This window comes from Pituophis catenifer, unplaced genomic scaffold (assembly GCF_029215685.1).
Source record: "Pituophis catenifer annectens isolate HBS135680 unplaced genomic scaffold, rPitCat1.0.hap2 SCAF_2, whole genome shotgun sequence".
Lineage (NCBI taxonomy): Eukaryota > Metazoa > Chordata > Lepidosauria > Squamata > Colubridae > Pituophis > Pituophis catenifer.
The window spans coordinates 273,684,911-273,792,750 of record NW_027256882.1 but is presented as its reverse complement, the minus strand read 5'-3'; the positions used below and the strand labels follow the sequence as shown (position 1 = coordinate 273,792,750).

Below are 107,840 nucleotides of genomic sequence, written 5' to 3'. Positions count from 1 at the left end.
CTGGGTTTATGTTCTTCCCATCTTTTTTCTTAATAGGCTTCCCCTATTCAATTCCTCACCTTTCCCTACCCTATGCAGAAGTACAGCCTTGGGAAAGTCTTGGATAGTTGTTAAGTAAGTACCAAGATAGAAAGGAACTGAGATTCTGTCAATCCAATATCAGATTATGTCTAGCATAGATGCAATGACTTGTTGGACTAAAGATGAAGGCCTTTTAGCAAATGTGAGCCGGTACTGCAATAATCTCATAGGAAATTTCATAGGAGATGATGAACCAAGACGAGTACCAGGAATCTCTCATTGCCAAAGACTGCAGTCACCACCAATTCTAATACTAATTCCTCTGATATATGGGGTGATGAAAAACTCCCATCGAACTTGTGCAGCTGATCAAGAGAAGTAAGTTTCCCTCCTGATAAGGTCAAGGCTCCCCCAGAGACTGCTATTGGTTCAGGGGTGGGTTCTACTTACCTTTATTACCGGTTCACAATGGGGCCGTATGTGCGCGCTTGCTTGCTCTTCTGCGCATGCGCAGAAGCGTTTTGATGATGTCAGGGTCAGTGGGGGGAGCCTCCCGCCAGTTTTACTACCGGTTCTATAGAACCGGTGCGAATCGGGGGCAACCCACCATTGTACTGGTTCCTACTTACTTTTCTTTCTGTAGGAAGTTAGCACCCATCCCTCTCCTAGGAAAATGAGATATTTTAGGAAATATTAACAGGGCAGAATATTTCCCCTAAGGGTAGACAGAATCTCAGCCCCCCCTCACCTTTGTTAATGGGCCGTTAAGGCCTGGGCCAGTCTATTCTACATAACAAAGATCTACCTCTTTCAGGCAGAGCCATAGTAGGAATTGCCCAAAGCCCTTTCACTACATCATCACCCAGCAAGGCTCAACCAAGCCTGGGAGATAGACAATCTACAAAGCAGGGGTGGGTTCTACTTACCTTTACTACTGATTTGCAACAGGGCCGCGCGCTCGCGCTTGCTTCACTCGCGCACACGCACGCTCTTCTGCGCAAGCATTTTGATGACGTCGGGGTCGGTGGGCGGAGCCTCCCGCTGATTTTACTACCGGTTCTATAGAACTGGTGTGAACCGGGGGCAATCCACCACTGCTACAAAGTTACCCCTGCATGGCCCCATGGGAGTCTGGCAACCAATCAGAATACAAGCTCAAATTCAAAAGCCCAGAGAGGGTATAAAACTCAGGCACTCTCAGTATCTCTTGCCTTTTTTTTCCTCACCCAAGATCTTCAAGGCATGTGATCCTGTCCACCAATAAAACCATTTTTCCAAGCGGCCACCATGTGTCTTTCTCCCCATTTGGAACTGAACCCAGAAGGATATTTCTTCCAACGTTTCTCCTCAAAAGATTCTCCCTGCTTCTACTTGCAGATATTGCTGGATCGTAATGTGTTATCCTTCCACTCCCATAACTGCTAAGTTCTGATGTTAGTTCCAAAAAGTCCAAAAAGTCAGGTGAAACCTCACAAAGGGTACATCAATCCAAACCACCCAGGTCAGCAGATAACTTTGTAAACCTGAAAAAATGAAGAGGGAAAGGAACATTAAAGTTAGGCATACGACTTTTTTTTTAAAGGATGCATTTGTAAGGCTGGTACTTGTGTGAAAGAAAACCAAGAACCTTTCTTTAAGAAATAACATGATGGTAGAAAAGTCTGAATTATCTAACTCTGTCTACAGGTAAAGGACTGAGCTTGTGCACTCCATTATAGAGACAGAGTGAGTCAGGAAGAAGTCGGATAGTACAGATCAGGGTCAAAAAAGAAAGCAAATTCAACTGAGGAGAAGGGATAAAAGCTCTACAAATATCAGTCAAACCTAGTGCTTCTCAAATTTTCTTGTTAAGTAATCTTTTTTTGTTAAAGTTTAAAAATAGTAAGATAAAAAATGAATGCAAATGAAGAAAAAGTTGAAAAATAAAAATACAGAAACAAAAAGGGAGGAGGGAGGGGGAAATATAAAGAAAAAAGAAATAAAAGAAATAAAAGAAATTACTTCCCCCTTCATCATGACAAGTCCAAACAGTTTTAGCAACTTATCACCTCCTCTGATATTTTAATTCTTGAAGGCCACACACTTTAAAGCCGCTAAGGGTGAGAAACACTGGTCTAACCAAAAGTAACCTTATGTACAGATAATTGCCAAGTCTCCCTCATAACCACCTCTGTGTCAATTGTTCCAAGTGATCAGTGAGTTTATAGATGTAGAAAACTACAGGGAGTCCTCGGCTTACAACAGTTCACTTACTGACCTTTCAAAGTTACAACGGCACTGAAATAAGTGACTTATGACCATTTTTCACACTTATGACTGTTGCAGCATCCCCATGGTCACGTGAGGTATATTCAGATGCTTAACAACTGACTCACATTTATGACAGTTGCAGTGTCCCGGGGTCATGTGATCAACATTTTGTGACTTTCTGACAAGCCAAGTCAATGCGGAACCCTAAATCACTTAACAACCATGTTAGTAATTTAACAACCGCAGTGATTCACTTAACAAATGAGGCAAGAAAAATCGTAAAATGGGGCAAAACTCACTTAACTTAAATTTCTCACTTAGCAACATACATTTTGAGCTCAGTTGTGGTTGTAAGTTGAGGACTACTTGTAGTGTATGCAGACTTAAATTCTACCAACCCTTTCTTCCCTCAGACGAACAGGTGAGATTCTATCCCGAAGACCCAGCAATAACCTGCCATTGCAAAGCTCTGAGTCTTTTCATTCTATACTCCAACTCACCTGTGGTAGCTTTCCCAGGACTGTTCTTGATAGTCTGATTGCGCTAATCACATTCCCTCTGTTAGAATGCACAGAGGATGAGAGTTAGGATTTTGTGTGTTAAAATCAGGTGACTCTTTGATGTCAATCGGGCAGATAAGGAGAGGGAGTTTATTATTTGGAGATTGGGTGGGGCTAGGACAGAGGTGGGATTCACTTACCTTCCCTACTAGTTCGAAAATGTGAGTGCAAGCACCACCTCTGCGCATGCGCACGGCCTTCTGTGCATGCACAGTAGTCGCGCATTATATCGGGTGGGTGGGCGGAGCCTCCTGCAGTCGCCGCTAGCGGTTCACGCAATCTGGAGAGAACCGGCTGAATCCCACCACTGGGCCAGGAGGAGAATTGGGCTTGGTTAAATATCCCTAAAATAGAATGGAATGCTTGGAACACTTGCACCTGAAATCACCACATTTTGGGTTGTATCCAAAACAAAACAACCTTGCTTTGGTTTCTAAATGAACCAAATCAGCCCAACTACTTTTATTTGTGCGGTCTTTGGTGCCCTCTGAGCTTGATTGTTTTCTTGAAGACGTTTCATACTTTTGCTTTGTACATGAAACACTTGGGCTGACTATTCCTTGCTCGAAATGATTCATACCAATACTGTTGCACTTCCTGTACAGTAACAAAAATACAGATCTGCCTGTACTTTTAAATCTCCACTTCTACTTGAATAATGTATACCCTTGATTTTATTTTCTACTCAATTTACTGGATCTATATGACTGTTATATTCCATCAGGGAACTAATTCACACTCAAAACCGCATGATGTTCACTTTCACCAATCCTCACACAATTTTCCTCCCAAATAATTTTTCTTCTAGCTGTTTTTATCGCAGAATTTTTTTAAAAAAGGCAAATACAGCTTCTCTGTACAATAGAGTCCAATATAAACCCAGGGTGCAATACTATCAATTTTATTTCTGTAATACTGTCACACTCCTCTTACAAGGAAGGGAAATCAAGCCGGGGAAAAGGTTTTGGGTTGGTTTTTTTTTTTTTTTTTTTTTTTTTTGAAGATGTTCAGAAACAGATTGAAAGTGACTAGTAGGGATTAAGATCTGGTTCACTGGAAATTGGTTTGTGAAATTAACTAGAGACAGAATTGCTCCAGAAATACAGACAGAAGAAATAGATTCAAGGGACTGGATGTGGGAAAAAAAGTTAGCTCTCCTCAAAAGGGACATAAATGTGCAGAACCAAAGGAATGATAATAAAAATCTGCATACTGTATGTCCACAGAGAGAAAATTGGCCTTAACAAATGCATACAGGCGGTGGAAATTCAATTATTACTATTATGTTATAATATAAAATACAAAAAGTACGAAAACAAATCGTAGGAAAAACAGGGGAGCGAAAGGGAAGGGAAGAATGCAGAAAGAAGGGAAAAAGAAAGAAAAGGCACTGACTTCTGATTCCCTTTAGTGCAGTATAAGATACGATAGTAACATCCAACCACAACTTTTTACTTTTACATAGTAGTACAGGTATAAACTAGCCGTTTCTATATCAATAAATCTATCTAATCGGTAAAACCCGAAACCAAAGTTTCATTTTTTTTCCCCACCTCAAGCACAAAGTCCAGAACTGGTTTCCAAGAAGAAACAAAAGTACTTACGTTTTTCTTCTTTGAGCAAAGCAGTCAGTTTAACTATCTCTGCTAACGCCATCACCTTTTGCAGGCATTTGTCCATTGTGGGGATTGAAGTGTCCTTCCATTTTTGTGCATAAAGTAATCTTGCTGCCGTCAACATATATAACATCAGGGAATTCAATTTTTATTTTATTTTTTTATTTACATTTTTATGCCACCCATCTCCCTGGGTAGCTTACGAAGTTATATATATAAAACAAATAAAAATAGTTCAAATATTAAAAAATTAAAACGACGCAGATTAACATCTTATTAAGAACTGTATTAAAACCACAAGTAAGAGAACTAAGAGATGGATGGGACAGGGATGAGGTCTTCTTACTCTGCCAGCCATCTCCAGCAGAGAATGTACCCCTTGGGGACCCAAACCAACCAGCAAAGCCAGGTTTTAATACCCTTCCAGAAGGCCAAAAGTGAGGAGGTAGTTCTTACAGCGGAAAAGGCTCTTCTCCTTGACCCTTCAATTCCTTAGCAGACGGGATGCGTAACAGACCTTTTCTCCTGGCGTGAGTGGGGTGGGCTTATTGGGCATTTTGAACGTGCGCTCAATTGGTCACCAAAATTGTGGTCTTTTATTTCTCCCTTTTTCTCTGGCAGTTAAGAGAAATGCATTGTGTGTACATGATAAGACTAATACATACTTTATTTTTATTTATTTATTTATTTCATCAAGCATGTATTTTATGACAGATACAAGTGTAAACATAATTATAAATACATGAAAAGGATATGAATAAAAGAAAACATTAGGACAGGGACGGTAGGCACGCTGGTGCGCTTATGCACGCCCCTTACAGACCTCTTATATTGTGTACCTACTCACAACTAAGAAAACTGTCACCACAGAGCCTTACACAGCCATGCTTCTAGCATAAATTTTCCCTTGGCCTCTATGTTATCTACTCCATATCTTCCTATAGACCAGAGATCTGGCAACTTTAATACTTGTGGACTTCAACTCTCAGAATTCCCCAGCCAGCATGTAATGGCTAGCTGAGGAATTCTGGGACTTGAAGTGCATAAGTCTTAAAGTTGCCAGGTTTGGAGACCCCTGTTATAGGCTTACTTAATCTGCCGCTAATTCTGGATGCCGCTAACTATCTCCAGCCATCATGGCCAATGATAACACACTGTGGATTTTTATTTACTAGACAATTTCAAATTATCAGTATCATTGAGGAACCTGAATTCAGCATACAAGAAACAGCACGACCCATTACTATTATTAAAATGAAAAAAAAAATGGTAACAGTTACTCTCACGACTTTACAATTTTAGGCACATTAGAGATATCCCCTACATGAAAGCCAGCCAATTTGTCAAATACTTTTCTCTCTGTTTTGCTCCCACCTTCAGTAATGCCAGTATTACTCATTTCTAACACATCTGAAACAAGGCATTTCAAGTTATAGGGCTACTATAATTGCAGCATTAGGAAGAGGACATGGCCCTTATTCTTACCTGCTTTTGGAATGAAATACTCAACATTTCATGTACAGCTTATATGGAAATAGCAAATCTCTAGGATACAATTTTTTTTAAGGAGAGTAGTTTGATTTTGGGATATTTTGTGATGTCCATGCCCATCGTTACACACTATCAGTGCCTAAGTAACCTCTGATGGTAGTTATATTACCGTGATGGCGAACCTATGGCATGTGTGCCACAGATGGCATGTGGAGCCATATCGGCGGGCACACAAGCATTGCCCTAGCTCACATGCAGTGCGCATGCACATGCCGCCCAGCTGATTTTTGGGCCTTCCAGGCCCACTGGAAGTCGGGAAACAGGCTGTTTCCGGCCTCCTGAGGCCTCCAGGGGTGAGGGGAAGGCCGTTTTCACCCTCCCCAGGCTCCTAGAAAGCTTCTGGAGCCTGTGGAAGGTGAAAAACGGGCCTATCAGGCCCATCCTGCCATTACATGCCAAAAGAGGGAGGAGTGGGGGGGTTGCATGCGCATGCGCGGGGGTGGGTGGGTGCAATGAATTATGGGTGTGGGCACGGCCGCCCCACATTCCCCCCACTTTTGGCCCGCGACAGCAAAAAGGTTAGCCATCATTGTTATATTATAAAAGTGCTAACCACTTGTTCTCAAAACCCCCAAAATGCTGAGATTCATTAATTTCATGTAGATTCAACTAAAACCATTAGTAGGATATAAACAAAAATTCAGTTCTTATATCAACATTTTAATTCAATGAATTTATTTTGAACTGTGATTGAAATGGGATTGAGTACATCAAATATCTGTTTGTCATTTTATGGCGCACATTTCCCAGGATGCAACAGAGTTGCCTTCATGTTGGCACATTTCATGGCTCCAAGTACACAGAGGGTTGATGTCCTCCTTTGGTTTCTAGACCCATATTGAATGCAATAGACCTGTTCTTCACCCTTTGGACACTGATTTGGAAGCAGACAGATACAGCGCAACCTTTCTTCTGCAAACAGATAAAAATGTGGGATCAGCTCATCATTTAGTTTTACGGGTAGTCCTCAACTTACAACAGTTCTTCAAGTGACTGTTCAAAGTTACAATGACACTGAAAAGAGTGACTTATGACCATTTGGTAGAGCCTTGGTAGTACAGTGGTTTAATGCACCCTGTTATTAACACAGCTGCCTGCAATTTCTGCAGGTTCGAATCTCTCCAAGGCTCAAGGTTGACTCAGCCTTCCATCCTTTCTAAGCTAGGTTAAATGAGGACCCAGTTTGTGGGGGCAATAAGCTGACTTTGTATAAATATACAAAAGAATGAAGGCTATTGCTTAACACATTGTAAGCCGCCCTGAGTCTCCGGAGAAGGGGGGCATATAAATCAAATTTAAAAAAAAAAAAAAATTCATACGACTGTTACAGCATTCGCTCGATCATGTAATCAAAATTCAGATGCTTGGCAACTGATTCATATTTATGACATTTGCAGTATCCAGAATCATGTATTCACCTTTTGCAACTTTCTGACAAGCAAAGTCAATGGAGAAGCCAGACTCACTTAACAACTGTGTTACTCACTTAATGACTACAGTGATTCACTTAACAACTGTGGCTAGAAATGTAGTAAAATGGGGCAAAATTCACTTAACATCTGCCTCATTTAGCAACAAAAATGTTGGGTTCGATTATGGTTGTACATTGAGGATTACCTGTACTTTAGTATTTTGTGTGTATGTGTGTGGGTGTATTTTTATTTGGTATGCACCAATATCTAAATGCTGTACCAGACCTTTTGCAGTAAGCATCATAAGACTGAAATAAATCTTCTTAACAAGAATTGATTCTTGAGCCATAATAAAACTTCCTAAGTTTTATAAAAACTACCCTTGTAATAGAAGTTGCTGGGGATTTGGGGTTTTTCTGCCTGATTATAAATCAACTCTTGCAATAAGGTTTTGTAGCTGAGATCCACATTCAGTTTTTCAGGAGTGGCAAAAGGGGTCCTCAGCAGATGGATGATGAGTAGGTAAGGTTATATCGTACAACTTAGATAAGATTGGAATTTTCAGTGTGTCTGTCAGGTTTTCAGGCCATCTTCAAATAAATTGCGTCTCAAACAAAGTCTTTTTTGAAACAAACTTCCATTTTATTTAGCACGGCAACTTTTACACTGACTCCATGCAGCCAGCACTGACGCGCTGACCCAAAATCCCTCCTCTTCCTTCCACCACTCCTCTGCATTCATTGGCCATCTTCCCAATCATTCACCCCTAATCTACTGCTCCAATTCAAAGAATTTCCCCCCTCCCATCCATCTCGTAGGGGACATTATCTCCAGCTAAAATAAGTAGGTGAAAGGCAATTGTCCCGTTGCAGACACTTGCGTTCTCCTTCTTATGTCAGCACTAGGATAAATGCATCTTGACGTGCTGACAGTGTATGTATTTCTGTCCAGAGTGATGAAGATGTGATAGAACTGATAGAAGTTTTAATTTTATTTCATCAACAACAACTTCATCTACACCAGGGCTGACAAACTCCCAGCTCATCAGCCATATACATCATGAGCTGGCCATGCCCACACCCAGTTTAGCGAAAAGGGGAAAAGTCCTGATATGTCACGTGATGCTGCCGTGACGACGTGAGTTTGACACCCCTGATCTACACCTTCTTACTAGATGTTTTAAGGCTTAGAATTGCAATTTCTTTGTTTCCCTGTCTCAATATAATATGAAATAACCCTACCAACCGTTCTTTAGGAGCAGGTATAAAATAGATTCTGTATTTAAATAGTGAGTTTTAAAGCAAGAGCAAAGGAGGTGGAAATTTTAACTTTAACCAGACAAGGCTTTTTTTTTTTTTTTTTTTTTTAAACAAGACAAGCCAAATCTTTTTCTGTAGAAATCTCTGCCAAGGCAATTTACCGGAAAGCGCACAATTACTATCATCCTACTGCACAGTGAAAAACAAGTTGCATAACAAACAGTGATCTGGGCATCATTTTCAGGAATATTTCACAACCACTCATTTTTGTAATCTTTTCTAAACAAAGCTAAATAAATAAAGGATGCATTTAAAGGGATTGTTAGATACTATGCTTTTAAGAAGTTTCAGAAGACAGCAACATATTTCCACCCATTTTTCCTTCTCGTCACTAAAGCTTTTTGGAGTTTAATGTGTGTTAAATATACAGAGGACTACATTCAATGGTCTTCAGCAAATGTCTTCCGTTGGCTGTCATGTGACCACCAAAATCCTAAATAAATCATCAAAGCACTCCTTTTTCCAGACCTGTATTGTGTTACAGCAATACTCAGGAGTGTAATTTTCAAAAACAGGTATTTCAATAGCATCATTACATAGAAAGATCAAGCTTTCTCTCATTCATCATTTTATCATCTTCAGGACTGCATGAAATAAAAAATATATGACCCTACTATGATTAATGAATACAAGTCCCCAACAAAGACAACTTAAAAGTGATACCTTATTCAGAACACTGTTGTAATATTTTGTCAATAAACTAGGAAAAAGGAAGAAACAAGGTACAAGACAAAAGCACACCCCACCATACATCAAAAACGTTTCGGAACCTGTAGAATGCAGCTTCTAACATCTGCAAGTGGGCATCACATACTTCCCAGAGGCTACCCTATGAGGACAAATTATGCATTGTAAAAATTGCTTGGAGCCAGGGATGAAATCCAATAGGTTTTGACAGGTTCTGGAGAACCGGTAGTGGAAAGTTTGAGTAGTTCAGAGAACCAGCAAATGCCACCTCTGGCTGGCCCCAGAGTGGGGTCGGAATGGAGATTTTGCAGTATCCTTCCCCCAGGAGTGGGGAGAGAATGGGAATTTTGCAGTATCCTTCCTCTGCCACGCCCACCAAGCCACGCCCACAGAACTGGTAGTAAAAAAAATTGGATTTCACCACCGCTTGAAGCACATACTGTACACTTGTTCTATATCTATTCTAGACTTTTTCTCCATAGGAAGGCTGGTAGTTGTAAAATTCTCCCTTTCTGTGGAACTTTTAAGTGGCCCTTTATCTGGTTCAGCGCTTGGGAAGTCATACTATAGGATGTCTCTTCCCAGAGTAGACTTGGCGAGAAGAGGAGGAACAAAGTAGATAGGGAGGAAGAAGAAGCAGGGGACATCCCATTGTATCACAGAAGCTGACTTACTGTATGTGAACAATGAGTATTTGATTAACTGAAACTTAATTCCATATATTTAAAAAAATAGTAACTTGCATTATTTATATATCTCCATAACCAGAATTATGTACACATTTCTATGCATTTACTTTTTAAAAAAAAATAAAATCAACATTACAAATAAAAAATTGAAATGTTCAAGAGACGTACCTGAACATCTTTCCCAGTCATAGCATACATCATATCCACAAGGCTCTTTCTTTCTTGCATTTGCTGAAAGATTTGCTCTCTCAATAGCCCACGTCAACTTGGTGTCATCATTGCAAGGTCCATTATGGATAAAATGGACTTGTTCATCATTCATGCACTTTTCGGCCAGAAAATGACAGCTAGGATTTGTAACAGTTTGTTCAGATTGTACATCCAATACACAAATACCTTCTGAGCCGGTGCTGGAGAGCCAGGAAATATAAATGATATATTTGGAGACAATAAGATGCCATTAGTTTTCCTTACTTCCATATTTCTACAATATAATTCGTTGCCTGAATAGCAGGGGTGAAATCCAGCAGGTTCTGACAGGTTCTGGAGAACCGGTAGCGGAAATTTTGAGCAGTTCGGAGAACCAGTAAATACCACCTCTGGCTGTCCCCAGAAAGAGGTGGGAATGGAGTTTTTGCAATATCCTTTCCCCAGGAGTGGAGAGGGAATGGGGATTTTGCAGTATCCTTCCCCTGCCATGCCCACCAAGCCATGCCCATCAAGCCATACCACACCCACCAAGCCACGCCCACAGAACCAGTAGTAAAAAAAATTGGATTTCACCACTGCTGAATAGTCAATATTCAAATATTTTATTGGCCAATGTATCAATGATCTCCAATATTCAAGAGTTTAGCATATTGTGCAACTAAGCCTGTATAATCACCAAGCTTCTCTCCTCTACAATGTCTCTGATGTTAATTTTGACACCATTAACTGGCTCATTAAAAAGAAATTAACATTTTATCCACTCTATTATCCCAATGCGCAAAGCTATAAACTCTATATCAGAGTAGGTAGCCCCTTGGAACAATAGTTAACTTTTATAGGACCATTCATCTCCCTTCACCAGCAACCACTGTGTTTTAAGCAGGCAAAAAACATAAATTGCCTGAGCTACAATATGTTTTTGAACCTGAGAGTATTATAATCAAATTAATGTTTTAGTCTGCTCAATTTATAACAGTAATAATGTTCCTGTGAACCAGCTGATTTCATTTCTTTAGAATGTGCTTAAGTACTGTTTATAATTCTTTCCCCCTGAATACCAGCCAGATATTAACAAGGCCTTGACTTATGAGCAATTTTAAAAACCATCCGTACAAAGGCCAGGGACCACAATTACTACCAGGAGAAAACCAAGCCTCCAAACAGTATTTTGAGTTTTATCAAAAAGAGTACTGGCAATCTCTGCTTTGGAAATGCCCCCATCTGGAGTTTTTGTTTTGTTCACTTGTACTGTGTAATACTTTCTAGGTTAAAATATGTCTGTTTTTTAAGTTTTTCCTTTCGAGACTTTGTTCTGAAATTCTGCAAAACATTTAGTAGCTCAGAGATTTGCAGAGTGCAGGTGAGCTGAAAAATTTTGCAAAATAGCTTTCAGCCCTACCCCTGAAAGCCTTGCAAATGCTTCAATATGACAGCTTATCTCTTTTCAACATATCAGATATATTCACTGGGACATAATGACCTTTAGAACAAGGTGACATCCTGACATAGCTCCTCCATTTTATTATTGGTCTTCAGGAGGTATTGAATTTCACCTTACCTTAGCAAACCTTTCAGAAATCACTGAGCCAAATTATTTAATTCAGCTGTAACTGATGAAGTTCAGCACAAATGGTAGCCTAATGAGTACGGGCCACCTGCTATATACACATATGGTCCCCCAGAGACCTAATAAATTTTCTAATTTTGCTCTCCACCTGTACCTACAAAAACAAGGATGCTTACCCTGCTGAAGAAAAATCAGCTGCCAGCAAAAATAAGAAGGCTGCCAAACTATAGGCAGATTAAAAAATCTGAAATCTGGTTGATGTAGAATATTTTGCACCTATACCTACTTGCAGTCCTCTTCTGGGGATATGCAGACGCAATGGGAATCCACCTCTTTTTTCCCAAGACTGCAATTATCTTTGACTTGAAGTGGCTCACCTAAAGGAGGAATAAAGAGAAAGAGGGAAAAAGTCAGATTTCAAATGAGCCGACAAGCAGATTGTGAGTTTTAGCATCCTAGCATAATCTGAACAAGAAGTAAAAGTTAGATATTTCAACCGGGATCACGCTCAGTCAAGAAAGAACTGTTTATGATGCTTTGAACAGAGTATCATACTCAAGACACACAACCCAAGACACACGTTAATTGGACATGGAAGGCTAGAATTGTACACTCCTCAAAAATCTGCTTCAGTCTACTCTTCATCTAGGCCAGACGTTTCTGAGACAACCATTATTTATTTGCTAAGAATTGTTCATCAGACTGTGTAGGGGTCCTCACAACTTTGCTTATCAACACTGGAGGACACAGCTTTGTCACTTTTTGGAGCTATTTTCTTTAAAGTAACATGCTCTGGATCAGGGGTCTCCAACCTTGGCAACTTTAAGACTTGTGGACTTCAACTCCCATAATTCCTCTGGGAGTTGAAGTCCACAAGTCTTAAAGTTGCCAAGATTGAAGACCCCTGCTCTGTATCACTTGGAATGAATTGGCATAGGACTTACTATGAGGCAGCCAAGGGATCTCTTCAAATTTTGTTTAACCTTCTAAAATCTTGCTATGCTTACAATAAGACTGTGTTCTCTTTTGCAAAGAGGTATCTCCCCTTCCACTATTTTTAGATTGAATGTCATTCATGGCAATCTCATGGTCATTCCAAAAAGAGTCAGAAAACAAGCTTCTCTACAAAGAGTAGGGTGCTGCTGTAGGCATGTCAGATCTTTTGAAGCTTTAGAAGAATTCTTGAAATCATTTTGTTCATTTTGAGAAAAAAATAAAATACCAACTAAACATTGCTTATGGTTAATGTTCATCTCACCAAGAATGCTTCTGAAGCCACCTGCTCAAATTTATGTAAAAAAGATCATATCCTTAATAGAAATCCTTAATTCCTTACAAATAGTAGAATAGGCGGTCGGATGGCAATCTGCATTCAGGTTACTGTTTCCCAATTTTGGTATCCTTAATTTGGACCAACAGTAGACATATTTTAGATTTCCAGGGTCAACTTATTTTTTTTTTTTAGTAGAAGATAAGATCTAGTCTGTGGAATCAGCTGCAAAATAAAGGATTGGGTATACATCTAGCAGCAATAAAGACAAAGCACTTTTGAGCATATGCTTCAAATCAGGCTTTCAATAGCAAGTCTGAATTCACACTCTCCTTTTGCACAATTTTCTACAGTTACACTGCTTAGATGGAGTAAGTAAGATAATATTTCAGATTTACACCACATTATAGGTTTGTTATTAATTTCCAAAGTATATTCTATCTTTCCTGATGTACAAATATTCCCATTAATAAATCTTCAACACAAGCAAAAAAAGAAAAATAACACTAATGAAAAGTTTACAGCAAACATGAAACATACTTTTCCTGCAATCAAGTGAGTTCAGAATAGCAGGGATCCAGGACATTTGGTCTCCACATATGAAAGCCTCTGGGCCTGGAAGACTGTACCCTCTAGGACAGCTCAGGTGGATCTTGTCCCCAACATCATACTGAATTTTAAATGGGGTCACATGGACAGCATTTGAAACTAATGGTCTGTCACAAGCCAACCCTGGAGTTTAAGAAAAAAATGTTATGATTTACATATTTTTATAAGTAACAAAACACGATCAGGCAAGATACTCAAATATATAAGTCTATGCAATATAAAAATATAACCTAAGCATACAAATCAAGCATCAGAATAAAACTAGGATTTTAAAAATCTTCTTATATTAGGACCAAAAATCTAAAAAGCACTCAAATATGGTCTAAAACAAAACAAAACAAAATAAAAATATTTAGAGAAATTAAAGAGATTTTTAAACAGTAACTGTCCTTAATAGACACATACTACTTTTTTTCTTCTAAAAATATGGGTCATGTGCCCCCACCCTGAACATGTCAGCTGGACCTGGCTGGGAAATTCTTCCTGGGGAATTCTGGGAGCTGGAGTCCACATATTTTAAAACTGCCAAGGTTGAGAAATGCTGCTTTAGCACCATCTTTCCCTAAGTGTAAAATAGCCAGAAACTTGATTTTACTTTTTCTGGATGCTGAGAGAAAATAGAGGTCTATTTAAATCAATATGACTATACCCAGGGGTGAAATCCAGCAGGTTCTGACAGGTTCTGGAGAACCGGTAGTGGAAATTTTGAGTAGTTCAGAGAAGTGGCAAATACCATCTCTGGCTGGCCCCAGAGTGGGGTGGGAATGGAGATTTTGCAATATCCTTCCCCCAGGAGTGGGGAGGGAATGGGGATTTTGCAGTATCCTTCCCCTGTCATGCCCACCAAGCCACGCCCACCAAGCCACACCATGCCCACCAAGCCACGCCCACAGAACTGGTAGTAAAAAAAATAGAATTTCACCACTGACTATACCCCTTTTCCTGTTGAAATATGAACAGCCACCAGCATATGAAATCTTTCTATTTTTCTTCACCTTACACAAAAGATGAGATTATGGTAATAAAATTATTAATTATATTTAACCCCATCTTTCCTGTAAGGATTACATATTCTTAACTTTCCTTAAGGAGCTCAGACCTGCATACTTTTTCATACAATCTTATATGATTGATTAGAATCAAGTCATTTTAATTCATGAGTAGGAATTTGAACCAAAGTCTTTCTGCTCAAATAAAGATGTCCTGGCCACTGATTAAGTTGGCTCATTCTAAGGGTAACACATGTAGCTGTTTCCTAAGCAACAATAGGATTACCAGGAGTAAAACTGGACTGATAGAGGCCATCTTCTCTTTGGAATAAAATACAACTTTTTTCTATCCTTCCATTGGGCATACCAAGCGTTGATCTTCCTCTCAAAGAAACTGAAGCTATCTACACATTAAAATGCTTAATATTGGACTGGACAAAGCATTTTAGCCTGCACTGCATACTGATAAAGACAACACTATCAAGCCATTTGGATCAGGGCAGTTGAAACTGAGAACTGTATCAATATTTAGTTATGGTTACAGTAAGTTTGTGGGAAAAAATGGCCCTTTACTCAGAAATCCATCTGACCTCACTGAGTTTAAAAATCCAAACTTATGTTTTCTCATTTCTCCTTTGATGCAATATATTATTAATCATAAGACATTTGATTTACTTCCTTTTTATCCAATGTATTTTGTTTCTTACGTTGGCATTCAACGTTCTGTTGTTGTGCCCAAGTTTTGTCTGCAAGGCAGCGAAGGAACGGATATCCTGAGCGAAAATAGCCACTGAAGCAAAGCACTTCTGCTTGTTCTCCAACATCATAGCACGGTTTTTCATTCTATGAAGTAAATGTTTAGTGCAATAAGTGGAATATTCATTACATGAATTCAAAGTTTTAGATTTTGAAAGCAGTACTGAAACCTACAATAATCTGAGTTCTCATGGGAGCAACAAAAGTATCAGGAATTAAAAAAAATAAATATAACAAAAGAAGGTAGGGATAAAGAGAATGGTCTTCAAAAAAAAAAAAAAGGAAACCAGTTTAGAATAATGGCAGTAGGTTTTTAAAAATACTCCTGGTATTAAGGAAAAAGGTTAATATGCAGCTGAACATTTGATAGTGCATGTCAAAACGGATAACTTTATGAGTGTGCCAAGAGATGAGGGATGTAATGAGCAGCTTAAGACTGATTAAAAATACTCAATATGTAAGTATGAATCACTAAAACTCCTGCCCAGATTTATAGTAGCTTCTATTTTTAAGACAAATTTTCTTTAAAACCAATGGAGGATGCAAGACTTTGCCTTTTCGAAAAGTCCAATGGGAATGGTGCATTCACATTTGTTCCCAGTGGAGTTTGAGGCAAAATTCTTTTATATCTTTAATAGAAGATATTTTGAAGCAAAATGTCTTCAAAGAAAAAACAAGCAAGTCCAGTTGCCTCCTGAAAAAGCACCTTTGGGATAACCAAGACCTGGATGACTGAGAATCGCTACAGACCTTTAGCCATGCAATTTGGGATGAACACCCTTCAAATGGTGTGGGAGTAGGAACGGATTTCCAGAGAAAAAAATTGCAGACTACAGGAACCATTAGCACTACTCAGGTGACCCTGAGGACACAGATAAACATTCAAATCCTTCAACAACCCTCCAAAAGGATGCAAATGACCAGCTGTCTGCAGGAATATAAATCCTTCCATTCCCCACCATCCAGTAAGAACTGAAGATGCTTCTTGGATGAGAAGCAAAATATCATCAAAGAAAAAAGAAGGAAGTCCAGTTGCCTCCTGAAAAAGCACCTTTGGGACAACCATGACCTGGATGACTGAGAATCGCTACAGACTTTGAGATATTTTGAAATAATCTCATTTTAAATTCAATTTTGGATGGCAACCCTAGTTGCTCTCCTTTATATTAATCTTGTGAATCTTTTTCAAGTGGTCTTGTAAGTATATGGCATAAATCAAGATGTCTGTAAATCCATCTATTTACTGGAATTAATTTCTTAGACCTGTCGATCAATTCCTTAATGTCTGTGAATGTTAGAAATTTATCTCTGAAACAGAAGTATCAGGGGTGAAATCCAGCAGGTTCTGACAGGTTCTGGAGAACCAGTAGTGGAAATTTTGAGTAGTTCAGAGAACCAGCAAATACCATCTCTGGCTGGCCCCAGAGTGGGGTGGGAATGGAGATTTTGCAATATCCTTCCCCCAGGAGTGGGGGGAGGATGGGGATTTTGCAGTATCCTTCCCCTGCCACGCCCACCAAGCCACACCCACAGAACCGATAGTAAAAAAAAATTGAATTTAACCACTGAGAATGTATGAATAGTACATTCATCTTTTCCAATATAGCACACTCCAGAAATTCGACTCCTCAAATTCCTCTCTGAGAATTCTGACATGTAAAGGATGGAATTGTGATAGCATCTCACAAATTCATTTCCAGGAGCACCTCATCTCAAGAGCCTAAAAAGGCACTTTAGCATTAGTGCTATTTGGTGAAAGATTGGGATCCACTTAGAGAAGTGTCGAAGTCTTTTCTAGTCCATTAAATGCTGCTAACCCTGATGAATCCATTTTCTGGTGCTTCTGGAGTGAAACATCCTGTGTCACATTTAGGTTTTATCCGCCCTTCTTCAGTATAGTCATCATCGTTTACACAAGTAGCACCCCTATAATTGAAACAACGTCCAATTAGGAATTCATTAAAAAGATACACATAAAGCAAAAAGTCATAGATAATCAGTGGATTGCAAACAATCTTGAGACACCAACGACCAATATCCAATTCTGTTGCATTCATTTTACATTTGGCAATGCCCCAACATCTAGGAGGGATGTTTATAATTTTCTGATTTGCTCTGCCTACTTCTTTCAGATTTAGAGAGTTCTTGGAAAATGGCTTCCTCAATTTCTCAATGCTGATAGCAAAACTCCTTGGGCTGCATCCATATCAGTGGTGGGTTGCCCCCGGTTCGGACCGGTTTGCAAGAATCAGTAGTAAAACCAGCAGGAGGCCCCGCCCACTGCCCTGGATGTCGTCATCACTGATCTGCGCATGCGCAGAAGCGATCCCGTTGCAAACCGGTAGTAAAGGTAAGTAGAACCCACTCCTGATCCATATGAAGGATCTCAAAAGGGACATTTATCTTTCTTTAGCAATCACCTTTTCAGGTGTTAATGGGGTCTATCATACTTTATATCCTTTATGCTCTTTTAAAGATTCACTTTCTATATTTTGCGATCTTGGACTTCCTCATCTCACAAAGACATCTGGAGGGCCACATATTTCTTCCCCTCTTTTCTTGTATAATACACAGTTGAGTCCTGAGATCCTTGGCCATGAACATCCAAAAGGGAGAGCAATAGTGGACAAAGGTTAAAACATGCATCAAAATGGGAGAAATTTGCATGCAATATCAAGATGCACATTTTGTTACTTTAACAAAATTGTGGCTTCCTGAGAATACCCCTGGTATTTTATAATAGTACATGTCTTACTGGCTTTTAAACATTGAAATAAAACACCGTTCCTCATCTTCAGCGTCACCTTTACAAGGTTTTCCTCCATTCATGGGTTCAGGATTGTTGCATAGCCGAGTTCTTTGCCTCTTAAAAGATGCATCACAAGCACTCCATGCGGACCAGCAACTCCAGTAGCCATCTACTGCAACTGGAGTGCAAAACAACACAATCCTTTTGCAGCCTTAGCCATATAGTCTTGATATGAGTAAAAGAGTCTACCCATATTTCAGCTTTCCCCAGTTTTTTGAATCTCAATTGCTACTACCATCTAGCCTGCATCAGTAATTTTTACTGCAATACTTAGAGTGTGTAATCTGATGGAATTCCAACACAGTAGTAAGTGTGGTGTTAATGTGCATCATTGCAAAGAATTTTTTTTTAATTTTCAAAGGCATTCTATCCTACGTTAACTTAACTACTATTATACTGTGTCTGAGTTGCTAATTAGTTTTTTTAAAAATGTAATTTAAAATTCTGTGCAGCATTCTGTTCTGATTTTATTTCAGTTTACTAAGAAATGAATTTCTTTATTTTTTTTATTTAAATTTGAATTTATTTCCTATGATATTTTTAAAGATTTTCCCCAATTTGAGAAAGAAAAAGATGGAGAAAGTGTATGTCCTATAACTCATGGCAGTCTTAAGGCATTTTCTATGCAAACAAGTTAGGTAAATTATTAAAGTAAAGACCCCCAGAACCTGACTCTCAATTATTCATGCATGTTCTCATGTTGTTTTCTTTACAACAGTAAAGAAATTGTTTCCAATTTCCTTTTTCTGGAGTGTTTTTTTGACTTCCTAGTGTAAACTACAGCTATGTTACCTCCAGTGATGAAAGAGAAACGAGAGAGAGAAAGAGAAAGAAACAACAAAAGTCCCTAAGGTCAGTTCAGTATTGTTACCAAGCCACTAGAAATCCATTGTATAGTCAGAAGGCTGAATTGAACCTTATCCTTTAAAAATTCTCCACCCTCCCATTACATCTGTCGTGTCTTTTGAGCATGGAAATGAATTCATATGCCTTTTCTCAATGATGTAAAACTGCTATGTAAGATACAATAACATTATATGACACATAATAACATATACCCGTGATGGCGAACCTATGGCACGCGTGTCAGAAGTGGCACACAGAGCCATCTCTCTGGACATGCCAGCTATTGCCCGTTGCTCTTCCCAGTCCCGGCGCACATGTGTGTGCAGGCCAGCTGGTCTTCGCGCATGCGGAAGTGCCAGAAACCAGAAGAGCAGCTCTCTGGTGTGCATGGGCGTGCCAGGAAGCTGAGCTTCTGGTTTCTGGTGTGTGCATGTGCACCTGTCAGCTGGACTTCATATGCGCATTCGCGCTAGAAACCAGAAGACCAGGTGACTGGTGCGCATGCGCATGCTGGAAACCGGAAGCTGAGCTTCCCGGTGTGCACACGCGTGGCGAGAAAATGCTCTTCCAGTTTGCAGCACTCCCATCCGTGCACGCCAAGGAGCTGCTCTTCTGGTTTCCGGCACTCTCCCATGTGCACATGCTGCCATTTTGGTACTCGGTGCTGAAAAGGTTTGCCAACACTGACATATACCATAATATTTTGCCCATATTTTTACTTGTAGGAGAAGAGTAGGGTAGAGGATGGTTTTGCTCATTTTAGTTTTTGCCCAAAATGAAATTTGACTTTCTAGGTCTTTTAGCTACCTTATTTATACCGTGGCAAAAACTGAAACTTCAATGCAAGGCACCATTATTTTTGTGCAAACCTTGTTATCTTCATGGGCAATTATAAGACGGAGCTGTTGTAAAAATACCTGATTTGTAGTCAGGCGCTCGCAGCTCACAGTTGCTTCCATATGTTCCAGACTTACATACACAGAGGCATCCAGTTTCTGATAAAACTGGTTGAGCATTATTGGGGCACGGGGCACAGTGACAGGGGTCATATTTGCTCATATATTCAGAAAAGGCCTTCCTGAGATTAAAACGTTTTGTTGCAGAGCATGGGAAATTCTTCACCAAATCCACAATGTGGGAAACCTAAGAAAGAATTATATATTCAATTTCTCAAAAGTTGTCCTAGCATATTTCTTAAATAAATAAAAACAGTTTGGGTCTTCTATCTGGGAATGACTGTTACCTTCTGCAGGCTCAAAAGCGTAACATCAGGAGAGGCATACAATTTAGTCATTACCACCTCCACAAATAAAATAAAAGAGGATATCACACGATCTCACAAGATCTCACAAATGAAAAAGGTCTTCTGCAGTGACAACATAAGCCTAAGACTGAAAATGGGGCTTGTCAGATATTACATTTTTTCTATCCTGCTCTATGGAGTAGAGAGTTGGTCTCTAACAGAAAGCCACTTGAAGAGACTAGAAGCATTTGAAATGTGGATTTACAGACGGCTGTTATGTATAAGATGGGTTGACAAAATCAGAAATGAGGAAGTGATAAGCCGCCTGGGAAAGCCAAGGGAAATCATCAAAACTATTAAAAAGCGAAAGTTAGAATATTTTGGACATGTGATGCGACACTTGGAAAAATATGGCATACTTCACTTAATCCTCCAAGGAAAGATTGAAGGCAAACGAGGTCCAGACAGAAGAAGAAGATCATGGCTTCAAAATCTAAAGGTCTGGTTTGGACAAAACTCAGCAGCTCTTTTTCGTGTGGCTGCTGATAAAAATAGGATCACCCCAGGGGTGAAATCCAGCAGGTTCTGACAGGTTCTGGAAAACCAGTAGCAGAAATTTTGAGTAGTTCGGAGAACTGGCAAGTATCACCTCTGGTTGGCCCCAGAGTGGAATGGGAATGGAGATTTTGTAATAACTTTTCCCCAGGAGTGGGGAGGGAATAGGGATTTTGCAGTATCTTTCCCCTGGAGTGGGGTGAAAATGGAGATTTTTTAGTATCCTTCCCCTACCACGCCTACCAAGCCACGCCCACCAAGTCACACCACGCCCATCAAGCCACACCCACAGAACCGGTAGTAAAAAAATTTGGATTTCATCACTGGATTACCCATATGATTGCCGACATCTGATGATGGATATGGCACAAGAAGAAGAATCACAGATCTGACCATTTTAAATAGTATAGCATTCATTCAAAATATGCCACATCCTCTTTTTCTTCTTCTTCTGTACATGGGAGCTTTGGCTCTCGCAGTAGGACATTCTGTTTTCCTCTTGTCTTTTGTCACTTACCTCAAAATCAATCACAATTGGATTGTTCTTGGCTGATTCCAGCCACTCATTAAAGATCTCGTGTCCTGGCAAAGAGCCTTTCCGTTCCCAGGCTAGAGCTGCAGCATACCGTGCCTGCCCACCCTTAACCAGGGAAATGGACCGTTCAGATGACTTCAACATGGAACCTAAAATGGATGAGTTACACAGTAGAGTTATATATTTCATTGCATGGAGAGGTGGTGGATTTGCTGGCTGAAGGAGAGGGAGGGGTCTCCAAGGGGAGTAAAGAGACATTCCAGGTTGGAGTTGGTTCGGGGGAGAAACATCTGAGGTTTGTATCTTCCATTTCCCAAGGAGAAGCAGCCTTTCAAGTTTCTTGTAATATAGGTGGTCAGCAATAAAGGATCTATTTGGGACTATTGACGGAGTGGTTCTGGTTGCTTATACTGGACAATGGATCTTTATTAAGAGCCACTAAAGTCTGGGGAATGAGAAGAGCCTAACATATAGACAATATAATGTTTTGTGTTTGTGTATGTGTATGTGTTTGTCTGTGGGTGCATTGTATGTTTTAAGGGGTAAAAGAAGTGCCTTAAACTTCTGGAACCCATAATAAATTGATTGGTTGGTTGGTTGGTTGGTTGAAAATATTGTTTACCTTCATGGCGTTCTGTAAGCTTATTTTGTCTGCAATACTCATGATGTTCAGTTGTCTTAACGAAGAAAACATAGTTCTGTGTTTCTGTTCGTACACAATTTTCCATTTGTTCTGTTGTTAAACCTAGGTATAATTCAATAGTAAAAACAGAAAATAAAATTTCTCAAATTATCCAAGTTGTCAAGCTTTATAGTACCCAATCTTTAAAAATGACATTGCCTGGCCAATCTACAATTTTTCCACCTTTACGTTTTATTTGTTTATTTATTTATTTTTGTCAAGCATGTATTAGATAACAGATATAAGTATAAACATAACTATGAACACATGAAATGGATACGAATTAAAGGGAACATTAGGACAGGGACAGTAGGCATGCTGGTGCGCTTATGCACTCTCCCTTTACGGACCTCTTAGGAATGGGGTGAGGTCGACAGTAGACAGTCTAAGGGTAAAGTTTTGGGGGTTTGGGGAAGAAACCACAGGGCCAGGTACTGCATTCCAGGCATTGACCATTCTGTTACTGAAGTCATATTTTCTGCAATCGAGTTTAGAGCGGTTTACCATAAGTTTGTATCTATTGTGTGCTCGTATAATGTTGTGGTTGAAGCTGAAGGTAGGACATTGTAGCAGATAATTTTATGTACTACACTTAGGTCGGACTGAAGACGGAGAAGTTCTAAGTTGTCTAAGCCCAAAATTTCAAGGCTGGTGGCACAAGGGATTCTGTTGTGAGCAGAGGAGTGGAGGATTCTCTTCGTGAAATATCTCTGGACTCATTTAATTGTATTAATGTCCGATATGCAGTGCGGGTTCCAGGCAGATGAGCTGTATTCAAGAATTGGTCTAGCAAAAATTTTGTATGCCCTAGTTTGCAGTTCAATATTACTGGAGAAGAAGCTACGCAAGATTAGGTTAATAACTTTTAATGCTTTTTTGGCAATGCCATTACAGTGAGCTCTGGCACTCATCTCGTTTGAGATGAGTACTCCAAGGTCTTTGACAGAGTGAGGATCATCTGCTAGGTCGTATCTCCCCAGCTTGTATTTTGTGTTTTGATTTTTTTTTTTTTTTGCCAATGTGTAAGACAGAGCATTTGTTGGTTGAGATTTGGAGTTGACAATTATTTGACCATTCTGACAAATAGTCTTTTTGTAGGGTAGCAGCATTGTTGGTGGTATTGAATAGTTTTACATCATCAGCGAAGAGGACGCCGTTGCTTATAATATGATCGCAAAGGTTGTTCATGTAAAGTATAAAGAGTGTGGGTCCTAAAGTTGCAAGGTATACAGGGGTATCTGAGGAAGGGGAAGGAGTAGTAAAAATTCAATGACTGTGTAATTGAAGTCCTGCCTTATTTTTAATGCCCATTAGAGATAAGACTTTGAGTGCATCATTGTGGCTGCCATCTTGATTTTTTTATTCTATATATAAACCCCTAGAAATATTTTTTTAATTTTTTTTAGTATGTTTAAAGGCTTTTTATTTGTACACTAAAAATCTAAGTGTTTCTTATCCCTATTCTCATCCTCCAATTGCCACATGGACACATTAAATTGAATTTTTTAATTTAGTTTTCTTAATGAGGCTTGGGAAAGGCAACACCTGGGAACCTTTCCCATTAGGAGCTACAATTTTCATTAACAAAGAGAAGAATCCAAATTCAGCATCACGAAATATTGTGAACTAAAACAGAATGCAATAACAATTGCATTTGATTATTCCTTATTTATATAATTTATCCTCAGGATTTTATAATAGCACTAACCATAAGATAACATGTAGATTTCTTTTTTCTTTTGCTTTAGGTTTTATTAAATTTCTATACTTCTAAGTATAGATTTCTAAGCTTTGCTTGTTGGATTAATTACAGTCGAGAGACCCACCCCCCCCTGTTTAAATTCTTGATTTCTAAGCAAATCACTAGAAACAAAAGATAAATATTTTATACTGCATTTTTAGCACCAGGGGAGGGCTTCAAAAATGTTAGCAAGGGGTTCTCTGCCCAGTTGTTGGTTGGGCATGGCCATAGTGGGCGTAGCCTAGTTGGTCTTCTGCACCATGGCGGGGGGACATTTTTGCCCTCCGCGGGCTCCTGAGACATTCCTTGAGCCTCTGGAAGGGCAAAATGGCCTCTCCAGGCTTTGGAGGCCCTCTGGAGGCTGTTTCCGGCCTTCCTGAAGTTCCGGTAATCCCGTTTTTGCCCTCCCCAAGCCTCTGCGCACGCCCTGCACTTACCTGCATCCAAAATGGGCTACGTGGGGACTTCTGGGAGGGGCGGGCTGGGGCCAGCCAGGAGTGGGATTTGGGGGTTCTGCAAACTGCACAGAATCTTAGCTAGAGGTTCTCCCAAACCCCTGCGAACCCTCAGCAGCCCACCCCTGTTTAGCATCCACATCATATGGACCCACATACCTGAATTTTTTATTTCTTCCTCACTAAACTGGTACAGGAGGTCATATTTGGCTCCCAATAAACCAGATGTGTAATAATGTGTCCCAAAGTCATCGAAAATCCGGCTGTAAAGGGCATAGTTGTACTCCAGAGGCAAATTGTTGAGAGACTTTAAGAATATCTCAGAAAGCTGCAGATCTTGCTCTTTCACCATGAAATTTGAAACTGCAAACACCTTATGGATCCTAATATAATTGGAAGACTTAGGAAACATAACAAAATAGAGATGGAATGTTATTATTTCTTGTGTTTTCTTTTTCTCTGTGACCTTTTTAGGTTTTTAAGCCTTGTGTGTAATTCAGAGCAATTTGTATGAGATAGGTGGCCATATGTGTTATATAAATAAATTACATAAATAAATACAGGTAGTCCTCGACTTACAACAGTTCACTTAGTGACCAAAGTTACAACGGCACTGGAAAAAGTGATTTGTGACTGTTTGTAACATCCCCATAATCATGTGCTCAAAATTCAGATGCTTGGCAATTGACTCATACTTATGACAGTTGCTGTATCCCAAGGTCCCCTTTTGCGACCTTTTGACAAGCAAAATCAATGGAGAAGCCAGATTCACTTAATAACTGTGTTACTAACTTATCAACTGCAGCGATTCACTTAAAAATGGTGGTTAGAAAGTTTGTAAAATGGGGCAAAATGCACAGCAATTGTCTCAGTTAACAACAGAAATGTTGGGCTCAATTGTGGTCGTAAATCAAGGACTACCTGTGCAATCTGTTTTTTGTTTTTTTTTAAATTTGATTTATATGCCGCCCTTCTCCGGAGACTCAGGGTGGCTTACAATGCATTAAGCAACAGCCTTCATACTTTTGTATATTTATACAAAGTCAGCTTATTGCCTCCACAAACTGGGTCCTCAATTTACCTACCTTAGAAAGAATGGAAGGCTGAGTCAACCTTGAGCCTGGGGAGATTCGAACTTGCAATAATTGCAGGCAGCTGAATGTTAATAACAGGCTATTAGCCAGCTGCACCACCAGGCCCTTTTAGCAGTTGCTAAAGAGATTGGTTCTTCTATGGTCTGGACACCTGTCAAGAGCCTCATCTAAGAAGAGGCCCATTGCTGAACTCTTTCTGTTCATTTCTCTTCCTTCTGCTGGTTCCATTTTAAGTAATGATGCAGATGAGGTCCAAGAGAAAGCAGATAGCAATAGCAATAGCACTTAGACTTATATAGCACTTTACAGTGATTTACATCCCTCTCTAAGCGGTTTACAGAGTCAGTATATTGCCCCCAACAATCTAGGTCCTCATTTTACCCACCTCAGAAGGATGGAAGGCTGAATCAACCTTGAGTCGGTGAGATTTGAACTGCTGAACTGCAGCTAGCAGTCAGCTGAAGTAGCCTGCAGTACTGCATTCTAACCACTGCGCCACCTCGGCTCTGGATGGACAGTAGTGCTGCAGGCAAAGAGTTCCCAAAACCTAGAATCAAACCTGCACTCGCCTCCATTTCTTCCCTAACCTCTGTTTTGAGAAACATGTAAACAATGGAACTGGTAGCAGTGGGTAATCTGAGGAAAACTGAGAATGAGGATCAAGGGATGACATTTGCAGATTTATGTTAGCCAGCAGAATTCAAGTTCTTTGTCCACTGTCAATCCTGGAGTGAACCTGGCTGACACCCTCTTAGAGGCTTCAGAGTTATCACACAAACAGAGAGAGGGGGGAAATAGTTAGACAGGGTTTTGTAGCCAAAACAATAAAGTTTTCCTGTGGGAACCAAGGACATTCTCACAGGAGGCTGGCCAGAGGAGGAGTGAAGTAACCAAGCAACCAGCCAGCGACTGGATTGGACAGCGTGACCAGTGACTTGGGGAAAGGGGGAAACTTTTACTTTTTAATTAGGTGAAAGCTGCAGGAACTTTAGTGTCAATTTTCACCAGTTGTGCCAATATGATGTATCCAATAAACCTGTTCTCTGAGGAACCTGCCTGCCTCGGAGTTCTGATTTCTATGGGTACATTACTTGGAACGTTGACATCCACACTATAAGGGAAAAGTGAATGAGAAATCTACGGCTCACCAGATGTGGTTGAATCACCACTTCAAAGAAACCAAATAAACATGGCTGATGCTGACAGTTGAGAATAAATACATTGAGAAACCCAAATAATTGGTGATGAACACACCAATGGAAGACTTGAAATACCAAGTTAGGGCTAAATTATCATGGAGAAAATCTATATCTGTGGTCACTAGGAGTCAAAAATGAGTTGATAGCTGGGGTGAAATCCAGCAGATTCTGGAGAACCGGTAGTGGAAATTTTGAGTAGTTTGGAGAACTGGCAAATACCACCTCTGGCTGGCCCCAGAGTGGGGTGGGAATGGAGTTTTTGCAATATCCTTCCCCCAGGAGTGGGGAAGGAATGGGGATTTTGTAATATCCTTCCCCTGGAGTGGGGTGGGAACGGAGATTTTGCAGTATCCTTCCCCTGCCACACCCACCAAGCCAGCCATGCCCACCAAGCCACGCCCGCAGAACCGGTAGTAAAAAAAAATGGATTTCACCACTGGTTAATAGCATACAATTAATCAGATAAAAGTAATTGGGTATTGGAAATAATTTTACAATAGGAAGGACCAAGTTGTGCACACCGTCATTAAATGGGACCTTAAATTTTAAGCAAAATAATGATGTGTGCGCACAAACCAACATCTCTCTTGGAGGAAACTTCCACTGGTGCTGGCTACATTTTTTAAAAAAGAAGAGCAGCTGAATCAGCTGAAACTGCAATAGGGAACTAAATCAACATCAAGAAATCTTTACTGAAATTTTGAGGATGAAATTGTCAAAAGGTTTGGGCAGAATATTCATTTTAATTCTCTTCCAAGATGAGAGGGCTGAGATTTCAAGATGGTAGATCAAGCATTGCATTCCTCTTTGTTAATATATTGCAATGCTCTGTCTGCCATCTTGTCAATTTTGACTCCATCCATCTACCCAAATACCACTACTTCCAAGTGCTTATAGCAGAACATCATAGTAGCAATAAAGATCATGCAAAAAAGAAATGCAATATTTAATCATCCATATTACCACAGCAGCCAGAATAATCTATCTGAAAAATGACAATATACCATCTGAAGAAAATCTGATTAGAAAAGTTTTGGAATGTGCGGAGATGGATAAATTAACAAAGGAGATACAAGAAAAAGAGGAAACAGAATATTACTTAGTGTGGGAGAAATGGTATGAATGGTTGGAGGAGAGAGATAAAAGGAAGGGAAAAATTCAATAATGGTAGAAATAGGAGTTGAAGTATAATTGTTAATATGAGGAAACAAAAATTGTAGAAATGAAAGTGGGTACACAGGTATTGTTATGTATATACCATGTTTTCCCGAAAATAAGACCCTGTCTTATATTTTTTTGAACCCTGAAATAAGCGCTTGGCCTTATTTTTGGGGAGGTCTTATTATTTTGGGGCACATGGAGGAAACCAGAGGAAATGGCGGGGATTGGCTTTGCACGCGTTTAAATATTTTTGGGGAGGGCTTATTTTCAGGGGGAGCTTATTTTATTGCATGTGCTTAAAAGCCCAATTGGGCTTATTATCAGGGGATATATCTTATTTTAGGGAAAACAGGGTATGTAAATAAAGAAAAATTAGAAGTATATGTATAAATGATATAGTAGAAATAAGGGAAGGAAAAAATGTATAAATATGAAATTTTTGTCGGATGCAAAACTGTTGAAACAGAAAAAGTGTTAAAGCTTTCCTTTTGTTTGTTTTTTTAAAAAAGTTTAAACAACAGTGGCCCCCAACCTTTACAGCTTGGCAGCCCGGTGGGTGGAGGAGAGAGGGGAACCAAGCCCCCGCTCACCCAGTCAAGCTACACACATCTGTGCACCAGCCAGCCACTTGCACAGCCTGGTTCCGAACAGACTATGCGCTGGTAGTGGGTTGTGGCCTAGGGGTTGGAGGTTGGGGAACCCTGCAATATTAGTTGTCTCTGATTAGCAACTGCCTCATTTACCTACATTCATAGTTACAAGAGTGATGAAAAATGTCCAGTCCTCACATTTATAACAGGAACATTTTAAAGGAAAGGAAAGCTGAAATCATACCATAAGTATGATTTACCGTTGTGGTTTCACTTAGCTTTGCTTAACGACCAAGCTGCCAATCCCAATTGCGGTCACTGAGTGAGGACTACCTGTAATATAGAAGGTGCTGACTTCCAAGGATACAGATTCTTACCATTTTTTGGGATGCTTTCATGGCTTGGTTGAACTGATAAGATGAGGTTGATGTTGTGGTTGATATTGAGCCCCAAAAATAGGGGATTCCACTAGTACCCCTCTGATCACGCCAAGAAGAGGAGGTTTTATCATGAGAACGGACCAAGGATGTTAAGCTGGTGTAGGAATTTGTTATCACATCATCTTCTTGAGCTTCCACCTATCAACAGAGATTTTTATAATTATAGGAGTGTTTTGGGAGGGGAGGCAGCAGAATGAAAAGCCATCAAAAATATTTTTTTTAATAATTGGGAAAAAAATTTTTTTTAAATGTGCAAAAATGTATACAATTTCAGGGATGGGCTGCTGGGGTTTGCAGGGGTTCAGGAGAACCTCTAGCTGAAATTCTGTGCAGTTTGGAGAACCCCCAAATCCCACTCCTGGCTGGTCCCTCCCACCCCGCCCCTCCCAGGAGTCCCCATGTGGCCCATTTTGGATACAGGTAAGTGCAGGACGTGTGTGGAGGCTTGGGGAGGGTGAAAAATGAGCCTACTGGAAGTTCAGGAAGGCCAGAAATGGGCCCATTTCTGGCCTTCAGAAGGCCTCCGGAGATTGGGGAGGCCATTTTCACCCTCCTGGAGGCTCGAGGAAAGCCTCCGGTGCCCCCCGCCCCCGCCATAGTGCAGGAGGCCGACTAGGCAACACCAACCATGGTCATGCCCATGCAGCAACTGGGCAGAGAACCCCTTGCTAAAATTTTTGAAGCCCACCAGTGTACAGTTTCATATATGAACACTTGGAGAGACTTAGAGATTGGGCCAAGAGTTCAGTAGTCCATGCATTAAAAAAAATCTCATAGGGATCCCATTTGCTTCAGCAACGAGTACATCTGAAAACCTGGCTTGGGTGTTCAAAGTGGGGACAAGGATAGGAGAACTGCAAACAACAAACCATCTGTTACGGTTGCAATCTCTGTCTCATTTGAACATGTGTCGCAACATTGCAAGTAAGCCTGTAGGAGTGAAGGTTGAGTCATGAAGTAGGTGAGGAATGGTGTTTGTGCCATTGGGACAAAATTGTGCCCAAAAATTGTGTTTGGGCTGGCTATTTTTTTCCATGCCTCGGTCTCTTCATCTGCATACTGAGATAGCGATAGCGTTTAGGCTTATATACCGCTTTATAGTGCTTTACAGCCCTCTCTAAGCCATTTACCGAGTCAGCCTATTGCCCCCAATAATCTAGGTCCTCATTTTACCCACCTCGGAAGGATGGAAGGCTGAGTCAACCTTGAGCCTGGTGAGATTCGATCTGCCAATCTGCTCAGCAGAAGTAGCCTGCAGTACTGCACTCTAACCATGTGCCATCGTGGCTCCTACTAGTGATATTCCCACTAAGCACCTGATTGCTCTGCTCAATGTTATATAGGTTCTTTTGTTGTTGTTGTTGCTTTAATACAACAAAAATGAACATTCCCATCAGGAGAGGCATGTTCCAGTCTACCAAGGACTGTTATTCAATAGGACCCTTTTGTTCCAAGAACAAAGGAAGAGAGCTTTTGTGACATCATTCCTCCCATGGTTAGACTGGCCTCCATCCTGCTCTTTTGGAAGGCTCTTAATACATCTTCCATTTCTTAGGTGGATAGCTAAATGGAGAGATAAACCTCCATAGGAGAAAAGTTGGTGAGTATAGACTGAAGTTGTTCGGTGGCTAATATAGCGTATACTATATACAGGCTTATTGAAACTTTTTAAATCACCTCAAAAGTTATGTTGTAGAGGTTAGCAGGTAGACGATATCTAGTTCTTTGGTTTTCACTTTTCAGCATAACACAGCTACCGTTATTGAATGAATAATCAAGGACTTCTCCACGGGTTTCTCCAGCCAGGATATGATACCTAGAATCATCATTGTAATAAAAGAAAGACAGTCAGATCAATGATAAACAATTCTGACCTCTCATGTGGGTTACTGCAACGTGCTCTATGTGGAACTGCCCTTGAAGTGATTTCCAAAATGGTTTGAACTGAGGCAGAACGTGGTAGCATGGGTAACCAGCAGTGCAGTTATGAGGTGCACCAAAACTCCATGAGCTGCATTGTTTGTCAGTGTTCTTTTCTTTGCAATTGAAGGTACTGGGTTTTTTATCTTTAAAGCTCTTCATGCCTTTGGACTAGTTACCTGAGGAACCTTCTTTCCTCAGTTCTTTCTACCCATTTGATCCAACCAGTCTGGGCGTGCTCTGAGTCCCATCAGTCAAAGAATAGACATTGGCCCAGGGCAGTGGTGGGTTTCAGCAGGTTCTGACCAGTTCTGGAGAACCGGTAGTGGAAATTTTGAGTAGTTCGGAGAACCAGTAGTAAAAATACTGACTGGCCCTGCCCCCATCTATTCTCTGCCTCCCGAGTACCAGCTGATCGCGAGGAAATGGAGATTTTGCAGTATCCTTCCCCGGCCATGCCCACCAAGCCAAGCCACGCCCACCAAGCCACGCCCACAGAACCAGTAGTTCCGCCCAGGGCCTAGAAGATGTGCCTTTTCTGTTGTAACATCCCCCTTGTGGAATGTTCTCCCTCCAGAGATCAGAATGATCCTGACTTGATGGCTTTTTGTAAGGCCCTAAAAATATAGTCCTGTGCCTGGCCCTGGCCCTGAGTGTGTGTAGGGCCACTGCTTCTTGGCTGTATTACTGATATGGGTTTTATTTTGTTCAGCTGCTTTGCACTTTAATTTTTGTAATCTTTATAATTATTTTTTATTTTATTTTAATTCAGTTCACCACCCAGGGTCAATAGTTGAGAGAGGCATCGATATAAATTGGATGGATAAACAAACAAACAAACAAACAAACAAACAAACAAACAAACAAGCCCAAATATGCTCCCAGACAGCTCCCATAGTGGGCACCAGGCTACTTTTCCTATCAAATTTTACAAAGTACATTGTAATTTATTAAAATTAATAGAAAGCAGGTATTCTGAAACACTTCTATCTACACTTCTATCTATGTTTATTTGGACCTACAAAATTCAGACTGGCATGAAAGAGAACATTCTGGAGGGATTGAGGGAGTCAAGACGATGGCTGCAACCAAGCAACCAGTGCTCCACACTCTTTTGATGTGCATCAGTCATAATCACAGCCACCATCTTGACTAGTGGTACCATAATTTTCTATGGGTTCCCTTGTCGTTACCACTTTAAGGATGATACAAGCAAGAATTTGCTTATCCAGGGAATCCATCACTCCATAATATGCCCCTAGCCCTTTAAATAAAAACAGCACCATCTAGGAATATTGTTATATAAGGATGAATGATGGGAGAAGCATGTAAGGGTGGGAGAGTTTTCTGCTAGCTCAAGGACTACTAGATGACATTGTTTCAATAATGGAGAAGAGATCTTCATGTACATTACCCGAGGCCCATGAGTTGCACGCTAGGTATGCTTTCCAATGTTGACTTGCAGACAGCCTTTATTTTCCGACAATTTTGTTCATCTGAATTGTCTCCACAGTCATTTTCTCCATTACATTCTAGCTTCCTGGCAATACAGCGTCCTGTTTTGGAAAAATCAAGGCGGCTTTGTCAGTTTCAGACACAGAATCTAACACTGACTTTATGGCATTGCTCAGAGCAGGCAGGTATGGCGAGTTCCCCACCTTAATCTTAAAGTAGCATTGCCTTAGCTTGGTCAAGAGATGGCAGCAAAGAGACAGAAGATATTGGCTCTTTGGTGCTGTCTAGTGGATGAGACAGGTTTTGGAACTCAGATATGGCAGTCATAACTCATAATCTTATAATCTCTCCAAAACTGGAATTCAAAAACTTTAGAAAACAGGTAAAGGGGAGCATGAAAACATTATTAGGAAACACCATTGCCCTGGTTAAAAGGGAAAGGAGCCACTTTGCTGTAGTGGTTAGGGCACCAGGCTAGAAGATTATGAATAAAAGTTGGCTGGGTAACTTTGGGCCAGTTAGTATCTCCAAGCTCAACTACATGGGGTTGTTATTGTGAGGAAAATAGAAGGAGGAAGGAATATTAGATTTGTTTATTGCCTTAAGTAATAAAGATGAGATAAAAAAAATATAAAATCTAAATCTAAATGAGCACAGAAAGGACGTAAATGAGTCATTCTGGTTGCTTAGGGAAAACATGTAACTGCTTTTGATAACACCTAAGTGGAATTTTATATGGACAAGTCGTGTGGTTGGAATCATATTTTATTAGTTTCAAGTTCAGAATTTAAAGAATGATTAACAGGAAACCTTTGTTTTAATGAACCAATATAGGGAAAATGTTGCCCATTTAAGAATTGCCATTAAAAATGAATGGGATGTTATGCATATTTATTTTACTAGCTGGACGCTTGTGCTTCGCTACAAAACTATGTGATTGGGCATGATAAATTGACACTTAAAGCCTGAAACGTAATGTAGAATGTGTAACGCCATAGCATCAGAGCACGTTAATATAAGGCAACCGGCAGTTGGAACAGAGGGGGAGGGTCCCAGCCCGCAGGCTGGATGAGTCACGTGCTGGCCACGCCCATGCCCAGTTTAGCGAAGGGGTAGCATCAGAGCGTGTTAATATAAGGCAATTGTCAGTTGGAACAGAGTTCTTTTCAGATGGGGAAGGGGAGTAGAACATCTAACTCCTTAGCATCAGAGCATGTGAATATAATACTGTATATGAAATACTAATGATCTGATGGTCATTTCGAAAAATCCTTTCTTAGCGAGCACCTAGGAGCCAAGAGGAACATACGTGCCAAATTTCAAGTTTATAGGCTTTACCATTCTGGAGATTTTGTGATAAGTGAGTGGTATTTGACTTATATATATAGAAGATTCGTTTTACATATTTTAGGCTTGTGTGAAATGGGAATGGGATTTTGCATATGTTATGGATAATATTTTATGCAAGATACATATTTTCATATTTGTCTGAGAGCCGTGGTGGCGCAGTAGTTAGAATGCAATACTGCCGGCTACTTCTGTTGACTGTCGGCTGATTGCAATTTGGCAGTTCAAATCTCACCAGGCTCAAGGTTGACTCAGCCTTCCATCCTTCTGAGGTCGGTAAAATGAGGACTCAGATTGTTGGGGGCAATATGCTGATTCTGTAAACCACTTAGAGAGGGCTGTAAAGCACTGTGAAGCAATATGTAAGTCTAAGTGCTATTACTATTGCTATTGTCTTTTTTTTAAAGTTTTTTAAAAAAATTTAGACAAACAAACATTTAATACATCAGTCATTCCTTCCATGTGACATCTTGGTGTTGTCTCCAAAAAGTCTTCTTTTTGTTGTTTCTTCTATCTTCTTTCTCGCCCAATCCATTACAACAGTTCATCACTAACACAATATTCTAATCGTAGCACTTTTTATACATAACTATTAATTTAGTTATTTGTATCTCTTTTCTAACCAATAGTAAAATTGATTCCATATCTTAAAGTAGTCTGAATCTTCTCTTTCTTTAATCATCAAAGTCAATTTATTCATTTCTGCACAGTCTAAATTTTTTTAATTACTTCTCCTTTTCTCTGCTTTCCAATTTTGTGCATAAACAATCCTTGCAGCTGTTATTACATGTATAATCAAATAAATATTTTCTTTACTCATTTTTTCTGGGAGGATACCCAGAAAAATAGCTATTGCTATTGTCTAACGTGCCTTAAATCAACTAACCAAAATCTGTTAAATCCAGAAGAGCCAAGATGGCGGCAGCCACAACAACACAATCCCTCCCACCAGTAAAAGGGGATGGAGTTTCAACTGCATGGTTGAGACCATTATCTTGCTGTTTTTTCTTCTGTTGTTTTTACTTTTTTTACTTTTTACTTCCTCCCCTCAGCCCACCTTGGTTAAATTGAATGTTTATTATTTATAATAATAAGATAATAAAACAGAGATTACCGCTATCACATTGAAACTTATTTCCACAATTCACTTCCTCTATGTTGCATAATTTTTGTGGAAAACATGGCCGGTCATCCACCATTTGCCCACAAGAAGCCTGACCTCCAAACTGAGATGGTTGTAGCAGAGACCTGACACGGAACTAAAAGGCAAAATCCATGTATGGGGAGGAAACAAGAAAACAAATTTTCTTAATGTGGGTTTCACAGTTGATACCTCATCTAAAATTTCAGCTGCAGAGAGACTTTGTTTTTGCTAGCGGGTCATACAAAGGTAGAACCTGGTACTTGATGCAGGAAATAGAACTAGGATTTGGGAGTTTTGTGTATCTTTTCTTTAAAAAAAAAAAAAACTATTGTCCTTCTGCATCCATATTTCAGAATGCCTGAAACAGTTTCTGCATCATGCATGCTGAAAATAGAGCCAACTGTATTGTTTCTCATACATCTCATGATCAAATTACCTGCTTTTTAACACACGGGTCACAGTCTGACCACTCTTCCCAATCACCGAGTTGGCAGTTGATGGGACATGCTTGCTGGCTACAAGCCCGAAATTCAGCCCATTGGCACAGTTGTTCACAAAAATTCTTATTATAATAATCATCTCGCACTATTGCCCTGCAAGATGAAGATATTGTACATTAATCCCGAATCTTATATCAAGAAAGATGGGGAGATACACCTGTATTCCATAGATACTTTTGTCTATGCTGCAGACATGTACTCCATCTAGTCATCCAAGAAGCAATGGGTGGAAACCAGGGGTGGGTTCTAATTTTTTTTACTACCGGTTCTGTGGGTGTGGCTTATTTTGTGGGTGTGGCTTGGAGGTCATGTGACTAGGTGGGCATGGCTAGCTGGTCAGAGTCATTTCTGGAAGGTCCTCGCACTTACGACCCGACTCATTTATTTGCTTTTAACACTGATCAGCTGTAGGACGGCCCTTTGAAGCCCCGCGGCAAGAGTTTAAACAGTTTTTTTCCCTCTAGTCATCAGCTGGGACTCAGGAGGCAGCAATAGATTGGGGGTGGGGCCAAATAAAAGGTAAGAATAACGTGGGGGGGGTGGGGGGGGTGGGAGGGGGGGGGAGAACCGGTTCGGTGATGTCATATCGTCACCGCTACTGGCTCGGCTGAACCGGACCAGACCGGGAGGAACCCACCACTGGTGGAAACTAATCAAGGAGGGAGCAACTTAGAACTAAGGAGAAATTTCCTGACAGTTAGAACAATTAATCAGTGGAACAACTTGCCTCCAGAAGTTGTGAATGCTCCAACACTGGAAGTTTTTAAGAAGAGGTTGGATAACCATTTGTCTGAAGTGGTGTAGGGTTTCCTGCCTAAGCAGGGGGTTGGACTAGAAAACTTCCAAGGTCCCTTCCTACTCTGTTATTCTATTCTATTCTATTCTATTCTATTCTATTCTATTCTATTCTATTCTATTCTATTCTATTCTATTCTATTCTATTCTATTCTATTCTATTCTGTTATTTATGCATTTAACAAGCATCATTCACAAAGGTTAGCTATGGATTTGGCAGGCATGGCAAATAGCCACATATATGTATAAAGCTCATTGTTGTGAGGACAGATCCCAAACCAGAGAGGAATCTTATCACATGAAGAGCTCCATGCTACCTATTCCTACCGCTCTCTCAAAAGGAAGAGAGGCAGAAAAGTGAGTTTGAGAGATCTCAAACCAAGCACTGGCTCAGGTTTTGATTGATATAAGCCTTTCCTTGAACAGAACAGAATAATGGTTGGAAAGGACCTTAGAGGTCTTTCATCTAACACCTGCTCAAACAGAAGACCCTATGCCATCTCAGACAAATGACTGTCCAATCTCTTCTTAAAAACCTCCACTGATGGAGTATCCACAATTTCTAGAGGCAAGCTGTTCTACTGATAAATTTCCTGTTCTGTCAGGATTCTCCCCCCTTTTTTTCTAGGTTGGTTCTCTTCTTGATTAGTTTCCATTCATTGCTTCTTGTCCTCCTTTAGGTGCTTTAGGGAAAAGGTTGACAACCCCGCCCCTGCCCCTTAGATATTGGTATTGGTACTTTTCAATACCTTCCAACATTTCCCCCTACTTCCTCTTCCCTTGGTTATCATGGGAAAACAAGAACATTTATATGTTTGTCTATAATATCCTTAGAATACATGTTTAAATGTCTTCTTAATCAAGTGGAAATTATGGCTCCTATTATTACAGGGAAAAGAAATCTTGTTTTTGTACCAACCTGGTTCGGCTTTGTGTCCCAAAATTGCAAGTTTTTGAACATCTGGACCAAGAACTCCATGGATAAAGGTCACAGAAACATCCAAAACCTTTTTCAACTGCAAGGCTCAGAAGGATAACACATATGAAGATGTTTCTTTTCATGGCTAAAAAATATAAAGCTACAAAGGATGGCTCCTTAGAAATATATAATATATTACATTATACTAATTTACAACAATATATAAAGATCCCAAACCAGTCACACTTCACATTTGGAAGTAATGGTATGCCATAAAAGATCTGGACTTCATTTCAATAATAATAATAATAATAATAATAATAATAATAATAATAATAATAATAATAACAACAACAACAACAACAACAACAACAACAACAACAACAACAACAACAACAACATTTTGTATTATTAATTATCATATTTGCATAGCCACCCTCTAAAAAAGAGTCTACTCTGGGCAGCAGTCAGCACTTAATTAAAAAGAAAACCAATAAGCATATATAAAAACAATCATTAAACATTGTAAAAACTATTAAAGAGCACATGAAACAGGAGAGAGTGAAATTAACTGCAGTAAGGGAACAATTTACCCTGTTTTCCCCAAAATAAGACATCTCCTGATAATAAGCCCAATCCAGGGGTGAAATCTAAAATTTGTTACTACTGGTTCTGTGGGTGTGGCTTGGTGGTGGGGGTAATGTGACTGGATGGGCATGGCCAACTTTTTTTTTTAACTTTTTTAACTTTTAAAAGCATTTTTTCTACAACCTCTTCAGACGAATGTCTAATTTCCTTATGGAATAATACGAAGTAATTACCATACTTACTTACGGAATGTCTAATTTCCCCACCTTGGCAGCTTTAAGACATGTGGACCTCAACTCCCAGAATTCCGCAACAAGCATGGCTGACGCGAGAATTCTAGAAGTGGATGTTCATACATCTTAAACTGCACAAATGAATAATCTTATCTTTCTGATTTTGGATAGATCATGTCACTTTTATAATCTCAAAGAATCCAGTTTGGTCTAGTGTTTAAGATGATGGCCTAGAAACCAGTCGTGTCTTAACCAAGAAAGTTGGTTGAGTGACTTTGGCCAGTCATTTTTCTCTAATAATCCACCTTATAGGGTTTTGTTGTGGAAAAACAGGAGGAGGGAGGAATATTAAGTATATTCTCTGCTCTTTGAGTGACTTATAAAAGTAATAAAAGTGAGATAAAAGTCTGATAAATAAATACATTCATTGGCAGGTCTTACCAAGAGGAGGGATGTCTGAATGAGAAATGAAAATAGAATAGCAGGGAAAAGGGCACTGTAGAAAGAGATGTAAATAGCAAAAAGTTCAGAATGTCTCATTGTCAAGACTGTTCATTGTTTAAACCGGAAAGAGATTTCACAGGGCAACATTTAATTGTAGATCCCACAGAAGTGTCTATGTAATGATAAGGTCAAAGTGACATCTGCAAAGGTACAGTCAAAGCTGTGCCCATTTTTTAATGTGTGCTTATTGTAATTGTCATCTTGACTTTTTCTCCCTGCAAACATCTCTGAGTTGTTGGTTACAATTCATACCTGGAATCAAAATTAAATTCATGAGTATGAGATGTGGTCCAAGGTCCTAGTTTTGATTCCCTTAAGTCTCTCTCAACTTGACAGGATCACATGATCAAGAGCTACATATATTATCTCTGTGTTCAGTTCCATCCCAACTTCCTTACAGTCTCCCACCGATGGGTCAACAGCAAGACTACCATATTTTTCAGAGTATAAGACGCACCGGAGTATAAGACGCATCTACCTTTTTTGTTTTGTTTTGTTTTATAAAAAGGTTTTTTTTTATTTTTTAGACAAACACACATACAAACATACAATGCATTTTCTTTGAAAAGAGTATTTGGCCGGTTCACAAATTTAAACAGTGTTTAGTCATTTCAATTAAATTTACAATTTCTGTATTTCCTTTTTGCCATATTTATTCCTCATCTATTTTTTTAAAAAATCAATATTACCCTTCATCCTCATCTCTAATCTTAAGCAAATTCAATTTTTCCCTTCTATTCTATATTATACCCCTTCCCATTGTCATCTATTTTTATATCCATCCTCACATTGGTTAATTATGTAATATTACAATTGTTTAATACAAATTCAACATTTTAATATAAATCAATTAGTTATATAACTATCTTTGTATATTAATCAATATGTACATGAATATTCCAATTATTTCCATGCAATCCAATTTCTTACAAATCAATTAATTATATTTACCAATAATAATAAACCAAATAATTTTCCCCATATATTCCTCCAAACCACAACTTAACCATTTTTGCTTTCAACACAATATACAATTAATAGTATCTCAATTATTACAATTCCCTAGTTAAATAGAGTTTTCCCCTTATGTTACTCATTTTCACATCTTAAATTCCCCCAATAATCCAAATAGTTTTGCCCTCCAAATCCTCCAAATCACAACTTAATCATTTCTACTTTCATCACAATATATAATTTAAAATATTTCAATCGTTACAATTTCCCTAATTAAATTTTAAAATGTTCTAGCTGTTATCCAAGCTACAACTTAATCCTTTTTACTTTCACCACCATATACCATTAAAGATATTTCAATTGTTAGTTTATACTTATTCATATTTCTAAAAAATAAAAAGAAAAAAGAAAAACTTATCATTGTCTAGATTTCAAAAATACAAAGACAAGTATTCCAATTATTATTCATTTAATTTTTACAACCATGATTTCCCAATTATTTCTTACTACTATTCATATTTCAATTCTAATTATATATAACATTTTCTCTTTCATTTCTTTTTCTTTTTCTCCCTTCCCATTTTTATTTTTGCCTTTTTCTTTCTCCTTTTTTTCTTTTGTGTTTAAAATCTTGAACTCTCCTCTTTTGCCCTAAATTTCCCATTGTTTGCACCTACCTTTTTGGGTGAGGAAAAAGAAGAAAAAGAAATCTCCCACTCCCTCTGCCTAATTTTGGGACATTGCAGCAAACAGCAAACAGCCTGCTTTACTTTCATTTTCGTTTTCAGCATAGTTTGATTAGCACAAGGAAAAAAAATCTTCTCCAGCAATTTACCTCTTTGCAGCAAGCAGCAGAGCCTTGTGCAAAACAGCTGAGAGCAAATCAGCTGAGAGTCGGGAGGCCCATCTGATCAAAGGAGGTAACTGCTGTGAGGCACAGGCCAAAGGGTGGGAGTCAATGGGTGGGCGAGGCTACATTCGGTGTATAAGACGCACCTAAATTGTCACCCCCTTTTGGGGGGAAAAAGATATCTGTGGCAGACTGTATATACATGCAACCCATCTTTTATACTGCTACCATCAGGACACAACTTTGGTGTGAGAATTAGCTCTGAAGCATCCTAAACAGAAACTGGCCCAGCCTTCTCTGGAAAATAACTAGAAAAGACGCTTCCATAATATTCCCAAGCTCATTCCATTGTAAAACTGCACTGACTGTTCTCCCAAAAATAAACTGAGCTGTTTAGGTAGAACAATCAGATTGGTAGTTTTGATGTATTTGGAAGGAAATTGCGATCTCCAGGACCTTCTTGAGTGCAGCAAAGGACCAGATCTCTACAGATGACCATCCAGGAAATGACTGGTTGTCCTTAAACATCTCTGATAAAGAAGATCCCACCACTGTCTGAGACTTCCAAGTTGTTTCCATGTTTCTCCTAATGTTTTGTTGAAATCTGCATCTCTACATATTTTATGCTTTAATTTTGCTTCCTGGCATAGTTAAAAAACAATCCTGTCTTACCTACTGTATGACAGCTTTTCAAATACTGGAACACAACAATCACCTTATCTTTTCATGATTTTATGCCCAGGTTAAATACTATATATCCAAAATGTTTAATCATTTCTTGTAGGGCTTCATTCCAGCTTTCCATTATTCTGCTAGCCCTCCTTTGGACATGTTCCAGTCTGTCAATGTTTGTCTTAAATGATATGCCAGGATGGTAAATGGAGGTGAAATATGTGCTCTTATTGAGAAACACCTCTCTCTCTCTCTCTCTCTCTCTCTCTCTCTCTCTCTCTCTCGCTCTCGCTCTCGCTCTCTAGCTATAAATAAAAAGCTTGTGTTTACCCAGCTGCATAAATACTTCAGAAAGCATTCAGTTCTACCAATCCATGAATAACTAGATAAGTTAATTGTACTATATAGAGGAATTATTGAGTCTGTCATCTGCACCTCTATAACTGTCTGGTTTGGTTCTGCAACCCAACAAGACAGACACCGACTTCAGAGGATAATTAGAACTGAGGAAAAAACAATTACTACCAACCTGCCTTCCATTGAGGACCTGTATACTGCATGAGTCAAAAAGAGGGCTGTGAAAATATTTACAGATCCCTCACATCCTGGACATAAACTGTTTCAACTCCTATTCTCAAAACGACGCTATAGAGCACTGCACACCAGAACAACTAGACACAAGGACAGTTTTTTCCTCAATGCCATCACTCTGCTAAACAAATAATTCCCTCAACACTGTCAAAATATTCACATTAGGCTGCATTACTATTGCTATTGGTCTTCTCATCGTTACTGTCACCATTCTCCTCCCACTTGTGACTGCATGACTGTAACTTTGTTGTTTGTATCCTTATAATTTATATTGATATTGTTTCCTAGTATGATTTGATTGCTTATTTGTACCCTATGACTATCATTAAGTGTTTTACCTTATGATTCTTGATGAACGTATCTTTTCTTTTTATGTACACTGAAAGCATATGCACCAAAGACAAATTCCTTGTGTGTCCAATCACACTTGGCAATAAAGAATTCTATTCTATTGTACTGTACTAGAACATACACCTTTTATAGAACAATACATTTATAGCTGATGTTCTGTCCTTGTCACTGCTGTTTTTTGTATTTGTCAGCTGGGCTCCCCTTCTGAGACTTACGGTAGACTGTCTGACTCTTATCACTAAGCTACTGCACATGTCCACATTTTTTCACTTTCTTCTAACTTTCTTTGTTCACCTGCCAAGAGGTAAGGCAGGAACGCTGCCAAGATGTAATCATTAGCTAGTAAGGTAGTTTATTTACTTCTTTATAATAAAATATGTTTTATTAGAATGCATCTTGGGTTTTATTTTCTTTAAAAGTATACTCCAAGGAAAAGTCACGGTCCATCTCTGATTAGGTGCAATTACCCCAAAGCGGAATGGGATTAATTGCCACCCTGACAGTCCTGACTACACATTACCCTGTGTGTAGCTCGGATGCAACTAAACCCTCCTATCCTTCAATATGTCAGACCATATACATAAATCTGGATACTTTATTACAGAACAGAATGAGATAAAACAGCGATGCTGGGTATGGGATGTAGATTTTGTCTTCAGAAGAATATGTGTCACAGAATAAGTTGGCTTCTTCTAGATGTTTCCATTACCTCCGAACATTACAAAATGGAGTTTGGCTTCTCAGAGCGTATGGGTACTCAATAGGATCAAAATGCTACCAAAACCAATGTTCTAAGCAATGAAAAATGTATGCATGACCTCCAAATGAAGCTCAAGACACATTAAAGAACAACAACAGGATTAACAATACACAAATTATATGCTGGAGGCATCTTAAATTGAAAGTATAGCTCCATTCATGGGAGTTCCAGTCAGAGCCAAAATGGGTAGCTCTTAGCCATTCATAATTTTAAAAGGCATAAAATCTGTAATGAAATATTGCATCCTGATTTTTGAAACAAAAGTACTCCTTCCAACCATTTCATTCACCACCAAATGTTGTTTCTTTCGATTGGAGAAAAAATATGCCGTGTTTCCCCAAAAAAAGACCCTGTTTTATATTTTTTTGAACCCTCAAATAAGCGCTTGGCCTTATTGCCTTGCGCCCAAAAGCCCAATTGGGCTTATTATCAGGGGATGTCTTATTTTGGGGGAAACATGTTATATACATATGCATTACCCACAGACATATATTTGTAAATCTCAGGGTTTTCTCAGGCATGCTAATACCATGTTCTTGTCTTTTCTATTGACACTCCCTACCAGAGTTTACTAGTACAGGTAGTCCTTCCTTAACAACCATTCATTTAGTGACCATTCAGAGTTACAATGCTGCTGAAAAAAGTGACTTACAACCAGTCCTTGCAGTTAGTACCATTGCAACATCCCTGCAATCACATGATCATGATTCAGGCACTTGGGAACTATCTTGCATTTAGGATCCCCCAATCATCCGATCTCCATTTGCAGCCTTTCCAGCTAGCTCCTGACAAGCAAAATCCATGTTGTTAGTTGTGAAATCATGTCCGACCCATTGCGATCCTATGGACAACTTTCCTCCAGGCCTTCCTGTCCTCTACCATCCCCCGGAGACCATTTAAGCTCACATTGATTGCTTCAGTGACTGCTTCAGCCACCTCATTCTCTGCCGTCCCCTTCTTCTTTTGCCTCAATCTTTCCCAGCATTAGGCTCTTCTCCAGTGAGTCCTTCCTTCTCATTAAGTGGCCGAAGTATTTGAGCTCCATCTTCAGGATCTGGCCTTCTAAACAGCAGGGAGAAGCCAGTAGGAGATTGCAAATCACAGTACGTAATGACTTGCTAAACAACTGGAGGTGATTTTCTAAGCATGGCAATCAAGTGATATTTCGTTTAACAACCACCTCGCTTAGTGATGGATTTGCTGGTCTCAGTTAGGGTTGTTAAACAAGGATTACCTGTACAGTAAATGACAGTTAAATAGAATCTCTTTCTTCAAGGGACAGAAATTAAAAATGGTGGGATTAAAATAGGGTTGCCAGGTCTGCTTCCAAAAAATAGCGGACAAGCGAGGGAGAGGGGGTTAAGTAGTAAAAAAAAAAATTACAATTAAATTATTTATTTTCTTACAAACATTTTAGCACGTATTAAAATAATCACTTCAAAACTTTACTTAAAATTCAAAACATCAAATATATTATAATAATATGTAAAGTATTAAATTACATTTTACTTTGCTGTTGTGTGTATTTTTTATTTGACTGCGCAGCTTTGATCAATTCTTTGTGTTTAAGGAATAATTCTTTAATTTCAGTACAACGTTGAGAAATATTAAAAAATATACAAAGTTCACTTCAAACTAATACAAGCAGTCGGTTACGTTCGTCAGTCCACAAATTTCCCATGACGCTGAAAATTTGTTCAATGTTTGCATTTGATACTGGAATTGATGCACAATACTGGAACAGTTTCAGTAAACTCAGAGTTGGCTCTTTCTTGAAAAAGTACGTCCACTTATCAAGGGATGAATCGCCCTGCAGATGAACATAAACTTCTTCTAAGGCAGAAATTTCATTAAAGAGAGTGTTGGGTGGAAGTTCTTCTTGCCATGGTGATAATAACCAGATGTTCGTCATTTCTTCTAAAATTGGAGGATTATTGCGATCAATTAGATTGAAACAACTTAACGTCTCATATACTGAATCGGTGAAATTATACCACTTTTCTAGGTATGCAATGGCTCTTTGATACACGTTGATGGCTTCTTTCTTGAACTTTACACGGCATTCTCAGGCAAATGTTTTTTATGTAAGGCAAATAAAACTTTCATTCCAAAAAACTGCTCATCGTATTTTTTTTGCAAAGAATCACGCAGCTTACACATGATAATGTGAAGATCACATGCAAGAATTTTCTTGCTTTCCAGCTTCAGAAGGATGTCTTGCATTATTGACATGAAGAAGTGCGTGAAATATAAATACAATTCTGAAATTGTTGGTTCATCATCCTTTGCGAGTTCATTTTCCTGATCCGAAATAAGGTTCCAGATAACCTTATGGCACTCATCAGATCCAAGAGAAATAAAATACGATTTTAGAGGTATCCAGTTTAAAAGAAGTCTTTTGACTGCTTTAAACAAACTTAACCAACGTGTTGGAACATGGCGCAAAATGTCATGGAATTCTGACGCGCAAAACTCAAAAAATGATTTAAACTCTTCTTGTTTCTTTGCAGAATTCGAAAATTCGGCAAAAACCTTCAGCACTACATTTTCAATATCAAAAGATAACTGCTTTAATGCATTTTTTGCGCTGTTGTGTAAAATGTGATTATTGCAATTTTCTATACATCTGGAAGATATATAGTTGGGAAATCTATTTTAGATCAGTGGTTGTTGGCTTGTCAAGGCTTTCCACCTCTGCTTTCAGATTTTTTTTAAATGAAAGTGGTAGATAGAAAGGATTGAATTTGTTGGAATGCAAATGACATCCATATGCCACTGTCGCACTGTAGCTGATCTAAGAGAACGTTTGTTTTTTATCTGTTTGGCTTTCTGGCCACAGAACAGGTGGGGTGACGGCAAAACCAAGAGAAAAATGCCTGTTGCTTTTTTTAAAAAAATGCATTGGAATTTCTGGCTGGCACAAGAAGTGAGGAGGACTTTTAAAGCAGTGCAAAAATGCTTGTCAGAATGGAGAGAAGCAGCAGTGGCCATGTTGAAGGAACAGCTGCTATTTAGGGTCCATTTTAGAGAGCTCATATTATTGGAATGGACCAGTGGTGGGTTCAAATTTTTTTACTAACGGTTCTGTGGGTGTGGCTTGGTGGGCGTGACATGGTTTGGCGGGCATGGCAGGGGAAGGATACTGTAAAATCTCCATTCCCTCCCCAATCCAGGGGAAGGTTACTGCAAAATCCCCATTTCCTCCCGATCAGATGGGACTTGGGAGGCAGAGAATAGATGGGGGTGGGGCCAGGCAGAATTTTTACTACCAGTTCTCCGAACTACTCAAAATTTCCACCACCGGTTCTCCAGAACTGGTCAGAACCTGCTGAAACCCACTCTGGAATGGACACTGGACACTTATTCCTGGCATATTCCTGCGATTCGAAACTGAATTTCATCCCATGAAAGGAGCCAAGAAGGTTGTGACAGTGGAATCAAAGCTCCGCTAACTTTTTGTATGCAGTGCACTTCATCCATGCTCAGTTAGTCAGTTGGAGAAAAGAGGAATTGTCGTGAACTTCAGATGTGTGGTGATGACATGAATAAGAGAGGCTGGAATGAGATGCTCGGATGCTGGAATTAAAGCAATTTGGGAAGGCCATTGCAAAAAAACAAACAAACAAACAAACAAAAAAACAGTCATTCATGCTATTGATGTCCAGGAATGGAAAACTAACATCTTTTAGTTTGGACAGGTCCCTTCCTGTAAAATTATAATGTCCGTATTGGAGCACTTCAATGCTCCCAGCATGCAAAGGTTTGCTGTTATCTTTCTTGTCTTTATTTGGACACAGGAAATGGGCTCCCCACCACGCAGGCACTGGTTAGGCAGCAAGCAGACACATTTACCATGTGACTCTATAAGAGAAAAAATATGGCTTTTAGTTCTAGTCACATGATATTCAGAGATCTATCAAACCATCAACACAATATTTACATTATTACAGTGGTGAAATCCAAATTTTTTTTACTACCGGTTCTGTGGGTGTGGCTTGGTGGGCATGGCAGGGGAAGGATACTGCAAAATCTCCATTCCCACACCACTCCAGGGGAAGGATACTGCAAAATCCCCATTCCCTCCCTATTCCTGGGGGAAGAATATTGCAAAAGAGGTGATATTTGCCGGTTCTCTGAACCACTAAAAATTTCTGCTACCGGTTCTCCAAACTGCTCAAAATTTCCCCTACTGGTTCTCCAGAACCTGTCAGAACCTGCTGGATTTCACCCCTGCATTATTGTAAAAATAATATTGGTCTGTTTAATTGGGGGGGGAGTCAGGTGACTGGCATTTGCAGCCTCCCCAGATGACTTCTGGCAAGCAAAGTCAACAGGGGAAACCCATTCACTTAATGACCACCCAATTCACTTAATAACTGCAGTGATTCGCTAAGCAACCATGGCAAAAAAAAGGTCATGAAATCAGGATTGATTCACTTAACAACTGCCTTGTTTAACCACAGAGATTTTGGTTCCAATTGAAAATCGGGGACTACTTGTACATACAGCTAGATGGAAGTGCTTGGAGGCAGTTGTAGCAGTTTGTACAGGATGATTGTTTTGTGGGAAAGAAAGGGGATTTCCAAGGAAGCCTGTTCTAAGGAAGAATTGGGAAAATGTTCCCTTTTTGGCTGCAGACCAGCCTGAAAACCTTATGGTCTATTTTGCAGAACATTATGTCTGATGCTTGGGAATGTTAGAAATGAAAATTGTTCATAGCTTGCTGGGTCATTAGCCTTTCTTCTATCTTGAAAGGACAGTGTACTTGTCAGTATATCCAAAGTCACCAGTTGAACTTTCTTGCAAGAATTCTTATTAATTTGGATTCCCCCCCCCCATCTCAATTTGCAGTTTCATTCCATTTCCCTTTTAGGGCTGGGGAAAAATTATTTGGGGAGAAAAGAATCTAGAATGTTATACACATTTTTTTTCCCACAAACATTTCCCTGCCAATGAGGAAAACAAACCACTTGCCTCCAAGCACTTCCGTCTCAAAAAGTAAATTGGAATATTTCCAGTTTGCTCTACTTTGTGGCTAAGCCAGAAATCAGTTGGTTCAGCTACCAAATCTAGACAATGGTGTAAGAATCCATATCCAGGAGTAATATTGGAGATGATCCTTATCTAGACCATAATGGGAGTGGGGAAAGTACCATGATGGAGAGACATAAGGAAAGAGGGGGAAATCATTTCTCCTTTGGGTCTCTTCCAAATTTCTTACCCTTTCAAACCAGCCTTTGCCCCTAACTTGCTACCTCTTTTAGTAAATTTTTGCCTTCTCTTAAACTGTAATCTCTTTGTTCAGTATCCTGGTAGGATACTACATTCTGTTTATTGAGTTTGTTCATTTATCTTGTTAAATTGCGGCTCTAACCTTTGTTGTAACTGGGATATGCTAGAAGAGCAAGAGAAGGAATATTTTGATTTCACCACAGTCAATGGGAGCTCAAAGCTTTGGATTTCTATCAGGATGTGACCAGGGGTGGGCTTCAAAAATATTAGCAAGGGGTTCTCTGCCCAGTTGCTGGGTGGGCGTGGCCATGGAGGGCCTGGCCTAGTCGGCCTCCTGCACCACGGTGGGGGGTGCGTTTTTGCCCTCCCCGGGGCTCAAGCCTCCGGGAGGATGAAAATGGCCTCCCCTGGTTCCGGAGGCCCTTCTGAACTTCCAGTAGGCCCATTTTTCATTCTCCCCAAGCCTGTGTGCGTGCCCTGCACTTATCTGCATCCAAAATGGGCCGTGTGGGGACTCCTGGGAGGGGCGGGGTGGGAAGGGCCAGCCAGGAGTGGAATTAGGGGGTTCTCCAAACTGCACAGAATCTTAATTAGAGGTTCTCCCGAACCACTGCAAACTTCCAGCAGCCCACCCCTGGATCTGACCCCAGATTGAATTTGGCCATCTCTAAATCATTGCCAGATCAAATCAGACCACTTCCTGAAGTTGTGTTGAGGCCTAAATGGGTGCCTAAACATATCAATTGCCACTAATCTGATTTCATAAATGTGGTCCAGGAACAATAACAAGTTAGTGCACCCATGCGTACCTGAGCACTGCTCCCAGTCGTAACATGTATCATAGCCACAAGGTTCTCTCTTTATGCTGTCCGTGGCAATTTTGAGCCTTTCCTTAGCCCAACTCACATCGGTCCCACTCCGGCAGGGGCCAGAATGCAAGAAATGGAAGGAATGCTGATCCAGGCATTTTTCAGCCAAATATGGGCAGCTGGGCTTTGTAAGTGCTTCTTCAGAAGTGGCATCCAGGACACAGACATCTTCAGAATAGTGTCTGCCAAATCACCAAAATGCAAAGCCAAAGTAACCATAAGATTACGAGAGGGATGAAGCAAATGATTAATAAAGAAGCATTTTTCATTATTGTTTATAACATTTAGAACATCTGTTTGGGAAGTTAGCTGGAGCTGGTTAGCCAAGTTTTGTTTTGTTTTGTTTTTTAAATCTGGAGTGATTATCATTATTCATATCAGATGGACATTAACAGAACCTTCCAGATTCTGTTTAGAGAAGAAATTTTAAAAAGGTGCTAAAAAATAGGTTAGCAACAACATATTCACAAGTGAACTCCAGTCTCTTTCTCTATTTTACTTAGATACATACACATTCCAATCCTAGCTGTATCACCAAATATCAGAGCATGTTGACATTTTGCAAGATGTTGGGTAACAATATGCAAGTTCTCAGGAGGTGGGAGGGAATGCGATTATGGCATTTTGTGAGATGAGAGAGCTTGGAGGAGACACAGGAAGCCTGAGAACATACTATATGGGGAAAATGTATCAAAGGGAATACACAAAACATCTGGATTCTGCCCATGTGAATCAAGCGTGGTGTATGGAGTCTTCCTAAGACACAGACAAGTAGATAATGGGCAGGGTTGGGCTTCAGAATTTAGTGACCGTGGCCTAGCGAACAGATTTCCTGAGGTTTCCATAGCAACTGTGGCTGGCATCTTGAGATGCAAAATGGTCTGATACCGAGCAATATATTATTGACCAATCAGAAATCAGAACACCTGGCTATAAAGACAGGAGCCCAGTGAGTTTCTGAAGATGTCAATCACAGTTGCTGGTGAAATGTCAGGAAATATGTTTTTTAGATCATGGTCACAAAGCCCTAAGCCCAACACGGCTCAAAAGATGCTGGCTGTGAAAGCCTACACCGGTATGTAAATGGATAATTTTATACAATGTTAAAGTTTTCTCCTAAGAAAGAGCTTCCTCGTAGCTACGATCCATTAAGAAGAAAAATTTGAAGGAAGTATCTTGGAGTTGGATATAGGTTGGAGCAGGCATTTCATTTTTTCTTAAGATAATACAAGTCTTAACATCTGGCATGGGGAAACACTTTTCTCTGTATAATTTACCTGCAGTCTTCTCTAGGGTTCATACACACACATTGGGAGTCAACTTGCTTTTCACCTGGTTTGCAATTGCTTTGAGAATGTAGAGAATCATCTGCAAGAGGATAAGGAATGCAAAAGAATGAAGCATAAACACATAGGAATACTATTAGATATACTGTATAAAGGTTTGATAGCCATTTTCAGGATTGAGTTAAACTACAATGTACAATTGTTTGGAGCCAAAGCTCATATTTAGTTTTGAGTGGCATCCATGGGTGACATCCCCCAGAGTAGGGGTGGCTAGAGCAAAAATGAAGCATGATTTAAAATAGACACCTGAATTCAGATTAAATTTGCTAAAGACAATTGCTCTGGAATTGAAAGTTCTTTTGTATCGACACCTTTATACAGAACCCCAAAATGCTCTAATCACCCCATTTCTGACCAGCAAAGCAGGATATACCAATCAATATAAGCAATTTCTCCTTTCCATCCTTAGCCCTGAAATAATCCACAAGGTAGCCAGGTTTTGCCTAGTGGGCTGTAAAATCAAGATAATTAAGAGCATCTGAACCTTCCTGAGTATAGATAGCCAGAAATGTCTCAGGCTTATTAAGTGTGCTGGTTATTTTTTTAATTTCTTAAAGGTATTTATGTTTTGGTGTACACGTGCCATATCAAATATTATACTATATCTTTTCAGGTTTCACAGGAGTTTGTAAGAGAAGTTTATTCCCCTCAAATCTCTTTTGGATAATTGCTTTGTTTTATTTATCAACATTTATTTGTATTTTATATTATCATTTTAAAATATATAAAACATGGATCGCTAAGTTTATTCTCTTTTGTCATCCATGCACAGCCTGAGCAATCATCCTAACATTCTCTGTTTGTAATATTCCCACATTCTTTGTATGTATTGCTCCTTATTCCCTTGATATTGTCAATTCAAATTTAGATATTTCATATCAATTTTCTTAATGAACACAAAGTGCTTCATTTCATTCACTCTGGACAGTTCCTATATGTTTAATAATTTTCTCCTCTTGTCAAGTAAAATATTGCATACTATTAGCAATTTGGGGAGGAGTTCTGAGGAGCACAGTTATCATTTTTGGAGAGAATGGATTCTACACACAGTTCTGAGAGTTTGGATTTGTTGCTTTTTTGACTATGCAGCAGAGGTGGGTTTCAGCAGATTCTGACCAGTTTTGGAGAACTGGTAGCAGAAATTTTGAATAGTTTGGAGAACTGATAAATACCACCTCTGACTGGCCCCGCCCCCATCTATTCTCTGCCTCCCGAGACCCAGTTGATCAGGAGGAAATAGAGATTTTGCAGTAACCTTCCCCTGGAGTGGGGAGGGAATGGAGATTTTATAGTATCCTTCCCCTGCCACACCCATCAAGCCATGCCATGCCACGCCCACCCAGCCACACCCACAGAACCAGTAGTAAAAAATTTGAAACCCATCACAGCAATGCAGGTGTGTGTATGTATCTAAAAGTAAAATTAAATCACAACAGGTGGAATCACTGAAGTGATTTTGGATATCTTGAAAATCAAGTAGGTTTGTAGCTGACTCATATTTTTGTGGTAAATCACCCAGACATGCCAGGGATACAGGCTAGATTTGGAATTTTTTTAAAAAGCCTGGATAAGACAATGTTTTGTACCGTTGACAAGAAAACACCTTGAATGTAGTGGTGAAATCCAAATTTTTTTACTACTGGTTCTGTGGGTGTGGCTTGGTGGGCGTGGCGTGGCTTGGTGGGTGTGGCAGGGGAAGGATACTGCAAAATCTCCATTCCCACCCCACTCTGGGGCGAGCCAGAGGTGGTATTTGCCAGTTCATCGAACTGCTCAAAATTTCTGCTACCGGTTCTCCAGAACCTGTCAGAACCTGCTGAATTTCACCCCTGCTTGAATGTATCCCCCTGTTGACCTCTCTGATGTGGAGCATCTTTACTTTTTATGATATAACTATTAACAGTAAAGCCCTCCTAGACTTCGGTGCTTCTTCATTTTGTTTTATTTGAGAGCACCCAGTTTCTTCATTTTTCTTCTCTTCTTGTATTTTAATCTCATTTTTCCTTCAAGGCATTCATATGTAACATCACATGCACCCCTTTCATGATAGGTTCATTCAACAGTCCTGAAAGGAAGATCACACTGAGTGGCATGCCTGAGTGAGAATTTGAACTCATTGCTCCAAACCCCACACTGAACAGGTCAATCTCTCTGCCACAATGAACGATTCACTTACCTTTCTCACAGGTAAGCAGTCTCACTACAGCAGGACGCCAGGCGGGGCCACTTACACAGGTGTACTCAGAATGGCCAGTTAACCTAAAGGTTGGTGCACAATTTAGGCGGATTGTTTCCCCAATGTCATATTCACTTTTAAAAGGGAAAATAGATACAACATCTGAGACTGCCAGTCTGCGACATGCAGATACTGGGGAAAGAAGGGAGGGAGGGAGGGAGGTAAATGAGATTACCATGATATGACAGAAGAGCTGCAAATTAAATACAGAGTTCAAATACTTTTAATGGCTTTATATCAAAAATGTAAACAATTAACAATTTAAAAATCCAAACTGAAAACTGAAACACTAATTCACTGGTTGTATTCACACAGTACATTGTTAATTTAACCACGATTAGCCAGTTAAACCAGGGGTGTCAAACTCAATTTCATTGAGGGCTGCTTCAGGGTTGTGTTTGACCTCAGGGGCCGGGGTGGACGTGACCAGACTGGGCGTGACCAGCTTGACATCATTCATCTCGGGAATGTCTGTGGTGGCTCGAGTGTTCTGCCAGCAAAAATGGGCTCCCGAGCTCCGTTTTCAGCCACAACGGCCTCCTGCCACCCTCTGCCAGAAAAAAAGGAGCTCGGGGAGGCTGCCCCCCGAGATCCATTTTCGCTGGCAGAGGGTGGCAGCAGGCTGTCGCAGCCAAAAATGGAGCCTGGGAGGGCCACCCTCCCTAGCTCTGTTTTCACCGGCAGAGGCATCATGGGCCGGTCCTTTGCTGTTTCTAGGGAGGCCTTGCGGGCCAGATCTAAGCACCCACAGGCTGGATTTGGCCCCCGGGCCTTGAGTTTGACACTCCTGAGTTAAACCAATGTCCTGGGTTTGAATTGAACCATGAACTAATCACAAGGACTGGCTAGTTTTGGATTAAGATAGTGTTTTAGAACCCTGGCAACCTGAAGAAATGTGGGCTTCAACTCCCAGAATTCCCCAGTCAGCATGGCTAGCTGGGAAATTTTGGGAGTTGAAGTCCACATATCTTAAAGTTGCCAAAGTTGAGAAACACTGGACTGAGCCATTGAAATATCATACCCCTGCTTTCCCTATCAGGAATTAAGGTAATACAAGAAAGCAACCAGGCCTTTCCTTACAACAGAAATGTGGAGGCAACCATGTTCTCTCAAAGCTGCTCAGTTCATCGTCATATCCATGTGCTTTCAGAGATAACATTTCTGCTAGGATTCCAGGGGAAACAAAATCACCTATTTGCTTATATGCAGAAATGACCAAGGAAAGCTACCGAAACCGATATAACAAGGCTTAAATATCTCAGGGAGGCATGTACTGTTTCAACAACACATTTAACATAACATCCTTTGTTATATTATATTATGTTATATTTGGCTCTCTTAGGAATAGAAGTTCTGTTTATAAAATTAGGAACGTAAGAAGCTGTGTACCAAAGTCAATATGTTAGTCCACCTATCCCTAATTATTGACATTGATTGGTGACAGCTCTCATGGAATAAAACTATAATCCTTCTCAGCTTTACCTGGAAATGCCAGGATTAAACTTGGGACTTCCTGCACACAAAGCAGATCTTTGAACTACAGCCCCTTCCAATGGACATACTAAGTCAAATCACTGACCTATCTACGGCAACATTGTTGAAAATTAGTATGAACAATGTGTAAGACTTCAAGGCAACTTTCCCCATCCCTTTCCACAATTCTACTTCAAGTGTGGCCAACTTCTCCAAAATTTGGACTTTCTGTACTCAGCTCAGCTTCAGCATTTTGCACCTGGCATTATGTGCCTTTCCTCACTCATAACTCATAACACATAAAGTGGGCATGTTGATTTGCTCACACTGGTTGCCAAAGTAGCCATGATGCAAATGCTCTGGATATATCTCCATAAACTCATGTAGGATTCTTTCACATGAAATTGGATCTTGGACTAAGCAAGATTTCCTACACAGAGAATTTCTATTGATGTTTTCATACCCTTTCTCTTATTAATAGCTTAAATCTCTTAATGGTTCTTACATTGGCATTCGACAGGACGTTGCAACCAAGTTTGATCAGGCTGGCAGTGAAAGAACGGATATCCAGTAAGAGTGTATCCACTGAAGCACACAATTTCAGCATTTTCCCCAACGTCATAATGGTTCTTCTCATTCTGAAATTAACCAAAGGAAACTCTTCATGTGCTGAGCAAAACAACTTGTTATGAAATAAAAACAGCTCCTTATATTCAAGTAGAAACACCCAAGTTTTTCATGCAGCTTTGTTTGAGCAGTTAATCCATTCAAAACTATTTAGATAAACTTTATTCTACCCATTAGCAGAAATTCTCTCAAAATTATAAAAATCTGTAGATTTTTTTTTTTTTTGGCATTGTTTTATGTCCACAACAACTCTTAAATTCAATAAGACTGAAATACTGAATAGCTGGACTAAGGCTAGCCCACTGAGCTTTGTGGCTGAATTTGGATTTGAAACAGGGTCTTTCTGATCTTAGTTGCTTAATAAATAATTCCCTAAGTTACAATGAATCTTAACATTCAGGAACCTGGATAGCTCTGCAGACTAAAGTACTGTAATTTAACACCAGCTGTCTTCAATTAAAGTAAGTTCGAATCTTGCCAGGCTCAAGGTTGACTCAGCCTTCCATCCTTTCTAAGGTAGGTAAATTGAGGACCCAGTTTGTGGGGGCAATAAGCTGACTTTGTATAAAAAATATACAAAAGTATGAAGGCTATTGCTTAACGCACTGTAAGCCGCCCTGAGTCTCCAGAGAAGGGCGGCATATAAATCAAATTAAAAAAACAAAACAAAACATTATCTTGTACTTTTCCTTAAAACAGCAAAAATGGCTGTGAAGTAAACCCAATTATAGTGCCATAGCTATCTGTAACTTCAGCAAGGCCATTTTATATCAAATGCCTGGCTCTGAAAGATATACTGGCTTAAACACGATGGTTCTAATTAGGGATTAATTTCATTCATTTAACAAATGTATATGAATTTCTATCTAGCCAATGGAACTTTGGGTGGCAAACATAAAATCAAACTTAACACACAATGAAATCAATGAAGAAAAATCATGTCAAGGTCGTAAATATTTTGTTGCCAATAACAATAACAAAATGGAACATAACCAGTTTCCATTAATGTATACTGATCCTAATGCTTGGGGTAAAGCTGGATCTTCATAGCCTTTTGGAAAAGCCAATGGTCAGGTCGTATAAATGTTCCAGAATGTATGATTTCTAGGACCTACCAGGTGATACTAATTTACCAAGAAGACTTGGAGAACGTTCACCCTGTTAGTTCTGGTGGGATGGATGGAGGCCACCAGAAATAGGCAATCCCATCATTAACCTGGTCTTATGCCATTTAGGGCTTTAAAGCTTGCATTGCATCTTGAATTGCACCATGAAGCCCACTGGGAGTCAGTGCAGCTCATGTAGCAGTGTTGTTACATGGCTGTCCTGTGGTGCATCCAGTACTGCATGTGCCACTGCACTGTGGACCAGTTGAAGCTTCCAAATGGTCTTGAAAGGCAGCCCATATACAGTGTATTGCAATAGTTCTTTTGGGAAATTACTAATGCATCAGTGGTGGGTTCCTCCCGGTTCGGCCCGGTTTGGCCGAGCCGGTAGTGGTGATGATATGACATCACTGAACCGGTTCTCTTTGTTCAGGAGCTGGGTCCCCCCTCTCCGCATTATTCTTACCTTTTATTTGGCCCCGCCCCCAATCTATTCGTTGCCTCCCAAGTCCCAGCTGATTGCTAGAAGGAAAAAAAAACTGTTTAAACTCTTGCCGCGGGGCTTCAAAGGGCCGCCCTACAGCTGATCAGTGTTAAAAGGTAGTGTGGTGGTAGACCAGAGCACTCGAAAAACAAATGGGTAGACCGGTGCCTCCAAAAACAAATGAGTAGACCGGTATCTCCAAAAACAAATGAGTAGACCGATGCCTCCAAAAACAAATGGGTAGACCAGAATACTCCAAGACCAAATGGGTAGACTGATACAGCTCTGCAAGCAGTTAAAAGCCTGGTAGACCAGTACCTCTGCTAAATCCTAAAGAATTATCACATGACCATCAAACCACACCCACAAAATAAGCCACGCCCACAGAATCCACCCCTGTAATGCATACATGACTATGAACAGTGCCTCCTGATCTAGGAACAGTGCAGGATGTATTTGTGCAAAGGTCCTCCTTGATATCACAAAAAAATACTTTGTCATGACCTTGAAATGATTCTTTTCATGAGTCTAGGAAGATCCCCAGGTTGCACAAAAGCTCTTCCAGGGGATGTGTCTAAGACCTAATCTCTTGCTAGCACATTTGCTTAATCCTTTGCTTTTTAATAAGTATCTACAGTATATCCAAGAAGCATAAGAAGTATCTAGATCCAAGAAACGTAAGAAAACAAGAACTGAGAACAATGATGTTCAAGGGAGACTGTTAAAATCAGCAAGATGGTGGATGGAGAATCATGTTGCACAATATACCCTTTCTGTAGGTGTATTGACATTGTATGTATGCTCAAAAGGGATGAATTTGCATCACAATGCTCCATCTGCTATCTTGCTGATTTTAACCCATTCACCTTTCACAGATGTTGCTGCAGGGATGAAATCCAGCAGGTTCTGACAGGTTCTGGAGAACCGGTAGCAGAAATTTTGAGCAGTTCGGAGAAGCCCCAGAGTGGGCTGGCCCCAGAGTGGACTGGGAATGGAGATTTTGCAATATCCTTCCCCCAGGGGAAGGATATTGGTTGCCATGTCCACCAAGCCACACCCACCAAGCCACACCACGCCCAACAAGCCATGCCCAACAAGCCACGCCCAACAAGCCATGCCATGCCCAACAAGCCACGCCCACAGAACCGGTAATAAAAAAAATTGCATTTCACCACAGTGTTGTTCGCTGAGAAGTTCTAAAACACCTACCCTGATAAATCCATGTTCTGGTGGATCTGGTTTGAGACATCCGGATTCAGGTCTCTCAACTGCAATGTCTCCCTCCCTTGTTGCTTCATCATCATTTACACATATAGCTCCCCTAAAAGGGAAAACAACAACAACAACAGTGGAATCAGAAATCACTGGACAGCCATTTTTTTCAGATTCTGGAGGAGAGGGAGAAAAACCATAGTTTATGGCAGGAACATGCGAAGACCCATGTTTAGTTATTAGATTTCTACTAAGGTATTGGGTAACTAGTGATATCCAAACTCTTGAGACCAGTATTGTAGGTAACCATGCCAGGTGTTGCCTGAAGCCAAAGACAGAATGTCCTCTATTCTATACCCAGTTTGGCTTCGGGACTGGCTGTTGGACACAGTATGGTGCCACATTTTAAGACAGAGGGATGGTTTAGGGAGCATTGGGTATTGAGGGGCAAATGGCATGGGGTTTGTTACTTGTTAAGTAACATAGTTACCATGTATTTTAATTTGATTTATTTTCTCTCTTTTAAAATGATGTTTAGATGTATTAGCTTTTAACATTCCCAAACTGATAAACAAGCTGGAGACTAGCTCCAGTTAAGAAAAGTTTGTTAGTACAACCTGAGGTCTGGTTTATCTCTTTTGTGAATTCTTAACAACCTTTTTCCTTACAATTACACCCCTTCTGACATCAGACCTCATTTTAATGAACATGTGTGATATTATGGGATACAAATATGTAACATGTTTGACTATATGTAACTGATTTCCTACGCAAAGGGGAGGTTACTTTTATTCTGTCCAATCAACTTTCCTCTTGCATTTTCTTTGTTGTGTTAACTATAAAAAGGAGGGAAACATGGGGTTCAAGGTTCCCTCTCCCTTTTACATAGAGAGATCTCACTTTATCAGGGTACCCTAATAAAGTGCTTTTAAATAATCTTCTGACTCAGTTGCTTATTGGGAAGCTAAACTGAGGCAGAAGCTAGAGCCAGATTTGGCTTTCTGTATGGCATGCATAGCTCGGTCTCCAGTGTAGGAAGAATCCCCTGATTCTGCCTGGAATGCTGAGTAGTTCTGTGCCAATTAAAACCAAAGGTATATCTTAACTTGGTGTTGTGGGAAGTGGAATTAAAGGCCAACCTAAACCAGTGGGTGGAGGAAATACTTAGCCCCACCATGCAGGCATCACTTCACCATGAACTGCTGATTCAGTGCAAACTATATTGCTAAATGACAATGAGAAAGGGGTGGAGAAATTAGAGAAAGGAGTGGACAAAAGGCTCAGAAAGCAGCCCACTGAGTCTTTTGTGCTTCCACAATATAGCCTCCACATACTTGTCCCAGAACTCCTGACCAGAAAAAAAAAAAAAAGGCAACCCTTGTAGACTGCTGTGAATCATTGCTCTTAAATTAGCGCTCTCGGTACTTATGTGGGGTCTTTCAAAATCAGCCACAGGATCTCTTGAACAATTGAACTTTATTTTGAACTGCATGACACTTTAGCCAAAGTAGCAGTGAATTCTTGCTGGGAGAATATTCCAGGATCTAAGATGGTTATCAAGAAATCCTGCATATCACAGGATCCTTGCAGCGAACAGTCTCTTTACATAATTATCCTCAGGGGTGGGCTTAAAAATTTTAACAAGGGGTTCTCTGCACGGTTGCTGGATGGACGTGGCCATGGTGGGCATGGCCTAGTCAGCCTCCTGCACCATGGTGGTGGGGGGGGATGTTTTTGCCCTCCTCGGGCTCTGGAGGCTTTCCGCAAGCTTCCGGGAGGGCGAAAACGGCCTCCCCAGGCTCCAGAGGCCATCTGGAGGCTGGAAATGGGTTTCTGAACTTCTGGTAGGCCTGTTTTTTGCCCTCCCCAAGTCTCCGTGCGTGCCCTGCACTTACCTGCATCCAAAATGGACTGCGTGCGGACATCTGGGAGGGGAGGGGCGGGGCCATAAAGAAGTGGGATTTGGGGGTTCTCTGAACTGCACAGAATCTTAGCTAAAAGGTCTCCTGAACCCCTGTGAACCCCCAGCAGCCCACCCATGATTATCCTGGATGTTCTGTCTCAGAAGTCAGAGAAGGAAAGAACGAATAAATCAATAAAAGGAACAAAGAGTGGTCAAAACTCTCAATCCACCATACAATTGATACATACCAAGGCATTTTGGTATCTTCCTCTAAAAGGGCTCAAAGTAGGCGGAAGCAACACATACTTTCCATATGAACTGCATTCCCCTAACCAGCATGGCTATAATGAAAAATGCTGGATTCCTGTGATCAGTGGAAGGTAACAGGTTGACTAGTCTGGCTTGGAAGTTCATCAAAGATTTCTGGAGTTGCTACAAGGCTTTTTGCTTTGAGCTTGTAATGAGAATGGGAACTGAATTCATAGATAGTTTTTGATAGCTTTTCTTTTTAGCTTCCTTTAATTGTTTTCCCCAGTGAAGCAAAAGAATTGACTGGCAATGACTAAGTACAGGTCTTTTCTCAGATTTATCTGAAATGGCAAAGGATTGAATCCAAAATGTTGCAGAGAGCTATTCTTCTGAGCTACAGCCCTTTTCTTAAACCCTGGGACTATTATAGTCTTACCTGTCAACAAATATGGAAAAATAGCATGCTTCCTCTTCCGCTTGTTCACCTTCACATGGCTTCCCTCCATTTTGAGGGAAAGGATTGTTACAGGTGCGGCTTCTCTGTCTCTTATGGGAACCATCACAGGGACTCCATGAACCCCAGCAATTCCAATTACCATCAACTGCAACTGGAATACATGAAAAGGATTCACAAAACATTTGGATTAAGAGTCTTCTCCAGTGGTGGGATGTTGCCGGTTTAACAACTGGTTTGGTGATCGCTCGCTTCATGCATGGCCGCACACTTTGCACGCACACATGCCTACATGCACAGTTTTAAAAATACTAACCTTCTATGTTACCACTTGGGAGTAGCATAGCTGAGGTGTGGCAGATTGCCGCGCCAATCAGCTGAGAAGATAAAGGTAAATAAAGTGTAGAGGTGAGTGGGCGGCCAACCTGATTGTCGGAGCGAACTGGTTTGCTCCCAGCTGATCATCAGATCTACCGGTTCGCCCAAACTCGTCTGAACTGGTAAAATCCCAGTTCAGATTCTACCAATTCAGAATCCTGGTCTTCTCATAATACCTAGGGAATTGGTGGTCCCAAAGCAAGATTAGGTTTCAAAATCTCCCATTAAACACAGCCCTAGAGCAGTGGTGGCTAACCTTTTTGCCATCGTGTGCCAGGAGCAGGGGGAGGGGGTGTCGCACGCGCGTGTGCCCACACCCAAAATTCTATGCGTCCTGCCCCCGCGCATGCGCACACGACCTTCCCAAGTTGGCAAACAGGCCATTTTCGGCTCCAGGGGGGTGGGGAAGGCCATTTTCATCCTCCACAGATTCCTAGAAAGCCTCTGAAGGCTGGGGAGAGCAAAAATGGGCCCTCCCCATCTCCCCCGAGGCCCTCTGGAAGCAGGAAACCATCTGTTTCCCTACTTCTGGTAGGCCCAGAAGGCCCGAAAATCAGCTGGCTCATGCCAGAGCTGAGCTTGCATGCCCACCGATATGGCTACACATGCCACCTGTGGCACACGTGCCATAGGTTCGCCTTCATGGCCCTAGAGTAACAGGACAGATGGTTTTCTGCAAAATGAGGTAGAGAAATAGAGGAAGAGACAGTGTGCTTTAGCTGAAGTAGTCCATTAACATAACAAAATGATCTGGCAAAAGCCTCATTCACCCCATAGCTAATTCTGACTTTCAATGATGTAACTTTAAAGTCAGATGTTAATGTATAATTGTGCATATAACTGCTATGAAGAATATCAGAAATTCCTGCTTTATAATGTTTGTTCTTCTTTTTGTATTTTTCTTGCACTTTTCGGTTCTCTCTTTGCTTGTTTGCTTTTTCTCTTCTCCACTTTATAATACAAAAAAAAAACACAATATAATTTATATTATTTTGTGTTCGTTTTTATCATTTTAAAAGTTTTGATAAAGAGGACATTATTAAAAATACAGCTTTAGAAAATGACTTGTCAGACCAATGAATTTGCTGGATGACATGGAATCGTATCTGAGATGGGCCTGACCCTCTGAAAATCCTCTCAGCCCTATCTAGCTGTTGGCTAACATGGATTAGCCAGTGGGCCTTGAAAACTCCATTGGTACAAGCTAAAAAGGTAAATATAAAGGTTCCCCTCGCACATATGTGCTAGTCATTCCTGATTCTAGGGGGCAGTGCTTATCTCCGCTTCAAAGCCAAAGAGCCAGTGCTGTCCGAAGATGTCTCCGTGGTCATGTGGCTGGCATGACTAAACACCAAAGGCACACAGAATTCTGTTACCTTACCATCAAAGTGGTCCCAAATTTTTCTATTTACAATTTTTACATGCTTTTGAACTGCTAGGTTGGCAGAAGCTGGGACAAGTAACAGTTGTTACCCGTTACGCAGCACTAGGGATTCAAACCGCTGAACTGCCAACCTTTTCGATCGACAAAAAGGAGTTTGTTAGACTGTGGGTAGGTGTGCCAATCTGAAAACTCTGTTGGTCCAAGGCAAACACAAATCCTTTCATGTGGATGGACTGATGGAAACAGACAGTCACAAATCTTCATCCTTAGATCATTCACCCATAGCCCACTTCTACCTGCTGCTTTGTTCAGTTACATTGGCTTAACGTCCCTTGCATTTCCCAGCATGTTGAACGTCTTGTTATCTGTGCTCTGTTTTCCAATACTCTTGCTTGTCTCAATGTTAGCTCTTGTCTTTGCATTTGCCCAGGGGCTAAAATGAGCAAATTGTGATGTTTCAAGCAAAGCACTTTGAAGGGACTTCAAGAACAATGTTGCTCCCAGCTTCTAAGGAATAAAGTAAAGCATCTCCCCTACACAGAGCCGAAGACACCACTGAGAGAGATGCAAAGCATTTTGATAAACCAAATCATATCATCACTGCACTGAAGCCACCAACTGGGCTACCTCAGATAAGGCAAAATATAAATATGTTGCTAAAATCTGCTCTCTGGATGCATGAAAGTTTTCTTCCCTGCAAAAGAGGTTTCTCTTTTTCTATTTCATTTTTATACAGGTTTAGAATTCTTCTCCATGTCCTGTTTTTTGTGCCCTTTTCTGAGAGGTAAAGGAGGATGCTATCTTTCCTACCATGTTTCCCCGAAAATAAGACAGGGCTTATTTTTGGTGGGATGTCTTTTTTTCCCCCATGTACAGGAGGTCCACTTCTGTTTGCTCACCGACGGAATGGAGCAGGAGGTCGAGAGACATGCCAGTGCCACAGCCACAAGGTGAGGTGGGAGGCAGAATTGCCCCATATGGCCCAGGCCAGCTTACCTCAGAGTCCCTGCAGCCAGGCCATCCATGCCCTGACACCTGCCTCACCTCACAGCCATGGCACCAGCATACCACTTAGCCTCCTGCTCCGTTGTACCTGTGAGCAAACAGAAGAAGTGGGCTGGCGACCTCTTGGGCTCCTGCTGCTCATGGCTGTTGGTGCTGCCGCCATGAGGCAGGTGTCGGGGGCAAGGATGGCCTGGCTGTGGGGGCCCTGAGGTAAGGCGGTGCATGGGATAGCTCCACCCCCCTGCTTCACCTCGTGGCCAAGGCACTGTGAGCAACCAGATGGAATGGACGGCCGGGCAGCCAGGTTCTTAAGTAGGACTTATTTTGGGGGTAGGGCTTATATTAGGTGCACACATAAAAACATGGTAGGACTTATTTTCGGGATAGGTCTTATTTGCAGGAAAACAGGGGATATTGATATTTCTCTGTGTGTGTGTAGAGCAGGAGCATCCACTGGAGTTTTTAACTGGAGTTTTAACTGGAGTTTTTTTTTAATCTGGAAAGGTTAAAAAAATGAGATCAAAGCCTAAGCCGCCATCTTGATTCTTTTAGCAATGCTCTTACTATATTTCCCCCCATACTTCCTGATTTGGAAAACAAAGCCTTTTATTTAAAAGGTTTTCTCATGATATCTTTCTTGGAGCTTTGGTTGACGTGGAAAACCAGAGAGATAGAAGACCATGAAGGGAAGATTATATAGTGAAAATAGAGCATGTTTACTATATGGCTTTCCCAATCCTCTTTGTTAATTAAGAAAGGAATAAACATCCTGCCCCTTACTCTAACTGCTTTTCATGATACACAGCTGCCCACATCCATGGGGAGGGAATCACAAAAAGGCTTGATGGTGTTCACAGTCACACCATTGAAATCCTGTCCTTTTTGTAAACTTGTTGACATTGTACATGTACAATGGGGTAAGGCTTTAGTGGCACTGCTGCAATCACCAAATTTTCTTTTTAAACTTTCCCTGAAGATACTAACACAATACATTGGTGAGAAGAGGCAGATGGAGAAGGAAGATCCTTCTGCCCCAAAGTTGTTCTTTTGGCTCAGGAATGTGTGTAATTTTTCTTTGATGGTTTTCTGGCCTTTTGATGGTTAAAATGAAGAAGTAGAAGAAAGGTTGCTATACCATCCCCAGATCAAGGGGAAATCTGTAGTACTTGTTTATTATTTCCTTCATTCTCATTACCAGCTACTCCTCTTCCTCTTCTTTAGCTCCTTTCTTATAAATGATAGTTGCTCTCAAGCTGCATTTACTCTCTGATCCCAATTTTCCCTGGCCTGTTTATTTCCAACCAGAAATAGGAGACTATTTGAATATTTTGTCCTGAACCAGAACAACTGGTTCTGGAGAACCGGTAGAGGAAATTTTGAGTAGTTTGGAGAACTGGTAGTAAAAATGCTGACTGGCCCCACCCCCATCTATTCTCTGCCTCCCAAGTCCCAGCTGATCAGGAGGAAATGGGGATTTTGCAGTAACCTTCCCCTGGATTGGGGAGGGAATGGAGATTTTACAGTATCCTTCCCTGCCACGCCCACCAAGCCATGCCATGCCCACCAAGCCACACCCACAGAACCGGTATTAAAAAATTTGAAACCCACCACTGCTCCATATAGCATCATTCAACTTAGTGCTGCAATTAGATATTGCTCAGTAATATGCTTTCTACTCCATATAAGATACAGTCCTGGTTTTGATGTGAGATGAACCTCTTCTCAGTCAAATGAAATCATGGTCAAGGGATTGTTTTTACCAGGGGCGAAATGCTACCAGTTCACACCAGTTCAGACGAACCGGTAGTTTAAAAAAGCTACTAATTCATCCAAACCGACGATCAGCTGCTTTCTAGCGAATCTAAATCGCGCGGCACAGATGTTTTCCCCCCCCCGTTCTACTTATCTTCTTAAGCCTCCTTTTTCTGCACGCAGCGTGTATTTGGCGCATACTGCGCATGCGCAGGCAGCCAACCAGTGGCAAACCGTGGAGGATTTCACCACTGTTTTTTTATCCATCTTGATATATTATCGTTACTATAGTTTCTGTGGATGGGAGATTCCATTTTAAGGCAGTTCTCCTAACCCACAATTAAAAGAGGAAGGAAGGAAGGAAGGAAGGAAGGAAGGAAGGAAGGAAGGGAGGGAGGGAGGGAGGGAGGGAGGGAGGAAGGAAGGAAGGAAGGAAGGAAGGAAGGAAGGAAGGAAGGAAGGAAGGAAGGAAGGAAGGAAGGAAGGAAAGAAATATGATAAATAGTTGAGGAAAAGGGGATTTAATTACTTAATGCAAGGGAGGAAAATGTATACTCTGAAGCAGCTTAATGCTTTGCCAAACTCTTCGTTCCCTGAAGAAAAGGGGGGCTTGTTCTCTTTAGCTCGCTTGAAAGAAAATAGTTCCAGCCTATTAATTCCTAATTATCTCCACTCGGTTTCATCCTTGCTAACTTTACCTGGGGCTAATATATGAACAGGAAGAATTATAAGGAAGGGGGAGAGGGAGAACAGATTTGCCAAAAAGTTGAAACAGCCTGGAGACACATTTCAATCCAAAATCTAGAAGATTAGGAAAGCTCTATGTAATGAAATACTTGCATTTTTATTCTGTTAACTCACATACCTGAATGATAATCTGGTGCCCGTATTTCACAGTTATCGCCGTAGGTCCCAGCCCGGCACACACACAAACATTCTGTTCCAGACAGCACTGCCTTGCCATTGTTGGGGCATGGAGCACATTGGCACGGGTCAAACTGTGCTGCATACTCAGAAAGAGCTTTTCTAAGATTGCTACGCTTGGTTGCTGCACAGGGGATGTTCTTCACCAGCTCCAGAATGGAAGTCAGCTAATAAACAGAAGAGGTGGACATCAACAGAGCCATGAACATTCCACTCTACCACAGTTTTACTCTGCAAGCATCTGTTAACAGGCAAAGTCTGAACAATTCAAGGAGATTTGCAAGAAGGGAAGGGATTCTTGCATGATGACATCATACTTCAATTCTGTGACATATACTTGAGTCAGACCTCATCATGCAAATACCTAAATGGGACATGTGTGCCATGACTTCCCTTTCACTTTAATCAATCCTATGCAGTTGATGCCTTTTCCTTATTCTGGATTTGCAATTCCAGCCATAAGAGTTTGTTTTACTTCCTTTATACTTAATATCAAAATGAGTCTCAGAGTTCGATGCTCTTTAGATCAGTGTTTCTCAATCTTGGCAACTTGAAGATGTGTGGACTTCAACTCCTAGAATTGCCCAGTCAATGATTTATTCTTCTTGTAGCCTGGACCTTGAAACACAATCCAGTTGATGGTGAAGACAGATAACTGGCATTCCTCTTGCCAAGGCCAAATGTTTTGTTGACCCTTTGGTAAAAAGGAAACAACCATATTTGACTATAATTGACACATGACATAGTTGAGCATGCTGGGTGGATATTCTGAGAATATCCAATATAGCTATAACAGGTGTCAAATTGTTTCCAGCTGGGATAAACCACAAATCAGCTTTGCACAATTGGCTTTGTGCAGAAAATAGGAGTGCCTCAGAGGTGGGTTTCAGAGGTGGATTTCAGCAGGTTCTGACCAGTACTGGAAAACCGGTAGCGGAAATTTTGAGTATTTCGGAGAACCGGTAGTAAAAATTCTGACTGGCCCCGCCCCCATCTATTCTCTGCCTCCCAAGTCCCAGCTGATTGGGAGGAAATAGGGATTTTGCAGTAACCTTTGCCTGGAGTGGGGAGGGAATGGAGATTTTATAGTATCCTTCCTCTGGAGTAGGGTGGGAATGGAGATTTTACAGTATCCTTCCCCTGCCATGCCCACCAAGTCACGCCCACCAAGTCAAGCCACACCCACCAAGCCACACCCACAGAACCGGTAGTAAAAAAATTTGAAACCCACCACTGAAGTGCCAGTGTCTGAAAATAAGCCTGCTACTACTTGAAATGAAAGAAAAAGTAGAATTGAACCATTTGTTGAAGCCACAAATTCCATTTTTATTTTATTTTATTTTATTTTTTAAAAAACCCTACCATCCTACAGATAATCAGAAATGCATAAAATGTAGCACTTGGCATACCCTCCAACAGTATTATGCCCAGCAGCACATAGATTACAAGATACATTACTTCCAAACATATTGTGGTTCCATTAGATATTCAAATTAAAAGATTTGTCTGAAATAACTTCCTGGTTCAATGTCTAATGCTAACATTTCCTGCCAATACATTTGCATGTCCTGCTTTCTGAGATTATATCATATCACAGAAGTTGGCAAGCTGTTTAAGTTCTCGGCATTCCCCACCTTGCAATCACCTGCAATGTTGGCTAATTATTTAACCTCATGAGGCCAGGGTTGTCTTGATTTCTAAAGCATGGTATTTGTGTCTTTATTTAAATGGTGAATGAAGTTAATGGGGAGGGGAACAATAAATGCCTTTAGCTGTTGATCCACGTCATAGCAGTAAAACATATAGCAATCAAAGGTTGTAATGCGATGAATCTATTTATGTTTTCCCTGCTCTATGTTTCTCTTTGTTTCCCCAACAGCAATTGCAGCAATGGTGGGTTTCAAATTTGTTTACTACCGGTTCTGTGGGTGTGGCTTGGTGGGCATGGCTTGGTGAGTGTGGCAGGGGAAGGATACTGTAAAATCTCCATTCCCACCCCACTCCAGGGGAAGGTTACTGAAAAATTCCCATTTCCTCCCAATCAGCTGGGAATTGGGAGGCAGAGAATAGATGGGGACAGGGCCAGTCAGAATTTTTACTACCAGTTCTCCGAACTACTCAAAATTTCCACTACCGGTTCTCCATAACTGGTCAGAACCTACTGAAACCCACCTCTGAATTGCAGTCAAAGAAATATAATTCTATATCTACTGACAGTGGGAAAGGCTAGAAACTTTAAATGTCTCATTGGTTCTGTTTTATAAAACTTTACGAAAAATTAATGCCTGAAATTCCTTGTTCTCCTATTTATTTTCCATCCATTTCCTCTTTTTCTATTATGTCTATTAAAGAGCATGCCTGTGACCAGGGAACTCCATTTTTTGCCCAAACTTTTTAAAGTAACTGGAAATCTATAGTCATTTTCCTAGACGTTTTATCTTCAGAAGTAGGAGCATCCATTATGATCTCAGACAGAAGCGTCAAGAAATGTGGGGAAAAACCACAACTGGTGGAAATGCAGAAATGTGTAAGAGAAAAAACTGTGAGGTCTCCAAAAGAGTCTAAATAATGTTGAGCATGCTCAAGGACTATATAATCTACTTGACTGCTCTGGTACAGCAGGGGTGTCACTCAAGGCCCGCGGGCCAGATCCGGCCACAGGGTGCTTAGACCTAGCCCGTGGAACCACCCTGGAAACATCGAAGGACTGGCCCATGGTGACTCTGCTAGCGAAAACGGAGCTCCATTTTAGTTGGCAGAGTGTGGCCCTCTCGACCTCCATTTTAGCTGGCAGAGTGCTCAGGCCATCACAGCTGAGGTGGGTTTCAGCAGGTTCTGACCAGTTCTGGAGAACTGGTAGTGGAAATTTTGAGTAATTCGGAGAACTGGTAAATACCACCTCTGACTGGCCCCACCCCCATCTATTCTCTGCCTCCCGAGTCCCAGCTGATCGGGAGGGAATGGGGATTTTGTAGTAACCTTCCCCTGGAGTGGAGTGGGAATGGAGATTTTACAGTATCCTTCCCGTGCTATGCCCACCAAGCCATGCCATGCCACGCCCACCAAGCCACGCCCACAGAACCAGTAGTAAAAAAATTGGAAACCCACCACTGCACCACAGGCACCCCAAACACGAGTGATGTTGAGCTGGCCATGCCCACCCTGGACACGCTCACCCGCCTCCCCCCCAAAGTGAAACACAATCCTGATGCAACCCTCAACGAAATCGAGTTTGACACCCCTGTGTTAGAGGGACAAAAAAGGCTGGGTGCAGAAATGCAATGGGAGATCTTGAATAGCAAAACTCTACCAGGCTATTCATTGCAGGTAGTCCTTGAGTTACAACCGGTCTCTTAGAACCCATTTCAAATTACAACCAATCCAAAAAAGGGGACTTATGATCCAGTTCTGAGGTTGCAATAGCCAGGCCCTTCCAAAATCATATGACTGAACTTTGGGTACTCAGAAACACTGCAGCATTTATGGCCATTTGCAATGTCCCAGAATCACGTGACTGTGTTTTATAACAATTTTGCAGAAAATCAGCACTTCCGGTTTTCGGCAAAACTGCCCATTGCAAAACATTGGTTAGCTTAATGATAGTGGTGTTCACTTAATGACTGCTACAAAAAAGCAGGTTTATTTTCAGACACTGCCAATCCCATTTCCTGCACAAAGACCAATGGAACAAACCTGGTTTGTGGCTGACCCTTTTATTACCATCAAGGTCATAATGGGCAGGCTCCATTCTGGTCATATGTCAATAGCAATGGCAATAGCACTTAGACTTATATATCGCTTCGCAGTGCTTTACAGCCCTCTCTAAGCGGTTTACAGAGTCAGCCTTTTGCCCCCAACAATCTGGGTCCTCATTTTACCGACCTCAGAAGGATGGAAGGCTGAGTCAACCTTGAGCCTGGTGAGATTCAATCTGCCAAATTGCAAGCAGTTGGCAGTCAGCAGAAATAGCCTGCAGTACTGCACTCTAACCACTGCACCACCACAGCTCCTACAAGAACTACCTACACAAGACAAATGTGTAGTTTTAGACCAGAATTATATACGTTATTATAGATAAATATGTATGTGAATTGTATAGATAGATATATGTAGGTATAGATGAGCCTTGGTGGCGCAGCAGACTAAAGCACTGTTAAGTAACACCAGCTGCCTGCAATTACTGCAAGTTCAAATCTCACCAGGCTCAAGGTTGACTCAGACTTCCATCCTTTCGAGGTAGGTAAAATGAGGACCCAGTTTGTGGGGGCAATAAGCTGATTTTATATATAAAAAAAGAACACTGCTTAAGGGGGGGTGGGCAAAAGCCCTACTAAGCAGGTATATACAAAAGTATGAAGGCTATTGCTTAACGCATTGTAAACCGCTCTGAGTCTCCGGAAAAGGGCAGCATATAAATCGAACCAATAAATAAATAAATAAATAAATAAATAAATAAATAAATAAATAAATAAATAAATAAATAAATAAATAAATGTATAGGAATAAGGTATAAAATTACTATTATTATACTATGTTTAAATAAAGTATAAGGTGTAAGGAATATATTATTATATTATCATTAGTATACTAGGTATTAATTTAAAGTGTTGGAAGATGCTTGGGACCAGTGATGTCATATCTATGTCCAATGTTTTTAATTTTGAACTACTAATAAAAAACTTAAAAAAAAAAAAAAAAGAACTACCTGAACTGTTATGGCAGTCTGATTAGTGATATCTCGCTTTGTATTCCTGATATTCACAGGTGGCTGACAAATGCTTCTCATGTTGCCACTTTTCTTAGAAGATTCAAGGTTTCCATTCAGAAACAAATGGAAGGCCACCCTGAGAGACAGCAGTGGTTATAATGCTGGCTAACTCACTGCTCACTGCCAGGAGTTCGATTCAGACCGGATCAAGGTTGACTCAGCCTTCCATCCTTCTGAGGTCGGTAAAATCTGAGGACCCAGATTGTTGGGGGCAATAGGCTGACTCTGTAAACAGCTTAGAGAGGGCTGCAAAGCACTGTGAAGCGGTATATAAGTCTAAGTGCTATTGCTACCTAGTTTGGTTATGAAACATCTGCAGGAAAACAATCAAGCTCAGAGAGCAGCAAGGACCCCTCATTTCAACCCTGAGCTACACATATTCTCCTTTATCGCTACCTCAAAGTCGATCACAGTTGGATTGTCCTTCATCGATTCCAGCCAATTGGTAAAGACGGTGTGCTCAGGAAAAGCTCCTTTCCTTTCCCAGGCAAGAGCTGCAGCAAACTGGGATCTTCCACCTTTGATGAAGGATACAGACTTCTCTGAGGATTGCAGAAATGAACCTGGAAGACAGATTTAAGGCCTGTGATTGGAGCAGCAACATAAGCAGGTAAAGTTAGTAGCAACCATCGGAAGTCGAAACAGAAAATATTTTGTCAAAGCCACTCTTGGAAACAAGGAAGAATTAAAGTAAAGCATCTTCGCCTAACAATGTCCTTTGCTGCATTTTTTTAAAGTGGATTTATCTATTGGTGCACCAAAAAAGGGAGGATATATTATGCCATCAAGCTTCTTCAACAGCCATACAGAAAACAGAAAAGGCCTTTCTCACCCCCCCCCAAGGTCCTCCAGAGGCCAGAAACAGTCTGTTTCCTGACTTCCAGTGGGCCCAGAAGGCCCGAAAATCAGCTGGCCAGCGTGTGCATGTACGTCGGAGCTGAGCTTGCGTGCCCACCAATATGGCTCCATGTGCCACCTGTGGCACGCATGCCATAGGTTCGCCATCATAGGCTTAGAGCAAGGGTGTCAAACTCAAGGCCCAGGGGCCAGATCCGGCCCATAGGGTGCTTAGATCTGGCCCGCACCGCACCCTAGAAGCAGTGAAGGACCAGCCCAGGGTGCCTCTGCCAGTGAAAATGTGGCCCTCCCGAGCTCCGCTTTTGCTAGCAGAGCGTTCAGGCCACCAGAAGTGCCCCGACATGAGTGACATCGAGCTGGTCACACCCACCCTGGCGAAGCCTACCCTAGCCCCGTGAGGTCAAACACAACCCTGATGCGGCTCTCAATGAAATAGAGTTTGACACCCCTGGTTTATAGAGTGCTATAAAGCACTCTGAAGCAATATATAAATGCTATTGCTAGTTTCAGTTATCTGTCCCTGAAGGATCACAGGAAATTAAAGGAGGCACATGAGTGTTTGAGTAAATCCTAGTGGTATTAACATTCTTATAATTTGTCATTGAAAGCTCTTGGATTGAAATTGGAACCCTATGTTCCCAAAAGGTCACGTTTTCCTTGATAATCACCTTCATGACGAGCAGACATTCTGTTGCTCGTACAGCTTGTTCTCACTTTCCTCCTTTTAAAACCGAAGATACGCCTGGTCGTTTCTGTCCGGATGCACTCTTGCGATTCTGCCTGTGTTAAACCTTAAGAGATGAAAGTTATTTCTAGAATATTTTAGCATTAAAAAAAATGAGCATTCCTGCTTTCTTCCCCCTCTTCCTCCTCCTCTCCCCCTTCATCTAAATTATATGCACTTGACATATAAGGAAGCGAGACTGAAAAATTAAAATGGCCATTCAATTTACAATAGGAAGAGCTGTAGACCGAAAGGACATATTCTTATTAATTATATCTGTACATGCAGCTTTTCTTAATTTGAGACTGCTTTACTTTTCTGTTTTGGTTGGATATTATTGTTCCAGTTTCCCATTTCTTACATAAGTCATCTAAGCAACTTTTAATAGAATTATTATTTTGGGTTTAATTAGTTGCTTGTAAATTGCTGCAAATGGCGCACATTCATTTTAATAAATTTTACTCTTACGTAGTGTATATTTTTAATGATGAAAAAGTAAGATGCATCATTTTATTCTTAGTGGTACATTAATAAGAAGCTTCTTGTGCCATTTGCTTTTCATCTGGATGCAGTGATTATTTTAATATAGTAAACGACAATAAAATAAACCAAGAAATGGAGATATTTCTTTGTGTTTATTTCTGCTCATCACAGGGGTGAAATCCAACAGGTTCTGACAGGTTCTGGAGAACTGGTAGTGGAAATTTTGAGTAGTTTGGAGAACCGGCAAATGCCATCTCTGGCTGGCCCCAGAGTGGGGTGGGAATGGAGATTTTTCAGTATCCTTCCCCTGCAATGCCCACCAAGCCACACCATGCCCACCAAGCCACACCACACCATGCCCACCAAGCCAAGCCAACAGAACTGATAGTAAAAAAATTGGATTTCACCACTGGCTCATCAGTTGGGTTTGGGGTCCTCATGTTCTCTAAGACTGGAGCATTTTTCTATCACAGTAGGATCACTCTGTGAGGCAGTCATGTAAACCTGATTTTTCAAGTGGTCTTTCTCACAGAGAAAGCTTCCAACAACACAGATGTTATCAATAAAGGAGAATATTTGTAGCTCAGGGTTGAAATGACAGATCCTTGGTGCTCTGTGACCTTGGTTGTTTTCTTGCAGATGTTTTATTATCCAACTAGCACTGATGATGTTACCTAATCCATGTAATGAAATGTCTGCAAGAAAACAGCAAGCTCAGAGACGACCAAGGACCCACTCACAGATGTTATCATTTCACATGCCTTCCATTTTTCTAAGCCTTGCATTCTCCCAAACTGGATATGTTTTTTAGTCTTTGGTGTAAATGTACATTTGGTTCCCTTCTCTTTTAATCCTCTCAGAATAACAGAGTTGGAAGGGACCTTAGAGGTCTTCTAATCCAATCCCCTGCTCACTAAAAAGACACAAGGAAAGAAAACGATGAATTACAGTGCTGCACAGTGAAAGGATAAGGCAACTTTTCCATTCCCAATATAGTTACTGGCCCAGTAATGGGTCCCCATCTTCTTTTGCTGAGGACCATATACCTGAATTTCTCAGCTCTTCAGCGCTGTACTGATAAAGGAGGTCATATCTGCCTCCCAGTGACCCAGAGGAATAGTAATGTGTGCCGAAATCATCAAATATCCGGCTGTAAAGGGGATAGTTGTACTCCAGGGGCAAGCTATTAAGCGCCTCTAAGAACACTTTTGACGGCTGCAAGTCTGATTCCTTCATTGTGAAGTTGGATACCGCTATCACTTTATGGATCCTAATAAAGTTGGACTCCTACAAATGAAGAAGAGAAAACGTGAATGTGATAATTAAATAATGATAATTATTTATTTATATAATTATTTAATGATAATTAAAATGTCTTTTCCTAGATCCATGATATCCAATGATCGGTTAATGATGATGGTTTTATCAAACCAAAATTAGAATCTCTTTATCACCTGTTACAGCCAACCAAATAAATAGCCTCGCCCCTGTTTTTTAAGACGAGTTTGTTAATGAGAAACTTGAAGTCAGCAATTTGTATCTAGGTAGCACATAGTCCTGGATCCATTTCTGTGGCCCCTAAATGCATGCTCACATGCACACATGCATACAAACCAGTGGTGGGTTGCCCCTGGTTCGCACCGGTTCTGTAGAACCGGTAGTAAAACCGGTGGGAGGCTCCGCCCACCGACCCCGACGTCATCAGAACGCTTCTGCGCATGCGCAGAAGAGCACATGCAAGCAAAGCAAGCGTGTGTGTGGCCCTGTTGCGAACTAGTAGTAAAGGTAAGTAGAACCCACCCCTGATACAAACATATGTCCACGTTATGTCTGGGGAAATACAATATATTTCTTTTATTTGATCAATTAAGTTCTAAAACAGATATATCAGGATGGCATCATGGGCTATCATGTTTTAAGCTATCCAGAAAATCCCCAGAAACGAAAAAAAGATGTGTACATATTAGCTGTGCTTCTACCTGTGACATCATTGCTATACTACTTGAAGTCTTTCAACATGAAATAAAATAAATAAATAAAATGGCACTCCAAGCTAGAGAAAAATTACCAGCTCCCTTTTAAATTCTCTGCTTCATTTAATGGTAGATTTTAATCTTTTTTAATCCTAAAGTTTTAAATAATATTTGCGCATGGACATTCAGTCCTCTTGTATAACTTATGTAGTTTTTTTTTATTAACACTTATTCAATTTGCAATTCTTGGCCACACTCCTGCATGAAATATGGATGCTGTTATTGTTGTTAATAATCTCTGCAGTAATAAAAGCAGTTCTTAAAACTGAAAACAGTATTAGAAATCATGCTCGTATTTGCCTTCCTTGGAAAAAGGAATATAGACTTTGAATGGAACAAATGCCATTAAGCATATTTGTTGAAAATAAACATTCTGGAAAGTAGTATGCATATGCTTTTAGCCACTGAGGAGTCATATCGTATTTGCACATATATAAATATTAAGACAAAGGCAGAAATGCTGTAGCATGTCCAGCATAGATAGACTTTACTGGAAGAAAAGTGAAAATTTTAATCAAAGGACTCTATCAAGTCCCTTAATTTCAAATGAGGCATCTATATACACATTGTCCTCGACTTACAACCACAATTGAGCCCAAACTTTCTGTTGTTAAGCAAGACAGTTGCTAAGTTGATTTTGCCCCATTTTACGATGTTTCTTGCCATAGTTATTAAGTGAACCCCTCTGAGATAATAATACAGATAGACCTCAACTTACAACTACAATTGAGTCCAAAACTGCAGGGCAGTGGTGCTATCAGAAAGTATGCATCTTTAAATTTTACAAGTGCTGTATTTTTCCACTGAAATGTCTGTCAAGGGTGTCAAACAGGCGGCCCGTGGGCCAGATGTGTCACACGCAGGCCGCACCCCACGCCAGTTCCGTGAATGCAAAAACATTACAATACGTCACGTGACATCAACGTGACGCAGCGAGTTTGACACCCGTGCTCTAAGATGATCAGTCTCTAGTGGGCATTGGTAATCGCTATACAAAAGGAGATCTGGCTTATTTGGCTACAAATCCAAAGGTGTCCTGCATTTGAGAAGCCAGATGTCACCAACCAGAACAGTGATGGCTAACCTTTTTGCCATCGTGTGCCAGGAAGGGGGGGTCGTGCGCATGCATACCCACACCCATAATTCACACCCATAACCCATAATTCAAACAGGCCATTTCTGCCTCCGGAGGGCCTCCGGGGGGGGGGAGGCCATTTTTGCCCTCCCCAAGGTCCTAGAAAGGCTCTAGAGCCTGGAGGAAGAGAAAAATGGGCCTTCCCCACCATCACCAGAGGCCCTCCGGAGGCAGGAAACAGCCTGTTTCCCCATTTCCAGCGGGCCCGGAAGGACTGAAAATCAGCTGACCGGCATGCGCATGCGCGCCGGAGCTGAGCTTGCATGCCCACTAATATGGCTACGCGTGCCATCTGTGGCACGCGTGCCATAGGTTTGCCATCACGGAACTAGAAAAGAGAAATGTTTCTCATTTTGAAATAGTTTAAATTCCTTTTTAAAACAGAAATGAATAACATGGATAAGAAAAATAATGGTTCTTTTCCCTCACCTTGTCAAGCGAGCTGAACAGCCTTTTTTTGCAATTTAAAAACAATCGGCATCGACATTTTGGGCACGCAATAACATTTGCCACTCCCGCCCAATGCAGAAAGCAATTCAATACAGAAATCTTTTCTGTGAGAGCAGGCTAATGAACAAGTGACTTTTCCTGGGGTCTCACATATTGGCTCCTGCAGATGGAATCAAAAGCTAGAATAAAAACAGCCATACCTTTCTCTTTGAAGCTTTTATTGCTTCCTTGAAGGAGGAAGAGGATGTGATGTGAACTTTTGTCTTCTTGGAGAACAGGAATGGGATTCCAGATCGGCTTCGGCCAGAGCCAGAGAAAGAACTACTTTGAGAAGTATGGCTTTCAAAGGGAATTAAATCATTGTAATATTCTGAAGCCACCTCATCTTCTTCATTCACTACCTATGGAGAGATATAAACCTGGTTTGACAAAGGACTGAATCAGTGGTGGGTTGCTACTGGTTCACCCCGGATTGGGCGAACCGGTAGCGGTGGTGGGAGGCTCTGCCCATGGATTGCCCTGGATTGGGCAAAACGGTAGCGACGGCAGCGGGATGCTCCACCCATGGATTGCCCCGGATCAGGCAAACCGGTAACGGTGGCAGCAGGAGGCTCTGTCCATGGATTGCCTCAAATCAGGCGAACTGGTAGCAGTGGTGGGAGGCTCCGCCCACCTGTCCAGACATCTCTGCACATGCACAAAAGTGTTGCGTGCGCACATGAGCACGCGTGCACCCATGAGCAAACCACTAGCGATGGGATTTGAATCCCACTACTGGACTGAATCTTATTTCTTAAAGGGCATTGACAGGAATGGATACTAGTCCCCATAGCTGGAATTTCTAATTCCCACAACTGCATTTTTTTAAAGTGCCTTTTGTGGAGAAATTTAGCTTTGGTCTTAAGGAAGAGGTGAGAAATGTGGAATGGTTAGAACACAGATTAACAGAGTTGGAAGGGACCTTGGAGGTCATCTAGTCCAACCCCCTGCTCAAGCAGGAGACCCTATACCAGTTCAGACAAATGGCTGTCCAGCTTCTTCTTGAAAGCCTCCAGCGATGGGGCACCCACCTACAGTATCTGAAGGGAAGCCATTCAGATGTTGAAGGTTGCCCAATTCTGAGAAATTATGACGTGTGAGGAGACACAGAACAGCTCCATCTTGACCTTGTTGTCCTTGAAAAGAGCAGTGATGGTTTTTGACAGACCACCACAACAATTCAGCAGTAAATATAAATCTCAGTTTCTTGATCTGGCCTACTTCAAAGAGCTGATACTTTTCATTACCTGCTTGTCTGCACACCACTCAAGCCAAGGCCGAGCCTGGCATGACTATAACCTCCTTTCTCTAGTTCCATTTTCTCTCCCTCCTTATAGACAACCCATTCCGTTTTTCCATTCTGTTTCCCAGAGGCTGCCAGTACAAGGGAGGATCTCTCGTGTTGAATGCCCCTCACCCATGATTTTTGAAAGACACAGCAGAGCGACACAAAGTAAGATGGAGAGCTACCATCCTCAGGTTTGGAAGTTGCCTGTAGCTGTTTGGATGCACACAGAAGAGCAAGACAGAGAGAAGACTTTGACTTCTTGGGCAAGAATTTGCTGTTCTTAATTTAGTAACAGATAAAAGATATCTGAAAACGCTATCTGAGTTTGCTAAGTTTATGTGCTCGATGCAAATTAAAAACAAGCAGAGTTTCCATTGCATTGTCACAGCTACTCTTTTAACCAGGTCCTACAGACGCTCCTGGACTCTTTTAACCAGATTCTGCAGACGCTCCTAGCACTCATATTGTAAAGCATTTGGGTATATATAAATATAATTTGTTGATGGGTAAAATCAGTGGTGAAATCCAAATTATTTGACTACCGGTTCTGTGGGTGTGGCTTGGTGGGCATGGTGTGGCTTGGTGGGCGTGGCTTGGTGGGCATGGCAGGGGAAGGATACTGCAAAATCGCCATTCCCTCCCCACTCCAGGGAAAGGATACTGTAAAATCTCCATTCCCACCCCACTCTGGGGCGAGCCAGAGGTGGTATTTGCCGGTTCTCTGAACTACTCAAAATTTCCACTGCCGGTTCTCCAGAACCTGCTGGATTTCACCCCATGCTTACAGCCAACACGCTTAATATCTTTTGATAGTTACCTGGAAGAAAACAGACTCTAAGTTTGCAGGAAGCCGATATGTTTTCCTCAAGTCGCTGGTCTTCACAAGTCTGCAGGTGCCTCCATTAAAAGAATTATGGAGAACTTCGCCTCGATGCATTCCTGCCAGAATATGATATCTAAGGGAAAACGATAGGAATTTTGCATCCAGTCATGGAAAGCACCCTGGATCAGTTCCTTAATTATTCATAGTAGGGGAGGGGTTTCTGCTCAAGCTGGTGTTTTGCTGAAGGATAAATAAAACCACATCCTTATATGGTAACAGAGCAAACAGGCCAAAAGCTGGTTCATTAAATTCATCAATAACTTAAATGATTCCTGGTGACCTCAGCAACTTGGATTACAATGCCTATCATACCTGACCATACTTGCCCCATTGTCCAAGGCTGATGGGAGCTGTAATCCAAAATACTGGGAAGGCATCAAGTTTGATAAAGCCAGGCTAGATCCTCCTTTTTTCCATGTTCTTATCTGTCTACGCTCTTTTCTAAATGTCTGTCTGTAATCTCTCTTCTTCCCTTCTCAGATAACTGGTTCTAAATGAAATTGAGCATCTTAATGTATAACTATGGAACAAAACAAATGATAACATTTGCAGCCATGTATGGATATGGAGGAACCCCAGATGATTTGCAAGGTCAAAAAAGCATGGAGCAGTATAATGGATGGCCTTTATTTAAACTAGTGTTAGTTGTGTTTCCTTTTCTTTTTCATAGTTTACGCCTTTAATTCCTTTGAATTATTGCTTTTTATTCCTCTTTCCCTTGAGTACTTTAAACATGACTTACCCGTGGCCCATTAGGCCCACACCAGGAATGCTCTCATGTTTTCGAGCACACACGGGTCGCACACGTGGACAGTTCCTTTCATCTGAATTATCTTCACAATCATTTTCTCCATTGCACTTTAACTTCTGGCTAATGCAGCGACCTTTTGCCAACAAGAGGAGGAGGAGGAGGAGGAGGAGGAGGAGGAGGAGGAGGAGGAGGAGGAGGAGGAGGAGGAGGAGGAGGAGAAGAAGAAGAAGAAGAAGAAGAAGAAGAAGAAGAAGAAGAAGAAGAAGAAGAAGAAGAAGAAGAAGAAGAAGAAGAAGGAGAAGAAGGAGAAGAAGAAGAAGAAGAAGAAGAAGAAGAAGAAGAAGAAGAAGAAGAAGAAGAAGAAGAAGAAGAAGAAGAAGAAGAAGAAGGAGGAGGAGGAGGAGGATGTTAGAAGCCATCGTTTTTTAAAGAAAAGCAGACCAACGACTCTGTAAGGAATGAATGCTTCCATGAAGGCTTATATTATTATGCAGGAAAGAAATATTCTACATTTATAGCCTTTTTGTTATTATTGGTTAGATCCAGAAAGCCAGTAAAATTGGGATAACTCCACAACTATCACTGAAAATATATAGAATGTTTGTGGGAGGGGGAGGGAACCAGTGGCGATATTCAGCCAGTTCTATCTGGTTCAGGCAAACCAGTAGCAGTGGCTGCGGGAGGCTCCGCCCACCCACCTGGACGTAATCACATCCCATTTATCCACGTTTTTGACGCTCTGCGAAAAACGCGCGCTCACATTTGCGAACCCGTAGCAAAGGTAAGTGAAAACCACCTCTGGAGGGAACCACAAAAACATATCATACTTCAAAGGAGGAGACCACAAATTGACAAGAGTGTCAAAGAATAAGAGAATTGCCCTCAGCTATGGCCAATAGAAGTTCCTTCTCTAGTGGAAGCTTCTCCACATCTGGAGGGCTTCCAGCTACTTCCAGACCCCAGCCCTTGGTATATATGCCCAAGGACTCTCTGGCTTAGCAGCATACGTAGGATACCGTGTCTTCCATGCCACCAAAGTTGATACATGATGTTAATGTACTAAGCAACATTTTTAAATTGCAGAGATGGTTTCTGATAGATGATTATCCAATGGTATTGTTATTACTATTAATTATTATTGTTGTTACTATTTACACTTAGTCTATAACAGGGGTCCTCAAACTTTTTAAACGGGGCCAATTCACAGTCCCTCAGACTGTTGGCTGGGTGTGCGTGGCTAGGTGGTCATGTGACTGGGTGGGCATGGCTAATTTAGCAGTCCATTAAACAATAAACACAAATTAAACTTTAATTTGTTATGCTCCTGGGGGTAGAAATCAGGTTAGTGAAGGGATATGGCTGTCTTGGGGTGTGTGTGTGAGGGACTTCTGTTTGTGTGTGTGTGTGTGTGTTAGATTGGCGCAGGGAAAAGAATACGCGAGCAGCGAGTTGTCCGTTCAGCACTTTATTTAGAGGGAAACAGAACAGCCGGCTCTGCTGCCGGGCTCGCCTTATAAAGGGAATCGGCAGGCAAGCCGGCCAATGACAGATCTTCAAATCTCCCACCGGTGGACTAGCCAATCCAGCGGGGACGCCCATATAAGGACATAACAGTGTGTGTGTGTGTGTTTTTCTCTCTCTCCCTCCTTTTCTCTCTCCCTCTCCCTCTCCCTCTCTCTGGAGCTGGGGAAGCCAAAAATGGGCCCGTTTTTGACCTCACCGGCCTCCAGAACCACTCTGCCACCCAAAAATGGGGCCGTTTTTGCCCTACTGAGGCTTCTGTGTGTCCCATTTTTTGCCTCCTTGGCCTCCAGGAGGTGGGTAGGTGGGGCAATATGGGCGGGGCAGCCTTGTGGTCCCATGCTGGCTGGATTAATGGCTTCAGCGGGCCGTATCTGGCCATGGGCCATAGTTTGAGGACCCCTGGTCTATAAGATACTTCTGACTGGATCTGATAGTTTTAAGATATTACCATATGTGCACTGATTCAAATAATGAGACTTTTTGTAATTGATGAGTTTAGATTTTCTCCATTTCTATGGAATTGTGCCTTAAATACGTTTCAGATCTATTGATACACCCCCAACTGTACCAATTGGCACATTATTACTTTCATTTTCATCATTCACTCCAGCTATATTTGAAGATCTTTACACTTATCTATTTTTTCTAGTTCTTTCCAATGAACCTTCTGTCTCCAGCAACTGCTGTTTATAAGTTATAATTCTTAGTAACAGTCCAATGAACCAATATGGTTAGTAGTTCCAAATACTCTGAATAATCTTATTATAGCCACATATCAAATGTTCTCCTGTTCTTTGTATAACCAGCATTTACTTTCTTGTCGGGTTTTCTGTTTCAGTTTTCATTACATTTGTTCATCACAATTGTTGTTGAACTGCTAAAATAAGGTCTTTCATTTTCTTGAATGTGTCTTTTAAAATAAACTACACTTTTATTATCTTTTTAAAAAGCGTATTATTTGTATTTATATTACCGTATTTTTCGGAGTATAAGGCGCACCTTTTTCCCCCAAAAAGAGGGTGAAAATCTGGGTGTGTCTTATACTCCGAATGTAGCCCCGCCCAGCTTCTCAAACGGAGGTTTCAGAGGCTGAAAAAAGCATCAGAAACGAAGCTTCAGAAAAAAAGCCCCTAAACAGAGCTTCGAGAAAAAAGCCCCCAAACAGAGCTTCAGAGGCTTTTTTTCTAAAGCTGTTTCAGAGGCTTTTTCAGAGGCAGAAAACAAAGTATTTTCTGAAACAGAGTTTCAGAAGTTTCAGAGTCAGAAACAAAAAGCAAAAAAAAAAAAAAAAAAGCAAGGCACAGAGCTCACAACCAAGGAACCTGTTGCTAAAATTCACCTCTGGGAACAGCTGACTGGGGATATTCCAGGAGGCTGATCCACCTGCCAATCAGCTTTTTTTCTTATTTTCCTCCCCAAAAACTAAGATGCATCTTATACTCCGGTGCGTCTTATACTCTGAAAAATACGGTATTTGTATTTTCAAGGCATCAAAATCATAAAAGGAATAGACTATTGAGTTACCATTTTCGCAATGGAATTTGTTGCCACAGTTTGTTTCCTCCATGTTGCAAAGTTTTGTGGGAAAACACGGTCGTGACTCCACCAAAAGTTCATTACATGGCTGACCTTTAAACTGAGCTAGTTGGGTAAAGGATCTGGTACGAAACTGAAAAACAGAAGGATAATAATTAAGTGAGACAGAGAGTGTTTCCTCCAAGTACTTTTACAGAAGGAAATGAAGCAGTTGGTAGCACCATACCCGCCTTGGCTGACCTCAAAATAAATAAATAAATCATAACAGGATTGGGCTTGATTAGTACTTGGATAAAAGGTCATGGGGCAGGAAACTTTACCTGGTTAAGGAGCTTATAGTCATGAATTGCCCTGACCATTCCATCTCTCCTAGAGACCAAAACGTTAGTCCAGATGATGGTGATTTGGAAAGGTGAATGAACATCTGAGATGGTTACTTCTCAAATAGGAGATTGCAAAATCTCCATTCCCTCCACACTCTGGGGCCAGCCAGAGGTGGTATTTGCCGGTTTTCCAAACTACTCAAAATTTCCACTACCGGTTCCTGAACTGCTCAAAATTTCCGCAACCAGTTCTCCAGAACCTGTCAGAACCTGCTGGATTTCACCCCTGCTGCAACCACTTAATTCCTAAGACAATGGGTACTTGCAAGACTGAACTGGATCAATAAAATACAACAATGGCTCTACTAACAGCATCTGTTCATTGGATCTACCACTTTTAGCTTTGGAGAGTCCGGTGGTTCAGCTTAATATTCATACCATGTTCTTATCTATGAAATTAGCAGTCACCTTCAAGTAAATATTGTTACCTGAATCTAAATAAAGAGTAATGGGGACAATACTCCTTTGAGATTTCTTTAATTGTCTGAGGAGGGCCCTTCAGAGTCTTGGGAGCTTTTGGGAAATGGATCTAAAAAACATTCCAGACAATGTGGTCTTGAAATGAGTTGGGCATTTGCTTGCCAAGTGGCCTATAGATCCAAAGGCCAACTCCTGATCAACAAAGGCTGAAACTATCTTTATTGAAATTGAATATAATGACAGAATCTTCCAAATCTGACTGTGCTATATTTCCTTCTCCTCCTCCTTTTTATACTCCACTAAATTAGGTAGGCATCTGCTGAGCTGCTTTCAGATGTTATCTCGCTCTTCTGAACTTAAACAAATACTGAGTTCCTTTTTGCCTAAGCAATGATTCCTGCATATCTCCCTCAAGATCAACCTCCTTACTCTCTACATCTATCTATATCTTTTCCAACTTAGACTTTACTTACTTGTTTTTTAACACATGGATCACATTCTGACCAGGGACCAAAGTCTCCAAGCCGGCAGTTGATTGGACACGTCTGCTGGTTACAGGCTCTGGATTCCTGGGTGGTGCAAATTTGTGCACAGAAGTTTTTTTGGTAATAATCATCCACTTCAATTTGCCTAGAATTAAAAAAAAAAAAAAGAAAGAAAAGCTTTGTGTTGACCAGAAGGATGTGTTAAGCCAAGGAAATTAAGATTCATGGATTCTACATGCTGAAAAGGACAAAGCATGACTATAGTTCAGGGTGCAGTTAGATGATCCAGAACATCAAGACACTGAAAAGCATTCAATCTTTAATATTTACCACGTGCAGATAGCAAAGTGCTTCAGTTCAACAAGGTTTTTTTGTTTTGTTTTTTTAATTTGATTTATATGCCACCCTTCTCCGGAGACTCAGGGCGGCTTACAATGCATTAAGCAATAGCCTTCATACTTTTGTATATTTATACAAAGTCAGCTTATTGCCCCCACAAACTGGGTCCTCAATTTACCCACCTTAGAAAGGATGGAAGGCTGAGTCGACCTTGAGCCTGGTAAGAATTGAACTCGCAGTAATTACAGGCAGCTGGATGTTAAATGCTGCCTTAGGAGGCATTAGCCTCCTATGCCACTCAGGCTCCAACCAGGCTCAGGTTCTGGTTATAGATGTGGAACAATAAATAATTGAGCTTCAAAGAATCACCACATATGTTTTGGGTTTGGGGACCTGACAACAGGCTTCTCCTTGGATGTGTTGTATTGCAATACCCATCTTTCTCAACTGAGATAAGTAGCTTTGATCCAACTTTTGAAGGCAATCAAGTAGGGAAGAGTCAAAGTTATATCCTTTTAAGATGATTGAATGATAATAATGTATCAGTTCTGCGATCATCATGATATTTCCCACTTACCTATATCTATTCTGAGTCCCATAATTACAGGTTTTTGAACAGCCAGACCAGGCAGTCCAGGGATAATGGTTGCAGTAGCATCCTTCGTTATTCTCAATTGCAGCCAGCAGTAAGATGAGGAACAGCCAATTATATGCTTTGTTCATGACTACCAGCCTGAAGAAGTCAATGAAGCCTACAAGTGCAGACAAATAAAGAACAGTTTGATATCTGTTTTAATACTGCGGCAGCTGAAGAACTAATGTACTGCAACATGCATTGCAAGGAGCTGCACTGCGTCCAGCTGTGATAACTGTGGAATGAAATCATAGTAAAACTGCTGACTCATTGAGCACAAGCATCAGGACAATTCCAAGGCACTAAAAGCATTTTTAGCCACAAAGGAGTTATCAAAGCACTCTAAATTTCTGAGAGGAAACCATCAGAGGGGGACTTTAGTATTCCAGGTTCTCAGTTTAAATTCAACCAGTCAACCTGTACCCCATTTCAGAGATATTTCCTTACATAATCAGAGAAACAGAAACAGAAACAGATGGGCAAAAACACAGTGGGAATGGGAATGACTTCTAAATTCCTGCTAGCTTTTCCATTGAGTTTCCTTGTGGGAAGCTAAAAGGAAGCATTAGAAATTTTCCTTCCTTCCTTCCTTCCTTCCTTCCTTCCTTCCTTCCTTCCTTCCTTCCTTCCTTCCTTCCTTCCTTCCTTCCCCATTTAGTTTGCTTGTTGGAAGTCTGCAGGGAGCAAGTCAATGGGGAAGCCAGCAGGAGACTGCAAGTACAAGGTGATCAGGCAGTTAAGTGGCAGCTATTGGGGAGGGGAGGGAGCAAGGGGTTGCATTGTCAGGAATATTATATGGGGTGCATGAGATTGCCATGTGGATTGGGAAGGGTCTATGAGTGTATTCTAGGAATGCCACGTGGATTGGGGAGACCATGCAGGTGGTGGCAAAGCTCAAGAAGGTGCACAAAGAGTGTTGTGTGGTATGGGTAGAGTATGCAGGGGGACCATGTGGGTCAAGAAGGGTGAGTGAGGGTCACAGGTGTGTGTAAGAGATGCTGCATTGGTCAAATAGGCTGCTTTCTTATCCTGACTTCTTTTAGCAGCCCTTCAGAAGCCAGACACAGTTCCTAGGCCAGGGGTCAGCAACCCGCAGCTCTGGAGCCGCATGTGGCTCTTTCATCCCTCTGCTGTGGCTTCCTGTCACTCAAAATATGAGTCACAACCGCCAATGTGTGACACCCACCGGCATGCAATTTATTGAGCTTTTCAACACCGGTAGGCCAACCATAGAGAAATCCAAGGAAAGAAAAGTTTCAGAAGAAAACAGAACGTTTAATTCAACTACGTATGCCAGTTTTGTGGCTGCTCAGCAAATAGTCAGGCATGAGAAGGGTTTTGTGGCTCCCGGTGTTTTCTTTTCTGTGGGAAACAGGTCCAAATGGCTCTTTGAGTGTTTAAGATTACCGACCCCTGTCCTAGGCATTCAGAGCATTGAAGGGAAGACTTGCTTCTGCAAATCCCAACAATAAGTGGCAGGAAAAATCAATTTATCATTGATTAGCTGACCAAGGCATGTTTCCAAATTGAGCAGTCCAAAGCCAAGCCAAAGATTTACGATGCCAGATCAAGGGAGAGATGAGGTTGTTATTAGTCAACAAACGGGTTGTAAATAACTAGATTCCAAGTGTCACAATGGAGAAGCCAGATTCCACAGTTGCTTCTACCAAGAGGCCAATTGTTCCTGTGGGAACGTAAATGCACTCTTTGCTAAGGATTCACAGCTGTGGTCAAACCTTGCTAGTGAGTTCAGCATTTTGCTGCTTGATCATGCGTCACACACTGGTGAGGTGCAGAGATCCCAGGAGGAATTTCTGGGGGCGGGGGCAAGTAAGTACCTGGAGCAGAGTCAGACCCTGAGAGCATAATAGGCCCATGGGGTGTGTTCTGACCTAGGCTTCCCAAAAAGCACGAAGCAAAATCCTGGTCCCAACAAAACCCCTTTTATTAAACAAACAGTAAATTCCTCTCATTCACCTTCAGCAAAGTCTTTCAAGGGAGAATATACAGTCACAGACCTTATCTGGCTTGGAGAGCTGCCAGGCCGATATCTTCAAAACTTGGCAAAGAGTATCAGAGAATCACAAACCAATTAGGTGAACTAATTGTCTCCTGCAAACTCCACTCCCCTTTCGCTCCTCTTTTATTCCCTCTGGGAGGGGCCATTCATCATCCACCTGTGGCCTTACTCCCAAGTTGACCCTTGTTCTTTAGCTGTTCCCTTCGTCTGGCAACTCTGCATGTGCACACTGGGAATAGGCTCCATCTGTTCATCTGCCTCACTGATGTCTGACTCTGAAGGCAGCTGATAACTGGCATCTGGCCCTGGCCCCCTCTCTGTCTCTGACACAGAGCCCTCACCAGAGGCTTCCCCAGATTCCAGGACTGGCCCATGTTCCTCCCCAACCTCATCACTGTCCGAATCTGCTGCCAACTACACTGGCCGCTGGTGGGCCACAACAGGATGGGGAGGAGATAACAGCATGGGTTAAGAAGAATGCCTGAAGGTTGCATGGGAGTATGGGAGGTGTGGAAGAGTGGGTTGGGTTGAGAAGAGTGTCTGAGAGTGCACAGGAGCACACAAGAGGTCTCACACTGGTCAGGGAAGGCATGCAGGAGAATAGCAGAGGCCAGAAGAGTACACAGGAGTTCCTTCCTCTCTGTTTTTCCCTCCCATCCTCCCATCCTTCCTTTCTTTCTTTATTCTTTCTTTCTTTCTCCCTTCCCTTCTCTTTCCAGTAGGCAGGTGAGTGACTGCTGCTAGGTGAGTGGGGGAAGGAGTGAGGGATTGAGACTGGCTGGGAAACTTCACAGAATATTGAAGATGATAATCACATGAACACAACAGCACACAGCAATACAGCAGCAGCCAGTAGCACTGAAGCCACAATGATCCCAAATTTTATTCCCTTGGGAATAAAATGGGTCCTGGATTTTGGACAAATTCTATTTGAAGTACCTTGGTTAAAAAATTGTTGCCATTTCACGCAGTTAAAGGACATGACAATGAGAGTTTTAGTGTTCTTTTGCCACATCAGTGTTGTCTATTTTTTTTTTTACATATCCATGTATTATATTCACTTTTGCCTAGAAGACCCATTTTCTTACAAGCAAATTTGCCCAGTATAAAGCATGTTTGCAAGTTGTATCTGTATATATAAAAGCGAAAACCACTCACGCATTAATCACAAAATCTCCAGAACCGTAAAGCCTATATATTTGAAATTTGCCACGTATGTTCCTTTTGGCTTCTAGGTGCTCACTATGAAAGGATTTTTTCAAAATGACCATCAGAGCATTAGTATTTCCTATATTATTATTAACACACTATGATAATAAGGAGCTCTACTCCCCCTCCCCACCTCAAAAGAAATCCGTTCCAAGTGCAAAACACAAGCAGAGGAGAGGACTTTCAGTTTCAGTTTTACTTTCACAGCAACAAGCAGCTTTACTACAGAACACTTGAGCTAAGCCATTCCCAGCCTCCTTCCTGTCTCCTTCTTGCTCACACAGCAAATACTGTTTGAGTTTCCAAACACCCCTCAACTCTCTCACAAACCAGATGAATACCGATGGATGCTGATGAATAGCCAGATGAATACCAATGGATGCTGCAGGCTGGGACATTCTACTCCCCCTCCCCCTCTGTTCCAACTGCCAGTTGCATTATATTAACACACTCTGATGCTATGGAGTTACACATTCTACATTAAGTTACAGGCTGTAAGTGTTGACTTCTGGTTGACGTTGCGGTGAGACAGTCGGGGAAATAGTGGGCTCTGATGAGCCTTGTGAAAGCCCCGGCTGCTGAACCGCTGCCGATGGGTCTGCGGTCCTGCAGGGATGGGGGAAGAAGAGGGATGCCTCGGAAGACCGAGAGGAACAGGCAAGTTCCTCGGAGGTCAGAGGGAACCCTCTGTGAGTCGGCGGCGGGGGGCGGCAGCCATGGAGACTGCCATGAAGCTGGGACAACCGGGTAAGAAAAGTGCTGGAGGTAAGCAAAGTAAAACGGAGTCTTTTGAAGCTGGGTGAGTGACAACAGCCCAGGCTTGTAACAATGTTTGGAGCTATATTAGTACCTAGAAGACTCCTAGCCTAAAACAGCAGCTAATAATAAAGGGACTTTATTAAACTGTAACTTTAAAGAATAAAGATCCAAGAAACAACTAATTTTGGAACAAGAACTAAGAGACTTAATTTAGAGATATGGTAAAAGGACTAAATACTTTAAAAATTTGAATTGGACTAAGGAAAAAAAAGATTTGATATTTTTTTAACTAAAAGAAGAAAATGAAGTGGATGGTTATATAAGAAGAAATAAAATGGAGTCTTGCATGACTAATGGGAAATGTGGACTATAGAGAGACACCATCTGGCATAAAGAGGAACATTGTAACCCCCCTTTGTTATGAGAACTTTGAGTTCTACAGGAAAAAAAATGCTGAACTGTGGAGGAGGATTTTTCTTTCCTGACTGCAAGCAGCTGGACTTTGGTGAAAAGAAAAGGAATCTACAATGGAACTCCTACAGTTGAACAAATAATAATTTGAATGTTGGCGCAGGAATAGAAGAAGGATTAAGCACAGCCTCAAAAGAAAGATATTTGATACATTATATCTGGAATAAAAATATGAAAAGAGATTTAATTGGATTTAGGGAGAATAAAATTAAAAACTTGGAAAATGGAAGGAAATTTATGTTTGTAGATGAGGAAATGAAGATAATGTGATTAAAAATTAAAATAAAATAAAGATGATTGTAATAAATTAAAGGAAGGTTTTTATAGAAATTAAGAATGTTAAATGAAATTAATACATGTAAAAATATGTTTAATGCAAGAACTATGTTTTAATGGTAACATGTTAAGGTAAAGAACAAGGGTGAATATGATTAATTGAAAATGTTAAAAGGAATTTAAAAATATACTTAAAAATATGTTTTAAGCAAGAACCATGTCTCAAGGTTAAAATGTTATGCATGCTATGAAAAAGGATAAAGAAAAATATGATTAAATGAAAAGCAGTGCATAGATGGAGGGAAACAACAAAGAAAGGTTTAAGTAGAGATCGGTAAACCAACTATGAATATGCTGTATTTAACAGCCAAAAAGCTATAATATGCTGTATTGAACAGCCAAACAAATGGTCATGATGGGTATCAGCCAAAACGAAACTTAATATGCCATGTAATGGCCAAATAACAAAAATAGAGATCCTGTGTTCAACAGCCAAACAAACTTGAAGATGCTGTGTAACGCCCAAAAAACAAAATTAATATGCTCGGTAATGGCCAAAAAATAAAAATATGCTATATTCAACAGCCAAAACAAAGGGTTATGCTGTGATTAACAGTCAAGAAATAGAAATGATTGGTTTAACATCAAAGATAATAAAAAGAGGTGAGATAATTAAAATGAAGAGGTGTATGTTGAGAGTGATAGTTAAGATAAACTGCATAAGATAGGTTTAATAATAATTAAATAATTAATGAATATTTAATCTGTTTAATATAATTGTTTGATTTATATTGTTAAAATATCCATCTAAGCAAATGAAAGAGAAAAATGAATTGATAATTGGTTAGGATTTAAGATTTAAGTAACGGGTTTTTGGGGATAATGGCATAGTTATATAGATAGATTTGAGGGAAATATTTGTGTAAAATATTGAGTTGTGTTAATTGAAAATAAGATTTGTTAATGATTTGTTTTAATTTGTGACCAGTGCAAAAGCTTCGTTTTGAAAAGATGTGTTTTATGATTTTTTTTTTGTTTTAAAAAAATTAAAAAAAATTATCTAATAAAAAAAAGTTTCAGGCTGTAAGTGTCAATTTATCAAGCCCGAGCACATAGTTTCGTAGCAAAGCATGGGCACCCAGCTAGCTTATTAATATAACCATGCTTGTTACAATGCAGACAATATAAAACAAAGGATTGAAAAAGAAGTCATAATGATGCAATACAGGTCCATGGAATTTGCGGTCAGAATGAGGGGAATACAGGAAAATAACAGAGATGATTTGAGAAAGATGTCTGCTGAAGTTCTGGCTGGGATTTTAAAGGTTAGTCCTGAAGAGGTATCCTGCAGGATTGATAAGGTCTACAGAGTGAACTCTTGGGTTGCAAAGCAAAGGCAGTTGCTTAGAGATGTGGTGATTTATTTTACTGATAAGAGTAATAAGAAATGATATTGTGCAAAAGTCTTTTAACTCCACTTTGGAAAGGAACGGAAGGATTTGGATATATAAAGAGCTGCCGTCCAAGATGTTAAAAGATAGAAAGGACTTTGGATTTTTGGTGACTGAGCTAAAGAAACAAAACATCCCATTTAGGTGGGATGCTCCAGTTGGTATAATATTGAGATATCAAGGAGAAAGATATCAATTAAATACTGTTGAAAAAGCGGAAGAATTTTACCATAAGGTTTTTAAAATGGATCCATTAGTGTTAGGAATACAGGAGGGGAATAAAGAAAAGTAAAATGAACAAGAGATTGAAACTCAGGTTAAGCAGATGGCGATGGAGGCAATGGAAAAACAACAAGTTACAGAGGCCCTTTTGGATGAGCCGCTTTTGGATTCTCCTTCAGAGGTTATAGCTGGATTACCTATAAATACAAGAGAGGCGGCTTTGGATTTTAATGTGATGTCTTATCAAGTTACAGACCAGCATGGAAATCAATCAGCTGATATGCAAGTTCTAGAAAGGCAACTAGGATGGAGATCTAAACCACAAAAGGCCAAGAAAAGAAGAAGCAGGTCCTACAAAACTAAAAAATTTTAAACTAAACAACAGTCTAATGCCAGTTACTTAAGAAACGATTAAATATAATAAGCAGGATTTATAGAAGGCTGATACATAAAAATATAATTGAGGCAAATTATTGACTTATATTATTTTGAGAAGAATAACAGATCTCTGCAATGCTGGTGCTTTTGGGATGTGGAAGGTGGCCTTTGATTGAGTGGATCAGAACTTTCTATCTTGGACTTTTTGAAAAATGGATTACGTATATGTTGAGTTATGTGGCAAGAGATCTATGGGATTGGGGCATGCAGAAGATCTGGTTGTTACCCCAATGTGGTGGTTGGAATTAACAATCTAGATAAATGACGCTACAGAAGATACTACATGGAATATAAATATAAAGTCACTCGGGTGGTTTTTTATATATGAAAATACTTATTATTGATGGGGGCAGATGGTAATTGAAGATACTGAATATACTGTTGGAGGCTGAACCTGATATTACCCTAACATGGGTGATGGAATTAATAATCCAGTTGAAAGACATTACAGAAGATATTATATGGATTACAAATTTAAAGTCATTTGAGGATTTTATTTATATATGGAAATATCTTTTAGTGGTGTGGTGTGGGCAGAAGAGCAAAGATATTAAAAATATTATGTATGTTAGACCTGTAGGAAAATGGGTGGAGATAGGTTATTGATTGTTTAGTTTAGGAAAAGGGATGTTATGTTTAGATATAAATATATGCAAAAGATTTGAATTAAGAGATATATGTCTGGAGGTGGAGGAAATGGGTAGGCTATGAGTTGAATAAATGCTAAATCAGGATTTATTATATAGTTTTATAGCTGAAGGTTGTTTTGAAATGTATAGTATAGTATAGGGGGGATATAATAATAATGTTAGAAAGAAATGGTTAGCACATGGGGGGTGGTGTAAAAGGATGGTAAAGTATTATATAATTTGATGTTAATTTGGATTTTATTTTGGAGAAGCCATGGGGGGGAGGGGAGGCTGAGGGGGGGTTAGGGTGGAGGGGGGGAAAATGGGGGAAAAATCTGTATTTGAAAAACTTTTTCAATAAAAAAAATTATATATAACCATGCTTGTGTGCATTTTATGTTACTATGTGCAATTTCCCACTTCTCTTTTTACTGGAGAATGGCATTAGCACAGTTGAAGGAGTACGGTCTTTGAAAAATGATGTTTCTGGTGGCACAAATTGGATCTGAAGAGCTGAACAAGTAGCTGCTCAATAGATACTTAAGGCTCTTCCTGTTCCACATCTTCTTAGCCATTGAGAGGGTGAATATTGGAAACACTTTCATGAACTGGAATAGATGGGAAAGTAAATGCAGAGGGCAGGAGGGACAATGAGTCATATATCACAAGGCAGAACTGATTGACAGGCCTGTAGTTCAGAGGTGGGTTTCAGCAGGCTCTGACCAGTTCTGGAGAACTGGTAGTGGAAATTTTGAGTAGTTCAGAGAACCGGTAGTAAAAATTCTGACTGGCCCTGCCCCCATCTATTCTGCCTCCCAAGTCCCAGCCGATCGGGAAAAAATGGGGGTTTTGCAGTAATCTTCCCCTGGAGTGGGGTGGGAATGGAGATTTGACAGTATCCTTCCCCTGCCACGCCCACCATGCCACGCCCACCAAGCCATGCCACATCCACCAAGCCACACCTACAGAACCGGTAGTAAAAAATTTTGAAACCCACCACTGCTATAGTTCAGATCCATAGCTTTACTATAATAATTTATTATATAAAAAATTGATATCCATCTGCAAACCTAATGACTTCTTTTTCCTTTTTAGTAGTCAGGATATCTGGATAGACAGGATGCTGACAAAAACTTCTCCCTTTGTCCATTTTTTTATATCAGAGAAGACCAGAAGGGGGGGAAGAAGGAAGGGGGGAAGGAAGGGGAGAGATTCGTGGCTGATAGCTCTCAGTTACAAACTCAAGGATTAACTTTATTGGAATACATTAATCAAATAATTTTTGACTGTGTAATGCGGAAGAGTGATTGTGATTGCTGTATTGCTGGAATTTTCCAGCTTCTATTTGCTTTGTTAGAAGCAAAAAGAACATTGATCAAGCTTGTGGGAGCTGAGGACATGGTGAAGGATGAGGTATTTGCTTCAGAAGAAAGTTCAACGATCAAGGTTTTCTGCTTTAGCTAATGTGCATTTCGTTTCCATCATGAACCACTGTTTAGTGCTGTTTTTGTGACTGGCACCGATTGTGAAGACAACAATAACAACCAAAATTACAAACTATTTTTCCCTTGACATACATTCATATGACTGGATTCCTGCCTGGGGTTATATCTGCAATTTATGCCATTTTCATACAAAATGCAGAAGGAAAAGAAAAACAAGTGTGGGGAAGCAACATGCTTTTACCATTTCAGAATTTCTAGACAGGCCCAGCATGTGAATTTTCTTAAAATTTTTCAGATATAGGTCAATTTGTTTAAAGTATGTTATTATTGTGTAACAATGTGTAAAATATGTTATTATTTTTAATTCTCTTCCCCAAAATATTAGGGAATATGAACCTCCTATTGAAAAGTTGCAAGCCTTTTATTTGTGATAAATACACCTAATTCATATTTTAGTATTCTAAACATGAAACAGAGATTAAATATCAGATAATTTATTTAACAAAATGAAACAAAGATTCATTTAAGAATAATTATTTGCAGACTTGGAATAATGTAATGATAGATATCCTAAAATGGAAAAAAAAAATTAAATTGTTTGGGTTAGGAAGAACTGCAAAGGTAATAATTAACATTTTCCAAAGCTTAATTTCTTATTTCAAATTAATCCAATAATTATTGAACAGAAGATACTAAATGAGTAGCAGACACAAATAAACAACTTTAGATGACCTTTAAGAGGAAGCCAAGAATCAAGATTAAGATTTTACAAGACTTGAAAGTACATGTTATTGGCTGCTGGCTATTCAACAGGTTATTGTTTCACTTATTGTTCATTGGATTCCACAATAGATGGTGTCACTTTATGGACAGATTGCTTGCATAAATACTTTTGGTATTTATGCAAGGAAAAAAATCCCCTAAAACTGGTCAGACTTCCTTCCTTTTTAAGAAACCATCATTCCTTCACATACATCCATTAAAAAGAAGAAAGCATTATTATTATGTATTGCTTTCCAGTATCTTCAATGGGGAGCAAAATCAGATTTGAAGCATCATAGTAGCTAAACAATTTCCAGAGGCCAAATGTGCCATACTTCTAAGTATGTGCATGTCTGTTTGCGAGATATGTACATGAGAGACAGAGAGAGAGACAGAGACAGAGAGAGAGAGAGAGAGACAGACAGACAGAAAGAGACAGAGACAGAGACAGAGACAGAGACAGAGACAGAGACAGAGACAGAGACAGAGACAGAGAGACAAGGGGGACGCAGAGGGAAAGGAAGAGGGAGTTATAGTACTAGTTACATGATTATTACAACTTTTCTCAATTCTTTCTCAGCTTTGAAATTAGTATGCCACATCTGTCAAAGTCTAATCTTTCTTATCAAATACGTTCTTGGTGTTTAGGTGATCCGCTCTTTTAGAAGAAACATAATAAATGCCACAGATGTCTTTAATCATCATAGTTGTATAGATGAATGTATTAAAACTTACCTTTTGTATTTGGGTTGAAGTATAGTCTGAATACAATAATTCACCCAATGCAGCTACTTGAAAAAGACTCGGTGCCAGCTAAAGCTGTGTTGATCTCAAACCATCAGAGGAAATTCAAAGGTTTTGTTTACAATCAATTAAACTGTAACTAAGCATGTAATCCGGTAGTAGAATTATGTCCAATTGAAATCAATCTTCAGGAATTTGGAAGGAAGTGCTTTGTTTTTAAGCATTTTGGCCGCCCCTTTTTGAAAAAAATAAAAAAAGTAATAATAATAGCTATTTGCAAAGCTTCTTATGGTTGCTACAGTGAAACCATAGAATCATCACATTGCCTCCTATTTAACTACTAACCATTTAAGCATAGAGACCCTCAGGATAAAATAATTTTAACATTATAACTTTGCTAGAGCAGGAAAATGTCAACTGTACCCCATTAGTTACAATCAGATAAATGTACAATGTATAAGTATAAATGTATAAGTTTCTCGGTACAACTTTTTCCCAGGCACTTGTATTTCAGGGGTGGGATTCAAATTATTTTACTACTGGTTCTGTAGGCGCGGCTTGGTGGGCATGACATGGCTTGGTGGCTGTGGCAGGGGAAGGATACTGTAAAATCTCCATTCCCTCCCCACTCCAAGGGAAGGTTACTGCAAAATCCCCATTTCCTCCCGATCAGCTGGGATTCAGGAGGCAGAGAATAGATGGGGGCGGGGGCGGGGTCAGTCAGAGGTGGTATTTACCGGTTCTCCGAACTACTCAAAATTTTCACTACCGGTTCTCCAGAACTGGTCAGAATACCACCTCTATTTTATTTGTATTTTTATGCTGAGGATTATAAGAGATGAGATATCATAAGCATCATGATCTCATTTATTCAGTGAGGTAATGATGCAAAGGACATCATTGTCGCTTCAACCAAAGCTGGGATTCAAACAGTGAAACAGTTGGACAGTTTGCATCCTGGAGTCTTGAGTGCTCCATCATTGGAAATTTTCAAGCAAAAGTTGGAGACCCATTTATCTGGAATGGTACAAAGATTTCTGCACTGGGCAGGGAACTATGCTAGAAGATTGCCTATGAATCTATGATAACGGCACCAAGAGTGATTTTTTTAAAAACACCTCTTTTTGCTGACAGATTATTGTAGACAAAAAAACATGCAATGAAAGGAAGCCTAATTTCAAGCACCAGGGAAATCAGGAGATCCAGGCAGTTCAAGTGGACATAAAGGTTTATTGCAAGGTTAAGTTCTCTACAAGAATCTGATCTACTAACTGCCAAAGCAAATTGGCCACAGGAATAAGAATCATGGGAATTCAAAATGGGCTGGACTTAGATCTCCAGGCACGAAGGGACTCATGACTTATGACACATTTGACCCCTCCTCAAACTCAGTCTGATCATCTCCTACAACTAATTCACTAATAGCAGTCTATGACTAATTGATGATCTTTGTTTATTGGTGTTTATGAATAGATGTTCTGGGATTACATACATATATGTTATTACTTCATACATAAAAAGTATGAAATGTTAATGTTCTCTGTAATGAAGAGTGTGAAAAAAATTACATGGACTTAATCATAATTCCATCATTTGTTCTTCATTATGCCTTCTCAGTACATAAAATGTGAGTGTTTCTAAAGCTGAGCAATTTGTATTATGGAATTCTGTTCCTTGGTTTCTACTTCAGCTCTATTTCTTGAAAAGCTGTTACACCTTTCAGCATTATTTCAAAATCTTGACATCTCTATAAGCAGTGCCATGAAAAACTATTCTTCTAGATTCATAGGCATATTCAAGATTAGTTAAGTGGAAGTTCTGAGTTACTTTCATTGCTTTTATGTAAATGTTAAAAAGATATTCTATTCTTATAGACTGATTTGTAAAATGAAATGTCTGAATAAAGCATTAATAAAAAAATAAGAAAATTGGAGTCTCCATTGGAAAAACAATCTTGTTGCTACTGATATCTAAATACTCACTGCTCTGCAGTTAATAAATGTTCTCAGTATGACTTTAATTGTATTTCAACAGTAGGAACAAATTCATTCCAGACACAACTTAGACATTTTAATGATTTTTAAATATCACAGGCATTTAGAGAGTTATTAGCTTTAGTAATCAGCATTCCCAGTTCATTTAAGGAGGAGGGGGAAAATTCCAAGTGCTTTTCTAAGAATTCAATATCCTCACAGTATCTAACTGAAGAGGGAGCGGGAATAATTCTAAATTAATTATTCCTATAGATTATGGGTAGTTTCATAGAATCATACAATCATGGTACTTGAACAGACTATTTATATATTTCAGATACAACTTTCTGTTTCATGGAGGAATTTAAATCAGGGATCCTTATTTATTTATTTTTATTTTTATTTTATTTATTTATTTATTCATTTATTTATTTACATGTTATCAAACATGTATAAGTATAAACATATAAGTATAAATATACTTATATTGGTGTTCTCTGAGCTATGGTTGTTTTCTTACAAATATTCTCCTTTACTGGAATCTAAATTAATCAACAGCTGTCCATCTACTGCTTAAAACATGCGGTAAAGGTGAGATCATCACCTGCAAATAGAATAGAATAGAATAGAATAGAATAGAATAGAATAGAATAGAATAGAATAGAATAGAATAGAATAGAATAGAATAGAATAGAATTCTTTATTGGCCAAGTGTGATTGGATACACAAGGAATTTGTCTTGGTGCATACGCTCTCGGTGTACATAAAAGAAAAGATACATTCGTCAAGAATCATAAGGTACAACACTTAATGATAGTCATAAGGAAACAGTAAATATAAATCTTAAGGATACCAGCAACAAGGTTACAGTCATACAGTCATAAGTGGGAAGAGATGGGTGATGGGAACGATGAGAAGATTAATAGTAATAGTAATGCAGACTTAGTAAATAGTTTGACAGTGTTGAGGAAATTATTTGTTTAGCAGAGTGATGGCGTTCGGGAAAAAACTGTCCTTGTGTCTAGTTGTTCTGGTGTGCAGTGCTCTATAGCATCGTTTTGAGGGTAGGAGTTGAAACAGTTTATGTCCAGGATGTGAGGGGTCCGTAAATATTTTCACAGCCCTCTTTTTGACTCGTGCAGTATACAGGTCCTCAATGGAAGGCAGGTTAGTAGAAATTGTTTTTGCTGCAGTTCTAATTATCCTCTGAAGTCTGTGTCTGTCTTGTTGGGTTGTAGAATCAAACCAGACAGTTATAGAGGTGTAGATGACAGACTCAATAATTCCTCTGTAGAACTGGATCAGCAGCTCCTTGGGCAGTTTGAGCTTTGAGCTTTATGTAATTGGCTCTGCTGTCAAACTTTTTCCTGATGGAGCAAGTTTTCCTAATGTTTGGGGGTGGGTGGGAATCTTCCTTTTTGCAACTCATGACTATTATTATGTGTCCTACATTCTGGGACAATGGGCTTTTTGATTCCTACATTCTTTCTGATGTTTGAAAAGTGCTATTACTTCCCGGTTCCTCATTGTTTCCTTTCAAGATTGAACCTATACAATTCCTTGGTCTCTTCACACAAGATTTACTTTCCACATCCTTGATGTGATCTCTTTGTTTACATGCTTCATAAAAACTGAGTTTTCACAACCTGCTAGATAAATATGAGATTGGCATGTTTCTGGCTCAGTGTGTTGTTATGCAAATCTAGGTAGCTGGTTTTATTCTGAAACCCACAGTGGAGTAAACTATGGTTAGCTATGTTGAGTAATCTATGTTGTAGGAACACTGCCAGTATCCAAAACTGGAAATAGCAATCATGGTGGAATCATAATGTAAAATAGACTGGAATGATGTCTTCCCTTAATTTGCAAATTATATTAAAATATTTGTGATTGCTATTTTCCCCCCAGCACTTACAAATATATATATATATATTTAAAAAACTGTTCCAGGTATATCAAGTCAAAACTTAAGCACAGGAAACTTTAGCTGCTCTTTTTGGCTTCGTACTGGTAAGTCTTAGTAGTTCTCATAAATATAGATTTAGAAAGTTCTAAGATCTCTCTCTTCTGCAACTGATCTCCTAAATGAACATGTTAAAACAGGGGTATCAAACTCAACTTCAATGAGGGCCGCATCAGGGTTGTGTTTGTCCTTGGGAGGGCTGGGGGGGCGTGGGCAGGGGGGCATGGCCAGATCAATGTCACTCATGTCTGAGGCGCCTGTGGTGGCCCAAGCACCACTCTGCCAGCGAAAACAGGCTCCCGAGCTTCGTTTTGGCTGCGACAGCCTCCTGTAACCTTCTTCCAGTGAAAACGGAGCTCGAGAGGGCCTCACGCAGCCCTCCCGAGCTCCATTTTCATTGGCAGAGTCACTGCAGGCCAGTCCTTCGCTGTTTCCAGAGAGGCCCCGCGGGCCAGATTTTAGCACCCCACAGGCCGAATTCGGTCCCCGGGCTTTGAGTTTGACATCCCTGTGTTAAAAAATAATGACCATGTTTGATGACAAGGGTAGCCCAGTCATCTGCTTTCCTATATAAACACCTCCTTACACTGGCAGCATTACAGATATCTTATTACAGGGCAACCTCCCTTAATCCATTAATCCATTACAATTAATATTGTATAAACAGGGCCAATGAGTGAACTTTTTCATGCTAGGTAGGGGATCTAAAACTGAGCTAGAATTCACCTACTCTTTTAAAAGTACTTTTTTAAGGATATATGTGCTGGATTCACATTGAACCTTCCTACAGTCTTTAACCAGTGGGTCATAGACTTCTAATCAACTGGATTTATGAAGTATAACAATGTTTGGCAATGTTATGGCCAAACAAATGGACTATATTATCATTTAATATGACATCTCATTCCCACAAGATGCTTTGACAATAGTTATACAGTCTTCATTAAACAACTAACCTGTTTAACAACTTTTCAAAGTTGTTACAGTGGCATTGAAAAAGTAAATTTACAAGCAGTCCTTACACTCATTGAGGCAACCCCAAGATTACATGATTGAGATTCAGGTATCTCACACCAGCAATTATTTATCACCATTACAGCATGCCATGCTCATGTGACTGCCACTTCCACACTTCACAGTCACTGTTTAACAAGTAAAGTGAATGGAGATACTGGCAGTAAAATCACAAGCTGTGGTCACATGATGCCTTGGTTAATAACTGCTTTGCTTAACAACTATGGTTGTAAGTCAATTGCAGTCACATTTGAGCAATGCTACGCCATTGTCAACCACAGTCTTTGCCCTCTACAGGCAGGGCAGGAATGCATAGTGCCACCTCAAGGCACGACAAAGCTGTGTTATTGAAGAATGTCAGAGGTGGGTTTCAGCAGGTTCTGACCAGTTCTGGAGAACTGGTAGCTGAAATTTTGAGTAGTTTGGAGAACCGGTAAATACCACCTCTGACTGGCTCCGCCCCCATCTATTCTCTGCCTCCCGAGTCCCAGCTGAGAGGAAATGGGGATTTTGCAGTAACCTTCCCCTGGAGTGGGGAGGAAATGGAGATTTTACAGTATCCTTCCCCTGCCATGGCCACCAAGCCACGGCCACCAAGCCACGGCCACAGAACCGGTAGTAAAAAATTTTGAAACCCATCACTGAAGAATGTATAACTTGGACCTTTGAAACACATTGGGGAATAGTATCCTCAGAATTGTGTTACCTTAATTGTATAATCTTTACCTTTTTAGACTGCTTTCCACCTCTTCCCAACCTTCACCCCCTCTGCCCTATTCCTAATAAATAGTTTAATGGGTTTTAATAATGGCTGTTACTGTGGCAACCTGCTATAGCAACTAAGCAAAAGCCAAGATTTTAAATTCAGAGGGGAAAAAACTATCTTTGCTTATGTGATTTCAGGGTTATTTGAGCAGTTTAGTATTTTTCTGTGCTTTTTCTTGACATCAATTTAATGCAATGGAGGAGAAGGAGAAGGAGAAGGAGAAGGAGAAGGAGAAGGAGAAGGAGAAGGAGAAGGAGAAGGAGAAGGAGAAGGAGAAGGAGAAGAAATATCATCTTGCCAACCTATGATCTGTAAAGATTGTTCTGAAGATCTGTTGGACTAGGGAAGATCATATATGTTACATGGCGTTCCTTGACAGAATTTGACTAAAATAAAATATAGTAGGGCTATTAACATTGAGGTGAACTCATTTGTTTTTAAAGACAAAATCTCAATCCACAGAAAACCATACTATCAGGGAATGACAATATGTCATTAATGATAAATAGCTATTAATGATGTTGTAATTCAACAACATCTGGAGATCCATAATTGTGTATCTATAGTTCAGACAAATCTTACCTTTAAAGTTCTTTTCCTAAAGCTATTTATAGACATCTTCTTCAGCCTTGGATCGTCCATATGTCATAAAATTTCCATTTAGCTTGTTTGGTGTATGGCAAGATAGCTATTTCTCTGAATATCTTTAGAGGCATCTAATTCCATTCAAAAATTCAAACTGACTTCCTAGTTCGAAAACCAATTCAATTTAGAGATGCAATCATATTCTTCTAACTGAATATGTACCAAATACGTATTAGATATTTATATTATGTATTATTTCATTTGTAGCAGAGGTGGGCAGTCTGCAATCTTGGACTGTAAACCCAGGATTTTTATCACCATTTCATTTAGCATTTTATTTCAATTTCACGCTCCCTGTTTAGACAACACTGGCTCTATTAATAAGTCTGAGGCAACTCTACCCAGTCTGCATTTTGTCCTCTCCACTGAATAAAGACACCTGTTCACTTGTCCCCGACTGAGGCATTGCAATGCCTGGATGCTAGAAATGCCAATCAAAGTATGGTGATGAAGGGTACGTCCAGTGGTGGGATTCAGCCAGTTCGCACCACTTCAGGAGAACCGGTTGTTAACTTTCTGAGCAGTTTGGCAAATTGGTTGTTGGGGGAAGAAATCATTAGGACAGAGAACCGGTTGTTAAATTACTTGAATCCCACCACCGTGTACGTCTTCTCTATTTTACGAAAGGCTACAGGAACTGAGGAGAGATTTGGGAGGTGTATGTAGAAGGAAGGGTCAAAGAAAAATTTGGAGTCCACCTGTAAGAAAATAGGTTTAGTGCCAGAGAAGAAAAGTACCCTATTTTTCAGAGTGTAAAACGCTCCGGATTATAAAACGCACCTACCTTTTTTGGTGAGGAAAACAAGAAAAAGAAATCTGCTTCTACCTCCCAGCAATTTTGCCTCATTGCAGCAAACAGCAAACAGTCTGCTTTACTTTCATTTTCATTTTCAGCATAGCTTGATTAGCACAAGAAAAAAAAATCTGCTCCCAACAATTTACCTCCTTGCAGCAAGTAGCAGAGGCCCACGCAAAAGAGCTGAGAGTTGGAAGGCCAATCCAAGGGACAATCAACTTGTGCTAATTAGGCTGTGCTGAAGCTGTTTCTTCTTGCTGCTTGCTGCAAGGAGGTAAATTGCTGGGAGGCAGAGGCCAAAGGTGGGGGCCAGTGGGTGGGCGGGGCTACATTCGGTGTATAAAACGCACTTAAATTTTCACCCCCTTTTAGGGGGGAAAAGGTGCATCTTATACTCTGAAAAATACGGTAATTCTCATTTAAGCATTTCAAAAGTGACTCTGTTTCCCCATGTTCCACAGATTCGGGTTACTTCAGATGTACACTTAAAAATGAAATAGAAAAAATAATCCTATCAGGAAGGGGGCAAAACAATAGATCCTTTAAAGACATCTTTGAGTAGATGGGATTTGCTTCAATTTTGAAGGAAGTCCATTTCTATTTTATTATCTTAAAATTAATTTTTTAAAAAATGATAAAAGACAAAATTTCTTCAATTTTGAAGAACATTCTTTTCTATTTTACTATTGTAAAATTAATTTTAAAAAACTGATAAAAGATAAAGTAAAAAGTTGTCCATATTGTTGTGACTTGTTGAGTGAAATGTTCTTTCAGAGAAAGATACTTTAAATAATGATTATCTCTACTAGTCTAGAAACAACAAGAAAAATGTCTCTAGGAAAGGGTTCCTAAACTTGATCCCGTTGTAACAATTTACCAAATTCATTTTTATTAATTCTACATAGGTAGCACTGTAAAGAAGATTAGTAGGGCTATTAGATCTGTCTTGCAAAAATACAAGTAACAGCACAGACATATAAAACATTACCGCTGATGGCTGTGTATAGGTTATCCAATTTTTTGCAGTACTAATCTGATACAGATAGTCATTGATAAATGACCATAACTGGAACTGGAATTTCAGTTGTTAAGCAATGTGGTTGTTAATCAAGCCATCATGTGACTTACCCAATTTTACAACCATTTTATTGTGGTTGCTAACAAATCACCTGGTCGTTATGCGAATCACACAGTGGTTAAGCAAATGTGACCTCCCCAATTGATTTTGTTTGTTGGAAGCTGTTGGGAAGATTGAAAATGGTGATCACATGATCACAAGATCTGCAATCATAAGAGTCAGTTGCCAAGTGTCATAATTGTGATTTCATGATCACATGATCATGGGGATTTATTTATTTATTTATTTATTAGTTTGTCAAACATGTACAAGATAGCAGGTATGAATATGAACATGGACATGAACGAAGGAAATTGACACAAATAAATGGGGACAGTAGGATAGGGATGGTAGGCACGCTGGTGCGCTTATGCACGCCCCCTTTACGGACCTCTTAGGAATGGGGTGAGGTCCATGGTAGACAATTTAACGTTGAAGATGTGAGGGTTTGAGGATGTAAAACAGAGTCGGGTAGAGCAGTGGTCCCCAACCTTTTTATCGCCATGGACCAATCAGCCTTTGATAATTTTACCGTGGCCCGCTGAGCGCGCGCAGGGCTGGGGGGCGTTGTTCGCGACAACACATTGATTGTTTATATATCAGATTGTTTTGAAGCGTGGTGTTAAAGAGGCAGAGCTGTTGTGTCACGTGGCCTGCCTTGTACTACCTTGTGGTCAGATATGGTGGAGCTCAGTAGCAGCCCATCAGCCCTGTCAGTTCAGTTGACTTTTGTAAACGGTAGGGAAAGCATCGCCTTCTCTGAAGTCAAAATGTTTCAGCGGATTTACCTTTTAAAAAAAAAGCACGTTTCATGCTTCAAGTTATAACAAGGGTGGCGCAGGACTGGAGGCTCAACGTTAAAGAAGCACTAATTATTCTGCACTCACTCCAGACGCCGTCCCCCCCACAACCTCTCTGCTTCACCTGGTCTCCCCAGCGTTCAAAATGCCCTGAAAACTCTTCCAAGCGTCAGCTGAAAGTCCCTGGAGACAGACTCAGCCTACTCTCCCCTCCCTTGTTGTCCCCCTGAAAGCAAGTGGCTCTTACGGGACTTCTGGAGAAAAGATACCCACAAGACCGCACGCAAAGTTAAAGGGCAGATTTTCTCTCTCTCTCTCTCAACCCCCCGCTAGAAAACAAACACAGCGCCGCCGGGGTCGGCCAAGCAGCGGCAGCAGCAAGCAGCGGGGTCCGCCTTTTCCCATCCCCGTACTTCTAAAGGGGCACCCCCAGCGACTCCGTCTTGCCGCGGGTGCCTCAGATGCAAGAAACAAGGTCAAGATTCCAAAGCTGCAAGGGGGAAAAGGGAGGTGGGTCGGTGGGAGAGAAGCGGGGGGGGTGCTTGCCCCTCTCCTCTCGCGCCCCCGGCCAATAGAACTTACCCCAGGCAGCCTTTTGGCTGTAAGGCAAACGCGCTTCTTTCCAGCGCGCGCGCGCGCACTCAAGGGCCAAGGCGGCACCGCTCTCGGCTCGCCGAATTTACCGGACCCCCCGCAGGGGGCGGCGGAGGCAGAGCAGGGCAACAGGGAGCGAGTTGCGACCCCCCGAAAGCAGCGGCGGCGGCTGTAGCCGCGGCAGGTCCGCCAGCCAAGCCCGTGCAATGGAAAGGAAAAGCGGCGCGCGCGCGCCCTGCAAAAGATCATGGCCCCCGGCCGCTGCATCGATCATGGCCCCCGGCCGCTGCGCAGCCCGGTGCCAGGTACTCCACGGCCCGGCACCGGTCCGCGGACCGGGGGTTGGGGACCACTGGGGTAGAGCATTCCAGGCGTTGACCACTCTGTTGCTGAAGTCGTATTTTCTGCAATCGAGTTTGGAGCGGTTTACCTTGAGGATGGTGAGACAGTTGTAACTGAGAGGACCAGGCTGTAAGTCACTTTTTCCGAGGCCATTCCAACTTCTAACCATTGTTAAACAAACAGTTGTAAGCAGTGGTGGGTTGCCCCTGGTTTGCACAGGTTCTATAGAACCGGTAGTAAAACTGGTGGGAGGCTCCGCCCACTGACCCCGATGTCATCAAAACGCAGCCCCGCTGTGAACCGGTAGTAAAGGTAAGTAGAACCCACCCCTGGTGGTAAATCAAGAACTATCTGTATGTCTATAGATTAATCTTTCAGATTGCTTATCCCCAGAAATGTCTGTAACATAAGTTAAAAGATCAAAGACGGTAAATAACCTGACAGCCAGTACCTGATGTCTTTTGAGGCTTATGCTGTATTTAAAATTCAGAAATGTTTAAATATATAAAAATTATCACTTACACAGAAAACTATCTATTACTGTAATATATCTGGATCGATGTTGTTTGTGTCCAAAATTCATTTTCATTATTTAAAGAAAGCTTTGCCACTAGGGAGCGCCAGCTTACTAATTATTCAGAAAGCCATTTTTTCCTGCCAAAGAAAAAGGAGGAAAAAGTTGAGCGGTTTCTAATGTACCTTTAGATTCAGGATGGCACAGGCAAGTATCTCAATTATCTTTCAATTAGATTACCTTGTTATTGATTTTACTATGAATATTTAGTGAAATATTTGATTAAATAATAAATAATTTAGCAGAATGGGGTTTTGCATTAATTTTAATTGCATTGATTGAATGATTGTGTTTTCATTGTGTTAATTAATTTTTGCATGACAGTTAATGGAAAAACCAGTATGACGTATATTTCTGAATCCTGAGCCAGTCAGTTGCAAGCAATGTGCAAAGCAAAGCATTTTCCCTGTTCTCTATTTCTGCAATATTGACTCAAGCTCGCTCGTTTACAGGTAGTCCTCAATTTACAACAGTTCAAAGTTACAACAGCACTGAAAAAAAGTGACTTACAACCGTTTTTCACACTTACGACCATTGCAGCATCCCCATGGCCACATGATCAGTGTCCCGGGGTCATATGACCTTCTGACAAGCAGAGTCAATAGGGACGCCAGATTCACTTAACAACCATGTTGCTAACTTAACTGCAATGATTCACTTAACAACTGTGGCAAGAAAGGTCGTAAAGTGGGACAAAAATCACTTCACAAATCACTTAGCAACATCAATGTAGGGCTCAATTGTGATTGTAAGTTGAGGACTATCTGTATGCTTGATAAACCCAATACAGTTTCCTTCCCAAGTACCGCATTCCTGGTGCAGCCAAGTTTCCACTCTACCTACTACTACTATTACTAATAATAATAATAACAATAACAGAGTTGGAAGGAACCATGGAGGTTATCTAGTCCAACCCCCTGCTCATGCAGGAGACCTATACTAGGGATTCGAACCGCTGGACTGCCGACCTTTCTGATCGACAAGCTCAGTGTCTTAGCCACTGAGCCACCTTTGTTGGGACTTTTGTAGAAGTTATTACTGTTTTATTATGATAAAAACATTAATATTTGGTCTTATTTGGGGGAGTTAAGCATCCCCTGCAAGGCGATCAAACAGGTCAGTTCTAGAGGAGATCAACCCTGACTGCTCTTTAGAAGGCCAGATCCTGAAGATGAAACTCAAATACTTTGGCCACCTAATGAGAAGGAAGGACTCACTGGAGAAGAGCCTAATGCTGGGAAAGATTGAGGGCAAAAGAAGAAGGGGACGTCAGAGAATGAGGTGGCTGGATGGAGTCACTGAAGCAGTAGGTGTGAGTTTAAATGGACTCCAGAGGATGGTAGAGGACAGGAAGGCCTGGAGGAACATTGTCCATGGGGTTGCGATGGCATTAGATATAACTTCGCAACTAACAACAACAGCAAAGCATCCACGGTGCTTTCGTTTCCCCCCCAAAAGATGAATGAGGTGAGATAGATTGGCCTGACAGAGAATCACAAGCTAAAGAGTCCTCATGTTGAAAGGGGTTCAGTCCTAGCCCAGTTACTTTACTACTCCACTATGAGGATTTACTAGAACAGTGCTTGAAATTAAGCAGGGGCAGATGCTAGACATGGAAATCCATCATGTGCCAGCACAGCAGCCCAGAAAAACAGCCCCTTAGTTTTGCCTCTTGAGAAGAACGTAAAAACCAGGAGTGTCCAATCTTAGCAACTTTAAGATCTGTGACTTCAAATCCCAGAAATCCCTAGCCAGCCATGGCTGGGGAATTCTGGGAGCTGAAGTCCACAGGTCTTAGAGTTGTAAAGTTGGGATACCCCTGGTATAAATGTATCTCTGTGGTTTCTGATAGACACTCCCAAGAAACCCTCACTTCTGTAGCACCAACATTTAAAGGATAATTATTCCAGTGGGAGAAAATTAGGAACCCATTGTGGCCCCTGCCTTTGTTGATGGCTCTCTTTGCCTTTTCTGACCTGTAGAACATTTGCAGTGGTGGGATTCAGCCAGTTTGCACCCATTCGGGAAAACCGGTTGTTAACTTTCTAAGCAGTTCGGAGAACCGGTTGTTGGAAGAAATCTTATTTTGGTTTTTTTCCACTTTACAGGGCTAATCCTGTAGGGAAGGCAGTAAGGAAACGTTCTGGTGTTGTTTCTAGCCTAACCTTTATTGCCTTGCTTACAGAAACTGCCTCTCTGGTTAACTCTTATTACATTGTAACAGTGAGTGACATCGAGTTGGCCACACCAACACAGTCACATGACCAACGAGCCACGCCTACCCAGCTGGTCATTAGGGCAGAGAACTGGTTGTTAAATTATTTGAATCCGACCGCTGAACATTTGGTACCCACTGTAGAAGTGGGAGAAAAGGACTTGGAAAATTACAGGCAATTTGAGTTCCTTCTAGCTTTCTCTCTTTCTCTCTGAAAAAGGAGAGGGTTCCCATTTGCCATTTACAAAATCTCTTTTGACTTTATGGCACATTAAAAATGCAGTAAAATTGACTGTAAAATTTGTCCAGACAGAAAGGTCTGGACAGCCCTGCATGGCAGCAAAGACACAAAGGACATTCTTAATGCCTTGCTGCCATCTCTTTGAATGGATTTCTAGAGGTCTGACAGAGCTAAGAAGCAAAAGCTGAAACAAATGATGGGAATGATTTGATGCATCTTTTTATGATTGCAATACATGAAACAGGCCTGTTTATTTGTATATTTTCTGGACAGAAAGGAAGAAAGGGTGGGGAGAAATCAGCTCTTGTGGTGCCTTTGTCTGGAGATGGGCAACTGGAAATAAAGCAGGTGTTATCTGTGCCTAGCATGGAACGGAGCTGGAGATAAAAATCATCAATGACAACATTTCTGTGCCAGGCTTCCGTTAAAGACACAAGAACGGAACCAGAGAACAAAACAAAACCAAAAATGCTTCTCTGAGGAAACGTTGGTGGGAATTTTTTTTTTAAAAAAAAACTTGTAATAACTTTGTAGAGCTTTTCAAAATGGTACAAACAGGTCAGAGAAG

General features: G+C 40.6%; 2 protein-coding genes across 3 annotated transcripts; both read right to left on the bottom strand.

The window, feature by feature from the left end:
- Positions 1-6,680: 6,680 nt before the first annotated feature.
- LOC139313332 (complement component C6-like) lies at positions 6,681-37,094 on the bottom strand. The gene is made up of 17 exons (XM_070938895.1): positions 36,937-37,094; positions 35,159-35,315; positions 34,693-34,837; positions 32,191-32,332; positions 30,534-30,672; positions 28,794-28,994; positions 24,532-24,772; positions 22,117-22,239; positions 21,477-21,643; positions 20,079-20,304; positions 18,262-18,433; positions 17,324-17,432; positions 15,458-15,593; positions 13,693-13,884; positions 12,169-12,259; positions 10,274-10,515; positions 6,681-6,910 (listed from the first exon to the last, which is right to left on the bottom strand). Exons 1-17 carry the CDS (start codon positions 37,077-37,079, stop codon positions 6,729-6,731), a joined length of 2,808 nt encoding a protein of 935 aa, XP_070794996.1. The 5' UTR covers positions 37,080-37,094; the 3' UTR covers positions 6,681-6,728.
- Positions 37,095-43,937: 6,843 nt separating this feature from the next.
- Positions 43,938-83,920, bottom strand: LOC139311479 (complement component C6-like). Of its 2 annotated transcripts, XM_070935917.1 has the most exons (17): positions 83,750-83,920; positions 82,822-82,978; positions 81,534-81,678; positions 78,477-78,618; positions 77,669-77,807; positions 75,725-75,925; positions 72,953-73,193; positions 71,368-71,490; positions 70,238-70,404; positions 65,015-65,240; positions 59,613-59,784; positions 57,022-57,133; positions 54,101-54,233; positions 52,063-52,254; positions 49,818-49,908; positions 48,481-48,722; positions 43,938-46,300 (listed from the first exon to the last, which is right to left on the bottom strand). In XM_070935917.1, exons 1-17 carry the CDS (start codon positions 83,893-83,895, stop codon positions 46,125-46,127), a joined length of 2,805 nt encoding a protein of 934 aa, XP_070792018.1. In that variant the 5' UTR covers positions 83,896-83,920; the 3' UTR covers positions 43,938-46,124. The 2 variants fall into 2 exon arrangements, with proteins under 2 accessions (XP_070792018.1, XP_070792019.1); XM_070935918.1 differs by lacking the exons at positions 43,938-46,300; positions 48,481-48,722; positions 49,818-49,908 and having other exon boundaries at positions 52,083-52,145.
- Between the last annotated feature and the right edge of the window lie 23,920 nt (positions 83,921-107,840).

What these genes read in the sequence shown, in the direction of transcription:
- LOC139313332 (XM_070938895.1), bottom strand. Translation starts at nt 37,079, where the DNA reads ATGAAAAGAAACATCTTCATATGTGTTATCCTTCTGAGCCTTGCAGTT. An exon ending in CTCACTTGATTGCAGGAAAA is followed by an intron (nt 12,260 to 13,692) that starts GTATGTTTCATG and finishes TTCCTCCTTTAG; the next exon opens with GTGAGCCACTTCAAGTCAAA. An exon ending in TCCCCAGAAGAGGACTGCAA is followed by an intron (nt 10,516 to 12,168) that starts GTAGGTATAGGT and finishes CTGGCTCTCCAG; the next exon opens with CACCGGCTCAGAAGGTATTT.
- LOC139311479 (XM_070935917.1), bottom strand. Translation starts at nt 83,895, where the DNA reads ATGAACAAAGCATATAATTGGCTGTTCCTCATCTTACTGCTGGCTGCA. An exon ending in GTGGGCCTAATGGGCCACGG is followed by an intron (nt 77,808 to 78,476) that starts GTAAGTCATGTT and finishes GTTTTCCCTTAG; the next exon opens with ATATCATATTCTGGCAGGAA. An exon ending in ACTGCTTACCTGTGAGAAAG is followed by an intron (nt 49,909 to 52,062) that starts GTAAGTGAATCG and finishes ATCCTCTTGCAG; the next exon opens with ATGATTCTCTACATTCTCAA.